Source organism: Cnephaeus nilssonii, assembly GCF_951640355.1.
Source record: "Cnephaeus nilssonii genome assembly, chromosome: 9".
Lineage (NCBI taxonomy): Eukaryota > Metazoa > Chordata > Mammalia > Chiroptera > Vespertilionidae > Cnephaeus > Cnephaeus nilssonii.
In genome coordinates this window covers 46731855-46876033 of record NC_137080.1, presented here as the reverse complement: position 1 = coordinate 46876033, position 144179 = coordinate 46731855, and the positions used below count along the sequence as shown (strand labels likewise).

The following is a 144179-nucleotide window of genomic DNA, read 5'->3' as shown; positions in this document are numbered from 1 at the left end:
TTCTAAATCAACACTAACTTCAAGTAAATACTATGTACTGGTTCTTCAAATATCCAATCAATTAAAGCATTTCTTTAAAATCACAACTTCTGCTTAAATTCTATGACTATCTCAAGACTTAGAAGATGATTTTTAATTACTCCTTGTCCCTTCATGTAAAAATACTTTGCAAATGGTTTTCAAAGGCTTGACATTGCCAAATGTTTCACCTCCCTTCCTCACCCTCTTTCTAAGAGTCATGGAGAGTAGTACAGTGGTTGGTGTAGTGCTTGTTAAACTACTCCTCGTACTCCAGAAACAGGAATGCCCAGAAGTTAACCTCTGACACGCAGGTTAAATGTAAGCCTAACAGGAAAGTTTTTTTTTTCTAAAATTATTGGAAAGAAAGAGTTCAGTCTGATACCATTTTTTTCAAGAAGTGAGTATTTTTCATTAAAATACTCAACCATCTGGAAAAATAATAACTGAACAAGTTCTGAGGGCAATTAAAAATTATTTCACGTTTATAGAAAGATAGTAAACAAACTTCTCTCTTTTTTGTTAATTTATCCAGCAATTAGAGTCTCGGGCACATTCATTCCCATCAAACGCCTAACCTCCCTGACGGGCTGGTGCAGTCCCAGACATTTACCAAGAAATGATTCAGATTTTCAGCTTGCCTCATTTACAGTTTCAGGGAAAGATCCTGACATCGATTTTTGTGTAACTCTGATTGACTCCAGTTGAAGTCTTGCACACAATGCAGTGGTATAACATGATCCCTCACTTAGCAGTCTCTCCCATAGAGGTATTTTATAGTTTCCATTCCTAAGTTTTTATTTTCTGAATCATTTGCTCAGATCTTCAGAGTTTTCTCCCTAACTACTCTAATATCATAAAGCATAAAGTTCAAAACGTGGGCAAACCACTTTTAATCTTAATTTAATATTTACTACACAGTCTCCATGGCCTCAAGTGCCTACAAAGTTCAAACACTGTTACTGGAACTATCTTTCCAAAAGAAAAATGATCAATTATAATAATCTTAAGACTAATTTAATTTATAGCACTACTATTTAGTGAGCAGTTGCATATTTTTATTTTGTTGCCAATAGCAATAAACATTTTTTCTTTTCACAGGAATTTGTCATTTAGAAAAAGTTCTGCTTCAAGTAACAAAACATATGAATTAATATGGCTTGTACTTTAAGGACATTTTAGTATCTCACTTATCAAGACTCCTTGAAGTTTCAAAGTTGGCTACTTTAGCTGCTGAAACATGTCAGGGATCTGGGTTGGCACTTGCCTCATGGTGACAAATGGCTGCAGCACCTCCAACCCTCTTGCTCTCACACCACGTCTCCCAATGCATGAAAGAAGATTGTGGGCTTCACATTATAATTTATTTTCCAGAGCTAATGGGCATGAATAAAATTTAATCTTACCTGCTCGCATTTCAGTCATATACCTAAACAAACTCATAGTTTTGCTTTCAATGAAGTGGGAAGAAGGAACCTAGGGCAGCCAGTCAGTAATGTCTCTAGCTGGAACTTCTTGCTCTAATGCCACATTATCAGTTAATTTGTGTGAATTCTCTTGGGGTACTCATATATGTACAGAAAGTTCCCAATAAACATACAGAGTATATATGTATAGTGGGGTGGTGCTCAGGCACTCAACATACTTTTTTGCCAATCAAGGACCCCATTTTTATTTCAGAGAGGAAGGGAGAGGGAGAGAAACATCAATGATGAGAGAGAATCATTGCTCCGCTGCCTCCCGCACACCCCCTAGTGAGGATCGAGCCAGCAACCTGGGCATGTGCCCTGACTGGGAATCGAACCTGGGACCCTTCAATCCGCAGGCCGACGCTCTACCCAAACCAACTAGGGCAAGGACCCCATTTTTAAATAAAGCACCATAGTCAGAGATGTTCAGATAACTTACCAATTCAAAAATACCTAATTACCTTTATTGTGTCATTAACCATTAGCATATATTTTATTTAACTGTGCATCCATTCACGAGTACTAAAGGTATAGACTTTGAAAAATATTTAATACACTTGCAATGAGCGAATTATATGGTGTGTAAGTTGTAACTTTATAAAACTGTACCTCCCACCCTCTGAAAAGGTAATGCAGCTTTTGTGTTGGTGTCTGTCTTTGGACTATGTGCCTTAGGAGCCAGCCACCATATTGTAAGAAAGCCCCAGACTGATGGAGAGGCTACGTATAGATGGCCCAACCACAGCCCCAGATAGGCCCTCAGCTGACAGCCAACATCAACTGCCAGAGAATGAGTAAGCCGGGCGATAATTGCAGCCCAACTGAGGCTTAAGGCAACCTGGAGCCCTATCTTAATTCCTGTCCCACGGAAACCACGAGAGATAATAAGTTATGACTGCCACATTAAGCCACGGAGCTTTGAAGTAATTTGTTACATCAATAGATAGCTAACACTGACACTAATTAAGCCACAACACAAATGAGTGCAAAGTGATGACTATGGTGAGTTATAAAATGAAAAGGTGAAAATGTAAGGTTGAGGGATGAATTTATTTCTCACAATAAATTTTAAAAATTCAGGGAGTCAGGAAGGGCTTACATCTGTGATATGCTGAATGACTGGGCACCAACTGAATTCTTTAAGTAAAATGACTTGGTTAGAGAGTACGTGAAGGTAGCCATGAACATGCACTTATTAGACAAATCTCCCAGGTTGCTATTCCCACTCCACCACAATTAGCTATGAGACCTTGGACAAGTAATCTCTCTGAATCTGTTTCCATGTGTGAAAAAAATGGGTGTTTTAGAGGACAAACTGAGGTGATGCGTGTTAAAAACTTAGCATAGTACCAGACTTAATAAATGTTGGTTATTTTTGTTAATATCATGAAATACTTGGGGTGCCACCAATAGCATGGCCCCAAATTATCTCTACCTATAAAGTTGCTATGTAACCCATTGTAGGAATCCCTTTCCACGTCCAGCGTGGTCCAGGGTTCCGGTTCAGGGTTCGAGTTTCTGGAGAAGGGCCGCACACAAATGAATGGAGACTTGAAGAAATTCAATTTGGCGAAATGGGGGGCCAGGCGGTAGTCCACCTCTAGTGGGAGAACTGACGACTGCTCTGGCTCTGCCATCCCTTTTATTGAGGTTTTGGGGAAAACATCTTAGGCAAAATAACAGAAACTTACATGTAGCCCTTAGGCAGGAAATAACAGAAACTTACATGGGACAAACAAAGGTGGAGGCTGCTTCAGCTAACAATGTAAACAACTAAAGGGTGAGTGGTTAGAGCAATTAAGGTTGTTGACCAGCCTTCCTGGCTTCCTGTCAACATCTCTCTTTTAGTGAAACTGATTTGTTTCCAGCAACCCATGGATTTCAGAGACATGGAAATAATAACTCTCTGAAGTCTTTCTGGACATATTGTTTGTTAGTTTAAGAATCTTCACATTTTCTAATTCCTAATTAATTGTTCAAAGTCACTTGTAGAAAATAATCATGGGATCAAGAATTGCAGTTGTTGCTAAACAGCTGAAGAATGAGGTTTCCACAAATTTATTGTATGTAATTCATGGAATTAGATGATAGTAAATATAACTTCAGATGATGCCTTCATTGCTAGAGAGGCAGTATTGCCACATCAGTGTTTGCATGACTATTTTATCAGGTGATGCCCTTCTGTACATGCTAGTTATGCTATTTGAGAGAACAAGTGAAGTCAGGAGCCTAAACAAAGATGGTCCAAACTGTGTCATTCCACTTCTTCAAGGACATCAGCAGCGAGGACTTGCTCTCTGAGGACATTTATAAAATAAAGAACATCTGTCTACGATTTAGTGTAGAGTGTTACTGTCTCCTGCCTGTCTTTCTGTCCCTGCACCTTATATGATATCTAGATAATAGGAAGTACTCAATAAATATTGCTGACCTGAATTCAAGTACCAGGCAAAAAGTAGACTCAAAAGCTTCAGAAGAATACCCTACAAAGCCTTAAGCACAAAGAAGTGATGTTTCCCCCTCAGCCCCATAAAGCTGCACTAGACCTTCTGCTGGACTTATCTCACTCTCTCCAGCCTTTTCTCTGGCTAGGACTATACACTATAGACTAGCAGATAAGTGCAAAATCTCGGGAGCACGATGGGTGAGTTCAAATCGCAGTTCTGCCACTTTTCTAGTTCTGTTACCTTGGACCACATCACTTACCCTCTCTGAATCAGTACTACATATGCAAAATGGAGAATAGCGGTGCCTATCTGTTAGGGTTGTTGTGAGGAATAAATCCATAAGCATATGTTATGTAAATAGATTCAAACTGGCACATAAACAGTCAATAAATGTTCGTTGTAACGATAGGCATCCAGTCTGGTATTGTCTGGTGCCCGCCCTAATTCCTCCCCTTTGCTAGACTGGTCAGGGAGCCACACAGATGCTGCAGCAGAGACTGCTCTTTGCACTCCCACATTCTGAGAAGGATGGCTAGGGAGAATTTCCTTCCCACCAGAGCTCTAGTGAGCATGATGGATGGAGAATCACACTGATGACCCTTGGAAAGCCCAGCTATGAGTAAAAACACAGTCTTATTTTATTTTGTGGGCAGATACTTTCCTTCCTGCACTATTTCAATTAATGCCAAATGTGTCTTGAAAATTCAACAAGTCCTTGATTTTTCTCAGCATATTAGGGAGTCTTATCAAGCTTCCCCCAAATCATTACTAGTCACATTCAAGTAGGACACCTTGTTTTGTGTATTTTTATACATACCATAAAGGCTTGAAATGCTGCCACCTACAGACAACTATTTCAAAAAGAAAATCAAGGCAGTGAAAGACTGCTAAAATATAACTTAGACATGCATTGTAACTGTCATTTTAAAATTCTATAATGCAAACTGGTAATTTACCTGTTTTATATAAAATAAATAGGATCCAGTCAGATGGTTACTACACCTATTGTGATAATTATTTTATAAGGTATATAAATGTTGAGTCACCATGTTGTATACCTGAAACTAAGACAATATTGTATGTCAACTATAATTAAAAATAAAATTTTAAAAATAAATAAATAAGATCAAGTGAAAATAATTTAAAGTAGAGCCCTAGCTGGTTTGGCTCAGTGGATAGGGTGTCAGCCTGTGGACTGAAGGGTCCCAGATTCAATTCTGGTCAAGGGCATGTGCCTGGCTGTGGGCTTGATCCCCAGCAAGGGGCATGCGGGAGGCAGCCAATCAATAATCTTCTCTCATCATTGATGTTTCTATCTCTCCCTCTCCCTTTCTCTCTGAAATCAATAAAAATATATTTTAAAAAATAATAAAGTAGAAATAAATAGCATCCTTCATAATTAAGATTTTTAAACCAGTTGTCTTACCAGCACTATACTATTTTTGTATTTATGACTAGAATAATCCTTCACTCAGAGCATAATGGGAATGTATGGGAGTTAAAACATTTTGCCTTCCAGCCTATCACCCATGCCTAGGTGTCGAAGTCCCACCTGCTGTGCCCTGATAGACCCTATACTTTGTCAGGAGAACAGGAACCAGATGATGGGTGCATGGGCTATTGCCTAGAGCCTCATTTACAGTTTTCTACATCTCTCTACAAGTCTTTGGGTGCACACATCTTTGAGTGAACCATTTTTAGACCTGGGATTGAAATTACACAGTGGAATATAGGACCTAAATAACTAGTTAAGCTCTTCGGTTACAATTAGAAATTTCATGAGGATCAGAAATTTCAATCCCAAATAAATGTTTTTGTGAATAGTAGCCATTACGCAAAGGAAAAAAATGCAACCAAAAATATATCAAAGTTTTCCACATTTTTCATTACTATATGTCCAGTGCCTCCTTTCCAGCCTCAAATCTCTCTTGCTGACATGTTGCTTTTGTAAAGTATTACTGTCTTTGATTGTTGTTAAGCAGACTTCATTTTTAAAAATTATTGTTGCCATTCCTGTACAAACTCCAGGAGTAGAATCGTTCCACAACCACACACAATTGTCCACCCAATAATAAGAATTGAATAAAACAGAATCATGGAGATATCAGAGGTATTTTTAGATCATTACATAGAAAATGTCACAGTTAGAAAAATATATGAATAATTTGAACTCCCAAGCAATGTTCTAACTATAGTCCAACAGATACTGAAAGAATAAAAGCCAGCATGCCTTTTATTAGACACTTGGCCAAGTAGCAACCAAATTTCTCAATTATCCATACCCACTGCTTAGTGGCTAAAATCTCATATAATACATAATGCATTCAGATGTGAGATATAAACTTAGATTTCACTGTGTACACAGGATGGAATTTGTTTACACATCTTAATGCAGCCACAATAAAAATTATAGATCAGTTGGGAACAGGCATCACAATAAGATGCTATATCACATTTGTCTGGAATCCTAGATCAAGGATAAAAAAAATGTATGTAATGAGAGGTTCGGCTAATTTTTTTCTACCAATCTTATCATGGTTTTGCTTGTTACAGTCAATCTTGAAACTATTCCACTCTTTTGAAGAGAATGCAAATTAGGTTCTGGTTTCCCTGCAAACTCCACGCTGAATTGAGTATTTGAAGCTACTTTATAATATCTTTTATAAGTAATGCTTTTGAATGCCTTTTGTTAATATTCTACTTCTAATATGTAGACAAAATGCATGAGGAAAGGATTCGTAAGCCATGGAAATTACAAAAAGGGAGAAAACATATGAAAGCACAGCAAAGCATTCCTGAGATAAAAAATAAAAAAAAACACCCAGACACATAAACACTCTCTCTTACTCTTACTCTCACTCTAACTCAACTCCCAAAAATACAAGTGAAAGTAATCAGAAATAGAGAGGTATGAGGGTAAGACATCTCTAAGCCACTGAGAAATGCAGATAAAAGTCAACATGTGATACTTGGCATATTCACTCCGCATATTCCTAAGTGAGAGGCTTCTATTTTGTGGAAATTAATACTTTATTGATTGAAATCTCAGAACAAGAAGAGATTAGAGGATGAAGTAAAACGTTTTCCTCTCCACACTCCTTAAAGGTTAGTAGATATTAATTATCCCAGAGTTTATTAATAGTGAGAATGGCCTGGCCAAGTATTTGTCCATATTCTAACAAGAAGGATACTCTTGTGACAGATTTTTTTCCTGATTTATTTTAACTGTTCTTTTAAAACTAGGTCTTAGGAGCTGGAAAATAATGCAAAAGCTATGCTTGAAAATTAGTGAATGTTCTTCAGGTAAAAGCACTTTGAAGCATACAATGATTTGTTCGTTTAACAGTCAGGGATTCTGACCATCTACAATGAATCTAATGTATTTGGTTTGTAGAATTCTGGATAAATTAAATGATCACCAAATCCTAATGACACATGTGATTCAAAACAATATATAAATGCTAAAAACTAAAATAAGTCAAAATTCACTGTTTTCCTAGTATTTTCTTCCATAATAAACAACAAATCATATCCAGCCTAATTATTACCAAATTTTTCCTGAAATAACCTAATATGTAGTGTCATTATGTTATCAAATCGAGAAGTCCTATTCCATCTTGCTCCCAGGCCCTCCTTTGATAAATATAGCTTCCTTCATATACCGGGGTGACATAATCAAGGCAAAGTATAATTGAAGGAAATTTCATTGACTTTGCTGCCCACCAACATCATGGGTGCAGATGCTAGTATCACACAAAAATAGTTCAAAAGAATAAATTTTTCTCTAAAGTTTTTTTCCACATTAAAATATATTCTCCAATTCCCTCCCAATTCAGTCCCTAACTCAATTTCCAACATTTTATAATAAAGAAAAAAAGCACCTGAGATACTTTTTTACAAAGGTTCCACCTGATGTGCTTATCTGGTGGTGTACCATTTTGCCAACTAGTATATAAAGTTTCCAGACTCATGCAGGTGCTCTAGATATTTTGGTGCCTGAGTTACATACATCTTTCATAGCAAATAAGTAAAGATAAAAATGTGCTTCCACTTTATCAGAAAGAGGATTGAAATAAGCCTGAAGCTAAAATGAAATGCAGAATGAAAGCCTCTATGGATGCATTATTAATTCATTTTTATTAATAAAAGAGTAAGTTTTTATAGAAAGCTTCTATCCCCAAGAGCAAAGGAGAGCTAATAAAGTCATGCCAAGATTCACTTTTAAATTCTGAGCCACTCCTCCTGGGGACCCATAGCTGTTCATCCAATTTGAGTTCTAATCTATTAGGAAAAATAACTATATGATTACTAAAATGTCACAACTGGGGTCACATACATTTTCTTGAGCAGCATTTCACAGATGCTCAGTAATGTGTAATGTTCTCATTGAAACAGTTTCACAATTAATAAGATTAGCATTTATCTGCTTTATAAAGGTGAACTAAAGTAAATATGCTCCTTCTTTCTCACATACAACTCTGCTTTCCTCAAGTCCTTCTCTGGCTGTTCTAAAGGCAAAATGAGAGGAATCACCTCTCTTCCAATTCAGGGAACTCTTCAAAGCCGGTTTAATTTTTTTTTTTTTAAATATATTTTATTGATTTTTTTAGAGAGGAAGGAAGAGGGATAGAGAGATAGAAACATCAATGATGAGAGAGAATCATTGATTGGCTGCCTCCTGCATGCCCCCTACTGGGGATTGAGCCCACAACCCAGGCATGTGCCCTTGGCCAGAATCGAACCTGGGACCCTTCAGTCCGCAGGCTGACGCTCTATCCATTGAGCCAAACCAGCCAGGGCAAAGCCGGTTTAATTTTTTTTTAAATATATTTTATTGATTTTTTACAGAGAGGAAGAGAGAGGGATAGAGAGTTAGAAACATTGATCAGCTGCCTCTTGCACACCCCCTACTGGGGATGTGCCCACAACCAAGGTACATGCCCTTGACTGGAATCGAACCTGGGACCCATGAGTCCGCATGCCGAAGCTCTATCCACTGAGCCAAACCGGTTTTGGCGCCGGTTTAATTTTTATAGCATATCCTCACAATGTTACTTTTCTCCTCAATCCCATCAAGGGCTTCTTGATGATAGCTGAAACAACCCTGAATTCAGGGCCTCCGGTAATCTTGGCCCCGCCTGCTTTTCCTGTCTTAGGCACTGGTGTGTGGCCACTCAAACCCTCTGCGCTGGTTGGGCTCGTCAGCCCTTCGTTTTTCAGCACAATAAATTTACTGTGGCACAGCAGTGTCCCCCAGTTTTCTTCACTTGGAAGGGGGTCTCATCCATTTCTCTACCAATCTGAGCCTTAGCTATGATTACAAGGTCAGGGAAAGTCTCACGTTCTCTGTAGAGTTGTTCCTAATCAGTCCATCTCACAGTTGTCTATACTTCCTAGGGGCTTGTATTGCATTTATGGTCTTTGCTAGCTAATTAATATGTATCATAATCCCTGTGTTTTTTATTAACTACTTGAATTGTTATTTATCTCTTTCCACACATTTAAATTTAACAAGGATAGACACTTCTTTAATGTTGTTTTGCCTTTAATTATCCTCCTCCAGTGTACTGCACATAGCAAGTGTCCAACAAATTTTGAATTGATTTGGATAAACACTAAAAGCAGCACAAGTGAGTCATGCTACATAAATAACATTCCTTTCCAGAGAAACCTGCTAAACATTGCTCTAAGTTGCTGAGAAGAATCTTATCTCCTGGGTGTCATTAAAAATAGATGCACACTATTGTGCTGAATGATATAGAGGAAAGTAATAACTTGGGAAAAAAATAACCAGGGTGTATCGGCCCCAGTTCTCTTGTTTCATTATTTTTTAGATATTTCAATGCCTTCCAGACTGTAAACATCCAAAAGAGATAATTTAGTGCCTGGATAGGTGCTGTAGTCCCCAGTGGATGGGGAAAATGCAGTAACCCTTTGATGGTGAGTCCTATTTTTGATTCTAAAGTTAAGCCTGGTAAATCTATGAAAGTTCTAGAATACGCCATATAGCAATATCACATTATATAAGATAATTTTCACAATATATAGCTTCTACTGAATAACATTAGTCAGAATCTACTATCAATGCATCTCTGTTTCATCCTTTTAAATCCATCTCTGTCGTCATCAACCTTGCCTTTTGATTGATCAGCTAGACCATTTAAATTTAATGTCATTATTGATTAGGATCCTTTTAAATACATCAGTTTGCTGCTTGGATTTATTTGTCCTGTTTTTTTTATTCTCATTCCTCCTTCCCTGCCTTTACTTGGGGGGAGAAGGTTAACCAAATAAGTTTTAGAATTTCATTTTAATTCATATGTTTCCTTTTGAGCTATACTTTTTTGAATTGTTTTGGGTGGCCATTCTATGGATTAATTTACCACAGGGTAGTTAGACTTAATAATGTATTAATTCATGTAAAATCAAGAATCTTGCAATAGTAAAATTCCATTTAACTACCTCTTATTTGTTACTATTGTCATATGTTTTACTTGTGTTATAAATGTTCTATAAACCTTAGTCAGTTGCTTTGTTTAAAAAAAAAGACAAGAAAGAAAAATAACATTTTATGTTTGTGTGCATGTTTTGCCATTTCCTGTGCTTTTTTTTTTTCAGTAGCTCCGGTTTTCAGCAGGTGCTATTTCTCTCCGGCCTGAAGAACACCCTGGAGTATTTCTTGAAAGCACAGGTTCGATGATAACTAATACTCTCAGCTTCCATTTATCTGAAATTATCTTTCTTTTGCCCTCATTTTTAAAGGATATTTTCACTGACTATAGAATCCCAGATTTACGATTGTTTGGGGGCTTTTTCCAATACCTTGATGATGCCATTCTACTGTCTTCAGTCCGCCCATGTTTCTGATGAACATTTCATATCCCTAGTCCCGTGTATGTCATATGTCTTGTTTCTCTGACTACTTCCAAAATTTAAACTTATGTTTTCTTTCCAACATCACAGAGAGGTGCCAAAGGTGTGGTTTTCTTCGTATTTATCCTGTTTGGAATATACTGAGCTTCCTGGATCTGTAAATAGATGTTTTCCACTTAATTTAGGCCATTGCTTCTTTAAATATTTTTATTTCCCATTCGTCTTTTTTTTTTTTTTTTTTGGAATTTAAATTAGACATATGTTATACCACTTGATATCATCCCATGGGCCATTGAAGCCGTGCTAATTTTTTTCCCCAGTCTTAATTTTTCTCTCTCCTTTAGACTGGATAATTTTCATTGCCCTGTCTCCTGCTTCATTTAATCTGCTATTCAGCCCATTCAGTGATTTTTATCATTTGAGACACTGCACTTTTCAATTCTACAATTTATAGTTTTTCTGTAGATTTCCTTTCTTTACTATTGCAGGAGGTTACCAAGAGGACATGACTGCCAGTTGACCTGCCAACTGGACACAAGCAATCAGTGGTTCTTATCCCTTCCCTGTCCTTAGAATACATCTTCCACCCACCATTCTGCACTAGGAGCCCTTTCAAGGATGCAGCCTTCTGAGAGCAATGTATTGCTGAGACCATCTGAACTGTATACACTGAGTGGCCAGATTATTATGATCTCTGAATGCATAATAATCTGGCCACTCAGAGTGTGTATATATATATATTTATACTATATATATATAGTAAATTTATATACTAGAGGCCCGGTGCACAAAATTCGTGCATGGGGCGGGGGGAGGGCTGTCCCTCAGCTCAGCCTGCACCCTCTCCAATCTGGGACCCCTTGAGGGATGTCCAACCACCTGTTTAGGCCCGATTCCACTGAGATCGGGCCTAAACGGGCGGTTGGACATCCCTCTCACAATCCAGGACTGCTGGCTCCCAACTGCCCTCCCCTGCTTGCCTGGTCCCCCCCCCCAACTGCCCTCCCCTGCTGGCCTGGTCCCCCCCCCAACTGCCCTTCCCTGCAGGCCTGTGTCCCCCCCAACTGTCCTCCCCTGCAGGCCTTGTCCCCCCCAACTGCCCTCCCCTGCAAGCCTGGGTCCCCCCCAACTGTCCTTCACTGCAGGCCTGGTCCCCTGAACTGCCCTCCCCTGTACGCCTGGGTCCCCACCAACTTCCCTCCCCTGATGGCCTGGACCCCTGAACTTCCCTCCCCTGCATGCCTGTGTCTCCCACAACTGCCCTCCCCTGCATGCCTGGGTCCCCCACAACTACCCTCCATTGTTGGCCTGGTCACCCCCAACTGCCCTCCTCTGCTGGCCTGGTCACCCCTAACTTCCCACAACTGCCCTCCCCTGCAGGCCATCTTGTGGTGGCCACCTTGTGTCCACATGGGGGCAGCCATCTTTGACACATGGGGGTGGCCATCTTGTGTCTTGGTGTGACAGTCAATTTGCATATTACTCTTTTATTAGATAGGATATATATATATATATACACACACATACATATATATATACACATACATACATATATATATACACATACATATGTATATATATATACATATATATATATATATATATATATATATATATATATATATATATATATATATACAGGCTGGCTGGAACCCGCCAATGCACAAATTCATGCACTGGGCGGGATACAGCCAGCCTGGCCAGGGGGAGGGGACATGGGCGGTTGGCCGGCCTGCCTGCTGGTTGAACTTCTGGTCGAGGGGACAGTTTGCATATTAGCCTTTTATTATATAGGATATACACTGAGGGGCCAGATTATTATGCGTTCAGAGATCATAATAATCTGGCCACTCAGTGTATGTGACTGAATTCCATTAAGGCCTCCATGTAAGATTCTGGCAAGTAGGTATATAAATCTAGGTGTGTTGCGGCCACCCAACACTTATCAACTCATAGGTAATTTTCCTTGCTTATTAAAACTGACACCTACCAATCCAGAGTGGTCTGCCTCTTACTTTGGACTCACCTTGCCTTCCACAGACAAGAGCTCATTTTGAATTTCATCTGAGGAACTTGCTAGGTTGAGAACTAACATTTACTGAGATTTCTCATCTGTTTACTCTTTATAACCATTATTTCATTTAAGTCATTTAACATATTTATAAAATTAAATTTAAAGTTCTTATATGCTATTTTTGATATCTGATTCATCTTTTTTTACTTAATTATGGACCACATTCTTTTGATTTTGCATGTCTAGAAATTTGCATTATATGTCAGATACTGTGTTTTATTGTAGAAATGCTGGAATCTATTATCTTCCCCATAAAAGTGGTGATTTTTGTTCTGGAAGGGAGTTAAATCACCAAAACTTGTGGAGGCTTGATAGGGTGCATGAGTGGAAAACCCATGAGGTTTACCAAGCTCCCCAGTTTAAAAGGACTCAAACTCCAAACAGCCTTCTTTGCCTTGTGAAGCATCTAAAACCCTATTCAATTTTCCATCCTTTCAATTATTACTTTTTAAAGGATGTTTTGGAGTTTCCCCCATACATAATAAGAAGTCAGCCAAGGATTTAAATAGAATTCATCTTCATATTTTGAATCTTGGTTTTCATTTCTCTTTCTATGAATCCTCCTTTATGGGGTGTCCTAAATTTTCAGTCACTCTGGCATCCTTGAACTCCATCCTCTCATTTCTCAAGCCAATAAGATTCTGACTGTTTTAGTCAGCTTTCAGCATCTTACTCTGAAATGTGAGATGATCAGGGACCACCAGACTGTTGACAAACAGGCCAGGAATGAAGGAAAGAGAGCAACACACCCTGTAAAAAGGAATTTGCAGGAAACAAGAATTCTAGATTTATTTTTTTTAAACTTTTTAAAACCTCTATAATTAATATCCTCATAGATCTAAGCTACACTTCTATAACAGTATTTAATAGAAATTTTAACTGAGGCACAAATACAGGGTGAATACTGAATATTAAAAGGAGTTGAAAGACAACATCCAGTAAAATTTAAACATTTTAAAGGGGTATGGTTGAGAATTAGACAACTCTGCAATCCACACAGAGAGTATTAATGGGTTAACAGAGAAAGGATTTGGGAGGAGGGTTATTCTGGGCATAGTTGCTGGGGATACAGAGGATCTTCAGTAGAAGCACTAAGAAAACCTGATCTCTGTCCCAGAATTAGGAGGACCCAGTGGCTATTGACTGACTCTTGCCCCAGGAACTCTGGAGCCAGGGCATGCTGGCAGGTTGCTTTGGAGGTGGCCAGAAGGAGAAATACAACTGCTTTAGGCTTAGCTTCATAAAGATCATGTCTGATTTCTTTGGACAGATGTGGCCACATATTAGAAATAAACAAGCTTAGGAGCTATCCTAGGTACTGTACAAAAATGTTTTCTAAGAGGAAAAACAGGCCTCAGCAGAAGAGAAGTTGGGGATGGATAGTTAAACCCCTAGAGGTTGACTGTTTTATTTGAGGGTGTGACAGCTCGAATGCAATATATTCATTAGTCTAAACCAAGAGAGAGCCACACCAAAAACTTTGTCTTCAAAGAATCCACTAAATTATTGGGTGTGTTGGGGGAAGCAACATTAAATATCTTCCAAGTCCACTTAGGACAGGACCAGCAGTTAAACGATTGCCAATTGCACAGAAAATACAGCCAAGGTGCTGGTAATCTTGGATGTGTTGGTGATGCAGTATTTGAAGCAATTAGAGACTCTGCAGTTTGAAAATAATGATTAAAGTTCTGTGTTGCTTACTAGTGTTAGAAAGGATAGCACTAATTATATCCCAAGCACTTTTTTATGAACTTTACATTAATTCATTTGATCTTCCCAACAACTGTATTAAATAGATAATATTATTACCACCATTTTACAGATGAACAATCTAAAGCCAAGAAAGATTAAGTATTACTAAAGTCATACAGATGCTAAATAGCCTGGCATTAAGCACCTTAGTCTGGCTCCAGAGTTTGTGCTCCTAGTCGATATGTTTGATGGATAGCCCTCTCATTCTAGGTAAATGGGTTATTCCCTGTCACATTCCTGATTATAACACATAAAAAATAATATTCTGACATGTTTTCAAATTCATTTTAAACCACATTTTAAGGGAGTAGGTTTCTATTGTTTTCAGTTGCCTTGATATTTTTTCATTTTTCTTCAGAAATAGAAGCAGAGGAATCTTCTCAAGGACTATTGCTGCATGGGATTAGCCACTGGAGTGCAGAAACACCAGCTTCCCTATGTTGAATTAAGCCAATAAGTACTTTGCTACTTTGATCAAAATTTTCTTGGTTGAGACAATATTTAGATTATATGCATAATAATTTAGAGTTAAGTTTAATAAGGGCTATGTTTTAAACATGTGAACACATTAAAAATAAGCCTGGCTTAAAAAAAAAGCAAGCAAATAAAGGATATCAATTTTCTACTTGGAGTTCATATTTTTCATATGGCTGAGATTGTTTTCAATCCAAGTAGTTGATAACTTTCTCAGTAATAAATTTCACAGTTCAAGTCATTCAAGACAAAGCTAACAGACCTCAGAATAAAAGTGAAATAGTTTCTAACTTCAATTATCTCTAAAAGACAACACAGCATCACAACTGGGATTTTCAGGTCTCTCGGGATATTACACATCTGGTTCCTAGAAAAAAGATCTAGGTTTTCTGATAACCCTAATTAATTTTCATTCACTCATTTACTCAACAAACATTTCCTGTGCTTCTCCCATATGGTAGCATATGCTGGGCACTGGGAATGAAAATTTAAAAAGATCAACATGGTCTCTGCCCTTGTGGAGATTGCAGTCTAGTGGATTTCTCAGGGTTCTCTACATTTGCCTATTCCAAATACCACTTGTAAATTGAAAAAGTAGATAGTCAGGCATGTAGGAATGTTATATAAAATGCAGCAAGTAGCTTCTGAATGAGAGCCCGAGAGGATTTCCTAGAAAATAAAGCACAGGAGCTTTATGACATAAAGTTTAAACCCTGAACTGCTTATTTTCTTTTCTCTTCAGAGTCTCTATTTTTATTTTATACCATTATCATTTTGTAAGAAGCAGTAACATTTGTCACATTCATAAATTAAAAACCTTTTTTAGCCATATTTTCAGGGAGCAGGTTTCTGTTGATTTTGTTACCTGGCACTAGGTGCTTCCTTTGCCCAAGGCAGAAACAGAAGCAGGGGATAGATGAACTGAAGCAGCATGTGCTCAAGGGATTAGCACGTAACAACTGGGTGGGTTGGAATTACTACCTTCCTTGAGCTTCCTTTTTTGAGTCAAAATAATGAGTTTCAGAGATTTTTGGTAAGAAGTGTATTAATCCTGAAAATATTTTAGTCAGGCCTGAAATACATCTCATTCTAATTCTCCCTGTCTTTTAAAACAAACATCACAATGTTAAAATAACAAAAAGAAAATAATGGCAACCTATGAAATCCCTAGTACCAAAACTGATTGCAGCTACTCAGTTATACAGGACTCTGTATTACCTAATGTTTTTCATGAACCTCCAGAGACTTGCTTGCCAAGAGCTGTGAGTTGCCAAAACCACTGGTATTAGATCAATTCCTTCCTTCCTTCCTTCCTTCCTTCCTTCCTTCCTTCCTTCCTTCCTTCCTTCCTTCCTTCCTTCCTTCCTTCCATCCTTCCTTCCTTCCTTTCACTCTGGGTACATCTATGTTTAACTCCTTCGCCAAATCATATTGGAGAGGCTCTTTCTTCTTATTGTCTTTGAATTTTACATTTTTAAAAAACTGTTTTATCTTGTTCACTTTTTTCAACTCATTTTTCCTTTTATTGTTTCAGATCCCCTCATTTTTCCTTATTTTATGTTATTTCAGAATCTCCGGAACCAAAGTTTTGATTCTGTTCTTTGTTGTGTTGTTTTTTGGGGTGTGTTTTTTTGTTGTTGTTGGTGTTTTCATGCGGAACATGCTAGGAGTGAAATCAACAAGGATCTGTCATCCATGCCTCATTTTCTTCACAGCAGGTGCTATGGTGGAGAGCATTCTGCATAGAAATGTGGTAAGGCTTTTGTGGCAGCTGCCATGCTAGTTACCACAAGATCAATAAATGATTAGAACATCTAGCACAGTAAATGACTCCAGTGGCAGCACTGAAATGATGATACAGGAAACCACCTAAAATTCACACAGGCACTGTTCTTTGGTTGTCAAGATTTCAAACTTAGTGTGCAGTTTCTGCATATATTATTTGAAGGCGTTTTAATGTTGATTTTCGTGTTCCATGCCTTGCTATACACATTTAGAGGAAGAGGAAAAGCTATTTAAATATTTTGGCAATCAATTTAATTAGGTAAAAAGGTAAAGAAATTCAGCAGAGTTATTTGTCCAGTATTTGTCTATGTAAGGAAATTTTCTATGTAGCTAATGTTTACTCGTTCTAGCACAAAAATTTTAAAATTTATAATCATTTCAACTTCAATGAAAGCTTTCAAAATGCCTATACACAATTCCTTTCTTTCTTAAGATTTGAACGTTGAATAGAATTTCATCTTTTTCTTGATGAAAGATTCCAATTACTCATTTGCCCATGCTCTAAATGTGCCTTTAGTTTTAATTGTGATTTTTACAGTTTTTCCATCTTTCTATGGCTGAAAGAAAATGCCACAACCCCACAAAATAAATATGGTTCACACTGTCATCCACACTAAGGCTCTCAACACTGATCAGCAATCCTTGTTTTTCTTGATCACCTTCCTCTCTTTTTCCATGCAGAATCTAAAGTTTTATCCACGTCCTCAACTTCCAATTTCACTACCTACTCTTCTTACCTCTTTGGTCTTCCTATTACAATGAAAAAATTGAACCATGAATTTGTCACAATCTTGTCCATTCCTAATTCAACATTTCAACATCAGCTTTCCTTCCTCAGGGGATAAATGGGCCTTTCCCCTCAACCTCTGTTCTTTTTTGTTGTTGTTATTGTTGTTGTTAAAATATATTTTTATTGATTTCAGAGGAAAGGAGAGGGAGACAGAGAGAGATAGAAACATTAATGATGAGAGAAAATCATTGATTAACTGCCTCCTGCATGCCCCACACTGGGTATCGAGCCTGAAACCCAGGCATGTGTCCTGACCAGGAATTGAACCATGACCTCCTGGTTCATAGGTCAACTCTCAACCACTGGGCCATGCCAGGCTCAACCTCTGCTCTTGATCTTCCTTCTGATGTACTACATAATTTCCATCAGTTACATTCCCTTACCCTTCCAACTTAGATCTGCTTTTCCTCTTGACCTAGAAACATACTTAAGTCTATTCCATCTTGAAAATGAATAAAACAAACCAACAAAGCAAAATAAAAACTCCCATTGATGCACATTTTAAATTCTATTGTTTGGTGTTCATACTGACTCACTCATGGTGGCTTATTTCTTGAGTATTCTGTAATTTTTAATTTTGACCCCAGTTAATTTAAATTTATGAAAATAGTAAGAGGATCTGAGTTAAATATGGGTTTTTCTAGAGTAATTTTATTTGCTTCTGCCACACACCCCGGAGCATTATTTTAATCTCTAAAATTGGGATTATATAAATCCAAGTACCAATTCCATATGAAGCCAGGGTTATATTTAGGATTTCTTAAGAAATACATTATTTTTGCCTTGCCTGGGGTCAAAGCCAAGGACAAACAAGTAACCTCGGCATGTATCTTTGCTGGTGGAAAAACTTTTTTTCCCCCTTAGCATGTCTTTTCACTGAGAAAACACCACTGAAGAAACTGGTAGTAGAAATCACTTTGCACAGGAACAAGGTATTGTTGAGCCTTGAAAATGCAAGTCTCCTTGTATCAGAAAATACCTTCACGCACCCACAAATCTGGTGTTGGCTTACCACACAAGATTTCTGATATTTCTTTATTTTTGGAAAATGAGGAATTCCTTCTTGTGAACTTTTAAAAGTTGTTACATTATATCCAGCTCCTTCTGTTAGTGGTGATCTAGCCTTCTACTTTGCTGGAAGCAAAAATCCTCAAGTTTCTTTAGCAGTAAAGATTTGAGTCCTGTTTGTCAAGGTGATGCTAGACTGAATCATTGTGATTACAGGAAGCTCCAAAATACCAAATTAGATATACCTACAAAACAAAACATTTATATTATAACATTTTTTAATAGAAAGCAAAACGTTAGTCCAAGCTTCCTCACCTTTATATTACCAGGACAGGTAAAACTAAAAATCTACATTGCACTACTAACCATGGAAATTGTATTTGACATAATTTCCACCTCAAACAGATAAGAGAAAATGAAACCTTAAAAATTAGCAAAGTGCCTCAGGTCACACAACAATTAAGAAATAAGTCTAGTATGCCAATCCAGAGCGCCTCTTTTAAAAACACATAATGAGCAAAAAGATTACATCATAAGAACTTCTAATAATGCAGTAATTGAGTAAACACTGTAAAACTATCTCTAGAATAAAAATAAAAGCAATATGACATACTAAAAAGTCTTTATAGAAAATTTTTAAATGTAGCCAAATTTTACAACGAATAAAATAGAACTCATAAAAATGAAAAACCCAGTAATTGCTTCTGGTTTTCATATTCAATAACTCCAAGCAAAGTTCTTAACTCATTCTAAAAATAACTTTTAAAGCTGGCAAATATTTTTTTAAATCTGCTTGATTTCATTTGAGGATTAAAGAGACAGGAATGACTTAAATGACAAGACCTAGGATGACATAGACAAGAAGAGCTCTGCATTTGGGGCCACTTTACCTTGATGGGTTTAGAACATATGTCATAGTGTATGTTTAGAATATTTACTTGTTTAAGATGGCAACATATCAAATTTCTGAAACCAAGCCCCATACATAACTAGTAATACCTTATGGACTTCTTAACATGTTTTTTATGTTGTTGTTTTTCTACCAATTATCCAAAAGAAAGCTATCATAGACAGAAGTAAAATGTGCAATGCCTCCATATGGCTATTCTGGCTTTTCAAAGTATAGCTATAGAGTTGGATCTCAATTCTGCCTTTAGTGTTAGAATCGTGGTCTCGAGTAGAACTACTGAATCTTTTTTCCTCCCATATCTCCATCTATTCTAGTGTGTATCATTTGTGTGAAAGATAAAGATCTCATATTGCAAGGAGCACAGATGTGCCTCTCCTTCTAGGATATAATGATGAAAAACTCCAGTATGCAATCAGTTTGGGAATGGATTTTACAGAATACCAACTCATACTGAAAAACTAACGTATTCTTCTGTGAACAACAAACATTCACCCAAATTTTTCCCCATGTGCCAGAATACATATTGTAACAAATATAATATTTTAGAAAAACATGTATTTACCAAGTTCTGGAGCAATGTTCAATCATAGCAATACTATAGATTTTTTATGAGGAAAATCCATTACTTTAATATGTTGCAGTATCTCCTAATCTAGAACATTGTACTGCTACAGTATTTCAAAGAAGCAATCTTGTTATGAAAGTTGTTTTGGCCTCAGGGAAGCAATAGGAAGTCTCTAACTTAACGTATGAGACATTATGCATACCTTGCTGAGTTGGGTATTTCATTTCTGACCCTTGTTTTATTGTTTGCTTTTGTTTACTTATAATTAAGTACTTACAGAAGAAAATTAAGCTTTACTGTTTGTCAGTGTAAAAGATTAAAACATTTGAAAAAAGCCTCCATTATATGTTTTTTATTATATTTGGGGTTTGATCTAATTTCTGGGTTCTCTACCAAATAAAAATATCAGTACAAATGGGAGAGTCTCTAATTGCTTCACATACTGCATCACCAGCACCTCCAAGATAATCAGTGCGTAAACAGCCTTACTTTTGTAACTCATGTCTGAAAACACCCGCTTTGATTCCAAGTTTACCATCTTTATTAGTTTTCTGTGGCTGCTTTAACAAGCCAGCACTAATCTGTGGCTTACAGGAACAGCAATTGGTTTTCCCCAGCCTCTTCCAAGGTCTGGTAGCTCCAGGCATCCCTTGACTTGAGGCTGTATCACATTACCTTCTTTTCTTTGAGTCAGTCCCAAAATGTGCTTCTACCTCTCTTAATAAGGATACATGGGATTGTGGTTAGGGCCCCCCAACGTAAACTTTTCATCTCAAGAGCTTTATTTTTATCACATCTTTTATCATGTAAAGTAATATTCACAGGTTCCAGGAAACTGACATGTCTACCTTTGGTGCTATTTTTCAGCCCAGCACACATCATCTGTGATTTTAATCTCATATTTTTCTGCCACTTCTGAGATTTTTCTCCCTCTGATACCCATCCTTCTCCCTGCCTCCTCCCTCTCCCTCTTTTATTACACCTTATTCAGTGATTCCTTCCTCTCATCCTATAATCATAATGTATTCATTTTCTAGAGTTGCCCTAACACAGTACCAGAGATCTGGGTGGTTTAAGAAACAGATATTTATTTTCTCACAATTCTGGAGGCTAAAAGTCTGAGATCAAAGTGTTGGCAGGCTTGGTTCTTTTGCGGCCTCTCCCCTTGGCTTGTGGATGGCCGGCTTTTCTCTGCACTCATATGGTCTTCTCTCTGTACATGTTTGCCCCCAATTTCCTTTTCTTATAAGGACACCAGTTATACTGGGTGAAGGTCCACCCTACTGACCTCATTTTATCTTAACTACCTCTTTAAAGACCCTACCTCCAAGGACGTCACATTCTGAGATCCTGGGGATCAGGACTTTCACATATATATTTGAGGAACACAGTTTACCCCAGACACAGACCATCCCTTCCCGTTCTGAGAAAACCAAAAGTCTTCCACCTAAAGAACTACTCCCTCTAAGTACCAGCTGTAGCAGGCATTTACTTCCCATCAAATCTGCTATGCTCCTCCACACTCCCTGTTCCTCCTGCTGTCAGGAGGAGCCTTGGGACTAATTTTCAGGAGGAAGTACTACAGTTCTAATGGACCATAGGGGCCTGGGCTATGAAAATGTGGCTGTAAAAAAGAAAAGTAATTTCATTCTAGAGTCACAGTCTTGTAAGACTGGAAGCAAATGGATTCTAATGTTTGCTTCACAAAAACCATTTCTGTGATATTCTCAGTTGCATTTTGTTCTCATGTCTTCAGTTTTTCTCAATGGAGGCTATAAGAAACAGTCTTATGAGATCCATTATGCCATTTACTATGGGAAAACTATTTAGTGCATCTGCAAAATTCTTTGCTGCCCCTGAGGGTCCCTTTTCTACTTTTGGTCAATGGTAGCCTTTGTAAATGGGGCATTTGTTTATTTTTTGTTTGTATGTTTGTTTGTCTTTGTTTTGCTTAAAAGCCACATTTGGGATGCCAGTTATAGAATGTACGTTCAAGGAGGGTAACAACTAGGGCTGTCTTGGCCATTCATGCATCCCCAGTGCCTAGACAGGTGCTCAATAAACATTTATTAAATAAAGGAACGAGCCAACTTTATAAGGCGATGTGGTCTCAATATCTGCAGTTATTTTGTCCCCAAATCTGCACTTTTTTTTTTTTTAGAGTGAGAGAGATTCTTTTTTAAAATACCTTTGTATTGATTTCAGAGAGGAAGGGAGAGGGAGAGAGAGATAGAAACATCAATGATGAGAGAGAATCATTGATCAGCTGCCTCCTGCTCTCCCCACACTGGGGATTGAGGGGATTGAGCCACAACCTGGGCATATGCCCTGACCAGGAATAGAACCCTGACCTCCTGGTTCATAGGTTGACGCTCAACCACTAAGCAACAATGGCCAGGCCAGATGTGCACTTTCTATTCTTACTTGTATTTCTCGGCACATAATTATTTTGTGTATCCTTGATACAATAATGATTTCTGTATCAATAATTCTGGCATGTACTTTCTTTCAATTATGAATGTATTTATTGCAAATGTTATCAAATATATTTAATAAACATTTAATTGACTGAAACATTTAATGGTTTGATATATATTATTTCCACAAACTGGATACTTTTTGAATGATGCAATGCTGAGGATAGTCCCAGGAAGAGACTTTCTGCATTCATTGTACAGCAGACATCCCAGAATGGGTTAAGGAAGAGGTTCTGAAAGTGTCAGTCAGAAACCTCCCCAAAATCTTCCAAGGGGGACTGTGAGATCAAAACTATTTTTAAAATAGTACTAAGACATTATTTGCCTTTTTCACACTTATTTTCTCCTGAGTATATAGTGAAGTTTTCCAGAGACTACATTATGTGTGATATCATAATAAGTTGAATCAAGAAGGTAACTCTATTCTATTAAGCCTGTGGAAAAAAAAAATCAAGATGAAACGCACAATTTGAATGTGCCCCTAAACCAAACACTTAGTGACACATAATTACATTTTAAAATTGTCCTGATTTTTATGAAATGCTCTGTCCTTAAACAAAACTTAAGCTTTCTCCATATTAGCATGACCTTATAGCTTCCTTGCCAATCAAGTACGGGTATTTACAAACAATTCAGTTTATCCAGTGCCACTGCTGTAACAATCACTTCTGCATTCATGCTTTATAAGCTAAGCCTTAACTGCTGAAAGCCCAGCTTCCATCACTTTCAGTTTTGAAGTCTCCCTGTTCGTGAATAGTTTCTTTCTTGCTGAATAAAATATTCATATCAAGGAAAGTTCTCTGTGTTTCCTTTCGACAAACCTATTGTTAAAAAGATTTGCAAAAACCTGAAACAATGCCAGTCTTCTCACTAAAATATTTTTGTTCTAGATTAATTTAACAAAAAATATGTTATTTATGTTAACAGGCTTTTACTATAGTCATTTTCAATAGCTATTTTAATTTATTCGTTTTAATTTTTAACATGGTAAACATTGATAGATATAACCTATATACAAAAGCTCTTTGGGAGATCCTCAAAATGTTTAAGACCACAAAGTTTCCTGAGACCAAGACATGAGGACCACCAAGTTAAAAGAAGGAGCTCCTTCCTCGATGTTGTAGGAAAACAAAACAAAAAACAAGTTTCCTCTTTCACTCCTCCTTTGGACCACTACCTCCATGGAACGCCTATGATGTCACAAAAAGGCAACATCTTGAAACGAGAGGAATCTAAGTGAGGGCTACACAATAGACAATAGATGGGTCTACAGATACACCCCAAAGTGTTTTTTATTTTCACTTCCACCCTACATGTACTCCAAATTTAAACCAGAATTTTCTTCTCTCAATTCCTGAGAAATTAAAATATTTACCTGATTCTCCTAGTACAATTCCCTATTCAAAAAGGTTTCTGACATACTGCTTTGTGAACCTTATATTTCTGATGCCACTACCCAGAGATATTTTTTATTGTTAATATATTTTTATTGATTTTGGAGAAGAAGGGAGAGGGAGAGAGAGAGAAAAACATCAATGATGAGAAAGAGTTATTGATCGGCTGCTTCCTGCACACCCCTCACTGGGGATCGAGCCTGCAACCGAGCCATGTGCCCTGACCAGGAGTGGAACTATGACCTTCTGGTTCATAAGTCGATGCTCAACCACTGAGCCACTGTGGCCAGGCCCAGAGATCTTTTAACATACAGCTTATTTCTTAGCGGCATGGCCTTTCTCTGGAATGACAAATATATTTTCTAGAAATGCCAACTCGGATATACTATTAGTGGTTAGCTGAAACATTGTTTGAAAAGGATTCTGAGGCATTTCCAGGCTTAGCAAGACAAATACCATAATTGATTACTCTGGGTAGACTGTGGGTGCTAGAAAAAAGAGTGTTAACTTATGTGCTGTGTATTTACTTACCGTGTGAAATCAATTGGAATTGCTATGGTCAAACAGATGTAGAGTGAGACAATTTTTAGTCCAAGTAAAAATTACACAGACATATAGTTATTATGACCAGGTAAAACCAATAATGTCACCCGCATAAACAAACTCAATCCACTTAAAATATATGCATAGATTTTAAGATTCAAAGAAACAAATTTAAAAGAACATAAGAATTGCCTTAAAGGTTTGCAATAACATATCCTGTGCATCTATATAACAGAATTTTTTTTAACCTTTCTATTAGGATAGATGCCAACTACCCTTGACTTTGGCACTTTTACAACTTTGACCAGAACTTATATTCAGAAACAATCTCCTCAGAATGAAATTTCAGAAGGTGAATTTCAGAGATGCCAGCTGTGGCTCTTCACAACTTCCAGATGTTGTGACTGCTGCTGCTATAGTGCGGCACGTGCTACAAGCTCTTCCTTTCTTTACACTGTATCATCTTGTTGGTGTAATTAATAATTAATACGTGGAGAACAAAAACCTCATACTTACAGAGAACAGGCTGGTGGTGACCAGAGGTGAGGGGGTGTGGGTGGGCAAAATGGGTGAAGGTAGGCGAAAGATACAAAAAGAAAACAAAAGAAGAGGAAAAAGAAAGACACAAGTTGTTGCTGGATATTTGAGCCAGTCTGGCTTTTTCCTTGCTTGGAAGGAAGCACAGATAACTATATATTTCTTTAGAATATGTTCCTATGAGTATTAACTCTACACACCACTGCCTTAGCGGTGATACAAGCTGGCAATATATTCTTTTAATTCATATTCTGTTGATAAAATAGAAGAATTTTCAGCTTCTTTGAGAACAAGGCCCAAGCACTGACAAGAACACTAACTTACTCCTTTGCGGATTTGCCTTCTTGTCATTTTGCCTGGGGATTATACTGTGAAGAAGTATACACAGGGAAGCAAGTGAAGCCTGGAGCTAATAAATCTGGCTCTAAATATAGCATTGTAAAGAAATTGGGGAGGGGGAGGGCAAAACCTGAAAAGACTAATGTAGAATTTGTTCCCTTGGAAACAAGAATACTTATTGCTTTAGAAAAAAATACATATATTTGTAACACAATTTTCCCAATGATTTGGCTCTATAATGAATTTCTGACAATAAAATCACAAAGTACACCAGTGAGAAATAAATTGGGGTCAAAACATATACATAATTTTATAGTTTACATTTGTATGCATTGACTCCATAGGTCAGACTACAGAGATTATGTACCAAAGATAAAGTGATGTGAACCAGAAGCAATGCCAGTTATTACTTTACTGATGAATGTGGAAGGTCACAATAAGTAGAAATTTGCTCCTTCAACTTCCAACAAAACATACAAATAATATCAAAATGGAGTTTTAAACCTCATTTTGGAATAAAAAGAAATATATATATATATATACATACACAGTATATATGAAAACAGAAACATTACAAAATAGATAATAAATAGATGGACCTGTAGGATTTAAATAAAGAAGATGGTGATTATTAGGAAATAGCATGAGTTCCTTAAGAGTAAGTCTTGAAAAAATTTACTTCTTCTAAGAGCAATAAATTTGAATTCTGAAATTCCATAAATAAGGTAGCATTCCATAATCTTCCTCTTAAACACGTGGAGAAATATGGTATTTAAGCCAATCATATTCAAAGGTACGTTAAGCCTCTTTTATAAAATAAATGAATTAGACATAGATGTCCCTAAAGTCCCCTCTAGCTCTAAAATATTTTAAAACTAGGATCCTAATGGATCATTGTCACCAGCTTATAACCTTTATTCTCTCTTAATCAATTTTGTTAACTTGGATAAAATCTTGTTTGTTTTGTTTTGTTAATCCTCACCTGAGAATATTTTTCCATTGATTTTTAGAGAGAATGGAAGGGAGGAAGGGAGAGAAGTAGGAAGAGAGAGAGAGAGAGAGAGAGAGAGAGAGAGAGAGAGAGAGAGAGAGAAACATTGATGAGAGAGAGACACCTTGATTGGTTGCCTCCTGCACACACTCCTGCCAGGGCCTAGGATGGAGCCTGCAACCAAGGTACATGCTTTTGACTGGAATCAAACCTGGGACCCTTCAGTCCATGGGCGGCCCCTCTACCCACTGAGCCAAACTGGTTAGAGAAATAAAGTCTTAACCATATTTTTCAAACTGATAGATGACAGGTAATGGCAGAAATAACATTGTTGAATGACGCATTTAATAATCTCTTAAATAATCTCAACTGGTTAGGACATTTTGTTCTTCTTGGTATCCTCAGGGCATATCACAAAGGCTGGCATATAGTAGACCTCAAACACTATTTGCTGAAAGAATAATGAATAAATGAATAAATGGGTCAAACTAACAAGGTGAAATTTATCAAATAAAATTAATTTGTTCAGGTACAGAATAGACTAAACCTGGTTTGATAGCAATTTAGATAAATACCAGTCAGATACAGTTCATTACCAGCTCAATTTAAGCCAAGAGTCCAATTAACAGAAGTATAATACCTAGGGAAATTAATCTCACTGTCATCTGCTCTAGTCAGGCTATGTGTAAAATACTAAATTCCTTCTGGGCATCACTTTCTAAGGCTGACCTTGGTAAACTAGAGTTCAATGAGAGAGGATAGCCAGGCTCTTTAGAGGTCCGGGAATCTTGTCAGAAGATATAATTGAAGGATCTGAGATGTTTAATGTGGAAAAGGAAAACAGGAGAGATGTGCTTTGAATATTTGGAGAGTTGTCATGAGAAAGATATATTAGAGTCATTCTGTGGATCACCCAAGGAAAGAATATGAAAGCCACAGGGAACCAGATCTTGCTTTAGTATAAAGAAGAAATTTCTAACAGATCTGTCCAAAAACAAATTAATCTACCTTGCAAGGAAGGGAACACTTCATCATTTTAAGTGTTCAAGCAAAAAGTATAGTCTACCAGGACCTTGCAGAAAAATTATTGCTGTGGATGGATATTAGCATGAATGATCTGAAGAGGCTTTCCTGAGTTGATGTTCTGTGTGATTTGCTGCCTACCTCTTCAACATTATCATAATCTCCCTTTTCACTGACTACCTTCCTTTTATTTAATACCTTATCAGGTCTCTCTTTGTACCATCTATCATTATTCTTACTTATTCAGGAGGTAGTCTTACAATCTGACTTCCTTTGCAAAGATAGAGGAGAAATCACTTCTTAAAATCACAACATCTTTGCTCTAATAGCCAATGGGCTTAATTTATTTTCATTCTCTTTGACTCTGTTGAAGTATTGTTAACTATTCCATCCTCTTTACCTTCTTGCATCCTTTATTTCTATTTTTTTTTAATTTCATCATTTTCTTTAGTGTTCTTTTTTTCTCTTCTTCCACCCACGAATAATAGTGATTTCTTAAGGAATTGATGTTTTCTATGTATAGGATTTACGGCCATTTTTTGACGGTGGAATTAAGGTACTGTTAAATCTCTTACCACAATAAGATAATATGAGCAATATAATTTACATGGTCTCTGATTTGTAATTTCTCTACAATGACAAATAGTAAATACAATTGCAAATAGTAAAGAATTCCCCCACTTATCTGTGGTATATACGTTCCAATACTTCCAGTTGATGCTTGAAACCATGGATAGTACCTGACCTTACATATACTATGTTTTTTCCTATACATGCATACCTATGACAAGTTTAATTTATAAACAATGCACAGTAAGAGATTAATAACAATAACAAATGATAAAATAGACCAGTAATAACACACTGTAATAAAAGTTATGAATGTGATCTCTTTCTAAAATTATCTTATATACTGTACTCACCTTTCTTCTTGTGGTGTGTTGGTGGAACCATTCCGTAAATAAGATGGCTGTCATCCATGGTTTCTGACTATGTTGCCAGAGCACAGGCAAATAATTTTTTTTATTTTTGAGAGCACATGGTCTCCTCATTCTGTGCACTACACTTGGCTTTATTATGTGCCCTACAGCATTGCCACATAGTGCCAGAATTCATCTGTCCTTCCATGTTTTATGCCCTGGTGCCTCCTTTGCACTTATGAATGTAGGTTCTATTGGGCATTTTCTTCCAGAAGAGCCTGGTTTCCTGGTAACTGAAGACTTGCTTTGAATGGTATCTTTTCTCCTTGATCAACTTCAACTCTCCTGGAAATGTGACAGCTTCTTCATTAGCAGATGCAGTTCTTCAGTAATTTTTATATTTTTTAGTCCAAACCTATTCCTAAATCTGTGTAACCATCCCTTACTTGCAGTAAATGGTTTGGTGTCACTCGTTTCAGAAAATCCCTTGCTGAAGTCTTCTGTATATGCTCAATGCTTTCTGGTCCAACACATTGTCATCAATCAGGACACATTTTCTGTTGATGTTTTCCACCCACAAATATAATGCCTTTTCCATTTTAACTAAGTACTTACCATGCACCGTGGCTATAATTTTTGCAGGTTGAGGTGAAACAGCAAAACTGAATTTATTTTTCCTTTTTTACAATTTCACGGATAAAGGATTCTTTCTTACCTTAGATCTTAGCAACCTCAGCATAAATTTTTTTTCCACATCAAGTTGAGAACGTTCCACCTTTTCACTTGAAGAAAGAATTTATGGCTTTTCTTTGACATATCTGAACTGCAGCACAACTACTCTTGTGCTCTGGGGCCATTTTAAGTAAAGTAAGGTTACCTGAACACAAGCACTGTGATAGCCCAACCGTCCATCAGGTGATCTGAAGGCTATTAAGTGATGCAAGCTCCATCTTGAGATGGCGGGAAAATGCAAGATTTCATCACGCTTCTTCCTCATAACAACCCGCAATTTAAAACTTATAAATTGTTTCTTTCTGGAATTTCCCATTTAATGTTTTCGTTCTGCAGATGACCTCTGTAACTGAAACCACAGAAAGCAAAACTGCAGATAAGGAGGACTACTGTACTGACTTGTTGGACAATACCCATTTTACAGTCGTTTAGTTTTATATTCCCAGCTGAGTTGAAAAAAAAGTACTTCAAATTTTATTGTTTAATTTTCCTGGTAAACAAGAGAAAATACTTCAAATTTTATTAAAAGAAAGGTTTATCTTGGAGGAACTTTACAGGATCACACATCTTATATCAGTGAAACCATCAACCCACATTATAGATGTTAGAATATTAACCTTTGAATTTAAAATATACCTAAGGATACCCTTTGGAACCACACCACCTGCCTCCAACCAAATTACCTCTTTGACTTGATTTCTGGTGTTCCCCCTCCTGGTTGGCAATCACATTGCCTGACAGTGTGGCTGTTTGGTGGCAGTCCTTAGTTACAGGTTTTATGACTATGTCCTTTGCATTTTAAATAAAGCTGGGAACTTTACCTGGAAAGTGCATTTGTGGTATTGGATTACAGTCATCCAGAAAAAGATATTTCGATGGAAAAGGACCTGAAATAACCCTCTTCACGAACTCTATAGGGCATAGGGTTAAAAGGATTTTTTTTTTTTTTTTTTTTTTTTTTTTAGTGAAGAGTCAGGTCTAAAAGTAAAAGAGAATGAGAAAGGTACTGTGAAGTAAGTATCTATTTATTGATTTTGGTGTAAAGGAAAGCACATAAAACATGCCCCTTGCTTCCTCCATCTCAACCATAGCCATATACACTTATTTTGTTTAATTCTCAGAAATGTTTAATATATTTTTATTTATATCAGAGAGGAAGGGAGAGGTAGAGAGAGATAGAAACATCAATGATGAGTGAGAATCATTTATCAGCTGCCTCCTGCACGCCCCCTACTGGGGATGAGCCCACAACCTGGACATGTGCCCTTGACCCTAATCGAACCTGGGTCCCTTCAGGGCGCAAGTGGAGGCTCTATCCACTGAGCCAAACCAGCTAGGGCCATGTACACTTATTACCTTATGTTTATATTTCTTCATCATTTAATGGGACTAATCAACTCTATAGGAGAAATAGGAAAGGCTCTAGAATGCATGAAAGTAATCCCCAGCCTTTATGGTATCCGAATTATTCATCCTTGTGCAAACAAATTACCTTCAGTAGTGTCTCCTAAAAATATATATATCTTCTCTGAGCCCATGTGAAAATTAAACACGACTCCCTATAGAGGGGATGCTAATACGGGCGCCGGGCAGAAGAACAAGAAAAGTGGTTAATTTGATTATCACTGCGCGGGACTATTAGGGACAATGCAAACACAGACTAAAGTAACACCTACCTACCTACCTTGGCCCCGCCTTCATCCCGCCTCGGCCCAGAACTCCCGGCCCGGCTGCCCGGGCGGACACACCTCCCGCGCGGGGTGGGCGGGGCTGCGGCTCGGGGCCAGTCCCGCCCTCGCTGGTGCGCGCGTTCGGGAATTGCTTGGGCGGTGGAGTCTGTTGTCCCTCCGCGCGGCCCGTCGTGCCTGGCTCCCGCCGCCCGTGGGCTGACGTGTCCGCTGTTTCTCGGCGGCTCGACCAGTAGGGCCGTGATGGCGGATGCCTGGGAAGAGATCAGGCGGTTGGCGGCCGACTTCCAGCGGGCGCAGTTCGCCGAGGCCACGCAGAGGTGCCCGACCCTCCCTCTCCTTGGGGGCGTCCCAAATAGCCCCTGGGCGGCCACCCCCAAGATCCCAGGCCACTGGTCCCCGGACCGCCCCAGTCTCTGTCGCCATCCCTGTCTCACCCCCACTCCTCCAGCCGGGATTGTGGTTCCGAGGGTAGTTCTTGGCCCGAAAACCCAAAACCTGTGCTCCGGATTCCCCCGTACACACCCCAGCCTAGTGCTAGCGCGCCCCGCCCCCACGGTGGCCGGGCTGCTGACTGGGAGCTTTCTTCGTGTCCCTTTCATCCCTCCCCGCCATCCGGTCACGGTGGCATCGTTGCCTTTTGTGCGGTTCCCCACCTAGAATGAGCGTGAGAGGCGAGGGTAACCCCCTCGTACAGGACTTTGCAAATACTGTGTTGACTCTTAAAAAAAAACCATTTTGCTCTTCTGTCCACCAGACCAGACGTGCTAGGCCAGACCCAGGGTCCCATCTGTCATTTTGAGGGACTCCTGGATACTGACATTTCCTACCAAGCCACTCATTTGGGGGGATATGGCCAGAGCTCCCTAACTCTGCTTGTTGAGCAGAACACATATAATGCTAATAGAATCCTTGTTTACCCATTGTCTGTTTCTTGCCATTGATGTTTTTGTTCCTTCTGGGGAACAAAATCCCTTGATGCTGTATTTTGTAGCACAAAGCGAATGAGTGCACCTACTGTGCTTCATTCAGTGCTTGGGCAGCAAAGGGTTGCAGTTGTGGTTTCCCTAGGCCAGATCTGCCTGCAGACCAATTAATTGTAGGAAGTGCCACGGTTTTTTCTACCTAAATTATGTGTCCTCACCTTCCTATTCAGATTTGCACATTAGAAGCTGGCCTAGGAGAGAGCAAACTTGAAATCCATAATAAGAGTGATTTGTACCGATTAAGTACATGATTTAAGTGCATGTGAACGTGCTTACTCCCAAGTGTTGTTGTTTTTTTAACTCATTGAATTAGTATTATTATACTAATAAAAGGTAGAGATATAACATAGAGCCTAATGATTCTTTACCCAAACGTTAGTTTTGTTTTGTTTTTTACTTTTAAAAAGCCCCCATTCATACATTATTTTATTGAGCACCAACTGTAACAAGTGAATTTTAAAAACTTCTTCTTTCCCTCAGGTTGTCAGAGCGGAACTGCATTGAGATTGTGACTAAATTGATTGCTCAGAAACAGCTAGAAGTAGTTCATACACTTGATGGGAAGGAATATGTTACTCCAGCCCAAATTAGTAAAGAAATGAGAGATGAGCTACATATCCGAGGTGGTAAGTAATTCCTTAGTGTTGTTTTTTGTTTTTTTTTTCTTTCTTTTTGGTTTTTTGGAAGAGAGAAAAAATAAAACAAAACCTTAAAACCATGAATAATAAATTATTCCGAGGTTTTAAGACACCCATCTCAATAGTCAATGTGGTAACATCTTTAATATTTTAACTGATTCAGGTAAACATGATCATATAATTTAAATAAGTCAGATAATGTCATTTTACAAAATAGCAATATTTTGAGTTATATGTCTGTATGTGACTTAATCAGTTGTTTCTTTTCACAGTTCCTGAATTTATTGCATGACTCAGGGGAGGGTACTTAGCTGCCTAGTAGAGTGATAATTATGAAGGGGAAACAGATTTTAAAGGATTATAGATTGTTGAAAACCAAAGCTGTGCTACCATGCCTTTTTATTAAAACTTACCTTTAAGTAGTTGCAAATTAGGAAACAATTCAATATGATGCTACACATATTGTATTGTAGGAAATGCTTTTACAAGCACACACAGAAAGTTTTTGTTTTCCTTTGTCTTAAAAATTTGAACAAACTACAGAGCTAATTTGAATGCTGATTAAAATAGAAAAAAGCTTTTCATTAGATATTATAAAATATACCCTCCTTGTTTGTTTTATTTTCCTGCATAGTACTCATAAAGTATTAGTTATTGTTTAGAACTAGAGGCCCGATGCACGAAAATTCGTGCAAGAGTAATTTTAAGTAATTAAAAAAAGTTCATCTGAATTTAGTTGTCAATATCTCTTTGGTCACAGTAGATAATTGTGAAGGGAGATAAATAGCTTCCATAGGTCTGGTCAACTTATGTATCAGTTGATGTTCGTAATTGGCCTCATGTGACAAATGATACATTGAAAATAAATTATAAGCATGAAGACTTACACAGCTAATGGTTTATTATTATTGCAACCATATGTCTTTTGTAGAAGGAGGACTTCGACTGTCCAAAATGTAAATCTGTTAGAATTTACAGTTTCTGTCTAGTGTATACTTATACATAATTAAGAATAAATGAATGTGTTGTTTTTTTTAAAGGTCGGGTAAACATTGTTGATCTGCAACAGGTAAATTTTTAATTCATAAAATTTTTTCCTATGACTTGTCCATTTCTTGATACTGTGAATTTTTTCAATGTCTACTAAAGTTACAGGTATCAGATTTTGTATAATGTTTGTGAAGAAGTAATTATATTTCTCACTAATACATGGAATCAGTTTAATAAGTCCAGATATATTTAATCAATTTAATAAGTTCTTTCTCAGTTGACTTACTTATTCTTTATTTTTACAAAAAAAAACCTCAAAATTGTCATTTTATATAATTACAGAATTTATGTAATTTGGGGAGAAAAACTTACCAGTTTCATGTTCACTTGTTTTTAGTATGTGGAAGTAGTAGACATATAAAAAAGTAGAAGATATTTTTAGAAAATGTAAGTGCACATGTCACCACCAAGGTATACTATATACAAAAAGCTGATGAATCTTGTATGAAATGGTGCCTATTATATGAAAATGTAATTTCTTAACACAGACTTTCCTAGCAAGTATAAGTGTAATTGTTCAGAAATGAAAATAAAGAAGCCATAAGCCTCTGCTTTTTTATTTGACTAAGACTTTTACAATATTTCAAATTTAAAATCTAGCTAAGACTAAGTTTTTAAAAAGGTAGTTCTAAATATATAATTTTGAACTTAAGAAACAATATGAACTTACCACTAATAGAATTTATATTTTTCAGGTAATTAATGTGGATCTGACTCATATTGAAAATAGAATTAGTGACATTGTTAAATCAGAAAAGCATGTTCAGCTAGTGTTGGGTCAGCTGATAGATGAGTAAGTACAATATTTAAGAGCACTCTGTTGTGTTTGTGTGTTTTTAATAGTGTTAATATTTAAATTTGGAACAGTTGTAGCTAATTCAGTATTTTGTTTAGAACTCTTATAATGCTCATTTTCACTGTAAGGATTATTGTACTTAAAAAGTAAGTGCTTAATAGTGTGGAGTACTTGGAATCAAGATAAACCTTAATTTTTTTTTCTATTAAAGCAACACAAAACATAATTTTTACAATCTTCCTGTATGTAAAGCAAATTTGTTCCAAAAATATTAATGAAAAATGACTGCAGAATTTCCATTGTTTAAAGAAATCCCAGCATTTATCATTTGATTAACCTTATATTTAGCTACATTGATAAGAAAAAAAAAAAGAATTTTCAAATGTGAGTAATGAATAGTGTTTACCTAAACATACTCTATTAATTTGGTGCATACATTATTGCAACAGAAATTAAACATAAAAGATAGAGGAAAACCATTTCATTATTCCTAATTGTTTTTTTATTTTTATTTTTTTGCTTGTTTGTTTTTATTGTTTAGAAACTATTTGGATCGGTTAGCAGAAGAGGTAAATGATAAATTGCAAGAAAGTGGTCAGATAACCATATCAGAACTGTGTAAAACCTATGATCTTCCTGGAAACTTTCTCACACAGGTATTTTTTTCTTAATAGTAAAATGTGTCTTTAGAAAAATAAACAAAGAATCTTAATGTTTTTCAGTTCTAATTTTTCTGAATATCTCAAACAGTATTATGAAAGCTCGTTAAGAAGTTGATTGAGAAGTATTTTTCTATGCCATAAAAGTATCAGATAGGCTGACTTGAGTAGATTTAACTTATCTTGGGATGTGAAATATATCCAGACTTATTTCCAGACTCCAGTCATATGTTAGCTGTGGAAAAATACTCTCTGCAGGGTACTAAGAAATCAGGGTTCCTGCCAGTGGAGATTTCTGGGCGCACATAAGTTGTTAATACTTGCGTCAAAGAAGATAACTGTTCAGGTCTTGTGTTTGCCTAGCTTGTAAATTTTTATTATAATATTTCTCTCTTTCTCTGTTAGTGTTAGATGCTGCAGAGAGGGTCTTTTCTAAGACTCATGTATTTATCTTGGCTGTCTGTATGTTTCACATTGCCTATATCTAGGAAAAGTGGTTAATTATTTTTATGTTACATTAGAAATAGCCCTTATTAGCAGGTAACTAAGCCTTTCAACATATCAGCTATTTGACTCATTCACTTCTTGGCTCTGCCATGAAATTATGATATTTCCTAGAGCCTAAATCTTGACTTTGACTTATTTATCTATTTATGCTTGTTGGAATTTCTCAATTATATGATTAATACAACATCAGCATGCAGCATGACTTTAGTAAGACTATAAAAATGTGTATGTGTGATTTTTTCTCTCAAATTTATAAAAATTTGCATATTTATCCTCAGGCACTAACTCAGCGACTAGGTAGAATTATTAATGGACACATTGATCTTGATAACAGAGGAGTAATATTTACTGAAGCTTTTGTAGCTCGACATAAAGCACGCATCCGTGGACTGTTCAGTGCTATTACCCGGTAAGCATGTATAAAGTCTGAATATTTCTTTAATCATGGTTTGCATCAAACACAATACAGGCAGGGCAGATAGTTAAGTATCACTAAATCTGAGGTAAGACTTTTGGTGGGAACGTAAATTGATCCTGGATTGGGGAGGCAGAACCATTCCCCTGGTATTTCAGTAGTATAATTCTTATTAAGGATGTACAACTTGATGCAGTTTTTGCCCTCATTTATTTATTTTAAATTAATTGATGTTTTTCATAAACTATCGTAGTTATTTTTAATTTATAAATATGTATATCAAGTAAGACTTTTTTTTGTTTGCTTTCTTTCCCTAAAGGCCTACAGCAGTGAATTCTTTGATATCAAAATATGGATTTCAGGAGCAGCTTCTTTACTGTAAGTTTTGTTTAAATTTTGTCACTTAATTAGCTGCTGAATAGACCATTAATATAAAACTTACTAATTATAATTTTACCTCTTTTAATCTTAAAACTTATGTAACTAAAATACTATATCTGGTTGAAAAATTTCTTTGTACCAATTTTCATGTATGTGTCTGTTACATCCACGAAACATTTATTGTTGGCAACCACCAGGAGAGAGGGATGAAAAAAAATGTGTGTGTGTGTGTGTGTGTGTATGTATACTCTGGTATACATATATATAGAGAGAGAGATTTCGAATTGTAGTATTAAGAATAATTTTTACTTTGTTTCTTATAGATTTTTGATACATTTTCTAATATGGAAGTAAATAGTGTTTGTCTAAAAATTTTACAAAGATTTTATAGTGGTAAAAAATACATTCTTAGCATTCAAACAGACTAGAAATATCTCCAAAATCATTGTGGTTCATTATCTATTTTCTGTGTGTTTATGAAGCTTTGGGAGGGTTTTTTTAAAGCTCTGCTGGAATAATTTTAAAAAGCAATGGCTTGATCTTTTGAGATATCTGTGCAAATATAAGAATTAAACTGAAGAAAGGAAAATCAAGTATAGCACCAAAAATTAATTTTTATTCCCTATATTTTTCAGAATATGGAGTTAAATTTAAATTTTTAAATATTTATTTAAAGTTAAAATGACATACTTTGGAATCTACATAAATGGGGATTGGTGGGGTTTAATTATAATATACAGCTCTTGAAGTAATTCTTGGCAGTTAGATAACTTTGGTCTGAATTTAGCATTTAAAATTATGTGCTGCAGTCTATTGAGAAGTCTAGACTTTTCTGATGAATTCTAGTTTATTCAGTTTAAAATTCTGAATTCATATGTAAACTGATGTTTATTTTTGTTAAAGGCTAATTTTCATATACCTTTGTGCAAGGCATCTTTTGAATGTGCTTGCTGATTCACTTAGAAATAATTCCTTCATATCTGCTTTTTTTTTAGGGAATTTTGATATTTAGCCTAGTTAAATGTTATTATTTAAGTAAAAACTATAAAGTTGGTGTTAGTTACAGCACTACCCACTTCTCAGACTGGCATCAGTCTTTTGATGTTGATGATTGTGATGGTGGGGATGGGGGTAATTATATACAGTTAACATTTATTGAGTGCTTATAATATATTAGAGGCCTGGTGCATGAAAATTCATGCACTGGAGGGGGTGGTCCCTCAGTCAGGCCTGCCCCCCTCACAGTCCGGGAGCCCTCAGAGGCAGGAGGCGACCCGGTGATCAGGGGAAGGCGATGCCCCCATCACACCTCTGCTGCTGCCACTGCCAGCAGTGCAAGCCTCAGCCGGCCCTGGTTACCTTAGCCTCGGGCCCACCCTGGGCAGCTGGGCAGCTAACATCCAAGGCTTGCCTGAACCTCGAGCCGGCCCTAGGCGGCTGGGCAGCTGACATCTGAGGCTTGCCTGCGCCTCTGGCCGGTCCTGGGCATCTGGGGGGCTGAGGGGAATGGGGGACTCCAGAGGCAGGCGCATGGAGCTGTCAGACCCGCCTGGGGGCAGGCCTGGCCCTGCTGCACGCCTGCCGCCCCAGCGGGGCTGAGGGGACTGGATGCCTCCATCTTGTGGCTGTGGGCGCCACCATCTTTGAGGGTGTGGCAGTCAAGTAGCATATTCCCTTCTTATTGGCTGTGGGCACCACCATCTTTGTGAGGGCATGATGGTCAATTAGCATATCCTCTCTTTATTAGATAGGACTAGTTAGGGATCCAAGCATTTTATGTGAATACAACCACCCTATGAAATAGGTATTATTTTTATTATTTTTTAAATATATTTTATTGATTTTTTACAGAGAGGAAGAGAGAGGGATAGAGAGTTAGAAACATCGATGAGAGAGAAACATTGATCAGCTGCCTCTTGCACACCCCCTACTAGGGATGTGCCCGCAACCAAGGTACATGCCCTTGACTGGAATCGAACCTGGGACCCTTGAGTCCGCAGGCCGACACTCTATCCACTGAGCCAAACCGGTTTCGGCGAAATAGGTATTATTATTATTATCCCCATTTCACAGATGAGAAAATGAAAACAGTAAAAAGACTTGCCCAGTTTTTGTCAGCTAGTAGGTGTCAGAATTGAGATTTGGACTTAAGCTGTCTGCATCTGGATCCATCCTCTTAACCATGGCATTATACTTCTCTTTATAGCTAGGGTTAAAATGTGTTGCTTCAATTTAAACACTGAAAATGTAATATAATTTTTTTTTAAGAGAGGGAAGGGAGAGAGAGAGGGAGAGAAACATCGATGTGATAGCGAAACACAAATTGGCTGTCTCCTGCACATTCCACACCAGGGAGCCAATACACCCACCTGGGAATCCAACCAGCAACTCCTTGAGGGAGCGGACAACACCTCAACCAACTGAGCCACACTGGCCAGGGCACTTATAAAAATGTTTATGGCTTAATTTTACACTGTTGTTTCTAATATGATCTAGGTATCTTGACTTTTCTAAATATGAGAAAATTGAATTTGGTAACATCTATTCTCAAAGTATTTAGTCATCTCCTTTTAAGCAAATCATGAGATTAAATAATGGCATGTTTTTTCCAAAAAAAATTGCTCAAACTAAAAACTTAGTGTTATTAACTAGTTTTTACAAGTTGTGCATCTTTACCTAGTTGCAAAATTTTCTGAATTTATGACCTGAGTAATCTCATAAATGTCAGGAAAATTTTGTCTGAAACAGAATGTCTTCATTTAGTCAATTTAAACTTTAAATTGCATTTTTAAAGGGTAAGAATAACGAAATTGTAAAAAGTAAAGTTTTGGGGTTTTATTGAGATTTATACCTGCTCTCATTTATTTCTGTTTGTTTTGTTTTGTTTTAAGCTGTCCTTGAAGAACTTGTTAATAGTGGACGCTTACGAGGCACTGTGGTTGGTGGGAGACAAGATAAGGCAGTATTTCTACCTGACATTTATTCCAGAACACAGAGTACTTGGGTGGATTCCTTTTTCAGGCAGAATGGCTATCTAGGTAACATTTTTTTTCTTTGAAACTGTAACTTCTTTCTAATACTATCCACTGTAGAGGGGGATCCCTTTTCCGTGTCCAGCATGGATAGAAGGCGATCTGGTTCCTGAGTAGGGGCGACGGGGGATTGAGAAAATGAAAGAAAGAGACAGACACAGATACACTAGGGAAAGCTGGGACCGTGTGGGACCACTGTCCTCTGATGGAGAGACAGGGACCCAGAGCCAATACAGCGTGTGTGGGTCTTAGAAACTGAGTTTAATTCCATAGTATTGAACTATTGTAGAAAGACCAAAAGCTGGCACTTCTTATTACCAACCTTCCAGTGATATATTATTATAGCTTCAAATATTTTTTAATACATAAAAAGGAAATATATTATTTTGTATGAAGTTGCCCAGTTTTTCAGGTTATTATACCTGATAATATTAGAAATATTTTCATTGGCTATTAACTTTATAATGTTCATTTTTATTAGTTTTTTTAATACTTCAGAAACATAGACGTTATTCTAAATTTGGTTTCTGAGGTTATGTCATTTTGATAAAGTAGATTGATTAAATTTAGTCATTAAAGCAATTAACAAAAAATATATATATATATCATTTACTTTAATTTTATAACCCAAGTCAAACCACATAAGAGATCAGTTTCTTTCTCAGTAATAAACTTGTATGTAAGTCATTAGTTTTCAAACACTTTAACTGCATTCTAGAAATAGGGTTTAGCTTATGTTTTCTTGACTTTCTGTAATATACTTCCCAGTTTCTTCAACCATGGACTTGGATTAGAACTTTGTTATAATTAGTTTTCTTAAACATCATTACTTGGGGATGGAGAAAGGATGGTAGATACTTTCACTAATCTTTAATGGTTTAAGTCTTCATTTTTTACTTTTTTTTTTATATGTTAACTCTCATACTAGTTTAAATTAGACTGGAGAATTACTCTGTCCTAATTTGTCTAATGAAACATTTGAAAAATATATTCCACTCCTTTATTTAACTATAATAAGCAAAAGAAATTCCAGTGTTTGTTTCTTTACTTAAATCATTACATTTTCCTTTATCCACCCTTTCTACTTTAATTTCTCTATAGTTCTCATGTTTCCCTTTGACCCCCTCAGTTGAAGAGGGAGTAAAGCAGCTGGAATTGGGGAAGTACTTGAACTCATTTTTCTACAAATATGTTTAGTAGTAATGATTTGGGAAAGTGACATAAGCAGGGAATAGGCTGTGGTACATATTTGTGCTTTATTCTTTACAAAAAAAGATATAAGAATACAGTGTATTCACAAAGAATAGGGTTTGGTAGAAGTTAACTTTTTCTAAGATTTCTGAAAAGTGTGAAGATTGACAGTTCTGTTCCAACTTTGGGATGTATTTCCAGAATTTGATGCTTTGTCCAGACTGGGAATCCCAGATGCTGTGAGCTACATAAGGAAAAGATACAGGACTACACAACTCTTATTTTTGAAAGCAGCTTGTGTTGGTCAAGGACTTGTGGATCAGGTGGAAGCATCGGTAGAGGAAGCCATCAGCTCTGGAACATGGGTTGATATTGCAGTATGTTTTTATTTTTTTCTTAATTTTTCTTTATACCAATGACACTGATATTTCACTAGTATATGGCCATTTTAAGAATTAGGATACATAAAGGTCTTTGCTTTAGAGCCAAATTATAACAGTAATTGTTTCAGTAAAAATAATCTTAATTATTTTATGCTTAAAGATTTTCTAGCTTTTGAAGTAAGGTAACTTTTTTATATGGATAGTCAACATCCAGAATTCTGTAAATCTCAAACCAACAATATAATCCTCATATAAGTCCTGCCATACAGAAACTAATAAGACTTCTCACACTCTTATCTGAGCATTTACAACTTCACTGGCATCAGGAATCATGTTGCTTTTGTTTATCCCTTATCCGTTAATCTCTGCTAATATGTTAACACAAGCTGCTTTAGCACTGATAGTCTTTTACTTAAATTTTCAATATTGACTTGCCTTTATCATGCCAAGAAGGTGGGTGTGGGTGTAAAGAATGAAACACAAGGCCAATCCATTATACAGCAGAAAATTCCTTGTTTTAGATACATGAGCTCCCAGAGATTCTAGATATAAGTATTTGTTTATTGAACAAATTTTATTAAGTGCCTTCTGTGTGCCAGGCACCATTTTACTTGCCTGGAATGTGGTATTCAGATCATTTTCCTGCTCTCAGGGAGGGGTACTTTCATTCGGGGTAAATAGTTAATGAAAATGATATTTTCAGATACTAAAAAGAGCTAAAAAGAAATATATTTTGGAGGTAAAGTTATCAAGACTTGATAGAGGATTGTTTGTAGGTTTACAAGAGGAACTGAGTGTGACTTGTAGGTTTGAGACCTGATCAACTGAGTGGAGAATGGTGCCATTCATTAATTTGGGGAAGCAGTGGGGAGGGGTAGATGGAGCTGGGAGTCTGGGAACCGGTGCTGCAAGTCAGTATTGTTTGGACATGTGAAATTAGCGATGCCTTTTAGGCATAGGAATGGGAAGGTTAGGGAAGCGGTAGGATATATAATTCCAGAACTCAGAGGGATGATGAAAGCAGAAATGTAATTTGGGAGGTTATCAGCATATAGATGGCTCCAAAGCCATTACACTTAATGAGATCTAGGGAGAGCACATATAAAAGAAATGGTTTATCTGTATTATATTACGTTTATGCATTGTTCATTTTGTTTGTAATTCCAGCCTCTGCTACCCAGTTCTTTATCAGTTGAAGATGCTGCAATGTTGCTTCAACAAGTGATGAGAAGATTCAGCAAACAGCCTTCAGCTGTAGTCTTTAGTGACACTGTTGCAGTCAGTGAAAAATTTATAAATGACTGTACAGAACTCTTCAGTGAACTGATGCACCAGAAAGCTGAAAAGGTATGCCCGGTTTCCTTTCACCTAGTAGCCTTAATAGTATTTCACATTAGAATCATCTGGTTATCTTTTTAAAAAGTGGAGTAAGTTGTATACCCAAAAAGGAACACTGTTTTATACATTACTAGAAGCCCGGTGCATGAAAATTCATGCACTGGAGGGGGGGTCCTTCAGCCTGGCCTGCCCCTTCTCACATTCCGGGAGCCCTCAGGGGCGGAAGGCAACCTGGCAATTGGGAAGGCGACGTCCCCATCACACCTCTGCTGCTGCCACTGCCAGCAGTGCAAGCCTTGGCCGGCCCTGGTTATCTGAGCCTCTGGCGACCCTGGGCAGCTGGGGGGCTGAGGGGACTGAGTGCCGCCATCTTTGAGGGCATGGCAGTGAATTAGCGTAGTCTCTCCTTATGGCTGTGGGCACCACCATCTTTGAGGGCGTGGCAGTCAAGTAGCATATTCCCTCCTTATTGGCTGTGGGTGCCGCCATCTTTGAGGGTGTGACAGTCAATTAGCATATTCCCTCCTTATTGGCCGAGGGCGCCACCATCTTTGTGACAGCATGAGGGTCAATTAGCATATTCCCTCTTTATTAGATAGTATTTCCTTTTATTGGGTCATTTCTTTTTATTTCTCTTCTGGATTTGTTTTTCTCCTTCTTTATTCCCATCAGCACATAGAAATTAGAACTTAGGGAGCTGATTTTATGAATTAAAATCATATAAATGAAATTATACACTTCACAATTAAATTATATGAGGGTATGGGTCCAACATTAGAATCCATAAATATATAGTGGTTTTTATCTATTACTACACAGTATATTTACTAAATCTGTTAGAGCCTCATTAATTTTACCTATTTCGGTACACAAACTGGATAAGTTAACTGAGGAAAGAAAGTGTTTGTTATTATCAAAATTGATTAGTTCCTCAGAGCAATTGCTGTCAAAGTGTTTAGAAATAGAGGTCATGCCAAGGCTGTTTTAAATTCAATTCATGTTTCTAGTCAGCACCATCTACCTATAAAACCTACTCACAAATAGGTAGAACAAGTCCATTTATCTTAGACTGTTAATAAATTTATGAGAGCTTATTAAATATTTAAATAATTTGTGTTTATCTATATTCCTTTTAAACTCTTTAATAATCTAAAAAAATGAGATAATTTTCTACATTTGGCCAGCTAAGCATTAGAAAGGAGTAAAAATAACACAGGATTGATATCAGTAAACCTGAGTTCTGTTCTCAATTTATTTACTCTCTCTTTGACTTTGGAACAATAGACCTCCAGTTTCCTTATCTTCAAAAAAAGGATGGTGATACCTACTCTCAAAAGGATAAATGGCTGGGTGGCTGAATCAGTTGGAGTATCCCATACATCAGAAGGTTCTGGGTTCAATCCCAGTCAGAGTACATACCTAGGTTAGGAGTTCATTCCCCAGTTAGGGCTTTTACAGGAGGCAACTGATCAATGTTTCTCTCACATCGATGTTTCTCTCTCTCTCTCAAGTCAATAAAAACATCCTTGGGTGAGAATTTAAAAAAAAAAAAAGGATAAATGTAAATAAAGGAAGGATGCTATATAAAATGTTTGCTACATGTTAGCTACCAGCTACTAAATGCCTATTTTATTATTTTTATTTGTGAACTTTTGCTAAAATAAGCACTTAATGTGGTCATCACTGTTTTCCTTGTGTTCCTGCCTCTAAACACAAATTCAGAAAAAATGGTGATTCTATCAATTGAACTGTCAGCATCTAGACATTTTTCTTTGGAAAACCAAAAGGGAAATATTTTTAACATGAAAATGGACTTTTGTCACTACAGATTTACCATCCTTTTCCATAGTAAAGAATCAGTTCATTGGAATAGTTCATTTTTCTTAACATAAAAATTTTAAAAGCAGAAATCAAGAATGAGTCCAGGAGGAGTTTATATGCTAAGTGTGCAATTCATTTATATATGCTCATTCATTATGGTGGAGGGGAGTAGGGGGAGATTTTTAAAATCTTTCTAGTAATCCTAGGTCTCCAAGTATGGGATTGGACTTGGGAGTCTCAAAAAGAAAGGGAGTAAGAGTCAATAACAGCTGAAGAAGATTGTATTTGATGCTGTGTGATCAGTTGTTCAGAGACCAGATACGATTTCTCATTAGCTGGTAATAGATACAAAAATCCAAGAATAGCAAAGAAAGAGACTGATTTTTGACAAAGAGAAACAGTCTTAGTGGCAACTGTCAGACAGATCTCTGTAGTCTGTAGAAATGAAACCAAACAAGAATAATTTTGAGTATATAAACAACTTTTATTTTGTGCTTTTTGTAATGCTATACTGTATATTTTTGCCTACCAAAGAAAGCATGTTTTATTTTAGGAAATGAAAAATAATCCAGTTCATTTAATCACTGAAGAAGATCTGAAACAAGTCTCCATTTTAGAAAGTAGTAATACAAGTAAAAAGGATAAAAAAGATGAACGAAGAAGGAAAGCAACAGGTAATAAATTATTAACAGAAGATTCAAAGATGAGTTTTTTATTTGTTGCAGTGAACTCTGCATTTGCTAGGCACATTGAAATGCCTTTTATTTGTTCAGTTCATCTTTGATTGCTAATACTAACCAAGTCTTTTGCTAATGAATTAAATATTGATTATAAAAATGGAAATATTGGTGATGATTTATTCTGTGTTTTATTTGTGAGAGCTAAGTTATTTTATGCTTGGCCCATCTCCTGTTCTCCCCTCATCTTTTATGTTCCAGCCCAGTAGCCTTTCTTTTTATTCTGAGTTGGCAAGTTCATGTTTACCTCAAGGCCTTTGCACTAGTTATTCTTTCTATCTGGAATGTTCTCTCCTGAATTTTAAGTAACAGGTTCCTTTTTGTCATTTAGAGATCAACTTTAAATGTCAGTTCCTAAGAGAGGCCTCCCTAATCACCCAGAATAGTGGACACAGTCACTCTCTATCCTATTATCTTGCCATTTTTCCCCTATCACTTTTATCATTGTGATGTGTTTTATTGTTTGGGAAACTTGTCCATCTCATTTTTTTGTTTTTATCCCTAGTACTTAGAGCCCTCCTTGACATATTTTAGGTGGTCTGTAAATACTTATTGAATGAATGTATTTTCCAAGGAGATACTACTTTTTTAGATTTTTTTTTTTAATTTAGAGTCACTGAAAATTATAATAGGTAGCACTGCTATACTAGTAACTTGCTTTTGGAAACTAACATGTATTTTCTATAATTTTTATAGTAGGAACAACTTTTATTTGCTGTGGAAATTCACTCGTATTTCTTTGAGGTTTTCTTTCCTCTTCAAAAGCCTTTTTCTACAGTCTTTCAATAATGATATTTTGAAATTTTTCTCTATTCTTCTAGGAAATCTATGTATAGTAAATTACTCCAATAAATCATAGTAGTATTCACAGCCATGGATATTTTATCATATTTGAAGATATAGTTATAAATTCACCTTAATGATTGTATTATGTCAATATAAGTAGTCTATTTTTCTCCTAAAAACTCAGTCTTTTGGTGTTTTCTCTCTGGTAGTACTATGTATTATAATAGTTGAATTACAGTGCATGGAATAATGCCAGATATGAATGTCTTCCCATAAAAAAAACTTATTACCAATGCAATAAAAAGTACATTCACTTTAGACTGGTACTTTTTAAAAAATTGTATTTTTCTATCATAAAAGTAAGGAAAAATAAATTACAACTTAGAAGTATCTTATATGATGAAATTTAAGGTAATTTTACTTAGAATTAAAAAAATCTTTATATAAATTATTTAATTTTATTGAAAAATAAATTTTTATGAAGAAATATATTTTCAGTAGTTTTCAATGTTTCAGTCCCACTATTATATAAGTATTACATTTTGTTGAATAAATATTTTGAATGTAAATATCTAATAGAGAAACACCTCAATAACATTTTTTACTTTTATTTACAGTATTTTAGTTTATTTCATAATTTGTGTGTTTTTTTAGTCTTCATTTAACCAGTAGATGATTGGAATCTGTATTTTTATACTAAACCAATTTAATATTAATGGTCCACATTTTTAGGTGCTCAATAAATACAGGAGTGGGCAAAAGTAGGTTTACAGATATATTATAAATAAATAATACAATGATAAATCCTGTATAATAAAACGCTAATATGCAAATCTACCGAACAGCAGAACTACCGGTCACTATGACACTCACTGACCACCAGGTGGCAGATGCTTAATGCAGGAGTGCTGCTCAGCCAGAAGCCCGGCTCATGGGTGGCTAGCACAGCAGCAGTGGTGGGAGCCTCTCCCACCTCTGTGGCAGCGCTAAGGATGTCCGACTGATGGCTCCCAGACTGCGAGAGGATGCAGTCCGGGCTGAGGGACCCCTCCCACCTCCGAGTGCACGAACTTCGTGCACTGAGCCTCTAGTAATAATATAAGAGTACACTCTGCAGTTTGCACACTCACAATTGTAAACCTACGTTTCCCAACTGCTGTTTTATTGAGTAGTTATATTTGAAATATTGCTTTAACCCCAAGATACAAATATTAGTGAGAGATACTTCAAGAAGTTTATCTTGTTGGATTGTGGAAGAATCAGAATGTCTCCTGTAAACATGGATAATGATTTTTTAACTAAGAAGACAAGACCAAGTATAATTAAATTTGTGAAGTACTGGAATAGGGAATATTCATAAGGCTGTGGTAACAGAAGGTCAAAATGAGGGCACATTTCTTTTGGGGATGATAAGAAAGGAGGTAAATGAATGGGTTTGGCAAAGGTAAAGCTACAGAAAAGTGTCATTAGAGAAGGAGGAAGAGACTACATTTAGAGCACGGGGACACTCCAATATCTGAATTGCTCGAATTCAAGAAATTTTACATTTTTATTTATTGAATTTATAAAACTTTTGTTTTAATAAAGATACTTGGACATTAAAAAGTGACTAAAAGTTTAATTATTTGACTTTTATTTTTCTGCTGTAAAGTATGACAACATAGTGTCATTATTTTCTTAAAATGTTAATTAAGTTATTAGGGAATACTAACTAATGTCATTTTCCACCAGAGGGCAGTGGAAGTGTGAGAGGAGGAGGTGGGAGCAATGCCAGAGAGTACAAAATTAAAAAAACCAAGAAGAAAGGAAGAAAAGATGATGATAGTGACGATGAGTCATCTCACACTGGTTTGTAGCATTGTTTCACTCTTTCTTTGTATATGCATGCTTTTTTTTAACATTTTCTTAAGGTGCATACAGTTAGGTGTATATGCTTATACAGGAAGTCCTTGCTATGCACAATGTCAGTGGTCCTAAATTTCAGTTACCACAGTTTAGTAAAATGACATTGGTCCCCCAACAACATGGTTCAAGGTATGAAAAATCAACATGGTTCAGTGGCCAAGTTATATTAACTGAGTAATTGCATAAAGTACTAACTTTACCACTAGCTCCTGAGCCCACAGATCAGCACATAAATAGCAGATGTGTCATGATCTATGACAATCACATCACATTTCAGTTTGTCAGCGATTGATTACTATGCGTCTCTATTCACTTTATGCACAAAGCATGTAGTTGTGTTGCCTCATTGTTTCCCAGTGATAAATCCATGTGACATTTTTCAAAAATGGATAATCAAAAGAGAATTGGCTGTCAAAGATGAAAGTGCAGCAAATAAATAAAAAGTGATAACACTGGAAATAAACTATGAATCAAGAATACATGGAGTTGTAGAAAAAGTAGCTGACTGTGGGAATTGACATTGCCACTGTTCAAGGGACTCCAGCTATGCAGCCAGAGGAACTTGGTAAAGGTGCACTTGACATAAATGAGGAAAGTGGAAAAAACTTTACATTAAAGGAATTCTCAGATGTTTCACAATGTTGAATGGGCAAAGGATAAAATGTTGTAGAGTTAAAAATGGAATAGGGCAACTTGCCAAGGCATAGAAAGATATTTGCTTGGTATTATAAATTACAGATGAGAGGGAGCAAATGTTTAAACTATTCTTGATTTGTTTTTTTGCAGAGAAATAAAACTTTCATTCTCAATGTTTGTGATGAGTTAAATTACAATCTACTAAATTATAAATAATAGTTTTGTTTTTCTCTTCCCTATACACCAGTAAGAAGTTTTAATGTTTTCACAAACATTTTTGAAAGGTCACAGAACAATTGTAAATTTTCCCATTTTTTATTAAGAACACTTTGCATAGTTTCCGCTTGCATAGTCATTTTTATGTCTTGCACTGCTTTGCAAAACAAATTATACTATTTTGTGGAAAATGTATTTCTACAAATTTAAGTAAGAACCTAGTTGGTTAGTTGCTTCTACCTAAGGAGGAGAATTAAGTATATGTATCTTTCTTTCCCTACACTTGTTAGTGTTTGATGTGGTTAAGTTAGCAAGAGACATCTTACTTTATTTTTCTAAATAAAATTAAGATACTTTGTTTCTGTTTAAAAAATAAACTGATACCGCACATCTTCTCTTTCCAAGTAAAAAGAGAAAAATAATTGAATAGTAATTTGAGATTTTTATTTTACCTCTTCCACAGAGTTCATTATGTATGGGCTAGAGCTGGGAGATGTAGACATCAAGTGACATGGCTTCAGCTATTTAATGTGCTACTACTTGTAACAAACAGTTGCTTAAACTCTGTCTTTAAAGTATCCTAAGATAGGTAAAAAATAGCTACTGGCCTTGTTGCATAAAACAGTGTTAATTAAAGGAAAAGTATTTTCATAGAAACTACTAGCTCTACCCTTATTTTAGATGTTATTGAGACTGTCCTATGTGGATTTTTAATTTTCATTGAAAAATAGATTACCTTTTTCCCCAGATACAGTAGGAGTAGGAGTGAAAGTGCATTTAAGAAAAAAATTTAATATCTGTGGCCTTAAGTAATTATTAAATGAGGCATGTCATACGCCTTTTATATGTAGACTAGAGGCCCGGTGCACGAAATTCGTGCACGGCGGGGGGTTGTCCCTCAGCCCAGCCTGTACCCTCTCCAATATGGGTCCAATATGGGACCCCTGGAAGGATGTCCGACTGCCCGTTTAGGCTCGATCCCACCGGGATCGAGCCTAAACGGGCAGTCGGACATCCCTCTCACAATCCAGGACTGCTGGCTCCCAACTACTTGCCTGCCTGCCTTTCTGATTGCCCCAACCACTTGTGCCTGCCAGCCTGATCACCCCCTAACCACTCCCCTGCCAGCCTGTTTGCTCCCAACTTCCCTCCTCTGCCGGCCTGGTCACCCCTAACTGCCCTCTCCTTCAGGGTTGATCACCTCCAACTGCCCTCCCTTGCAGGCTTGGTCCCTCTCAACTGCCCTCCCTTGCAGGCCGGGTGCCTCCCAACTGCCCTCTCCTGCTGGCCATTTTGTGGTGGCCATCTTGTGTCCACATGGGGGCAGGATCTTTGACCACATGGGGGCAGCTATATTGTGTGTTGCAGTGATGATCAATCTGCATATTACTCTTTTATTAGATAGGATAGAGGCCTGGTACAGGGGTGGGGGCCAGCTGGTTTGCCCTGAAGGGCGTCCCAGATCAGGTGGGGGTTCCCTTGGGGTGTGGGGCAGCCTGAGCGAGGGGTCTGTGGTGGTGTGCAGGCCGGCCACGCCCCCTGGCAATGCAAGCAGAGGCCCTGGTATCTGGAATTTATTTTCCTTCTACAATTGAAACTTTGTAGCCTGGAGCGGAGCCAAGCCTGGGGCTCCCTCCGCGGCCGGCAGCCATTTGTGTTGGCGTTATAATTGAAACTTTGTTGCCTTAAGCGGGTGGGCCCGGCCAGGGTGTGCGGAAAGCTTTGCTTCCCCTGTTGCCGGCGGCAACCCTGGCCTGCTCTCTCAAGCTCCATTCTGCCGCCATTTCTCTTTGAATTTGTTTACCTTCTATAATTGAAACTTTGTAGCTTGAGTGGAGGCTTAGGCCTGGCAAGGGCAGGCGGAAAGCTTGGCTTCCTCTGTTACCTAGGAAACCTTGCTCTCTGTGGCTGTAGCCATCTTGGTTTGGGTTAATTTGCATACTCGCTCTGATTGGATGGTGGGCGTGGCTTGTGGGTGTGTCGGTTGTGTGGTCAATTTGCATATTTGTCTATTATTAGATAGGATTATGAAGAGGGGCTATAAAAGTATAGATAAATCATTCTACCTAAAAAAAAAAAAAGTACTTTTATTGCTTTTGGAAAAGGGTTATATTGTAATCTCTGAAATCAGGATATGATTAGGTTCTCATCTAATATATAGTCAACTTAATGTGAAAGATTATTAGAAGGAAATACAATTTAATAACTTTAAATGCCTGCAGGAAGCAAATGAAGAAATTAGACACTATTTGGTGTGAAAAAGCAAATAGCAGATCTTAGAAAGAAAGGATAGTAATCATCTATTTTAAAGTTGTGATCTCAACTACTTATATCTTGATGCATAGTAAAAATTGATTTTTGAGCTATTTTATTTTTTGCTAAGATTTTATTTTTAGAATCAGTACCTAATTTAGCTGAAAGTAGTCACTCTTATACTTTTTTTAATTAATAAGGGAAATATTATTAGCTTTCTTTGTCTACAGCCTATACTTTTCCAAGTAAATGAATAAGCATGATATTTCCACAATTAACAATTATTTCCATTACAGTAGCTACATATAAATTTTCCTTGGCAAATAATTATTTTTGAGATCAAAAATAAATTATGGGTGTAAAGTTATGAGGTTTCTTTTTAATTTATGCCTTTGCAAAAAAAGACAATTTTTAGCTTAATTCGACTTCAGCTGTGGTTCACATGATTATAAAGAGTTTTTTCTGAAGATCTTAGGTAAATTATAAGGATGATTTGACTTTTAGTAAATATTCATTTTTATAAAGAAGGAAATTTTGCTCAATATCCATTGTTCAACAAAGAGAATTTATCCTTTCCTAAAAGATTTCCATCCATTTATTGATTGGATTTCTAACTATTTTTTAGGTCAAGGCGAAATTATCTTTATTATTTTCTGACTGACTTGTAGAAAACAGTCATTAAATGAAGTTAGTAAAATATAATTCAAAAGAAATGCCACTATATAGCCTATTTTTAAAGTTACTTTTGTAAGTTATTGTATTCGACATTGGCAATTGGTGACAAAAAAATTAATATCAGAGTCTGTAGTGGGCAATGAATTAATTACCACCTTATTAAATATGTTAATGAAAATAATTTCCTTTATGTTGCTCATTTGTTTGTTTTGTTGTTATTCTTTTCCTTATTGCTCATAGGAAAGAAGAAGCCAGAGATCACTTTTATGTTCCAAGATGAGATTGAAGATTTTTTAAGAAAGCGCATACAAGATGCGCCTGAGGAGTTTCTTTCTGAACTAGCTGAGTACTTAATAAAGCAAGTATAAAACACATTTTTTCTGTTTGATGATAGAAATTGAGTTATTAAATTAAATTTTTACCAAGATGATAGAAAACATATATCTTGGGTGGGGTTTTTTCCCAAAGCTTAGAATTTAATCTCGTCATCAAATTTCAGACTTTGCCTGCAGAGGCAATTCAATAAACATTTAAATGCTTTGGGCAAGGCAGTGGGAAATAAAAGACATGAACGTGGAGGTGTCCTTGTGCACTGATCTTATAGTCAGTCCTATTTGGGTGGAAACCACCAGCACTAATCATTGGTCTCTTCCATGGTATGAAAGGTAACATCTAAAAGGAAGAAAGGACCATTTTCTATCTAGATTTGACAGGAAGTACATAGTGCACTATAAGGGAGAAAATAAAGTAACAAACTGCCTTCAAAGAGAATAAATTTAGCCCTGGCTGGTGTGGCTCATTGGTTGAACATTGTCCCGTGCTGTGAAGAGTCACTGGTTCGAACAGCCAATGTTTCTCTCTCATATTGATGTTTCTCTCCCTCTCCCTCCTTCCCTCTCTCTAAAATCAATGAAAAAAATATTTTTAAAAAAGAATAAATTTGACCACACTAACTTAAAATGAACCAGGCTAAATTTATATTGTTATAGAAGTCAAAGAAATTGAGGCCTACTTGACCATTAATAACTAATGTGATCTTTCCTCAAATTGGTAGTCCCAATGTGTAAGGTTGTATAAATACACTCCAGGAGCCCAGTGCATCTAACTTTTTGAATTTAGAAATTTAGCTTTTGTAATGAATTTTTTTTGTTCATGAATTTATTACATAATCTTATTTTTATGTAAAAAGCTGAAATAGTTACTAATTATTTCCCATTCTTTAAATAATCTTTTCTGAATTGAACATCAAAAGTTTTTTTTTTAGTACACTAATAAATTGGAGACTTTAAGGTATTATCTCTAAGAATGGGGAACAGATTTAGAATCTACTATTCTCCAAATTAAATTTGAGAAGCTGCTCTGAATTTAATTTGAATTGAATCTTTTGTTGTTTTTGTTGTCCTTAACACAATGACTTTGAACACTTAAAAACTGAGAAAAACAAACCATTTAAGTTATAATTTCTGGGATGGAGGACAGATTCTTATGAACTATTCTCCAAATTAATCTTGTTTAAAAAAAATAGAGATGTTTTCATAAACCTTATTTCCATAGAATCAAAAATTGTGTCCATGTAAACCCAGTACATTTTTAAGAAACTAAATATATTTATCTTAAATTCACAGACCTCTTAATAAAATTTACCTTGAGGTGGTACGTTCAGTATTCATGTCTTCAACAACTGCCTCTGGAACTGGCAGAAAGCGCACAATCAAGGACTTGCAAGAAGAGGTTTCAAACCTATACAATAATATTCGATTATTTGAAAAAGGGATGAAGTTCTTTACAGGTATACTTAATGCTATTTTTTCATTCATTGATTCTCATAATTTTTCTTGTACATTCATTTTAATAAAACACCTTTATTTTTCAGATGATACCCAGACTGCCCTTACCAAGCACTTGCTAAAGACAGTCTGTACTGATGTCACTAATCTCATTTTCAACTTCTTAGCTTCGGATTTAATGATGGCAGTTGACGATCCTGCAGCCATTACAAGTGAAGTATGTTAGTGATTTTCTTGCCACTCTTGATGTGTTTTGTTTTGAAATCTGAGCATATTTTATTTGCTCATATCTGAAATAATTTAAAAAGATAATAAAATACAGGAAAATTGTTTAGAAAAAAAATTGCTGATGTTTTTAGGTCCAGTTCAGTACAGTGTATACAGTTCAGGATTGGCAATATAACCAGTCTATTAAAAGTAATGCTGCTTAATTACTTGGGAACCAGCGTTTTATTTTTTCCTAGTTATTGTTATGTCACATCCCTTTTTCCTGCTGAGTTACAAGTTTCTTAATAATGTTCATATTAGATTCCATAAATTTGCAGTCATTTTCATTTAGGGACATCACATATTTCAATATTTACACTAATTCTGAAGAGAATATTAGAGTCTCTAAAGAAAGTGTATGTACTCACTCAACCCCCTACCCCAAATCTCTCTCTGTCTTTCTCTCCTTTCTCTTATACTGCTGACAGATGGGAGGAGTAAGGCTGTAGCTGTTCTCTTTGGCTGACCACTATTGGATAGCTCTCTGATTTGAGAATGTTTTTAGCATATTATTGTCCCTAGTTTGAGCTATAAAACTCAAGAACAAAGATAAATTCCTTTTAACATTCTGTTATAGTAATAAATGTACTTTTTTTTTTCATTTTGTTTGATCTTATATCTACCACCTGTTAAAACATAATGCTGAAATAATTTTTCCCCCATAGGTAAGAAAAAAAATTTTGAGTAAATTATCAGAAGAAACTAAAGTAGTCCTCACAAAACTCCATAGCTCCTTGAATGAAAAGGTAAGTAAGGTTTGATTCTATTTAGATATATATTGGAGCTAGCATTTGTGATCTTTTGAGTAGATTTTTATAAAAATAATTGTGAATTAAGTCTGAAACTAGTATTTTGCATTCAGATACCTTTTTGGGAGGTGAAGGGGGAGATCAAGCTAGGGGCGATTTACCCTCTTTAAAGTGCTAAATCACAATTTCACATTTAATGACAAAATAACCTTTTTTAAAAATTGTATTTACGGTGTAAAATTATAAAACAGTATTAAATGGCTGTATTTTCTTTAGGTAACTTTATATAAAAGTTAATTGTGGTACTTAACACCTTTTCAGAGCATAGAAGACTTTCTTTCTTGTCTGGATTCTGCAGCAGAAACTTGTGATATTATGGTGAAAAGGGGAGACAAAAAAAGGGAAAGGTAACACTGAATTAATCTCTTATTAATAAACTAGAGGCCTGGTGCACAAATTTTGCATGGGTAGGGTCCTTCCGGGTAGCCTGTGGGGATCAGGCCGAAATCTGCAGTCCAACACCACCTGCAGCTCCTACCTGCTGCTCCCACTCATCCCGGCCCCACTGAGCCTGCTGTGGGCTCGTGCCCAATCAGTCCCAATCGGGAGAGGCTCACGCCGCCACAGCAGTCCTCACCAGCCATGAGGCCTACATTTGACACCCTGTCAAGGGGAGTGGCCTGCGGGATCAGGCCGAAACTGGCTCTCCGACATTCCCCAAAGGGTCCCAGATTGCAAGAAGGTGCAGGCCAGGCTGAGGGACCCCATCAGTGCACGATCGGGGCTGGGGAGGGACTGCGGGAGGGCCCCAGGGCATGTCCTGCCCCGCCTCGCTCAGGGCCGATTGGGGCCAGCCAGCCGGGGAGGGACCAAAGGAGGGCTCCAGAGCGTGTCCGGCCCATCTTGCTCAGTCCCAATCAGCCAGAACCCAGCAGCAAGCTAACCTACTGGTCGGAGCGTCTTCCCCCTGGTGGTCAGTGCATGTCATAGCGACTGGTCGACCAGTTGACTGCCTTCTGGTGGTCAGTGCACATCATAGGGAGTGGTTGAGCAGCCTTAGCATATCATTAGCATATTACGCTTTGATTGGTTTAAACAGTTGACCCGTCACCAGATGACCAGACACTTAGCATATTAGGCTTTTATTATATATGATTCTTAGATGTGTTATATGTGAAATTGGAATTTGACTATCTGAGCCTTATATTGAGAACTGTTGTGTCTAAATCATTGTACACCTTGAAGCATTTTGGTCTTAATAAACTTCAGTGTTCCTCTCTGACTCATCTTAATAAGGTAGCAAAGTTGTCTAATCCCATAGTTGATCAAGCCTGGCAACTTTTTATTAGCTTTGTGACTTTCTTTACAGGAAACCTATTTAAAATCAGTGCTCTTCTGTTTGATCCCCTACAACTCAAAAGGCATACTTTGAATATCCCTGCTATATTGTTTTTTTTTCTATCTTTTTCTAGCACATTAGTTTATTCATGCTATTTAGAGTTATGAGTATCTGAATCCCATATTTAAAAGAACCCTTTAAATATTTATTTAACTAGATAATTAAACTAGAGAAGTTAAAAACGAATACAGAAGGGAAGAACTGAAATTGGTGAGAATTTGTGTGTTTTTATTAGACAGATTCTGTTCCAGCATCGACAAGCACTGGCTGAACAGCTAAAAGTCACAGAAGACCCTGCTCTTATCCTGCACCTCACATCAGTCCTGTTGTTTCAGTCCTCAACCCACAGCATGCTCCATGCACCTGGAAGATGTGTCCCACAGATCATCGCTCTTCTTAAGAGTAAAATTCCAGAGGTATTACATTTTCAGTGCACTTGGAACTTTTAAAGCTTTTAGATTGCAAATATTTTTAATGGATAGATGTGAATCATTGTGAACACCAAGACATATTAACATCATCTTCCTGTTTCCACAAATGCAAACAATGAATTAGGAGATTGATTTTAAGGATACTCTTTTAGGATCCTATCTGATCCATGGTAAAGAATATTCTGAATTTGGAAATTAAGCTATTGGAAAAGTTATAATAATGTTCAGTCTTTCATCTCAGCTTATTCAGGTTTAACCTGTCCTTCAAGGGCCCCTTAAAATTCTTCATAAACTCTGCATCAATTCTTCAGAGAAACTCCTCAACTAAAAGTAATTTTGGCTTCTTTGAACTTCCATATCACTTTGACTATATCTTTGGTGATAGAACCTAGCTAAATCAACTATTAAAATAACCTGCATTCATGTTTTCTGTCTCCTAAAATGTAAACTCCTTGAGAGCAAGGACCTTGATACATTCAGCTTTCTATTTACATGGCCAGTGATTTGTAAAGATGAAGACCTTCAGTGTGTATTGGTTGAACAAATCCTAGTTTGTTCCACAAAAATTAAATCATGTTTGTTAACTTTTCTTCTCCTTTCTCTCTTCACAGGACCAGCATACACTTTTGGTAAAGTATCAAGGATTGGTTGTAAAGCATTTAGTTCATCAGAATAAGAAGACTGGGCAGGAAGAGGATCCCTTGAGTGATGAATTAGACAATGAAGAAGAAGATAGCACCAGTACTACTCGTAAAGAGCTTCAAGAACTTTCTTCATCCATTAAAGACCTTGTTCTCAAATCCAGGAAATCATCTATGACAGAAGAGTAATGAACTTAATTTACTTTTGCCATGTAGTAAACATTTTTCCCCCAAGTTATTGCTGAGTTATAAATAATGTTTATTTCACAATCTCCAACTACCCATTAGCCCACAATTTAGTTAAAACAGTAGTATTGTATTCATTGTAAATTTTATAAATATGTGAATTTTTGTAAATTGAGTTCTCCATGGACGATTTCTTTAAACATTATAATTCTAAAAATTATACATTTATTTTCTTTCCATGTACCGAATGAAGAATAAATTTTCTGATGTCTTTCATTTCTAGGAAAGAGCTCATTTTGTTGTGTTGTTATAGTTCGAGTGACATCATATTTTTACATTATAGGCAGAAATTTAAGATGTGGTCATGTTTTTTAAAAAAGAAAAATATCCTTCTGCTTTCACAAATGAAAATTGTGTATTTTATTTTAAAGTCAATATAAAATGCTTCAAAACTAACATACAGAAATTTGCAAAATATTTTTTTATTGCTGAGCCCTTGCTCTTATTTCTGGCAGATAGAGTTTCTTCCATCTTCCCCACAGGAGTCAACTATTATGCAGTTGGAATCTTTAGGGATGCTTTTACAGCTGCAGAACATCTGAGTGACCCATGCGTTCCTGTGTTCTATTCTAAAACAAGATGCTAACAAGAGTAAGAAAGAATAAAATTTGCTGCTAATAGGTATGTTATAATTTACCAATGGAATAACAAAGTGTTATGCAAATATTTTTCCCTATGGCATTAATCCATTTTGCATTTCTAAATGTCATTTATTTAATCAGTAGTCACTCTAGCAACTAATATTTTGTTATGGAGAGATTTCTAAGTGCATTTACATCATTGCAAGCTTTTTAAAAAATAAAAATAAAAACCCTTATTAAAAAAAGTAGGTATTCTTGTTAAAACTAATTAAATTAATCAAGCTAATTAAAACTAAAATAGTTCCTTGGAGTAATCATTTCAATCTAAGCAACAATTTATTATATATCAAAAGGAATTTATTTTGAATATAATAGTAAATTAAATTCAAATATTAAAAAATACTGTTGTATATAATTCCTTGTGTGGCATTTAAAATTCTAAGTTTTAAAATGTTTGAATGCAAAGATCAGTCTACCTACCTCTACTCTAATTCTAGATAAAGTAATAGTAACTGAGTGAAAGGAATTATATATTTACAAACTAATTATTATTATTAAAGTTGATAGGAATGTAATGTAAATTTTAAAATGTTTTTCCATTGACATTTTTTTATTAATGTATTTTCAGAAAAATGAAAATCCTCTCACCACAAACTCCAGTTAGTTTTATGTGCTTATTAAGCTTTCAAAATATTGAACACACAACATAATTTTTTATTAAGTCTTTGCTTAAGGACTTTATCATTTGTTTCAGCAGATACCAAAGTAATCTTTGTTTTTGTCAAACCAGAGAGTAGTTTGTGAAAATAAAATATCTTAATTTGTGAAAATAAAAATGAAAGAGATAATGAAGCAAATAAAAAAAATCATTCTTATTTTGTTGGCATTAAATATTTTTCATTTATCAAAATCTTATTTTTTCATAGTAAATAAGAACAACTTTGTTTTTGTAAATAAATTATATGGCTGATTTTTTATGTAAAAATCTAATTTGTTAATAAAATTAAATTGTTAAATGTTTACTATGATCTTCATGGGGAAATTGAAGAATCTTATTTAAAATAAAGTTGCCTGTTGTTTCTGTTAAATATTATGGAACTTTGAAGCTTCTATTATTTTCATTATTACTAGCTTAATTAATGCATATATTATATGTATTTATATTTTTAACTGTTATTCTGAACATTTTAAAAGTAGTTTACTCTATTTTTCTTATATAAAAATAGTTTCTTAGTCCTCAGTGTCCTTCATTCCTTGAAACTTTGCCATTCGTGAACCATTTCACCTTAGTAAGCCTTTTCATTGAGCTAGATTTCAGCATCAGACTAACAGGTTACAAGTGGGGAGAAGATGAAGAGGTTTATCTGGGACTGAGTTTGAGATGCCTGGGAATCTCTAAACAAAGATGTCCAATAGACAACAGGATACAAGCCTAGAATCTTTGAGAGTGGTAACAGTTGAGAACAAAGAGTAATAACAGTTTGGGAGTCATAATACATAATTGTTTGTTGTTATAACCCATGGAGGGCGTACAAAGAAGCATTCTGAACTGAGGATGAAGCTCTGGGCAATGATGAGGTGAATAAAGGGGGAGGAGCCTGAGTATCTAAGAGCTAGGAGGAAATAAAAAATATATAACTTAGTAAACCAAGGAAAGAGAATTTCAAAAAGAAACAGCCAGAGATGAGAAATTTCTGGCTAGATGAAAAACAGTGCTCTTTGGGGTTGTTAATATCATTTATGAGCTTAATGAAGTTTGTTTTTTGTTTTTTTGTTTTTTTTTTTGGTGAAGTGGTTCAATTGGAAGATAGATTGCAATAGCTTGAGGAGCAACAGGAAGATCAGAAGTGGAATCAGTGAATGTAGATTACCCTCTCAGAAAGCATAGTGTAAACAAAGAGGGTAATGGCCCCATAACTAGATGGGGACTTAGGCATTTTTTATATCCCAGACTCCGCTTCCTCATTTATGAAAGGAGAAAAATAATGCCTGGTTAGTATTATCATGAGGATTAAAATTTATTACTAATTGAATGCTCTTGTGTCCTTTTCCTAGCTCAAGTTTTTTTGGGTTTTTTTTTTATGTTGTTTTTCTGTTTTGTTTTGTTTTTGTACATACCTGAGTTTGACCTCAGGAAATACTAACCATTCCTTTAGCACTTAGAACAAGGACAGTTTAAGTTTGGTCTGGGAATTAATGTAATGAAGGCAAAATATTTCCTACCCCACCTTACAAACTAAAGAAATGGCCTCCAATGGAGATTCTAGGAGCAAATGCCACTTGCTTTCTGAGTCAGTTTGACCTACTAAGAATTGCTGTTATGGATTACTTCAATATTCAAACATTTCTTTAAATTCAATTCTTGAAATTTCTTGCCACTTTTCGTGTTTTGAATTGAAGATTTCAAAAAGCCAAATGAGCCTGTGCTTAATGGACATGACATAACAATCGCTGCCAGCTCATAGGGACATAGGCAGAAACAGGGAAAGCTCAGTCCACACTGCAGGTGCAGGAAGCAGGTAACAACCTTGAGTTACTCTATCAAATTTCAAGGCTTGGAGTTCCCAGATTTCCCAAGAAGACAGTGATAGAGGCCACAACCAAAGGCTCATCTCAAGTTACCAACTCTGCAGGTGAGAACAGGAAAGCTCTGTGGTTCAGCCATTTCTAATGTAAAACAAGGGTTCTGTTAGTCACCAGGAAACAGAACCAACAAAACAGATTAATCAAAGAAACAGAAAATACATTATCCTTTTAGAAATTCTTAAAATTTGAATGTGCCCTTAATTTAGCCTAGGCAGTGAGAATTTCTTGAGTGTGTATGTGCGGTTTGCATTTTAAACTTTTTGGAGCTTATCCAGATCCTACTTCACATACAAATCCAGGATTGCCCTTTAAGGATGTCCTGCACAGAACTTATTACTCGTAATTTCAAGTAAAAATTGACAAGGAATGCTTTTTCAGCCCAGTAGGAGTCAGCTATGTGCACGTCACCAGACTTGGAGGAAACCCATTTAACCCTCCTATTTTCTTCTACAAAGTTGAAAAAGCTGCATTTGGGAGGGACTCTTCAGATAGCTCTGGTGGCTCATTCTGTTCCTTTTGGAGTTGACCTATGAATGTGTTGGAAGAAAAAAAAAAATCATCATATTGTCTCCTTTCAAACTGTTTAAATCACAGGAAGAAGCAGCTTTAAGAGAAAGTAAGTTTTGTTTTCTTTCCCTTAATGTTTCCTACATGTTTTTTTATGTGGTGTTTTGGCTTCTTGAGTACAAGAAATTCTTGTAAACTTTCTAGTGACTGCATATGAGGAAACTTATACTTGGCAGATAAGTATAGATCTTGAAGTTTCTTAGAAACTTTTTAAAAGCCATTTGAGCCAACAGTTATCAAACTTTATATGCTGAGCTGTCCAGATTTCTCATTTTGATGATATGCATGTGGAAGCAATATAGTGTCCAGCTAACTCTGGAGCTGCCTCCTGAATTCTGAAAATAGTCTTTATTCACGAGGCATAGTTTCATTGTCGTAAAGGGGTGGCGGGTTTCATTTGACTTAATTTACTTGAATGACTAATTTTATCACTGAGGTTTATGGTGGATTTATGTATCCAGAGCACACTTAGAAGTGTTTTACATATTTTAAGTATGATTCCTATTTTCAAGAAAAATCCGCCTACTTTCCAGTAGCAGGCATAGAGACAATTCCTAATTTTAGGTGTTCTAAGATTAAATTAAAATGTCTGTTTGTCTAGCCCACACAAATATAATATGCTTCATGTATCTAAAGCATTGCTTCCTGAAACTGAGGTAGTGTTACTTAAGCAAAAGCATGTATCCCATGTTTATGCTTCCTCCTTCACTATTTTAGACCCTCTTTTGTGTCTATCACCCATTTGAAAACCAAATGCAACGTCTCAGTTATCAATTTGGGTTTCAGGATTGTGGAAACTATAAAAAAAAGTCATTAATAAAATGCGTAATTCTCATAAGTAAAATGTGTAAGAAAACCCTCAAGTCATTTTAGCCTTCATTTCACATCCATAATATGGCATTCTAGCATTTTTATTAGCAAAGTATATGGATTAAAATACAACACAAATATTGCAAACATATGTCATACAAGAGAGTTCTTAACATATTTATTGTGATTTATGCCTAAATCCATAATCCAAATTGCTTGATGGGGAAGGTAAACTCTGATGTCTGTTTTCTACGCTTGTTCTATTTATTCCCACATGTTATCATTAGTTGCCAATTCTGGGGCCGTTCTACCTAAACAAGAGCAGCAGGCTTGTGTTTTAATGTAACATCACCTCACTGACAAGTTTACCTCTTATTTTTATTATACTTGCCAACAACATTTTGAGTAAAGCTGGATTAATTTGGGTTCCTTAGACAAGCCTAATAACTTTCTACTATATAATATTGAAAATAAATGGTTTTCTAGAATATGTTAGAGAAATCTTGATTTGTTTTTTTGTTTTCAATCTAGGAAATGTGATCTCTTTAGAATTGAAAACCAGATACTTGGGTTCACATGGGAAGCTCTGAGTCAGATGTCAGTTAAACAATCTTGCATTTCTATGTTCTTGTAAATTGTCTTTTTCCTGTCCTATTGTCATCATTTTTCTTTACCTTTTGGTACCCTCAGAGGGCTGGAGGAAGGGGAAGAGGAAAGAGGGGGGAAACCTCTTCCTGCCATAATACCTTGAATTCCTCCAAAATGATCATCTTGAGCATTTTATCTATCCTACATCTTTGGGATTATAGATCTTCTTAAAATAATAGGACTAGAGGCCCGGTGCACGAAATTCGTGCACGGGTGTGTGTGGGGGTGTCCCTCAGCCCAGCCTGCACCCTCTCCAATCTGGGACCCTTTGAGGGATGTCCAACTGCCCGTTTAGGCCCGATCCACTGGGATCGGGCCTAAACGGGCAGTCGGACATCCCTCTCACAATCCAGGACTGCTGGCTCCCAACTGCTCGCCTGCCTGCCAGCCTGATCACCCCCTAACCACTCCCATGCCAGCCTGTTTGCCCCTAACTTCCCTCCTCTGCCAGCCTTGTCACCCCTAACTGCCCTCCCCTGCAGGGTTGATCGCCTCTAACTGCCCTCCATTGCAGGCCTGGTCCCTCTCAACTGCCCTCCCTTGCAGGACTGGTGCCTCCCAACTGCCCTCCCCTGCTGGCCATCTTGTGGTGGCCATCTTGTGTCCACATGGGGGCAGGATCTTTGACCACATGGGGGCAGCTATATTGTGTGTTGGAGTGATGGTCAATCTGCATATTATTCTTTTATTAGTCTGGTGCACGGGTGGGGGCCAGCTTGTTTGCCCTGGTGTCCCGGATCAGGGTGGGGGTTCCCTTGAGGCATGGGGCAGCCTGAGCGAAGGGCCTGTGGTGGTTTGCAGGCCAGCCATGCCCCCTGGTGACCCAAGCCGAGGCCCTGGTATCTGGAATTTATTTACCTTCTACAATTGAAACTTTGTATCATGGAGCATAGCCAAGCCTCCTGCTCTCTCCATGGCCAGCAGCCATTTCTGTTTGGATTTGTTTAATGAAACTTTGTAGCCTTAAGTGGAGGCTTAGACCGGCCAGGGCAGGGGAAAGCTTGGCTTCTTCTATTGCCTTGGAAACCCAAGCCTCCCTCCTACTTTCTCCATGGCTGTAGCCATCTTGGTTGGGTTAATTTGCATATTTGCTCCTGATTGGCTGGTGGGCGTGGCTTGTGGTGTAGCGGAGTTAGGGTCAATTTGCATATTACTCTTTTATTAGGTAGGATCAATGGACCCTCTTCTCAGAAAAGTCCATTGCAAATAGGTATTTCATTGACATTTCTGGGATTGAGAGACTCCTGAAATCTGTCCTTGAGTATTCTCTGCAGTCCTTATCATGAACCACTATTCTCCATGAAGCCATACAACTCAGCTTCAAACACATCCTGGGGCAGTGGGTTCACCAACTTGCCAAAAGGCTTGGGGAGGAAGTATGCCTAAACTGTTTCTCTACACTTCCCTCACCTGAGGACAGGTAAGGTTTAGGCCAGAATTATAGCTGAAGATGAAGTTCAAAGGTTAACAACTTCAAAGCTGGTTCTTATTTAATTCACGGTCACCCTTGTTCTGGGCATGTCATGGAAAGGACAGTGGAAGATTCAAATAGCAGAACAGTTTCTTTTGTGGAAACAAGGCTTAGAATGGAAGGTGAGAGTGTTGTGCCTCTAAAGACCTCAGAAAGTGAAAAGGATGGCTGTAGCGGACCTCCCTGTTTCTCTGGCCATCCTCCTGAATCCCTGTGCCCACCGAATAGTGGTTTGGAAGACAAAAGGGAATATCTAAACTAATGCCCATTATCTTATACCCTCCACTTCAGGGATCGCAATCTCTCATTTTTCCTTCTTTATTGTCTCCTTCCATCATCAGCATTTAACCATGTTCAAAATTTCCTATCTTGAAAAGCGTCTTCATTATTGAGCTTCTCCAGTGACCCTCATTCCTCAGCCTCACAGATGAATCTCTTAAAGAACCTCCACTTCCTCAGCCGGCACTTCTCAATCTACTGCATTCTGGCTTTAGTCCTCATCAGTTTCCCTCGATGCTCATTGAGGTCATCAATTACTAGTGCATTGCTAAATCCAGCAGCCATTTCTCATTCTCTATCTACTTGGTGTCTCAAAAGCATTTTACCCTATTCTCTACTTTCCCCATCTTGAAACACCCTTTACCCAGGATATCCATGATAACAAACTCCCAGGTTTCCTCCACCTCTTGGACCACTATTCTCAGTCTGTTTTGCAGAGTCCCCTTTTCCCCAACTTTCTAGACTCCCTTTCTCTTTCTTGGCAATTGCATTGCTTCACTTATCATCCATTCCATATGCTTATGAATCCAACATTTTTATCTCTATCTTTTCTGAGCTACAGATCTAATTCTGCTGAGTACAGGACTGCCCAGAGCAGGCTTGGACCCCAGTGAATACAATGAGGAAGGGGGGTCGGGGACATCAGAGACAAGCCAGGAAAATGTTTTTATTGATTTCAGAGAGGGAGAGAGAGAGATAGAAACATCAATGATGAGAGAGAATCATCGATCAGCTGCCTCCTGCATGTCCTACACTGGGTATTGACCCCACACTGGGGATCGAGCCCACAACCCAGGCATATGCCCTGACTGGGAATCGAACCGTAACCTTCTGGTTTATAGGTCAACACGCAAGCACTGAGCTACCCTGGACGGGCCAGGGAACATTTTTGACATGGGATTTGCCATAGGACCCCTTCCAAAATGCCCAAGTAACTTATATGGTTTCTCTGCCCCATCTCTTTAACTCCCAGCTGGTCAGCTCTGCTTGGCTGTCCCTCAGTCCTCTCAAATGTGATCCTTTTTTAAATCTAAAAGTAATTTTATTATTTCCCTCTCTTATTCCCACTCTACTTCTTTCAAGTATATTCTTGGATAGTAAATGACACCACGATGCAACCAGAAACTTAGGGTGACTAACTCTTCTCCTTCAATCATATATCCAAAGAATCTCTGAGTTCTGTGGGCACCCTTGTACATTCACCTACTTCTCTCCTTTGTCACTGCCACCGCCCTATTTCGGGCTGCCATTTCCCTTTACTTGTCTAGGAGTAGCTTTTCACTGGCCTCCCTGCATCCAGAATTGCCCTCTTCTGCATTCCAAGTATTGAAGCCAGAGTGATTGACCTAAAACAACTGGTCTAAAACCACTTGATTTTGCCAACCTCTTACTTCAAATCTTTCCCTGACTCTCCACAGGCCTTCTGATAATAACCAGATTCCTTCTCCAGGTTAAGGAGAAGTAGCACAGTGGGTTATAGCCGATCTCTTCTACTTTGAAGGGGCTCAGGAACCAGCTCAGGGTCTTTGTAAAAATGCAGATTCTGGTTCTGTAGATCTGGGTTGGGCTGGCACCGATGTTTTTACATTTGTAATAAGCTCCCAGATGATGCTGATAATGGGCCATACTTTTTAAAAATATATATTTTATTGATTTTTTACGGAGAGGGAGAAGGATAGAGAGTTAGAAACATCAATGAGAGAGAAACATCGATCAGCTGCCTCCCACACACCCCTTATTGGGAATGTGCCCGCAACCAAGGCACATACCCTTGACTGGAATTGAACCTGGGACCCTTCAGTCTGCAGGCCAATGCTCTATCCACTGAGCCAAATCTGTTAGGGCTGGACCATACTTTTTATGCCAAATTGGTTGAAGCTCAGATCTCAATTGTGTCACTCACTAGGTCTGGGAACTTAGAAAGGTCACTAGCCTCTGTGTCTAGTTTTCCTTGTTTATAAAGTGATCATAATGGTGTACCTTCTTAGGTTTGTTTTGAAAAATAAACATGTTATATTAAAATTACCTGCAACAGAATAAGTGTTAAGTACTAGTTATTATTACTAGTTAAGATATTTTTTAAGCACAAACTGCTTTACTTTATTTTATTTTTTTATTTAATAAATCTTTATTGTTCAGATTATTACAATTGTTCCTCTTTTTCCCCCATAGCTCCCCTCCACCCGGTTCCCACCCCACCCTCTGCCCTCACCCCCCCCCACTGTCCTCATCCATAGTTGTACGATTTTTGCCCAGTCTTTTCCTGCACCCCCCACACCCCTTTCCCCCAAAGAATTGTCAGTCCACTCCCTTTCTATGCCCCTAATTCTATTATATTCACCAGTTTATTCTGTTCCTCAGATTTTTTATTCACTTGATTTTTAGGTTCACTTGTTGAGAGATATGTATTTGTTGTTCATAATTTTTATCTTTACCTTTTTCTTTTTCCTCTTCTTAAAGAATACCTTTCAGCATTTCATATAATACTGGTTTGGTGTTGATGAACTCCTTTAGCTTTTTCTTATCTGTGAAGCTCTTTATCTGCCCTTCAATTCTGAATGATAACTTTGCTGGGTAGAGTAGTCTTGGTTGTAGGTTCTTGCTATTCATCACTTTGAATATTTCTTGCCACTCCGTCTGGCCTGCATAGTTTCTGTTGAGAAATCAGCTGACTATTGTATGGGTGCTCCCTTGTAGGTAACTAACTGTTTTTCTCTTGCTGCTTTTAATATTCTCTCTTTGTCTTTTGCTCTTGGCATTTTAATTATGATGTGTCTTGGTGTGGTCCTCTTTGGATTCCTTTTGTTTGGGGTTCTGTGCACTTCCTGGACTTGTAAGTCTATTTCTTTCACCAGGTAGGGGAAGTTTTCGGTCATTATTTCTTCAAATAGGTTTTCAGTATCTTGCTCTCTCTCTTCTTCTGGCACCCCCATAATTCAGATGCTGGTACGCTTAAAGTTGTCCCAGAGGCTCCTTACACTATCTTCAAATTTTTGGATTCTTTTCTTTTTGCTTTTCCAGTTGAGCGTTTTTTGCTTCTTTGTATTTCAAATCTTTGACTTGGTTCTTGTGGGCCTCTAGTCAGCTGTTAGGTCTCTGTATAATATTTTTTATTTTAGTCAGTGTATGTTTAATTTCTAGTTGGTCCTTTTTCATATCCTCAAGGGTCTCGCTAAATTTATCGGCCTTTTCTAGGAAATTCTTGAAAAACCTTATAACTGTGGTTTTGAACTCTATATCCAGTCATTTGCTTTCCTCCATTTCTTTCATTTGTGATGTTTCTTTGTCTCCGCATTTTCGCTGCTTCCTTGAGTTGGTAGAGTAGCTTTGTGTGCTAGGTGTCCTATAGGGCCCAGTGGCTCAGCCTCCCCAGTTACCTGAGGTGGACACTCTTGGTGCACCCCTTTGTGGACTGTGTGCACTGCCTTGTTGTAGTTAAGCCTTGATTGTTGTTGGTATCACTGGGAGGAATTGACCCCCAGGCCAATTGGCTGTGAGGATCAGCTATGTCTACGTTGGGAGAACTTCTATGCTGGAGACACCCTTATGAGACAAGACTTGCAAAATTGCAAAAGCCTCTGTGCTCAGCTTGGATGGGGCGGAGTCTCTGGGCAGAGCAGACAGCCTTGGCTTCCAGTCAGCCCTGTCCTATAAGGCCCCTGGGTCTCAGTGTCCCTCGGTAATTGCTGCAAGCACCTCTGAGAGAAAGCCGCCCTTGAGTTTTTCCCGCTATCAGACAGTCCAGTTTCTCCCCAAATGAGTCTGGGTTCCCAGAGTCTCCCCTGGAACTGGAGTTCAGCACAGTCGGGAGCTTCCATCTCTCTTCCACTTGAAAAAGGCAGCCATGCACTCAATTGCCTGCCCTCTCCATGTGCACATCTCCATACCTCAGCCTTTTGCAGCTCCTCTGAGTTTCAATGTGCTTTTCTCTTTTCTTCTAGTTGTAGAATTTCCACTCAGCCAGCTTTCCTGTGGTTCTGGATGATGTCCGTTTTGTCTTTTAGTTGTAGTTTTGAAATTGTTGGGCGAGGCAGCAGTTTAGGTGTTTACCTATGCCGCCATCTTGTTTTCTCCCAAACTGCTTTTCACTAGTTAAGATCTTGAGTAATTTAGCCTCTACATCCTTCTCCAAGCCACACACACACACACACAGTCTACTAATTAATAGAAATAAATGCATGCCATTATCAAAAATCCACCTGGAAAATTGATACATGAAATCCAAAAATCTTATAAACTATAACCTAAAGAAAAAATAGATAACAAGGTAAATTCCCAAAGGCATTTAAAACAAGAATTAATGGTTATTCTGATAAACATAATTAGAATATTTATTGTTTTGTCTTGTTTTATTAACCAAGAGCTTAGGAATGATGCTGTTCATTCCTTCATTTTATTCTTATTAAGTTTTAAACTACAGAGCTAGCACAATCAGAGAATCATTTAACATCATGGTTAATAAAAGCTTATCTATCTATATACGTATACCAGTTTCTCTTTCTTCTCCCTTCCCCCCACTTATACAGTACAACAGATTAAAGAATAAAACCACCTTTATTGGAACAGGTGTGTGGTTTTGAAATTTTCAATTAAATCATGTGCCCCCTCCTTTCAGAGTTCTAAGACAATTGCAAAATAGGCACAGGTGTCATATCTGGATCAATTTGTCATCAATTGTATTATTGTTAAAGCTGGATTGGAAAACAAAGCCTTTTCTAAAGACTGCACCACCCAGCCTGATCCCAACAACTTATTCCCAGGTGTGTGTGTGTGTGTGTGTGTGTGTGTGTGTGTGTGTGTGTGTGTGGAGAGGGGGCAGTTAGAACAACTTGGACCCCTGCAGCACTCCTGGTGGGGGTGGGCAGCTGCAGGGGGCTCCCTCCAGGGAGGGGAGCAGAGTTTTGGGCCCCTGCACTACCATTTCCACTGAAGTGAGGGGGAGTAACACTTTGCCCAGTTACTTATCACTCCTCAGTGGAGTAGAATCAGTGAGCCCAAAGGAGGGATATTGTGTCCCCAATACTTTCAAAAGAGAGAGAGTTTTTTTTAATGACAAGTATAGAAATCTGGGGGAAATGAGAGGTTCTCTCATATAATTAGTTTAAGTATTCATCTTTTAAAATATTTTTAATTATTTTTTTTCAATTACAGTTTATATTCAATATTATTTTGTATTAGTTTCAGTGTACAGCACAGTGGTTAGACAATCACACACTTTACAAAGTGTTTCCCCTGCTATTTCATATAATTTTTAATTTAAAAAAAATTCCTGCTTTCTTATAAATTTAACATCAATATAAATTGTTGAAATGCCAAGTAGGAGAGATTTTAGTTGACAGCGTACATCTCAGACCTACTTTTACAGTGTGCCCTTCAGTTGGCCAAGAAGAAAACACAGTGAACTAAATATAACCATAGCAATGTGTAGCTGAGTTTCTAAGGCTCTGACAGGTAAAAGTATTGTGTTTCATATGTGGCCTTCCTATTATTCATGTACGAAATGCTGCCCTCCCGGTGTGGCCCCTCCGACCCCACCAGCAGTGCTCTCTGCTGTGGCCCACCCCCCTTGTCATGCTGTTTGACCACTTGCACAGGTCTGTGGACTCCCCAATGCTTAGGAACCTCCCCCCTCCTTCCTTAGAGACTTTTTTTCAAGTTATAGCTCCAGAGGAAGCTTTACCTGAAGTTTTCTAGAAATTTTCTAAAATTTCCAGAGCACCCTATGCATATGTTCATACATGTCCGTATGTCCTCTCCCTTTCTTCCCTCACCCCCTTCCACCCACAATATTTACTGAGTGCCTGTGGAAGCTTATTGTTGAGCGGGAACGATTATTTAGGGCTAATGGGCTGTATGTGTGCTCAAGTACCAAGGGCCACAAGAGTTTACAGCCAGGGTCCTAATCTGGTGGAAGAGCGACTGAGTGAAAAAATTACTTGTGAGTCTCTCCCGTGCTGGCATGAGCGCTTCCCATGGGAAGATAACTGGTCTCACCTGCCAAGCCCCATGGATGGCCCAAAGCTGGCATTTGAGAGCTCTTTTGTGAAACCCACAGAACCACGGTCCACTGTGTTCAGAGCGCTAGCTGCTTATGCTGTTAAGATTAAAGGTAAAAAAAGAGCCAGGCCCAGGCCGATGACAGCTTGTGAAAGCTCAAGAGCTTGGAGCATGTGCGTCACAGAAAGTGGCATGATTCAAAGGCAGGGTGGGCCTCTATTTATAAAATGGAAAGGAAGCGACTGTTTGGCTCTAAACCTTTAATATCCTATCACCAGACATCTGACCTTCTTCTTCCTGCATTCACTCAATATTCACTTGTGCCAGGCTCTGTTTTAGGTGCCAGGGACACAGCCCTGAACAAGGCCGGAAAGGTCTCTGCTCCCGTGTGTGTGACATGTTCCTATGCCTTAAAAATCCACACATGGAGTGATGCTTAGGGTGAACATTTAAAAAACACTAAAACGTATTTGTCAGCGCACACTGTGAACATTTGGTTTCCAAGAGAATAACAGATTGTCCCCTTTCCTTTACACGCCAAGCTAGCACAAACAACCCGAGATCGACACATTGTGTTTCCCAATAAAACACAACTATAAAAACACAACTGCTGAGTGAAAGCTGTGAGTACTCACTACAATCACTTTCCTTTGACGGATGCTGAGAACCAACTTTGTCTGAATCTCTGGGACTGGGAACTGATAAAAATTAAAGCTGTTTTTAAATATCACCATGTGACGCTTTAAATGGTCACTCTCCATCACAACAAATGTGATCTAAATATATCCATAGCAATGTGTAGCTGAGTTTTTAAAGCTCTGACAGGTAAAATATTGTGTTTCATATGTGGCTTTTCTTCCCCAATCCACGGTAAACCAAGAATAACTACAGTAAACAAAACCCTATAGAAATTGAGTAGCCTTGAATGTCGCAGGGGCCGTGTTCTTGCTTTTGAGCAGGGGTCCTCAAACTACGGCCCGCGGGCCACATGCGGCCCGCCGAGGACATTTATCCAGCTCGCTGGGTGTTTTTGCCGCCGCTGCCTGTCCAGCTTAACAACCGACTTAGCAGTGTGCATAGGAATTTGTTCATAGTTTTTTTTTTTTTAACTATAGTCCGGCCCTCCAATGGTCTGAGGGACAGTGAACTGGCCCCCTGTTTAAAAAGTTTGAGGACCCCTGCTTTTGAGGATACTTGGTTCATTTTTACAGCTAGTGGCAGCCCGGCTTCAGGCATGGAAGGAATCTCTCTGTTCATGCATGTGAGGCTGTTACCTGGTCAGCAATTAAAACCTGGAGTGCCAGATAGCAATAAGGAGAGGGTTTCTATCTATTTCTTTCTTTCTTTCTTTCTTTCTTTCTTTCTTTCTTTCTTTCTTTCTTTCTTTCTTTCTTTCTTTCTTCTTTCTTTCTTTCTTTCTTTCTTTCTTTCTTTCTTTCTTTCTTCTTTCTTTTTTTTTTTTTTGAAAAATCACAGCAGGAACTTAAGCGGTCATCCCATACAAGTTTTTTGCCCATTTAAATATATGAAAACAACATCAAGAAAAGGCCCCTGTTAGGAGCCTGGAAATCTGAATTTGGGGTGAAGTTTTTTTCACTAACCACTTTATCAGCTTAAAAGAAAAGCAACAACTCAATTTGCCCTTCAATTTTTCTCACTTCTTAGATGAGAGAAACAAGACAATTTCAAAAGTCCCTCCCAGCTCCTACATTTAGTGATTCTGTGAGAGTGGACCTAGATCAGAAGCATGTTTTATTTTTTAAAATATATTTTTATTGATTTCAAAGAGAAAGGGAGAGGGAGAGAGAGGTAGAAACATCAATGATGAGAGAGAATCATTGATCAGCTGCCTCCTGCACGCCCCATATTAGGGATCAAGCCTGCAGCCAGGGCATGTGCCTTGACTGGAAATTGAACCATGACCTCCTGGTTCATAGGTTGCCATTGAACCACTGAACCATTCCAGCCCAGCCGGGCAGAAGCATCCTTTTATAGCAAAGAAAAATGATCAAAATGACAGTGGGACCAGGAGGCTTTATTTCTAAATAGCTTCCTGTATTCATAGGAGATTCCTTTTTCTGATTTTCCCTACAAGTTTCTTCTGTGCTTCCCCTTCTACCTCCTTTCTCTCATCTTCCTTAAGATTTAATTTTTTTAGTAACCTATTACAGAAAAGACTGACTGTGCCACCAATATATTGAAGTGCAAAAAAGTCAGTTCCTTCTTTCTCCTTGAGAAAATGAGGTCACACAGAGCAAACCTGAGAAACAAATTATTCAAAATTATGGTAAATGTAAGATTATTTCAATGATTCACCAAACTGACATCCACTTTGGCCAATCTTAAAGAAAAGATCACTTTTATTTAACATTCTGGTCCTAAATAGATCACCATTTACAAACTAGTAATCTAGTCTAAAAAGAGCTTGTCACAGTTTCTTTTGATTACCAATGTGGGTATTTTCTATTAAGTATTTACAAAATTTTATTTAGAAGATAGATTCCACTTTTCTGAATTTTTTAGGCAAGGAATATTAGCTGATTAATACCCTCTTGGGAATTTAGTTTCAATCTGTGTAAAATGAAGAGTTGACACTGATACATCTCTTCTACTTCTTATGTGCTATGATCAAATACAAGAGATTCAGGAGAAATAAATTTAGTCTTTTGATTTGTGTTGATTTTGTTTAACTTAAAAAATAGGCCACACATTCATTTCATGCAAAATTCAAAAGCTATAAAAGGACACACAGTCCCACTCCCTTCCCTGTCCCTTCATCACATGCTCTGCAAGAGGGACCAGGAGGTTTTAAGCTCAATGTCAGTTCATGAGAAGCCCAGTTTAGTTTTGATCAGTACCAAATATTACAGCACTGTTAAGATAAAAATTATAGCCAAAACCGGTTTGGCTCAATGGATAGAGCGTCGGTCTGCGGACTGAAAGTTCCCAGGTTCGATTCCGGTCGAGGGCATGTACCTTGGTTGCGGGCACATTCCCAGTAGGGGGTGTGCGGGAGGCAGCTGATCGATGTTTCTAACTCTCTGTCCCTCTCCCTTCCTCTCTGTAAAAAATCAATAAAATATATTTTAAAAAAAAGATAAAAACTATATATTTTTTAAAATTTTCATCACTATCCATGTACCATTACTTTAATTCCTGTATACTCTCCTCCTCAGCAATGTTTATATTTAAGTAACTCATAATAGTTTTTAAGGTATTTCGATATGCATCATCTCATTTGCTCTAAAGCACCATCTATAGAGATAATTTAAAATATTCTACCTTGCAAGGCAGAATATAAATGTCATGGTTTTTTTTTGTTTTTTTTTTTTGTTTTGTTTTACAATATATATATTTAGATGCTGCCAAAATGCTTAATGGGATGCTGATAATGGAGTGGTTTTATAAAGTGTTACTGTGACCTGTCCCCAAAAAGCATGAAAATGACCAACAGACATAAGAATTTGGAGTCTGATTATAAATTGATGTGTATGACAGGGGTACATATGCCTTATGACCAGCCATTAGTGATAAGCTGCTGGACCTCACAGAAGTTCCTGGGATTGCCCTCCCCACCCCCAGGTCTGTGATGGGCCAGGGAATGCTCCTTCTATCAAAAGTCCAACTCAGCCAGTGTGGCTCAGTGGTTGAACATCAGCCTGTGAACCAGAGGTCTCAGTTTGATTCCTGGTCCAGGTACATGCCTGGGTTGCGGGCTTGATCCCCAGTGGGGATTGTGTGGGGGATGGTTGATCAATGATCAACATCATTGATGTTTCTATCTCTCTCCCTCTCCCTTCCTCTCTGAAATCAATTATATATATATATATATATATATATATATATATATATATATATATATACACACACACACACACACACACACACACCCTATCTAATAAAAGAGTAATATGCAAATTGACTATCACTCCAACACACAAGATGGCTGCTCCCATGTGGACACAAAATGGCCACCACAAGATGGCCAGCAGGGGAGGGTAGTTGGGGGGGACCCAGGCCTGCAGGGGAGAGCAGTTGGGGGCAAACAGGCTGGCAGGGGAGTGGTTAGGGGGTGATCAGGCTGGCAGGCAGAAGCAGTTAGGGGCAATCAGGAAGGCAGGCAGGTGAGTGGTTGGGAGCCAGCAGTCCTGGATTGTGAGAGTGCAGTCAGACATTCCTCGAGGGGTCCCAGATTGGAGAGGGTGCAGGCTGGGCTGAGGGACACACACCCCCGTGCACGAATTTTGAGCACCGGGCCTTTAAATATATATATTTAAAAGTCCAGCTCTTCCCTCTCTAGCCCTCTACAGGCTCAGCAGGTGTCTAAAAGCTGCAATGAACACTACTATTTTTTAATTGATTTTAGAGAGGGGAGAAACAGAGAGAGAGAGAGAGAAGAGTTGATTTGTTGTTCCACTTATTTATGCATTCATTGGTTGATTCTTGTATGTTCCCTGACCGGGGATCAAACCCACAACCTTGGTATATGGGGACCACATCTAACCAACTGAGCTACCTGGCCAGGGCCAATGACAACTAGTTTTGAAAATAAAATAGAAAGGTCCAAAGAGATAGGTAGCAAATACCTACTTCACACCTGCATCCAAATGCACTCTGCTGGTAAACTTGCAAAGAGAAAGGATACTTGTTATCATTTGACTTGGCCTTCCAGTTCAGAGGAAAAGAAAGAGGATCTGGAGCATCCTCCCTAGAATTCAAGGAAAGAATGGTCACATGGAGCATGCTAAGTGGCTTCCAGTCACGTAAGGAATCATAATGATGTCTCCCAACAGGAAATCCCAAGACTGGAGGTGCTTCCGCTTATTTTCCTGGTCTTGAGCTATCATCACTTTCAATGAAATATAAATCCTTTGAAAATTATCATCAGTTTTATTTGAGCCAGTTTTCAAGGTCACCCAGTAAGTGTTGGGCACTTTCAGGCTTCAATTGAAGTACAGAAGTTAAGTAAGTCACAAAGGTGGCTCTCAGTGAGCTTACATTATGATAATAAGGAATACAAGAAATCCCCAAAACATTTATAATACATCATAACACAACTTATAAACATGCCCTCAGATACCTTAAAATTAAAAAAAAAAAAACTTTTAAAGGTGAAATAGAACTTGTTGACAGACTCGCCTTAGTTCAGAAAGCCTAGAAATGAGCTCTTCTTTCATTATTGTGTTTTATGACTTTGAAGAAGATTATAAACCAACAGAATCTATAATACCCATTAACGTCAGAACACAAGAAAGGCAATATATTACATGGTTAGACTTGGCTTCGTCTCAGGAAAAGAGGATGTGGTTGACTGTGGAATCTTATTTATTGCTCTACGTTGAATGCTTGAAAGGTCTTTCTAATGAATTTGTTTAACTGGAGTTGTCATTAGGCTAGTCATGGATTTAAAAAACTACTGGATAGATTCCATTAGATAAAGAGTACATCTATCAGTTTATATTGGTTACCTGCCAAATAAAGCACACGCTTCATTTTATTGGACAGTTTCTAATACAATCTATGTGTTTTCAGATTGCAATTGATTTGTTCCTTATATTTGAAAATGTGCTTGTTTAAGAGAAAATTATAGAAAATATTTTTTTCTTGATTCCCCTGCATTGTGAAGAGCATGTACTTTTAGTATTTCACGATTATGTAGGGTTAAGATAAATCTACGGTACCATGATGGTTGGAGCACAGCACCTCTAAATTCCCAGATCCATGGTTAACCTGACATGCTCTCAAGCCATTGTTTGAAAATGTTTGTCATCCTCTTAAAGTAAATTAATTAAGGATTGAGTTTTCTATTCACTCCTTATGGAAGAAAATTGGACAATAAAATAAGGTGATTACAGTGATCAAGTTATAATCTCATATTGCAGGATATTGAACTCAAAAATGGAAAAAAAGTTACAAAAGATGTTGTCTTTCCTCTCTGATAAAGTATATCTGCCTAGAATATTCTCCCAGACAGCATATTTTTCTTGTGATCTTGTGCACTCAGATACCTGACCCTTGGGGGTTTTCAGCTGATTAGCATGTGTTATAGATGTGTCCCAGGTTGCAGATTTAGTCCTTCCTCACTAGACTTAGTTTTCACAATGACTAAATAAACTTGAGTTTGCTATTAGACACAAGGGAAAGCAGGTTGAAACAGTGTTACACAGATGGATCCATGGAGCTCCCTCTCCCTGTTAAGAATAACTACTAGGGTTCCAATACTGATAGTAGTTAAGGAGCATGATGAATAAGGTGATCTTCAAATACAAAGGAAAACTGAAAACAAGCAACAAATTACACAATTACTACCCTTAAGATTCCATAGGGCACTTGTTGGATTTTCCAAGAATCCAGAGTCAGGGGAAATACTTTTTGATATTTATATTAGATCTCCAGTGACCTCATAGACTCCATCTCTAGGAAATGGGGTTGATTTGGGGTATTCATATACAAGAAACACTTACCCTGCCCCTACCATGAGCTGGACCTATGCTAAATAGTTTTAGATAATTTTTCTCTTTTAGTTCAGTCCTTATATGTACCAAACCCTAGCACTAAATCAGAGCCTCAAATAAGACCTTGAGGAGACTCTGAGGCAACATAGGAACTACATTTGTTCTTCCAGGATACCTTTTACAGATATAAGAAGTTTTTAAGGATATAAGGGAAGAGTCGACTTATACCTACTGAAATGAGGGTGGTTCCTTTGGAATCAAGTTATAGAGGCAAGCCAAAAAAAATGGATTTTAAAAAATTTTATCTTAAAAGGCAATACTCTTTTTGTCTTGTACGTTTTCATATATCCCAATGATGAAAAAAAACACACCAGGATGGTATTAAACCTACATATATTTTAAGAGTCCTGCTTTTTAAAAATGTCATAAAGTATACCATGTTTGATAAAATATGGTAATACTTACACATTACCATGAACCATACCTATTTCAGTACTAGCTGCCAAAATTACATGGTTCTGAATGTAATCCCTCCAAGAAAATCATACAAAGCACTTTTTTCTTTGCTTAGCATCTACAGAACAAATTAACCACATGGAAAGCTCTAGTCAGCTGTTTCTGTTTCATGGGAGAATAATTCATCAGCTCTCAGGAGGATTCATATTTGACCTCTCCACACAAGACATCCAGCTTCCAACAAACAGGGCTTATGAATGTGTCCCTAGAGATGAATACCAAACATTCCATCACAATTCTACAGTGCTTGTTTTAGGTTATTTTTGATTGATGGCCTGAAGTTATGGCTTTACTTATTTTTAACATTGTTGAGTTTTTAAAATATCATGTGTGGGTTTGTTTGTGGGTGTTGGTTTTTTTTTTGGGGGGGAGGGGAGACGGGGGTAGAGAATAGCCTCCTTCTTTAAAATGGGAACTACAGTTTTAATTGCACATGCCCTCATCAAGTCCAGTACACCAACAGCCGACTTTTCCATTCGTGCATCTCCATTCGTGCATCTCCCTTGACCCTAGAGTAGGGTCATAAGCAGCTGATATTGTTCTCATTTCACAGTTAAGGAAAGTAAGGGCCATAAAGGTTAAACAAGTTATATAGTGGCTTAGTTATATGCTAACTGGTGCTAAAGCGACCAGTGCAACAATCTATAGCTCTGATTTCTAACCCAACACTCTTCTCATCTGTTATGTCTTGGGTTACAAGCAAACAACAGATAAGGAAGTACCCAAAGGTCTGCTCAACTCCACCCTCAGAACCAGGAAAAGAAATGAAAGAAAATGTAATAAAAGTAGAACTTCTTTACTAGTTATTCTAACTCCTTGATATTTTCAAAATATGTGAATTTTTTAATGTTTATGCTATAGAACATATACTTATCCCATCTGGTCTAGTTTATGAAGACTTGAACAACTTATTTTTTCATATATCTTAACTCCTCTACATTTTGTCAAATTCAGTCAATCAAACAAAACTTCAGTCAAACAACACTTCAGGTAAGAGCATAGATCTCAGCAGACAAAGACCTTGCAATCTTGGTAAAGAAATGGTTTGTCTCAAAGTGTCATGTACACAGACCCAGAAGGGCTGGTATAGCTTCCAGCAGAGAACTGAAGTATGTGATCAAACAGTTGCAAAACTGTTAGTGAAAGCTTTTTGGCGCCACTAGTTTCAAGTAGAACCCTTTAATAATGTCAACAGAATAAGCATCTACTTCTGCTGTTTCTTTGATATCCTCCTCAGCTGGCTTTCAAAGGCATTCTAGCTGTCTTCTACTGCTGTTCTCACAAGGAAAGTAAAAGGATTCTCCTTGCCATGGGCAAGACCTTAGGGCTTTACCCTCTGTTCTCTAATCTTTATTCTCAGTCCTTTAACATATCTGCCACAGATACAATAGATACAAATTAATTCACAACTCAAGTAATCATATAGCATACACATTCTTAACTCTCTTATACTTGAGCCTTTATCCTTCATTCTGTTGACTGAATCTTCTTTGCATGTATTTTCATTAGGAAAAGAGATGAGAGAAAAGTGTAGTAAAAGTAGAACTTCTTAACTAGTTATTACATTCATTTGTTTCCTCATTCATAAAGCATGTTCTGAAGACCTGCTATGCTCAGACCTGAGACACACAGATGAAATAAGCAACATCCTTACTCTCGAGGAGCTAACAAGTGAGGAAGACACACACAGGGCCAAGCAACTAACACAAAGCCTGGTGCAAGAGAAAATGGGCATCTGTATGAACTAATGAGAACAGCTACTCCATCCTGGGAGATATGAGAAAGTTACTGAGGGAAGGATTTTTAACTGGACTTTGACTAATGAGGAAAATCATCAGGTGGACAAACTCAGTGGAGGACAAGGAGGAGGGCATTAGAGATCAAAGAAAGTTACATGCGAAGGCTCGAAGGCATAAAAGGACATAATGTTTTTAAAGAATAAGAAGTCATGAGAAGTGGCTAAAGCATAGGCGGGGTGTGTGAATGTGTTGCACAGTGTAGGGTTAGGAAAGGAATAGAGAAATAGCAGGAAAAGGAGAAAAGCTAGTACAGGGTCTCTAAGATAAGTAATAGGGTTTAGACTTTCACAAAGAAGAGCCATTGGGAGGTTTTCCACCAGGGAAGAGAGACCAAATGAGTCTGAGAAAGATTTTTCTTGAGCATTGTGGAGGACATTCTGGAACTCCCTGGGGATATTGAGCTTATCATCAGAGAACAGAAGTCATGTAGTAATGTGCTTGGTTCCACTCAAGAGAGTAAGACATCTTTAATAATATCTTCAGTTTGATATAAACCACTGTAATCCATCAGAGATATGTGAAGAGCCTAAATTAAGATTTAAGTGTGTTGCCCTGCTGGCATGCTCAGTGGTTGAGCATCGACCTATGAACCAGGAGGTCACAGTTCGATCTCCAGTCAGGGCACATGCCTGGGTTTTAAGCTTGATCCCCAGTGTGGGACAGGCAGGAAGCAGCCAATCAATGGTTCTTTCTCATCATTGATGTTTTTACCTCTCTCTCTCCCTTCCTCTCTGACATCAATAACAAATGTTAAGATAAAAAAGAAAAGATTTAAGGAATGCTTCTGAAATGGAATCAATAGGATGTGTAATACCCAATAAACATGTAGGGGTGCAGGCAGTGAAGGAGGAGAAGAGAATGATTGAACAGTTGCCTTAGGAGACTAGGTCAGTGGTCGGCAAACTGCGGTTCGTGAGTCACATGTGGCTTGCGAGCCACGGTTTGCTAATGAGTTTGCCGACCACTGCCTTAGGGAAAAACACTTAAAAAAAAAACATTTTAATAATGTACTAATGTCCTGAACCTGAAGTCAAAACTTCTGGGTAAGCGTAATGCCTGGCTTGGATAACTAAGCACTATCAATGGTTTCTGTAACTCTGTATAAAGCATAGAGCACTATACCTTGTTCAGTGAGGCTTCCAAAATGCTCTTGACTGGCCATCAACCCCCTGCCTACCCTCAGAGCAGTAATTCTAATTATAATCCTAAATGGGAAAATGACCACGGGTAAATTCAGTTAAGTATTCAGTTAAGTATAGTTCAAATTAAGATTCTGCATCCAGTTTCTGTCTCCATCCAAGTTTGGTATATCAATCAGATACGCTTCAAAGACTTCAACATTTTGTAGTAACATTTCCCAAGAGCAATTTAATATTCCTTATGCCATTTATATTTAAATTCTTTCAAGTTCTTTCCTAAAGAAAAACAAAATCAAATTTGCTTTACAAAATCAAGGAAAGACCTGAATGGGCAATTGAAATAGTCCTGTGGCACTTTCAGATGAGCATAGCTGTATTTATGCAGGCAGAGTGCAGCTACTGTGAATAACCAGATGAAAATTAAGCCAGAAGTCAAACTGTACAGAACAGTGCACTTGGGCATATGTGCAAAAGTAGTGGTTATGGCATCACTTGCATCTATTTAGCAAAACTTACAGAGATAGAAGTAATCTTAGTTATCACTCACTGTATATCCTCTATTTTAATACATGTAAACAATGTGATGATTTTACATAGTATTATCTGCCTTAATGGGAAACAAAAGGCTGTAATCAAATCAATGTAGTAATTTATAATGGACCAGAGGCCCGGTGCACGAAATTCGTGCACGGAGGGAGGTTGTCCCTCAGCCCAGCCTGTACCCTCTCCAATCTGGGACCCCTAGAGGGATGTCCGACTGCCCATTTAGGCCCGATCCCGGTGGACATCCCTCTCACAATCCAGGACTGCTTGGCTCCCAACTGCTTGCCTGCCTGCCTTCCTGATTGCCCCTAACCGCTTCTGCCTGCCAGCCTGATCACCCCCTAACCACTCCCCTGCCAGCCTGTTTGCCCCCAACTTCCCTCCTCTGCTGGCCTGGTCACCCCCAACTGCCCTCTCCTGCAGGGTTGATCACCTCCAACTGCCCTCCCTTGCAGGCCTGGTCCCTCTCAACTGCCTTCCCTTGCAGGCCTGGTCCTTCTCAACTGCCCTCCCTTGCAGGCCAGGTGCCACTTAACTGCCCTCCCCTGCTGGCCATCTTGTGGTGGCCATCTTGTGTCCACATGGGGGCAGGATCTTTGACCACATGGGGGCAGCTATATTGTGTGTTGCAGTGATGATCAATCTGCATATTACTCTTTTATTAGCTAGGATAGAGGCCTGGTACAGGGGTGGGGGCCAGCTGGTTTGCCCTGAAGGGTGTCCCTGATCAGGGTGGGATTCCCTTGGGGTGTGGGGCGGCCTGAGCGAGGGGCCTGTGGTGGTTTGCAGGCTGGCCACGCCCCCTGGCGACCCAAGTGGAGGCCCTGGTATCTGGAATTTATTTTCCTTCTACAATTGAAATTTTGTAGCCTGGAGCGGAGCCAAGCCTGGGGCTCCCTCCACAGCCGGCAGCCATTTCTGTTGGGGTTATAATTGAAACTTTATTGCCTTAAGCGGGTGGGCTCAGCCAGGGTGTGCGGAAAGCTTTGCTTCCCCTGTTGCTGGTGGCAACCCTGGCCTGCTCTCTCAAGCTCCATTCTGCCGCCATTTCTGTTTGAATTTGTTTACCTTCTATAATTGAAACTTTGTAGTTTGAGTGGAGGCTTAGGCCTGGCAAGGGCAGGCGAAAAGCTTGGCTTCCTCTGTTACCTAGGAAACCTTGCTCTCTGTGTCTATAGCCATCTTGGTTGGGTTAATTTGCATACTTGCTCTGATCGGATGGTGGGTGTGGTTTGTGGGCGTGGCTAGTGGGTGTGTTGGAGGTATGGACAATTTGCATATTTGTCTATTATTAGGTAGGATATTTACAATGAAGGATATATGGTCATTTAATTCCCTCAAGTAAATAAAATTCCTATAAAGCACACCCACATAGACACATTGGAAACCAGAATGCCCACATTATTATCTCGTACATTTCAACTCCATCATAAGATGGAAGAGCCCTCTCATTTTTGAAACTTGCAATCTACAGCATGAAACTAATAGGACATGTACAGGTTGTTCTTAACTTGTGCGATGCTCATGTATGAAGCTCATGTATATTGGAACCATGTCCTTGCTTTGCACATTTCCATGGTAACTGAGTACTGAGAGACAGAGAGGGAGAACTTTATTGTCTCCTCCCCCTCTTGCATCTCAAATGGTCCCCCTCAGCAGTCAACCCTTTGCATCAGCCTACAACGTCCTGGATCTTCCTTATCTGGACAACTTCCATGCCTACCATCAACTCCCAAAACCCTTCTCTGGTCATGCTACACCCATCCGGATTATTTCTCTGTTGACAAACATAAGGAAAGGACATATTACTTCTACTTATTTATCATCCTCTTATTTTAAAAACCCTTTAGAAATTAAAACATGACATGTAGAAAAGAATATCTCTAATATATGTAAAGTATAAGAAATTACAATTTGACTTAAGAAGTTAAACACTTCCTATATATTTGAAGCTATCTACCAATTTTGTAATCTTTTTTGTTGTTTCTTCACTTTATAATATACTAAAAACCTTGCAAAGTGGAATTACTTAGGGAGTTCCCAGTTCTGAGGGGCTATCTTCAGGGTGCTATTCTATACATCTAAAGTTAAATAAGTATCATGATGAAAATGACATTTTTCATATTAAGTGATAAAAGTTAGAAGTATATGCCCTATTTCACTATTAAGAGATAAACACTTCATCACTGTAAATGAGAATAAAACTTGCATTTTAAAGTCTTTCAAGGGAATCAACTCTATTTCCTCCTGTCTCCACTCCCTCAGTAACATATTGAGTGTACTTGTACTCACAAGGAAGGGGAATTTCTGGAAAATTAATCAAATACAGAATTCAATGTTCCTTGCAGATAGATAATTTTGGGATGTTCCATTGGGAACTTTCTAGTCTGAATTTTCATATTCCTTGGGGAAAGACTCACATGTTCCAAATCCTCGGTGTTTCCTCTATTAGTGAAGAACACTATAGCAAAACTACTATATACAAAATCAATGTATATGCAGCAAGACACTCTGCTGGAAATGTCATTAAAATGAAAGAAGGAAAAATGTGTTGGAATACAATTCAAATGTAGCAAATAAAAACTAGCATGTATAATGCTGTAAAATGCATTATACTAATTAATTTACCTTCTGATTTAGCTAAAATTAAAAAAAAATTCTGAGATGGAAATTTAAAAAATATTCATAGCTCTTAATATATTCTAGTAAATCCAGAAATGACAAATCTCACTTAAGAATAAAATCAGAGCTACTGCTTTTGATGACAATGAGAAACACATGTTCAAGGCCTAATTAAATCCTTTGACATCTTTATGTTTTGTTCTTTAATGTTTTCCTAGATTTATAAAATAACTCGAATTCTTATTCTGGCTTTGGCTTTATATTTCATATCAGAGTTTCATCCTGTAAGATGCTGCTGCTGCTATTTGTTCTATATACATGTTAGTTTAGCCCTAAAGCCTAAAGAAGGCTATGGCTCTTCCTATCACTGATGCTTTTATCTGCACTTCTGCATCTGGGCAATTGCTCAACAGCAGTCACAAAGACCTGGTGCTTTGACTGCATCTTACCAGCTGAGGGGTTTTATTTGGTCATCTTGGTATTGGGGTGGGCCATTTAAATGAGATGTCCAGGAAGCAAGTCATAAACAGGCTAAAGCTATAGAGTTTGGAGTCAATGGAATATTTGAAGCCACAAGTAGGTAGCATGTCCCAAAGGAGAGTATATGGTACAGGAAGATCTTAGGACTAATGTGTCCAAATCATTAGGTACCCAACAAAGATTTAAGAACTAAAAGAATGGCCTAGAAAATGTCCTGTACTTGATTAATGACTTCTATTGCAGTTTGAGTAAAAAAGACTTCTTATTTCCACGGAATTCCGCCTCTAGACCTCTCCAGCAAAAAAGTAAGTGATGACAGCTAGTGAAAGCCCTATCAACAGTTCATATTTATATCCCTGAGGTGGAACCATCCTATTTCAACACATAGCACATTCTCATTGAATTCCACCTTTAGTGAATGATGAATGCAAGAGGTTTTCCACAAACTGGCTGCCCGCTTGATGCACTTCGTCAGCAAAACACACAGGAACTGCCAGGACCGGAGAGGAGCCTTTCCCAAATCCCTCCGTGTCAGCATGGCTGCCGCATATATTCCTAAATTGGTGAATTTGCTCTTAAGAAAACACATTCATTTCAGTGCTTGACTCACATTGTATTGAGGCTTTTTAATCTCTCTCATCAACAAAATTTGCTTTTATATACATGGATCATTTTCTTATTTACAGGATTGAAGCAAAATGACAGCTTCTCAATTTGACTGTCAATACTGCTCAGTATCACTTCTTGGGAAGAAATTTATGCTGAAGGATGGCAATCCATACTGCCTCAAATGTTATGATCGCGTCTTTTGTAACTATTGTGAGGAGTGCAAAGAAGCAATTGAATCAGGTTCCAAGGTAGGTCTTCTCTCAGATCACAGGATTATTGCATATGAGCAGACAAATGCTTTGGAACGCCTCTTTTCCTTTAGTTAACTGTTAATACTCTACTGCTCTGCTACTGGGTATAAGGATCTTCAAAGTTACCATCAATCAAGTTCCAGGCACCATGCTCAGCACTATTAAATATAACATATACTTTAATCCTTGCAATGATTTTAGGAGGTAGTTTAGGATGCTAAATATTGTTGTCCAAAGTTACACCAATAAAATGTTGTGTTATTTCTGAAATCACAAGAGTATAAATGAATAAATATATAGATAATAGGATGTGTAAAGATTCAAGAATCTATTTTCTGGCTTCAAATCAGCCTCATCTCCACACCCATTGTGCGCCGATACCTTTCTCATGTATAGCTCATTCCTCCTACAAAGCAAATTATTGCATTTTTTTCTTTTTCATTTATTTTGGCTTTATTTTAGCTAGGTGGTATTGAGACTTTGTTTAGTTAAATCTCAAATAATAATCTATAACAATAAAAGCATAATATGCTAATTAGACCAAACATTCTTCCGGACGAAGCCAGGGCTGCAAGGGAAGCCCCGGTCCGTGTGCCAGAGGGAAGCCGGCGCCGGCAGCCACAGGAAGGAAGGCCTACTCTTGCACGAATTTTGTGCATTGGGCCTCTAGTAAGATATAACACCCTAAAAGTAAAGACTGTCTCTAGCCAGTGTAGCTCAATGGTTGGGCATCGTCTATGCACCGAGAGGTTGCTGGTTTGATTCCAGGTCAGGGCACAGGCCCAGGTTTTGGGCTTGATCTCTGGTAGGGGGTGTGCAGGAGGCAATGATCAATGTTTCACTCTCACATTGATGTTTCTCTTTTTCTCCATTCTTCTCTCTCTAAAAAACAATAAAAATATTTAAAAATAAAATAAAAGTAAAGATTATTCCATGACAAGCCTCTCTTATTTATAAAAGGAAGGTAGAGGAAATTTGAAGAAATAGGAGAGGGCCCACTTATTTTCCAACCAACAAAGCCCCAGGCTCTAGCTCTTAATTGCCCCAGTCTCCTCTCAATGGGTAATAGTATCAATAACAACTTTCCCTCAAGCTACCAACACAACCTACTGGCACCAGAGTCCCAGGAGTGTTCAGTTTTGTCTTATAAAATGGCTTGTTTTGTTGAAACACATTTAATTAACTTTTATTCACTGTCTCCGAGGATCTTTGTTACAAAGGCCGGCACTGGCATGAAATATGCTTCAACTGTGCCAAATGCAATCACTCTTTGGTGGAAAAGCCTTTTGCTGCCAAGGATGAGCGCCTGCTATGCTCGGAGTGCTATTCTAATGAGTGCTCCTCCAAGTGCTTCCACTGCAAGAAGACCATCATGCCTGGTAAGATCCACGGGGAGTGCTGGTCACTAACCGAAGTAACCGTGCTTTCAATTAAGCCCAAGCACAGAAGAGTACACTAGCTAACAACAAAAACATGCTTCTGAGAAAAATGCCTTTCCTGCTACCCCTTGATCTCACTTAGTATACTTAGAAATAAGCCATTATTATTTCTGTCTTGAATGGGTAAATTAAACCTAGGTCATAGAAACATTTTGAATGAGAATGTGAGCCATAGGTTAAAGATAAAAATCTATAACAATAATGCTAACATTGCATTACACACCCTGTCCTAGATATAACCAGTGGCCGTTTTGTTCTCTCGTAGGGAAGACAAGGATCCATGTAATCATTACACTTTTAGGCAAACACTAATTCTCTATGATTTTGATCCTCTTCTCAATCTGTATAGACAGCAGCATAAGAACATGACTTTCTTATTCTCTTATTATGGATTCAATATTTTCTAGTTGATCATAACTTCACAGCATCAGTCTTATGAGTTTGTACCCTTGGCATTCCTAATAGTCCTGTAATGATGATTATGGCCCAATTTATCTAAACTACGTGCAGCTTTTTGGAGTCTCTACTTATAACACTTGCACATTTCAAAATTGTAACTTCCAATGCACAACACTTTTCAGTGAAAGAGTGATGAACTGTCATCATGTCTGAACTCTTTACTTTTTTCCCCCCAGATAAATATTTTGGAAGCCAACAAAACATTATTTTTATAAGGATAATTAATTTATCACCTTAACTTTAAAATATATATTTTAAGTAATTTGACATATCTTCTCTTAAAAGGCTATAAAGTTATGCTTGATTTGTACTAACAGGTTATTACTTTTGGGGTACAGGTTCCCGCAAAATGGAATTTAAGGGAAACTACTGGCATGAAACCTGTTTTGTGTGTGAGCATTGCCGACAGCCAATAGGAACTAAACCTTTGATTTCCAAAGAGAGTGGCAATTACTGTGTGCGGTGTTTTCAGAAGGAGTTTGCTCACTACTGCAACTTTTGTAAGAAGGTAATTATCTAAAGAGGATAAAGTTTGTGGAATCTTCCAGACCACTGCCTTTTAGCTGTACTATATAGTGGAAGTGAACAGATACTACCAGGTTACATTTGTGTTTAGTGTGAATTCCAACATGTCCAAAGCATTACCTGTCACATTGAGGATGGCCATCTATTTTTCTCACCATAAAATTCCACCCAGAACATTAATTTAATATTCCAACATCTCAAGTGACTTGATATTCTGGTTCCATTCACTGCTTTTCACTAATTTCATGTATTCTAGTAGAGAACACACACCTCCCTTTGAAGAAAATATTGCAAAGAAAATAACTTTTGACCCACTTCATTTCAGAGAAATATGGATTTGTCTCACAGAGTGGTAAAGTGAACCAATTTAAACAAGATGTTTAACTCCTCACATTATGTCTCAGCAATACAAATGTCTTCTGGCTTGAAGCTTTTATGTTTCTAAAGAGTAGATAGGGAGGCTCGAGGGAGATCATTAGGGAAATTCATTAAACACAAAGACAGAAGACTAAGATCTTTGAGTGGCTTCCTTCACTTCCTTTAACTTTGATATTCATTCCAAACATATTTTCCAATAGAAAAAAAAGTCATTTTTTTGAGTAAAATTTGCCCAATTCTTTTTTATTCTCTAAGCTTATTTTGTGAAAAAGTTGCTCATCTTTGTCACCTTTATAAAACCTGTCTATAGTCTATAAAATATATATTGATGTTCTCGAAGAAATCCTTGACCCTGAGGCATCATAAGTTTAAAATAGCACTATAAATTGTGATGAGAAAGCTGAATCATGAAAATACATTGGATTACTACAGTGATTTCTCAACACTTTTGATATATGGGCTACTTTGGCAGATCTCTTAAGACCTTTTGTATTCTTGCATCTGGAAAGCTAGAGGTCTCATTACCACTTTCTACAAATGCATAAATAAACACACGTGCATACAAACACACACAGTAATTTTCTAGGCATATTTAAAATGCTACTACTGCATTTGAAATGGCATCAATAAACCTCTAAGTTATAATTCTTAAATTACACTATAATGATGGCTGAAACCTACAAATGATAGAACATGACATCTTATACCCAAAGACTTCCATTACTCTACCAGAAACACTGACTTGGAAAATGACTTCAAAGAAATAGTCAGACCCAATGACCCTGTAACATGTGAAGCTCCAAAGAATTATCAGAGGCAATGACATACATTTAGAAACAGATGCTGGAAATAAAAATGAAGAGATTTATCTCACTATTTTGAGGGGCAATGAAGTTGGCCATTTTTTTTTTTTTACTGTTTCTTAAAGATTTACTTTAAAATAGTAATGAGACTTAAGGGAATTATCTTAATGTCACTTATTGGGCACACAATATAAAGTTTATTCAAATACTGTAAAGATTCAAGAAGGGAACTTCTCTAGTATATCAGCTGCTGAGCACTGTCTGGGGCCAAACCCTGGCATTTCCCAGGTTGTAGGAACCTATCCTATATTTAGGACATGGCTTGAAGTCACTAAAAATTTATGAAATGTTTATATTGGATAATAGACAGATCATGACACACCACATTATTTTCTATTTAATTTTTAAGCCATAAATTTTTTAAGGAAAGTTGGATATAAATGTTTCTCATCAAAATGATCCAATCTGAAGAAAAACTATTTGTTTCAATCTAACCAAATATCAAATATTTTTTTAAAAATTAGGCAAAACTACTTGGCAATCAGGCACTTAGAAGTTTTTTCATAAATTTTATTTTGTGAAACTAAATTTTATTTTCTACCCAACAGCAAGTAACCTCAAACTACAAGTGCTTTGAATTCAAACATGTCAAGGTTCAAATAGAGTATTCTGCAATTTATCAGCTGTCATCTACTGAATGTAAAATCATTATTGCCTCCACTTTGTCAGAGAAGAAACTTGATCTAAATCCTGGCATCAATCGGTAGTAAAAACTAAGCTTAGATATTAGACTTTATCTTAGCCCACCTGCCTCTTCAAAAGAAACATGATAACAAGCAATCTGTTTTAATGTCCCAGAGTGTCTTCTCCCTAATTAAACAGTCTTTGCTGTACATATCAAGTTTTACTTTGTTGTGAACACATTTTTTTCAAGTTTGAATCTTTCAAGCATTGCCTGCTAATCATTTGACCAAACAAATCAAAGGAATCTTGGATTCTGCTGTGCCTGCTGTAAGGCATTTAAAGTCAGTAGGGAGTATTTTAAATTGCTTGTGTTCACACACACCATCATGTTTCCCATTTACTTATTTAGAATAGTGTACTTTTTTCCCTTTAGGAAAAATAACTTTTTTTCATAATACCTTTAATTTTTAAGATATTTTTTGTTATTTTTAAAAATATCTTTAGAATAATCATTTTAAATCTCACTCATTTGTGGAATATAATGAACAACATAAACTGATGAACAAAATAGATTCAGAGACAGAGAAACATCAATCAGAACGTCAAACCTCAGGGAAGGTAGGGGACAGTGGGGGTAAGGGGGAGAGATCAACCAAAGGACTTATTTGCATTCATATAAGCCTAATCAATGGACACAGACAACAGGGGAGTGGAGGCATGAATGGGAGGTCGGGGGGGTAATGGGGGAATAAGGACACATATGTAATACCTTAATCAATAAAGAAATAAAAAAAACCTATATCACAGTCAAATAACATTTTAATGGCTTATCTACTTCATTGAAATACAAAGGTTACAAGAACCATCTCAGCTACAACATTGCTTCAGTCATTTTAAGACATTTACATGAACACATGCCAAGTTCCACAGCTACTGCAGGTCAATAGCCATGGTTCTGAAAGGTGCTATGACTTAAAAATTGTTACACACGTTTTTACCTCTATTATCCCAAAGAAAGATGTCTCTGCCTTTTAAAAAGTAGAACCCAAGGATTAAACTGGTATAAAAAAAACACATTATGGAGGAGTAATAACCATCTCTGACAAAACTCTAGCACATCACACGTCAATGTACAACCAGTGCTCTTAGAGTCTAAAAGCTGAAAACTTTCACTGTTGCCCACAGTATCCCATTTGTGCTAGATACAATATTGGAATTGCTTTCCAAACACTCTTCCCCTTGGTGTTTATTCACTCATTCAACAAGGACTTATCAACAGTTTACCATTGCAATGTTATCTTGCCTGAGTATTGTATTAATGTTTAAGCACATGGGTTCTGGGATCAGACTGTGCAGGTTTGAATGCTAGCTCTAGCTCTGTGTGACCCTGGCAAGGAACAACCACTCTAACCCCAAGTACTTACTCATCTCATAAGGGGGAAAGATAATAGTCCCTACTGCGTAGGTATGTTGAGAATAGTAAGAAGAGGCCATCCCTTAGCGCAGGGCTGAAGACCAAAAAAAAACCACTTCACAAGTTTAGCTCGTTACTAACAGATGATGGTACTTATCCATTCCATTCAGGGCTGTTATTGCTGGATATTCTAGAGCCTGGAGGAAAGCCTTCAGGGAAAAAAAGCTTTCTATTCAGCATCCTTAAAAGGCAAACATGGAAATAAGAACAGAGCATAGAAAATATTTTAGATCTAATGGCAGATCTTTGAAGACCAACAAGAAAGTCATAGAAAGATAAGAAAAGAAATCAACAGCCGACTTCTTTTTATTTTTTATGGCTCCATTATAGTCCTGTTTCCTTTCTGTTACATTATGGGAGAAAAATTAGGATGTGTATCCCCAGTTCATATCTCTCTAGCCTTTTGCTTCTCACATCCATCCAAAAAAATCTTCGGAAAAGGACAGCCTGACACAAGATGATCAAGTAGCCCAAAGAATCACAAAATTCTTACAGCTCCCACGGTCATTACCTTTTTTTGTGATCCTTTGGCAGGTGATAACTTCAGGTTGGATAACATTTCATGACCAGCCATGGCATAAAGAGTGTTTTCTGTGTAGCGGCTGCAGGAAAGAGCTCTGTGATGAAGAGTTTATGTCCAGAGATGATTATCCATTCTGCTTGGACTGCTACAACCATCTTTATGCCAAAAAGTGTGTAGCCTGCGCCAAACCCATTACTGGTGAGTTCTTTAGTTGAATACAGTCCTTCCATGAGACAGTTATGGCTACGTAAATGCTATATAGTTCACTCTGGGGGGAAAAGGGGCGGGGGTAATCTTTTCCTTATGTTTCTTTTTCTAGATAAACACAAAATATATAAGCATAATTATTACACAGACCCTTCCAGGCAAATATAGATTATAATTAGGGTAGCTATGCTCTAGAGGCCTGTGAAATTGTTTGGTATAAGGCCAATGAAATCATTTGGTTTGGCCCTGTCAAGGCATTAGGGGTGAGTTAAGTATATGTTTGACCAAATATAGCAGGCTTATATTTAAGTTGATAATTTTGTATGGCCTGTGAATGATGTTATAAATATCCAAATGGCTCTTGGCAGAAAAAAAGGTTCCCCACCCCTGCTCTAGAGGATTATTAATGCTAAATGTAATGGTACTAACTCTCAATAAAAGAAAAGTTCAGAGGAAGAGGAGAACAGGATGAGCTGACCTTCATGAGGAGGCCTGGTCTGAGGTGGACCTTTAAGGATTCGAGTGGAAGGAAGGGATATTTGAAAATAAAAATCCTGATTAATTCCAAACAAGGATGAAAGGGCCTTAAAAATGGAAAAAGTTTTAATTAAATGTAAGTATTATACGGAAGTCCAAAGCTGTACTAATTAGGGTAGCATAGGTTACGAATTAATTATACTTCATTTTAAAATGTTTCTAACAAGTGTATTATTCTCTTTTCCCATGCATTAAGTTTTAATCATGAATAGATGAAATAAAACCAGATAGTGTTCTGCTGCAGAAACAAAAGTATACATGGCATGATTTGAAAATAACATAAGTGGTAAATCAATCTGTGTTAAGTAGATTTTCAAGGCAACAAACAAACAAAGCATTGCCTTTTCCTCATAGACCCTTCTAAAATGCTTACCCTGTAGTAAAAGAACTAAAGCTAGCATGGCCCCTGAGAAGCCCCACCATCACTCTGCTAGGTAATTTATAGTCACTGCATGCCTAGTATTCTTAGATAATATTTCATATTTTAGCTCAGTTTATGTAACATGGAATTAAAGATTATTGTATCCCTCTCCTTCTCCTCCATCTTCAGATGTTTCACAAAATAAAAATTGAATCTTCATGAATCTTTTACACATCTGACAACTCCTGAAGTCAAGAGAAAAAGCCATTATCTTCCCTGATTTTATCTAGAAAATGGGTCTTACAGAAATGCAATAGTATCTGGAGCTCCAAAATCTCCTTAGTGGAGTCTGCCATCGAAACCCAACAGATTCAGTTGACTTATTCTAGGACACTTTTCTTGAACTAGTCAGAAAAAAAAGGGGGGGGGTGCTTCCATGAGAAAATTAGAAAATTACACGACTCAAAATAGATTTGAAAACTTTTGGGGAGCCCAACTGGCCAATACTAGTTTGTAAAGAGCCTACACAAGCCCTGAACTTGAGTTTCAGTTCTGACCCATAACAGATTCATGTGTCTAGGAAATTTTTTTCTGATGAATTGTAGCAAGTTGGTCACTGAGCTCAGCTTTTTAAGGTTCAGACAGACAAACCACAGTGTTCTGGATATCACATAAGGATGATCAGGAACCAGAGATTTGACCTAAAAGTAATCCAAGATTATCTATTTAATTTAGAATAACTCATCTTTTGATAATTATCTTAATCTCCTTTTGGCTCTGTGACTGAGAGATACTAGGTACTAAACTTCCAACTTGCTTTAATATTTTTTATCTAATTCTTATACTTATTATATATGTCCTAGAGTAGTGCTTCTTTTAAATTGAGCTATTTGAACTAACATTCCATAGAGAATTCTTATACTATCATATCTTCTGAAAGTTTCACATTCAAGCAAACACTATGTCACTGTAAGGAACTATGTTAGAATGTTTTAAAAATACTATTTTATATTAACTAAATCTCTAAGGCATCTGGTAAAAATTTTTAATTCCATCACAATGAATTTGAGCCATCTGAACAAACCCAAGGTAAAAATATATTTTTTCTTCCTTTAAGATAAGACTAGCCTTTCAAACTTTTGGGGATAAATGAAGCAGCTTGATGTAGTGCAAAGTACTTTGGACTAGACAGTAAATTACATACCTTAGTCTTGCCTCTGCTCCTGACTATTGTGTGAAAGTGGGTAAACAATTCACCTCTGAGGTCCTCATTGGCCTTATTTTCAAAATAAGGAGGTGAGCAGGATTACATCTTAGCTTTCTTTCATTTCTATTTTAACAAAAAGGGGTTTCAAATATTATGATTTTTTCAGAAAGGGATGCTAATGTTTCAGGTTATGTTTTTTTACAAAAGATAAAATCAGGCTTAATTTAGTGGACTTAAGAGCATACATAGGCTCTGAAACCAGAGGGCCTTGGGTTAAATCCAGATCTGCCACTTACCAGCTGGGCGATTTGGCCAAAGAGTTGAACCTCTCTGTCAATTTCTGTATGCAAAGTAGGGTTGGTGATAACATCTTCCCCATGAAGGTGAGGTGAGAGTTATATGAAGTAATACATGTAAAGGGCTTAGAATATTGATGGGTTCATCTTTAAGTGTTCAATCAATGTTAGTTCTTATTTTACTGAATTTTTGGGAGTAAATGAAGCCAGATAAAAACAAGTGCTGGAGACCTGTTTCCTGTATGACTCTCTGACTGCAGACAACCCTCATGACCTGAGGGCGTAAGCATATCTAAAATTGAAACAATTTATAAACATCACAGGATCAGTCAGGCCTTTCTTAAGTTCCTGCTACCAGATGCTCCTGTTTTTTCCCTCTTTGTAAAATTCTAGAATTGTTTTTACATTTGCCACTGTACAGGCTTACTAATAAACTCATGAGCATCGCAATTCTAGATGTGTAATACTTAGTTTTATGAACAGAGATGATTTACATTTATAGAGAACATCATTCTTGCAATCAGCTTATCAATGTTTTGAATAACATTAAAGGAATTAATTGGTTCATTATTGATTTACTCTTATTAGAAAGTGATGATAGCACCAAAAATAGCAAGCTATAAATTTATTTAATCAAGGAAAGTAGAATAATTTTATATAAATGTATCTATGAATTAGTAAATTATATGTAAAGACATCAAATAATGTTTCTAGGGTGGAAAAGAAGTTCATTATAATATTAAGGAGAGTTTATCTGAAATAGAATGCTTATTCACTCTTTCTGCTTCACCATTCCAAATGGACTATTTGGAAATTATATGTGAATGAGCACATGGAACTGTTTTAACCTCATTCTATAGTACAAATGACAGGAAGTTCACAGTACTAAGATCACTTGAAAAAAACTTGGCAAATAAATAAAGACCCAAGCTTAGGGATATTCCAATTCCTAGACCTTTCTCCTTTTCTACAACTTCTCAAAACCAATTCCTTGAACTGTGCCTTGGATTCATATTAGGGATATAGAGATAGTGTCCACTGAAGACTCAAATTCTACCTTTCTTCAAATACTATGGGTCAAGTGAGGCCCAAGTGGTGAAGGCTGACAAGGCACTTCTTAGAAGTTAATCATGGGATAGCATGGTTTCAGAGTGATCAGATCCACAGATCTTTGTCACAAGCTGAAGTTGTCTCTGGGCAAGGTAATGAGGTCATCATGTTAGGCTAGCTACATGATAATCTGGATAAAGTTCTAGATTTGGGGCGTTTGGAAATTGTATCCCAAACCACAATATAAGCATAGAACTTTATCCTAAGTAAAATTTAAACGTGGAAAAAGAAGGAGGAGAACTAAAAGTCATCAAAACACCAGACATCAGGCTATGAAGTACAATTTTATTTTATTTTATATAAATGTTGCCTCTAAGAAAACAAGGGCACAACAAGAGAAAAGAGCAAGATGTCTGTATTTGAATATTTATTCCCAGTGCACTACACTGTATTTCCTTATCTGTCTTAGCAGTCCTTATCTGCTTCCAAAATTATGTGCTTTTTATATCCAAATTCTACCTACTTGTGTAGATAATGGAAAATTTTCACTGGGAATCAGACTGGATCTCATCAGAGGGATGTGTTGTTTGGGTGACATTCCCAGATGGATACAGAGCAATGGGGCAGCATTCCTTTTGAGGTTACTTGCCTCAGTGTAATCTTTCTGCACCTCCAGTTCCTAAGAGAGATCCTGATTGAATGTTCAACCTATTCATTGAAAGAATAGATTATTCTTTTTCTCCTATTTTTCACAGGTCTCAGAGGTGCCAAGTTTATCTGCTTTCAAGACCGTCAGTGGCACAGCGAATGCTTTAACTGTGGGAAGTGCTCAGTCTCCTTGGTGGGAGAAGGCTTCCTGACCCAGGACAAGGAAATCTTCTGCCGTAAATGTGGCTCCGGGGTGGAGACTGACATCTAGATGGGCACGGTCCTTCCCTACCTAACATCCACCTTGCTTTTGTTCTCACTAAATCCGGAACTTGGTTGAAGTCATATTTCTGACTTGAGTTTTAGAAAATATTAATGTAAACTTCATAGCAGAAGGGTTTTGCACACATTCTGATTGAACTGTATTATAAGAGCTCAAAAAAAGCACAGTCTAACAGAAATGAATATATACTAAATCACAAAGGAACCTCTGCTTGCAAAATACTGCACTCTGCTGTTAGAAGTAATAGGAAAATATCTCTTTATTGTAACCAAGTAGAGCACCTATACATAGAAGTCATGGATGTTAGTACTGAAGACAGATGTCGTTCAAAACTGCAGAATAAAAAGGAAATTAAGAGATCAAATTAAAAGGCCTACATAAGACTAATGTTTGTGCTCCTAGCAAGCTAGTGATACATACGGTGATGTGAATAATAAAACAGTGATCTGGGAAAACTGATCAGCAATCAGCACATTTAAGAATTCTGTCATTTTTATCATTCTTTTTTCACTCACACATACTGGCTTTGAAAAACAAAACTGCAATTTGCCCTCATCCACACTGCTTCCACAGCTCATTGGTTCCCATGGTTAATCAATGGCTCTGATACACTATATAAATATAATGGGTTCTCTCTACCTGGGGAGAGTCAAAACATGTTTTATTAAATGTATTTTCAAAGCCCACATAATTTTTCTAAAGACTTACATATTTCATGAGAGAAAATGTCTGTTCTTTCAAGCTAGCTAACCAGAATAATCATTGTCCCCAAGGCAAACCTTTAAAGTAAATAGATCATTAAATCATCACTTGTGGAAATTAGTTTTAGGGAAGGGATTGAGTGTTGGAACATGACTTTCATCCAGATATCTAAAGGCATAATAGAATGCATAATTAGCTCCGAGCCTCATGCATTTTGACTTCTAAAATTACATAGATGATTAATGGAAAGACATAAAAGCAGGCTTTAAAGAAATCTAATATTAATAACTGAAAAGGAATAATTCACTGCTGGTAATTCAGGACCTGTAACGCAGTAGAGTCGAGCAATGTGGGCTATAGATGAGTCCTCCCACTGTTCCTCCTCACCTGTGCCATCCACCTTACCCATACCAACCACACCCCAGAGCTTCAGTCTCTGGCATGACCCAGGTGTGCACTCTCACCCCTAAGCAGTCATTCTACAAATAAGTCTGTTTTTATTGGTCACAAGGGAAGTAACGGCCTTAGTGAAAAGTCTAGCTGCCCTGGAAAACACTTTCCACATTATGTGGGACAAGTGAAAGCAACCTCTGCTCTCTATGATTAATTACCAACCTTTTTAAGTGCACTTGCATGGGAAAGGGGGAGGTCAGGAGAAGAAACCCACCTAGATGTAACTTTTATGCATCTACTCTCAGATTATTACATAGCATTAACGTTTCTGATTGAAATCTAATTATATGCTGTGGCTGATTACCATGATTAAAATAGCATCCCAGGAGATTCAATTAAAATTGTTATGGAAACACAAGTTTTGAAAGAGTTTAAAATGCAAGGACATTTGAGATGCTAACAACTTAGAGATACTAATAAAAGGTCAAGCTGCATAGGCTGTATGAAAGTAATAATTGTCTCTTTTTATATTAACAATGCCAAGATATTTGCTTACTTTTACTTTATAAAATGTAGAAAAACCCATCCATATTTTTCCTGATTTGTTTAAAATTTCACATAACAGGTAAGGAACCAAATATGCCAATTTGTTCTAGGGTCTAGAAAATAATAGTACATTACATATTTAGAAAACCAAGTCATTCTAAGTCTGGAGAAATACAGCATTGTAACATTGTCTCAGTTAACCAATTACATATAAATATACAAAATGTAATGTTTTCTTGGTTAAACAATTGGTAATATGAAGGCATTTTGCTGTGTGTGTGTGGGATTGGTGAGTGCACGTGATCAGGCTTGTATTCTATCTGTACAATTAAAATTCACAGAACCATTGCTGAGGCAGAGATGTTATCATTCTCTGGTGTATATACTTCTGCATATAAGTAATTCCATATTTAGAATGTAGTTTAGTCATCAAATATGTATTAGGCTTGTCTGTGCACAAAGGTAGAGTTTGAGCTGTTGTGGTTCTGGGATGAGGGGTAGGGAGGTCGGGTCATGGAAATGTGGGAATGTCAGATATAAAGATCCTTCCCTACAGCTTATAAAAGGTGCCATGTAGGCACAACACACATATGCAAAACAACCAAGAAAGAAGGCCTCATTAGACTGATATGCATACAATGGTAATAGTAAAACCTTTATACTATCATTGAGTTCGGATATAACATGCAATAGAAAGTTACTAACTATTCTTAAATAGAGGAGAAAGCATCACAACAGTATTTGAGAAAGATCATGCTGATGATTCTGTGTGGCCTGGAACTGAAGAGGACAAGGTCCAAAGGCTAGGCCTCTTAATGCAATAATATGTGTGGTTAGTGGCAAAATAAGTGAAAAAATAAAAACAATAAGTAATGCAGGCCAAAGGGCTCTCTCTGTCAGTATAAATGTGTATGCAAGACAACAAATCGAAATATTTTATGTTGTCAAGTTGAAATTAAAGATGACAAAAAGTGCAGAAAAGAATTTCTGCTTCCATGATAACAGGTAGGGTGCCCACGGGTTCAATTTTCACTCAACCAATGGACATTGGAACAATCCAGGCCCATTGGTTAAATGAAGTATGATAATGCTACCGTCATCAGTTCAAAACTTACATAGTCACTGTAACTGTAAAAAAACCTTCAAAGTCTGTTGTGCATTGGAGATACTGATCACAATGGTCTTGGCTAAAAATCATCACAAAATTTAGTACCACAAATGAAAAATCAACCCAAAGATATGTCTGATGTTAGTGACACCATTTTTTAATTTAAGGAAAAAATACTTATTATTCTAACTGGCATAGTAATAGTACTTCATATTTTAAATAAGAAAATGATGGTTACAGTATGTTTTAGATATATTTAAATTGAGCACATAAATTATTCTCAAATACATTTATCAGGAGATGTTTGTTATTGCAATAATACAGTTTTTACTTACTTTACATATTGTGGTTTTCAGACTATTTATGCTAAATAAATTTGCATAATACATATTTCTCAAGTTGTTTTTTGATCTATGTTTTTTACATTATCTGTGCAGTAAACAGGAAAATTATGAAATAACTTAGTGTTTGTACTTCTCTTACATAAGGGAGCATGATGACTTTTACCTTCTTGTCCAAGCCATTTTTTTAAATATAATTTTTTATTGATTTCAGAGAGGAAGGGAGAGGGAGAGAAAGATAGAAACATCAATGATGAGAGAGAATCATTGATCGGCTGCCTCCTGAACACCCCCCACCGGGGATCGAGCCCACAACCCTGGCATGTGTCCTGACCAGAAATCAAACCATAACCTCCTGGTTCATAGGTTGCTGCTCAATCACTGAGACATTTTTACAACACACAAATTAACTTCCTGTTTAGATATTATTTCAGGGCATTAATTTAAAAAAAAGACATAATTGAATTCTGTCTGACCCAAACAGTAATGCTTGTCCTGTGAACCTCATCTATGCTCTTTCTTATAGCAATCAACTATCTAGATATTCTAAACTAAGAAGAATTATTTTATTCCTAATTATCATTCCTATGATTCTAAATATATCACAAGTAGCTCACTTCAATTGAATTTTCCTGTTTTGACTGAGATAGTCTTAGTTAATTTCTTATTATTTCTATATTGGGGGGATTGTTAAAAGTCTTATTTAATCTAAAGTAAAATTTGTGTCTGCAACACAAGTCTTTGTGAAACTTTAGCTAATCCACATTTGGTAGGTTCTCTGAAGAGTTGCATAGATTATGAATTCATTGAATGTCAGAACATGTTTCATGAAGAAATATTTGGAAGAACATATATCACCAAACATTTATAGTTTATTTTTAAAATCACATGGCTTTGACATATAATGAAATTCTAATGGGTACTTTATGTCTTGGAATTATGTTTCTTCAATGAAGGAGTCAGAAAATCAATAGAAATTATACTTGCTAAGATAGTACTTTTATCCTAAACCTTTTCCACTGGAAGCATCAGACCTTTGGATCATGATTCTACCAGAAACATTTCAAGAGTCACTGGGGATAAGTGTAAAGAAATGTTGGAGGAACTTGAGATCCTTCTTCCAGGGAGAGATAAAGGAGATCTATCAATATTTGGGGGAAATGTCATAAGGTAAATTTACCTTACAACTTCTACAAAGTCAATGTATATGGACTTTATTATCCCAACATCATAACATACAAGGATACCAGGAGTCTTCCTTTGAACCATCCAATTCAAGAGAACTTAAGAAATCAGCCCATCCACTCAGTCATCCATGTGGCTTCCTAGATGTTCCTAAAAATGCATCATCCCAAGAGAATTAGAGAAGTTCTTTTTCAGAATTATGAACAATCTAAACTTTCCCAGATGACTAAGCTTTAGGACCAGATATCCTGTTAAAAATGGGGTCGGGGAAAATATTTCTCAAATGGGGAAATAAAAAAGAGGAAAAAGAAACAAAAAAGATTCATGCGCAAGTTTGGGTCTATAAAAGAAATAACAGGATTTATGTGTCTTTGGAATGACTGGATTATATATCTCTGTGGTTGAGAAAAGGAACAGCTCATTGTGATAGAATTATGATCCATGTCACAGGGAGCAGAGAGTATTTGGGTCAAATATTTTCCCACGAATGGTAATAAACTTATGAAGTAGATGTCCATAAAGGGTTCTCTGAATGAGAGACATTAATGAGCTCAACAGACATCCATTCAATGACTCAAACAGTGACATTAAATGCTATTCCCACCGCACGCAAAAACAAAAAATCAACTTTGATATTTATGGAAGTCCACACACTGAATCCAAAGGCTTATTCTTTCTTTATAAAAATGACAGCCTATCCCTGATTTGTCTCTGTAGCATCATTTATGCAGCTGTCTATCTAAAAATTCCAACCCAAGCTTTCAAACAGGAAATAATTGAGGGAGAATGGATAAAGGAAAAAATGAAAGAAAAAAAGAGTGATGATAAGCCCTGGATAGATAGCTCAGTTCGTTAGAGCACGGGTTTAGTCCCTGGTCAGGGCACATACAAGAATCAACCAAAGAATGCAGAAATAAGTGGGACAACAAATCCATCTCTCTCTCTCTCTCTCTCTCCCTCTCTCTCTCTCTCTCTGTCTCTCTCTTTCAAATAAATTTTCTAAAAATTAAAAAAGAGTGGTGATAACAAAAATTGACATTGCTGAAAAAGTAGAAACAAATTGATTTTTAAATTTTTTCCCTATATATTTTTTTCAAAACTACAGGGTTTTTCAAAGGAGGCAAAATAAATGGACAAAAGAAAAAATTTGATAAAATTCTGTATTTAAGAACTATAACTTGGTATCTGTTACCTCCCCTTAAGGAAAATTACTTTTCAGCCACCAATGGATATGTAGTCACCAGAGTCAATAATCTCCAACTTCCTATGCTGTTGTGAGGTATTTTGCTATTGTTGACTTTCCCTCATTCCTTCAAAATTTGACTATATTAATCATTTTACTATGGATACATATATCAAATCATCATGTTATACACCGTAAGTATACACAATTTTCATTTTTAAAAATAAAATAATTTTAAAATTAAAAATAGAAAAATGCTCACAGGCAATTACCATCAGGTGGTAGTCAGAGCAATCTTAAAAAACAGATCCTCTCTGAGAGTTATGATGTTCAATATTTTCCTTACATTTATTAAAAAAATTATGTTCAATATATATGTCTCATTATTTTCATACACTGCTGGGTAGAGAAAAGTATTTCTAAAAGGCAATTTGAGAGCCTTAAATTTTTTTCCTACACTTTGACCAAGAAAATTCAATTTCTAGGAATTTATACTGGGAAAATCATTGATAAGCGATACAACTTATTTCAGTACTGGAATGTTTATTGAAGTATTGTGTGTGTGTTTAAAGCCCCAAACAAGAAACCAACTTAAAGATCCAAAATAAAAGAAAATAAATTCATTCTGGTACCTATTTACAATGGAATACTTTAAAAGCAGCCATTAAATTTTTTTGGCCTTACTCGGTTTACTCAGTAGATGGAGCGTTGGCCTGCGGACTGAAGGGTGCCGGGTTCGATTCCAGTCAAGGGCACATGCCTGGTTGCAGGTTCCATCCCCAGTGTGGGGTGTGCAGGAGGCAGCCAATCAATGATTCTCTCTCATCATTGATGTTTCTATCTCTATCTTCCTCTATCCTCTTCTCTGAAATTAATAAAAATATATTTTTAAAAATTTTTGAGACTACTTAGTGGCATGAAAAAAAATATAAATGATATAAGGTTGAGTGGAAATATAATGTTAGAAAACAACATGTATGATATCCAATGTGGCTAAATTTATTACAATAATTTGTGAAGAAAAACTGCAAAAAAGTACAATAAAATATTAGCATTAGCTAAACAAAAAAAATTGCCCCCAATGGCATCCATAATACCAGTCTCTCTTTGTCTCCTGAAGTACACCATCATTTACCTATTTCTTTGATACAGATATTCCTAAATATTCTCTCCTCAAGCTTCTTGCTCTACATTTTCCCTGCCAGTGAACTCATCTAGTTTCATGATTTCAACTGCCTTTTTATGTAGCTGGGTCTAAATCTTTGTGTTCTGCCTTAAATTCTTTTCTGAGTTTCAGACGCAAGTTTCTCTGTTTCCTGGACAACTGCAACTCAGAATAATGTGGACAGCTCACAACAACTGTATTATTTTTCCTACGAATTCCACTTATCTCCTTATGTACTCCATCGTAGTTAAAGCATGATCCAAACGGAACCTTTAGAATTTATGTCCTGGGCACATAAAAAGATCCTCAACACCGTCCATTAGTTATTAGGGAAATGCAAATTACCACCACCACAAGATAGCATTTCACACCAATTATAATGGCTATAATATATAAGGCAAGCAATAACAAGTGCTGTTAAGATGTAGAGAAATAGTAACCCTCATAAATTACTGGCATGAGGCCTCCACTTTAGAAAACAGTTTGGCAGTTTCTCAAAAAGTTAAATATAAAACTACCATGCAATCCAGCATTTCCACTCCTATGTATCTACCCAACGGCGTGAAATGAAAACACATGTCCACATAAATATTCATGTCAGCATTATTCATAATCACCAAAAGATGGACAACCCAAGTGATCAGTTGATGAATAGGTATACAAAACACACAATGGAATATGATTCACTCATAAAAGAGAATGAAGTACTGCTGTGTGCCACCACATGGATGAACTTTAAAAATATGCTAAGCAAAAAAAGCCAGAAGAAAAAAGGCCACATCTTGTATAATTCCACTTACCTGAAATGTTCAAAAGAGGCAAATTTATAGACAGAAAGATTTGTGGTTTCCTGGGGCTGAGTGGAAAGGGGGATGCATTGTAAATGGGCATGAGGGCCCTTTACAGAGGGGATGACAATTGTCTGCAACTGGTTGATGGTGATAGTTGCACGACTAGGTAAAATTACTAAAAATCGTTGCATTGTATAAATTGAAATTAGTGAATTATATGATACGTATAGTGAATCTTAATAAAGTTGAGTGTGTTTTTAATCTGTCCTGGTTCCCCTCTCTCCCCAATCCCTTATATCTAAATCCTATTCTAAAAGCCGTAATTTTAAAATTTTGCCTTGCAAGCTTTTTTTGTTTCCCAAAAATACCATTCCTTTTCATTTTTCTGTAACTAGGATTCTCCTCTTACCTGCCTGTCAAATTTTTAATCAACCTCTAAAGTCCAGATCAGTTACCTTCTGTGTGAAATCTTTACTAATATCCCTTAGAAAAAAGTTGATCATTTTCTTCCACTTTTTTTTACAATTCTGTGAGCAGTTTAAACAACTTGATGTCTATTACAGCTGTGAATGGGGAGACAATCTAATTAGAGGATGATGGTATTTAGAGCCAGAAAAACTGGGTTCAGTTCCAAGGTGTGCCACTTTTTTTGGTGTGTGACATTTGGTGGTTACTAAACTATCTGAGCCTCAGTGTTCCAACCTTTAATTGGGGTCTATATTATACATTTCAAAAAGCTCCTGTGAATAGTAAATGAAATAAAAGCAATTTACCTCACATCTACCTAGAACATATTAACTTATTAAAACGTTATTAAATGCCGATTACCTTACCTTTCTTCGCACCCTTACTCAACCTCTAGATAATGCATTTATTCATCTTTTATAAATCCAACTCCTACCAAAATGTCTGGCACTTGGTAGACAACCAGTAAAATACTTGCTGAATTAAATTCTCGTTGTGAAAGTATTCTTGCTATAATAATACCCTCCCTATATTGGTTGCCAATAACCATGATAAATATATAAGTCCCTTTTGCTACTCACCTTGACCGTGTTATATGGAATTGCCCATGCAAGAAACAACTAGATGGCAAATCAACACCTGCAATTTCAAGCATCTGCTTTGAAGTTTGGAATTTGAAATCACTGTTTTCTCTGTCCATAGACTACTAATGTGTAGAGTGTGCTTCTCTCAACCAGCATTCAGATGGATGTCTTGAGACACTTGATTTTCAGGTTCTCTGGGGAATAATTGCCTATACTGAAGTTTCTCCTCTTGGGCCCCCAAAGTGGATTTTTGCATGCATTCATACCAGTACCTCTTGAGTTAAGCCAGGCCATCTCAAAATGTGCCTGCCAAATTTGGAGTCAATCTGTCCTACCAATGTTTTATCTTGTACTTACATTAGAAATGTAATTGTACTTACTTTTCTTAAACTGAAAAATACATCCTCTCTGTCTCTCAAAAATGCAGACAATTTCCCTTTAACCTATTGCTGAATATGTGTAGCTTTGGGCATCTTAAATTCTCTTATCATACTGGAACAGCATCCATGGCTGCCTCAGTCCTTCCAGGGTGCAGCATTTCTCTGTTCCTCCTTATTAAGCTTCCCTTTTTCTTGACAATTTTACTTCTCCTACTTAGGTGTCCTCTTTCTCTTAATTTGCATTAATTCCCTCTGGACATAAATTCAGACTATTCACATAATTACTTTAGAAGGAATTCCAAAAAGTAAACATCTAGGCACATGCTTTAAATCTACATAGCCTGGTCCTAACCAGCACCCACAATTCTGCTGCCTGGTGACTCTATACTAAACTCTCTGTGTGGCTTCTCAGGATGGGATAAACATCTACAGCTAGCATATATTCAGAGACAGGTCCTGAGATCAGGGAAATAAAACACCTGGGTATTGAAACGTCAGCCTAATTCGCATTTTTAGGTTCTTCATAAAATCTCTCTTTATCCCTCCTAAGAGGTACATTTCTATCTCCTGAAGTGAAGCCTTTGCCAGTTTATGAGGAGAATAATAGCAAAACGCAGCACTATTTTGACTCCCAAATGCAACATATGGTTCTTTAATTTGTGGTCTCTTTTCTTTCTTTTTAATTGTAAATATTTTTGAATTTATTTTTCAATTACAGTTGGCATACAATATTTTATTAGTCTCTGGTGTACAACATAGTCATTAGACATTTATATACCTTACAAAGTGATCATTTCAATAAGTCTAGTACCCATCTGCCACCATACATAGTTATTACAATATTATTGACTATATTCACTATGCTGTACTTTATATCCCCATGACGATTTTTATAACTGGCAATTTGAGGTTCATTTTCTTTTTTAAAATATATTTTTATTGATTTCAGAGAGGAAGGAAGAGGGAGAGAGAGAGAGAAACATCAGTGATGAGAGAATCATTGATCAGCTGCCCCTCCTGCACGCTTCCCACTGGGGATTGAGCCCACAACCCGGGCTTGTGCCCTTGACTGAAATCGAACCTGGGACCCTTCACTCCACATGCCAACACTCTAGCCACTGAGCCAAACCAGCTAAGGCTTGTGGTTAATTTTCTAATGTGAAGTAATTGTTGAAAAATTCTCAGCTAATTATCTTATTGTGAATAATTGCCAACCTTAAGGTGGGAGCCACCTCTCCTCCAAATACATCTAACTCTAAATGCAGGTAGTGTATGTGACTCTGTCTTACCTTCTTTACATTCCCCAATACAGCCTCAAAGCTCAGCCTCAAGGGTTGAGAGCTCACCACGTCCCTAGTAATATAAGAACGAGCATTTGTCCTTATTTTCCACACCAGCCTAATAAAGTGGTACTTTTAATTATTCCCATTGTACTAATGAGGAAATTGAGGTTTAAAGAGATAAAATGGTTGCTTTGAGTCATTACCATAAAGGTGGGTCTGACTCAGGAGCCTATGCTGCCAGCTTTGCTAACAATTCACTGGATCCACTTGCTTCCTGTCTGTGCAGCAAGCGTAGCATCATCATTTCCCACATGCCCACTTCCTGCTGGCACCAAGCACTGCTCTACGCCTGTTGGATGTGTTTTAAGTCAGTTTCTCCCTTTTCACTTTCACAGTTTAAGGCTTCATTAGCTCTCACCTGGATTCATTACCTCCTATTGAAATATTTTCTATCCCTCCAAGGCCAGGATCCTTTTATCTATACTTCACACTTCCTCCACCAGATAAATATTTCTTAGGTAGTGCCTGATCATAGCTCCATCTTAGTCAGCAGCCTCTGGTGGGTTCTCCATTAGGTCCCCTCCAAAATCTAGCCCTGCCCTCTCTTCCCAGTCATCTCTCTCCATATTCCTCCCGTACTGGAATAGACATCCTTGGGAATAGAGTCTTTGTCTATTCTACTCACCATCATATATGTACTACATAGAATGGAGCTTGGCACAGAGCAGATGTTTAGATAATGTTAGGTGAAAGAATGAAGAAATTGTATGCTTTAGCAAGATCTTATTACTCATTGCATCCAAAATAAATAAATCCTAGATTGTTTCCAACCTAATTCCTTTGCTTAAAATACCTCCTGGTGGAGTCCTCCCTACCATCTTCACTTACACAATTTAATTTCCATGAAAATTTATCCATTATTTCAGTTACAACTCATAAGTCAATTACTCCAGGTAAAAACAGTCTTGCCCTTATCTGCACTTTGTTTATGATAACTCTGTTCTCACACATTATCTTTGCTTTGAATTATAGTGAATTCTCCCCCATTAGTTTACAAGAACAGTTACTCAAAAACAGGGCAATGTCTTATTCAGCTTTGAATTTCCCATGATGTTGAGTATAAAATTAGCTTAAATAAATGCTTGTTGATTTTTAAATTGAATTGAATCTCAGAAGCCACTTCTGAACTCCTTCCTCATAATTAGTATATACTGATACACATGTAAACAACAACAATGATAAAAATAATAATACATTAAATGCTAAGTGCTTTGCCAGGATTTAATTCCTCCCACAGCCCTATGAGGCAGGTTTTATCATTATCAAATGGGGGGAAAGGCTAAGTTCTCCAAGTTCCCACACGTAGTACAAGGAAAAATCCAAGGTTTGGCTTTGCTGTTCACACTCTTAACCTTGGATACTAGTGTCTCCAGCATTTCAAATAAAACATTTTTAAAAGAGCCAAATATAAACAGATTTATGTATATCACAGACCTATATGTATGCAAACTTTTAGGAATTGATCACATTTGCATTTATACTTTGAGGGTTCACAAATTTCTTGACAACTTTAAGAAAAATAACAGAATACAATGACATTTTTACAAAAAAAAAATAAGTTAAATCAAAAAAGGAAGAGTACAGGAGAACCCAAGATGGCAGCGTAGGTAAACACCTAAACTGCGGCCGTGCACAACAACTTCAAAACTACAACTAAAAGACAAAACCTCTATCACACAGAGCCACGGGAGGACTGGCTGAATGGAAGCTCCACAACTAGACGGAAAGAGAGAGGAGTGTTCAGGGTACAAACGCTGAAAAGCTGAGGTACCGGGGCACGCACATGATACGGGCTGGCGGCGGATCCCAGCTGGCAGCAGGCATTTGTTTCTTCAACCTGAAGGGGAGATGCGCGGGACCCAAACTCCTACAGGGAGAAGCATCCTCAATGCTTCTCTGTTTCTGGACTGTTTGCCATCGGGTCGGAAAGTGAGGGTGGCTTGCTTTCAGAGCTGTGTGGAGGAATAATTGTTTGCTGCGCTGGGGCGCGAGACGCAAGGTCACGGTCAGCCATTGCTGTTTGCCACGCCCTAGCCTAGTGACACCCTGAGACCCCGCCCCGCACAACCTACAAACTCACCCAAGCTCCAAGCAGCGGCTTTTGCATATGAATGGATCGCCGCTTAACCTAGCAACCAGTTCAGACAGCTCCAAAATCTCCAAATCCCAAGAAGGGAGGAGAAGACTGGAATTCTCCTATAGCTCCTGCAGGGTGGCCTCAGACAGTAGCTGACCTGCACCCCATTGGAGATCTAGAAGCCAGTGTACCTAGTGGTCAGTGTGAGACACAGACTTCAAATCCTCACATCCATAAGTGACACATTCAGGAGGCGGACTCAGAGAACACCAAAGCCCCACTGAAACAAGTCCTACACCATAAGTGTGTCTCCAGCGCAGCAGTTATAAACACAGAGGGTCCCCACAGCCAATTGGCCTGGAGGACAATTCCTCCCAGTGTACCAACAGCAATCAAAGCTTAACTACACCAAGACTTTTCACTAAGCTCATAAAGGGGTGCACCAAGACCGTCCACCTCAGGTGATTGGGGAGGCTGAGCTACTGGCCCTATAGGTCACCTACAAAACAAAGCCACTCCATTAACACAGGGAAGCAGCCAAAATGTGGAGACACAGAAACATGTCACAAATGAAAGGAATGGAGGAAAGTAAACTACGGGATGATATAGAGTTCAAAACCACATTTATAAGGTTACTCAAGAGTCTTCTAAAAACTGTGGAGAAACTTGATGAGGACTTCAAGGACCTCAATGAGAATGTCAAAATAATGAAAAGGACCAGTCAGAAATTAAGCATACACTGTCTGAAATAAAGAATATACAGAAATTCAACTGTAGATCAACGTACCCCGAGAATCAAACCAAAGATCTGAAATATGAGGAAACAAAAAACACCCAACCAGAGAAAACAAAAAATACCCAAGCAAAAAGAAAAAAGGACCCAAAAATATGAAGATAATGTAAGGAGCCTCTGGGACAACTTTAAGCGTACCAGCATCTGAATTATGGGGGTGCCAGAAGAAGAGAGAGAGCAGAATATTGAAAACCTAATAGAAGAAATAATGACAGAAAGCTTTCCCCACCTGGTGAAAGAAATAGACTTACAGGTTCAGGAAGTGCACAGAACCCCAAACAAGAGGAATCCAAAGAGGACCACACCAAGACACATCATAATCAAAATGCCAAGGGCAAAAGACAAAGAGAGAACCTTGAAAGCAGCAAGAGAAAAACAGTTAGTTACATACAAGGGAATACCCATACGACTGTCAGCTGATTTCTCAACAGAAACTATGCAGGCCAGAAGGGAGTGGCAAGAAATATTCAAAATGATGAACAACAAGAACCTACAACCAAGATTACTCTACCCAGCAAAGCTATCATTCAGAATTGAAGGTCAGATAAAGAGCTTCACAGACAAGAAAAAAAACTAAAGGAGTTCATCACCACCAAACCAGGATTACATGAAATGCTGAAGGGTATTCTTTAAGAAGAGGAAGAAGAAGAAAAAGGTAAAGATAAAAATTATGAACAACAAAAAGACATCAAATACATACCTACCAACAAGTGAATCTAAAAATTAAGTGAATAAAAAGTCTGAAGAACAGAATGGACTGGTGAATATAATGGAATCAGGGACATAGAAAGAGAGTGGACTGACAATTCTCAGGGGGAAGGTGGTCTGAAGGGTGTGGGAAGAGATTGGACAAAGGTATAAAGGTCTAACACCTATGGATAAAGACAGTGGCGGGGAGTGAGGGCATGGGTGGGGTGGGGAATCAGGTGGAGGGGAAGTATGGGGGGGAGAGGAACACCTGTAATAATCTGAACAGTAAAGATTTATAATAAAGAAAAAAAAAGGAAGAGTACATTTGAAAAGAAGGACCTTTCACCCTTTGAGGCAGCATGGAAGGACCTGGAGATTATTATGCTAAGCAAAAAAGGCTGGTCAGAGAAAGACAAGTATCACATGATCTCACTCATATGTGGAATCTAATGAACAAAGTAAACATAAAAAAATAGATTCAAAGACATAAAAACATGGAACAGACTGATAAATCTCAGAGGGAAGGGGGGAAGGACAGTGGGAAGAGATGAACCAAAGAATTTATATGCATATATACATAGCCTATGGACACAGACAACAGTGCAGTGAAGGCCTGGGGGAGAGGGGGGGCATGGAGGGAGTCAATGGAGGAAAAAGGGGACATCTGTAATACTTTCAACAATAATGAATTCAAAAGAAATAAAAGAAAGAGTATATTTGAGACATTGCTTGTGGAATACTAGTTGTCTTACTGTGGGAACCATGCCAGGTCCCTGGATAGTCAAGGTCGGTGGGAGCACAGAGGCCTTGTTATCAGTACACCAGAATGGCCAAAGGCCGCTCTGGGCATGTACCTAAATGGGATGTTCAAGGACTATGAGCCTGGGAATCCTAATCAGGCCAAGATACCATGAGTGGGTGGGTGTAAGGACACACGGTACACTGTGCCCTTCTGTAGCCAATATGATTGATGTAACTATTGGCATGAAGCCTTCTTTGTCTAGATGGTATAAAAGTAGGTACCGACCAGTCTAGTTGGCTGAGGCGGGAGTGAGAAGAAGTCTGCTGGAGTATGGAGAAAGAGAAGCTAGGATGGAGTGTGTAAGGAAGTCTGCTAGAGAAAGCAGCTGGGCCGGAGAGCTTAGGTACTGCTACAATGTGAGGCAGTGAGTCAAGGAGGCAGCATGTGGCTGTTCAGATAATAGCTGTGGGTACAGAGACTGATGCTGCTTTATGGGAAAGATATACAGTATGTTCACCAGCCGGTGTCCAGCTGCCTGCCTGTATGGACTTTGCTGTGAGGACTGTCCCTGCCTGGTGGCTATATGGCCACTGGCTTCTGCAATAAAGACTCATTCTTATACACCTACAGCCTCTCATGGCTTCTCGGTCTAAGACCCGGCATCCTAGGAGGTCCAGCCCCAGGCAGGGGGGCTCGAACCCAACACCTGTTACTAGTGAGCAGAGGATAAAGGAGGAACTTGGACTAAGTTCCCCACAGTTAGTACAGGGGGCAGGATTCGGCAGGAACCAGCCCTGGCGTCGTGGAATGGGAGAATTTAGAAGAATACATGGACTCGCAGCCACTCAGAGCACCAGAGCTCGGGCAGGGCTCCTGCTGCGTGCTCTGACACTTACTAACACAAAAACATTTCCTTTCAGTAGCAGGAGACTTAAAAGTCATAGTGTTGTGATAATGTTAGTTTCTTAAAAGACATGGATTATTCTTTGAATCCTCCACTAGATGGCAGGAAATTGTTACTGTCCAAAGTAACATTACTGGATTAGTCCAGGTTCTCTAAGGTTCAGATTGATGCAAATTACTTTCACCTCAACCTCTAGCAATGCTGGCCTTTTCCCACAAGCCATTTTAAAACAAATGACTATTTTTTAAGCTGGGAAAGAAAAATCAGGTTTTCACAGGAATAAATAGTAGGTATCAGTAAGCTAATTATATGTTTGTGTTGCTCTACTTTAACATAGTAGGAACAATTTTCTTGACAACTGTACAGACATGCTGGGAGAAGGGTTGAGAGGGGAAAATGTTCCATTCAGATGTCAGATATTAGAGAACAGATTTCAGTCACTTTCAAGTCACAGTTCTCATCCCTGGCCGCACATTAGACTCACCTGGGGGCCCTCCCCCAAACCTCAGTCCTCTGATGATAGAACCTAGACATTGGCATTTCTTCAAACCTACTCAGCGATAAAATAAAATGATTAGACTGGACATCCTAGTCTTTTTTCCAGAGCTAACATTCTAGTATTGAAGTCTAACAGCTAACCTGTTACTATAAGCTTTATGAGAGAAAGAGATAATTCTGCTCTAGATCCTTGATGACTATTCACTTAGTTAATCCACAACACTAGGACAGAGCTGGGGGAAGGTGAGGCACAACTTGCCCAAGGCCACCCAGTAAGAAGGAAAGTTGAGACTCAACCCAGAGTCTGTCTCTAGAGTCTGAGTATATCACATGAGGCCATAATTCCCTCATTAATAGTTGATTAATGAAAGAACTACATCCATCTCCCTGTCTAATTTTCTACCTATATCTAATTTTTCCTGCACTAACATAATGGTTTCTACATTGTTATTTAAGCCATTGCTGCCAGCTGGGTTAGAAAATAAGCATAGCATATTCTGGGAACAGCTATAGCAAAGGCCAATTCTTTTTTTTTTTTTAAGTCAGTACCTTTGGGAGAGCTGTTGTTTTTCTGGATGAAAATGTAATTGAATTCAGTAACTCTGCAAAAGAAGAGCATTTGAAATGCACTTATTAGAATTTTCAGGAAAACTAATTGAGCAAATCTTATAAGCATTGATTGACATGGGTTCGACTCCAGGGCTCATGGAGACTAATAAAAACTGGATTCTGTCCACACTCTGTCCTCCTATTTTAGAACTTCATTTTTTGGTTTCTTGTGTTTTTTCTGGAATCTGAGCAGGTAGGTCTCCTGACCCAGCAGGGACAGCTTTAGAAAAATAGGCGGATGTGGTATAGATTCTTCCACACACGAAAGATCAAGCTGAATTTCCTGGGGCTTCTCTCTGAAAAGTCAGTAATACATTTTATCAGCATTGCTGGCTAAATAAAGACCTAGGGGACAGAGCACAGTGTGAGCCTGAAGGACAGTGGCGATGAACTTCTGGATGATTTGTCTCTGAGGAGAGTAATCATGTTCACAAGAACTTAATGCCTTTAAGGGTGATCATTATAAACATATGCAAAAGTATAGTAAGCACTCACATACCCATCACCCAAATTCAACAATTATTAACTCCCGGCCAACCTTTTATCTGTACCTCTACCTAGTCCCTTCTCCTCACACATGGATTATTTTGAAACAAATCCCAGACACCATAATACTTCATCTGTAAATATTTAGTATGAATCTCTTAAAGAAAAGGGTGTTTTAAAGAAAACATGACCATTATATAATCTTTAAAGTAATAATTAAATTTTAGAGCCTATTTTATCTAGATTTCATTCTTTATTAAATGCCCTGGCCCTGAGGAGAGTAGGTGAATATTGAGGAATTAAATTTTTATTCCCAGGAAGTAGTTCATCGGGCCAATTTTAACCCAGAAAAATATTAAGGGCCTCAGTACTGCACCAAAGATTACCTTATTTTTCCCTAGCACTTTGTCCAGACTTTACACTATGTTTGGTTCTTCTCAAACAGTTGTAATTTCCTTAGTAACCATTTACTTTAGAAAAAAATTGTTTCATTTTTTTCTTTTGTTTCCATCACCATTTTTTTAAATTTATTTTTAAATATATTTTTATTGATTGCAGAAAAGAAGGGAGAAGGAGAGATAGAAACATCAATGGATGAGAGAGAATCATTGATTGGCTGCCTCCCGCATGCGCCCACTGGGATGGAGGCTGAAATGCAGACATGTACCCTGACCGGGAATCGAACTATGACATCCTGGTAAATAGGTTTCTGCTCAACCACTGAGCCACACCAGCTGGGCTCCATCACCACTTATTCCCCCTATACCCGCTTCCACCTCCACCAACCCCCTAACCCCACAATCACCACACTGTTGTCTGTGTCCATCGGTTCTTTCTCTTCCTTTTTTCTTTTTTGCTCAATCCCTCCACCCACCCCCAACACCCACACCCCCTACCAGAGCTGTCTGCCTGCTCTCTTTGTGTGTGTGTGTGTGTGTGTGTGTGTGTGTGTGTGTGTGTGTGTTTTCATTGTCTAAAGTTTTACATATGTTTCCTTTTTCCCCAATTGACCCCTTCTCCCAGCCATTCCCACCCTGGGCAAGCCCCCACCATCCCAGTGTCTGTGTCCATTAGTTATGCTAATATGCATGCATACAAGTCCTTTGGTTGCTCTCTAACTGCCCCTCCCCTGCCATTTGTCTCTGGATCTATTCTTGTTCATCAAATTATGTTGATCATTATATCCCACATATGAGTGAGATCATGTGATATTTATCTTTATCCCATTGGCTTATTTCACTTAGCATAGTGCTCTCCAGTTCCATCCATGCTGTTGCAAATGGTAAAAGTTCCTTCTTTTTATAGCGGCATAGTATTCCATTGTGTAGATGTACCACTGTTTTTTAATCCACTCATCTGCTGATGGGCACTTAGGTTGTTTCCAAATCTTAGCTATTGTAAATTGTGCTGCTATGAACATAGGGGTGCATATAACTTTTCTGATTGGTGTTTCTGGTTTCTTGTGATATAGTCCTAGAAGTGGGATTACTGGATCAAATGGGAGTTCCATTTTTAACTTTTTGAGGAAACTCCATACTGTTTTCTATAGTGCTTGCACCAGTCTGCATTCCCACCAGCAATGCACAAGGGTTCCCTTTTCTCCACATCCTCACAAGCACTTGTAGTTTTTTGATTTGTTGATGATGTCTGCTCTTTTATCTATGAGTCTGTCTCTTCTTATTAGTTCAGTTTGTTTATTAGATTCTATATATGAGTGAAAACATAGGGTACTTGTCTTTCTCTGACTGGTTCATTTCACTTAATATAATACTCTCCAGATCCATCCATGCTGTTGCAAAAGGTAACATTTTCTTCCTTTTTATGGCTAAGTAGTTTTTCATTGTGTAAACATATTACAGCTTTTTTATCTACTCATCTACTGATGGACACTTGGCCTGCTTTCAAATCTTGGCTATTATAAATAATGCTGTGATGAACATAGGGATGTATATATTATTTCAAATTAGTGTTTTGAGTTTCTTCAAATAAATTCCCAGAAATGGAACAGCTGGGTCATAAGGCAGTTCCATTTTTAATTTTTCTGAGGTAACTCCACACTGCCATTGTAGAAAGCAGTATGGGATTACCTCAAAAAAATCATTTCTATGGGTTAAATATCAGTAGCATAAATTGTGTGAAATACTGGGACATGGTGATTTAACAAACCACAGAAGTCTACTGAATGTCCCCCAAACTGAGGATTGGGTGATAATTTTTAAGCCATGGAGAGACTTCTATTATGACTGGACAGTGCAATGAAGTGGGGCTGACTTCACAAGAAGCTCTCTCAACAAGGACATGGATCTTGACAACAGCCCTTTGGGCACAGACTTTCTCCCTCGAAGACAACATGGGCGTCTTCCCAGACAGAACTTCTTATGTGCAATCACGTGGTCCTCAAAGTCCTGAGCATAGGTCACAGCAGGGAGTATATCTCCCATGGTATGTTCAAACTCCTTGAAATCAATGGGAGAGAGTCTTTTTCTAAACCATCGTCTTGGCTCAGACTGGCAGCCACCCAACCCTTATCTGGGAGAGCCAGGTATAAATTCAGGCCTCATTAAGTGAAGAGGTGCAGGGAGGAAATGAGACAATTTACAATTGAAGACTCTATCTTTGAGGTTCCCAAAGGGCCATAACAGTTATTCCAGAGTTAGAATGGGACTTAGCACTAATTATGCCCCGGTTCCCGGAGTGCACTCTCAGCAGAAATCCAAATATGAGGAGAAGCGAAACAGAGCAGGCTACGTGAAAGCGATATTTCTTTCCGCCTAAAATTAACTGAAAATTAGGCACTGATATAATTCAGCAAGCACAGGGGAACGTTCTTCACAAACAGATATACAAAACACATCTGATATTTTCTTTCAAAGACCTATTTCAATCTATCAGTCTATCACCAAACTGAGTTACGGTCATTTCTCTCTCCTCAGCTTTTTGTCTATGTTGGGAGTCTGGTTTTCTTAATCTTTATTCTGCACTGTACTTTTCTTTCCAAGTATGCCAGCTTTTTCAGCCACAAGGCTGGAATAGAGGAGGCGCAAAGAAAACACAGGACACCCACCACCTTTGTTTCCGGGTCATAGATTCTTCAATGGTCTGCTGCGCCTTCTGTCCACCCTCCAGACTCTTCTTGTGTATTTGTTTGCCTACATATATAATGTCCAGGATTTTTGTTTGTATTTAAGAGATGAATAGGAAAAAATTACATCTATACTATCTTTCTGGAAAGTGTACCTTAACTTCTCATTTAAATATCAAGAGATATCTATGCCAGTACATAAAGATTTCCTCAGTTTTACAGCTATACGCTATTCTTTTGCAAGTACCAGAATTCATTCAGCCCTAATTTTTGAACCTTTTAGCAATCATCTACAATCATTAACAATTCTACAAGTAATACATTATATATGTGTTATTTTGCATGCACACAACATATATCTGTTGGACAAGTTCCCTAAAAGTAGAATTATTAGGTTCAAAGGGTATATGCATTTGTAATTTTGTTAGTTATTGCCCAACTACCCTCCATAGGAATGGTACCAATTTACACTTCAACCTGTTATGTATGAGAGTACCGGTTTTCCCATACAATGTGTTTGTTATCAATTATTTGGCCCAGATTTATAGGTGACAAAACTATGTCAAGTTGTTTTAATTTGCCTTTCCTTTATTTTAAAAGAAGTCTAGCATTGCTATAGTTTTTTCAGCATCACTTGTATTTCCTTTTTTGTGAATTGATTGCTCATATTCTTTAAAGACCAGTCTATCAGTTAGCTGGGTTTTACATTAATGTCTTTATAAATTAAGGGCAAGGTATGATTTAAATATATAAAAAACACATCTGTGATTTGTTTTGACAAATGTATTCACTCATGTAGCCACCAGCACAATCAACATATAGGACATTACAACACCCAGAAAGTCCCTTGGGCCCATTTATAATCAATTGTTCCTCCTCAAAACATTTTCAAATATCATCTATTTTTTTAAAAATCTTACTTAAGAATGACTAGCGAATGTATTGTTTAGTTCACAGCCTAACTGTCACTCTCCATTGGCTCCAGTGGGTCAGTAGGCACAACTATCTTATTGTCTTAGAGTAGGAGCTGTTAGATGACAGGAAACACGGCTCCCATGTGTTTTATATCGCACTTAGCATTTGCAAGTATTTAATGTCTATTATCAATCAACACTTGCTTCTATCTTGAAAGTAGTCATCAATTGGTCATAAAAATGAGGAAATAACTGACTCACAGCCTGTAATATAAAAACAATCGCCTACTTACCTGATGCTTTGTCCCTGACCAAACCATTGTGAGTAAATTGTGAGTAAATTCTTGCAAAGAAAAAGGATGACAGCAATGGTATACAGGCAAAAGCCCTCTCATTAAAATGAGTGTGAGCAACGTGCCGGGATCTGTCATCCTCATACGGAAGCCTGCTGGTGCAGAGCTGATGTGAAATCACTGATCCACAGCCAGCTTTGCTGGGCTGAACAGGAAAGCCATTATGCACCCTCAGCCCAGAGTGGCAGCTTTCACTTACTGAAACTTGATTTATTTTTTTAGATTGTTTGTCTCCGTGAGGGAAGAATGGAAGCGTAGCATCTGGAGACAGATGGAGGTCATCTGAACTCATTTTCTATGCACCACCGCGGGAACCTACTGTAGGGTGCTGTGTTTCCAACCATCATCATTTCCAATAGATCCCTCTGAAATTAAAGGCAAACCCACAAGAACTATTCTCCATGAGAAAGATCTAAATATGATTAAAACTAGGTGCCCCACACCACCATATGTAAGGTGAAGTTCTATATCAGTGCGGCATTCATCATCTAAAGTAGATTCAAGTAAACCTCCTTCAAATAGAGTCAAGGCTGTTTTCTAAAATTATCACAGAACCAAATAAGGACTTAGAGTTTCTGTAGAAAATACTTCTCCACGCAGCAGAATCCCTTATTTGGGCTGCCTTCCAAGACATTGATTAGTCACTATTGATTTTGTATATATTTAATAATCAAATTCCATGTTTTGAGGAAGTATTTTTTTATTTTATTGAACTAAATTGTAAGATTCTTAAATTGTATATCATGATGTTTTGATAAGATGAAAATTTCTTAGACATAAACAGCCTCCCCTAAATGATGATATTTTCCTCCTATCTTAGTTGCTCCAAAATATCACACAATTTTTAAACTGCTAGAAAGACTGGTTCTCCACTCGGAGCTTTAAATCCTATACAACAAGTCTCAAGATGTAGGATAGTCATTTAGTTGAGATTTAAATTCCTTCTCTTCTAAAGAAACTAGAGTCTATGGCAAGGGATTGTAATTATTAAGCCTTTTTAAATGCTTTTGAAGTAAGAAGCACAATGCCTGAGCAATAATCAGAATTTACATGAGGAACCCAAATCATAGTATTTTTGCCTAGAAGGACATGTGCTTAGTAATCATGAAGTCCATTTTTTTATTGACCTTTTAATTCGTTCTCTCTGAGTGATATATGTAAATAACCCTTTCCTTACATGTCAAGCTACATATGCATTGAAAACTTATTCAAAATAATTAAAAGATAATCATCGAATTCTTGTCCTCGGCTTTAAGGGACGTTCATTTCCTGGGATCAGTCGGATGCTGGAGCAGAAAAGCATATTGGTTGTCCTAAGGGCGCTGTTCCTATGCTCAGTGCAGGCTGTGACACAGGACTGCGGGAGCAGCGCTCAGTGCGGGAGCCACCTGCCAGGGGCTCCTGCATTTACTGCTGGTTCTGAGAAAGGCCTGGGTCACATCCTCAGATCAAATGCTGCATCTTAGTGAATTTGTGATTATTTTCACTGGAAGTTTGAAAAGTATATCTTTAATTATTTGAGTTTTATTTCAACCCCCAAGACTCTTTAAACAGAGAGAGAGAGAGAGAGAGAGAGAGAGAGAGAGAGAGAGAGAGACTGCTCCCTTTACAGACAGATGAAATCACTCAATTACCTTCTTTTCGGAGACTTTAACATAGAAAACAGTTTTCTCACTGTGAGGCACAGCACTTTCCTGTTCTTCCTAGAGGTGGTATGTTAATAGGGAAAGCTATCAAAAAGAGCTATTTCTGTTTGGCATAGAGAATGATCCCTAGACATGTGATGTTTCTATCTCAGTGTTCCCTTGCATATGTCATTATTTATTTAAAGAAAAAATACAGAAAAGGTGTGCACAGCAGGACAAAACACATTCCCTCATGGAGGCATGAAAGTAGATTTTATGTAAGAAAGTGCCAAGAATAATAATTCATTATTATTTGGATTTACAATTTTTGGATTTACAATTCCTACTTATCTGAGACATCAAAATAGAGAAATCAAAGGGGAACAGATCCTCAGAGACCTGCTTTTTCATATGTATTCTTTCTCCTCTATCTTATCTCTCTTCCTTTCTGAAATCTAATTTATGTGAATGTATAAACATTCCCAAATCTCTCCCCGTTCCCCCAGTCCCAAGCAAGCTTCTAGAAACAGTGGCCCACACCCAGGGGCCCCGTTTGCTTCCGCATGGTGCAGCCCCTCTGCTTCTGGCCCTTTGGCTCCTGTGCTTCGTGAACTAAGGTTGGCATCAGTCCCTTAGGTGCTAAAGCCCATGGGCATGTCTAACAGCTGTGTTCTGCGTGAGCATGCTGGATCCGCTCCTCGAAATAGATACTTCCCTATGTTCCCAACTAGTTTTCCTCCCAAATTTCTGATTTCTCATTCTTCATTTTTTTGAAGCTGCCCCTTTTCATAAATATTGGTGTTCCTCCTTTTTTCCCCTTTCTCCCGTCTCAATACATTAATCTTACATGTAGTTCTAATTAATTCCCATAGCTTCAAATTCCACCTGGATACCAATGACTCCTGTTTGCAGCCCAGTTTCTCTCTTATGAACCCTCTTTATTGGACAAATTACTTAGAGCTGGTAGCTCAAACTCCACATTCCAGAGCAGAATGTAAGATCTTCCCACTCCCTGCTCTGAGACTTCCCCTGATCTTCCTCTTCTCTGTGAATGTATCAGCCTAGAGTGATCATCATAGCTTCCATTCCAGTCTGCACTGGGAAGATTGCTAAGTTCTCCATTCTGTGCTCTTGCATATAATGTTCACTACAACTCTAAGAAGTAGGTGCTATTATTACGCCCATTTAATACCTGGGGAATGAGAAGCACAGCATCATCACAGAACCTCGTCAAAGTCAAACATGGAGTGACAGACTCGGACCGCAGCCCCAGAGACAGGGTCTTCACCACGTGTGGCACTGCCTCTCTTCCATGCCTCTCTCTCTCCTTGTGTGTATAAGCCCTGCCCTCCCCAGCTTACCCGTTGGAGGCAGAGAGTTAAACAAGCAATAGCCATAAAATGAGATAAGTACTGCAGGCAGTGAGGAGGCAGAAATAAGATTCATTTGAGGCTTTAGTCAGACTAACTCATTTTGCCAGGAACAGACGTCCTTATCTAGGATGCAGGTATCATTGCCACTGCCGTATCTCTGGAGGCTACCATAACATTTTCTTTTCTGTGAGATTCTTTTGGCTCAATGGAGAAAATGATTCGCAGAATAAATGGGGGTGTGGTCTTTTTATTTTACATTGGTGAGAATAAGGGGTGCTTTGAATGACAGATATTGAGATGAGAAGTCTCTACACCAAGTTTCCACTCATTTATTTTCGCAAGAGCTCTACAGTTTCACTCTCAAAATGGAACCCGAAGTGCTCAGAAGTAGCTCAGCCAAACAGGCACTGAACTCTTCAAGCTGAACAGAGATAGTTTCCACATGCACTCATTCTGTCAGACATGATATAAAGTGGAAGAATGACCCAAACTCCTCCTTCCCTCCAGGTAATAAGCAATGTGATGATGTAATCCCTAACTGGCTTTTTACTGACATATTAGATACATTTTAGTGTATTTTTTAAAAAGTATATTACTAATATTATTGAATTGTAAAAAGGAACTAATTATTTTACAGATTATGATCATATTTAAAAATGGATTTTCTTTTTCTCCTCTTCCTTAAACCAACACACACATCTATCCCAGAATCCAGCATTTTGAAAGAGAAAAAAAAGAAAGATGACTAGACATCGGAAATGGAAATTAAATTAATAAATGTAGGAACTTTGCTGCAAGCCTCTTATTATTACTGTGAATTTCTGAAGAGATTACCTTAAAAGTCACCAAAACATGGTTTCTGTGTTATTATTTTTTTATTAAAATGTTTTTCTTTTTACAAGAATGGTAGAAAATAACCTAAACAAAACTGAAGTCCTTGGTCCAAAGGGTAGAAATTGTCAAAACCGGTTTGGCTCAGTGGATAGAGTGTTGGTCTGCGGACTGGAAGGTCCCAGGTTCGATTCCGGTCAAGGGCATATACATTGGTTGCAGGCATATCCCCAGTAGGAGGTGTGCAGGAGGCAGCTGATCAATGTTTCTCTCTCATCGATGTTTCTAGCTCTCTATCCCTCTCCCTTCCTCTCTGTGAAAAATCAATAAAATATATTTTTTTAAAAAAACAAAGGGTAGAAACTGATGCTTCAGTAGCTAAGATTCATTTCTTTTGAAATAGTCAAATATAACCTTTAAGTTACAAAACAATAAGAAATATAACTGAAAATATTTCTTCACTCTGAAATAACTAAGTAACTTAACATACTGAAATAAATGTTTTGTACTCCAATTGCTATAGCATTTTATACATTTTTCTCCCCAAATTTCAGACTCATTTCTGACCACTGAAATCTTTTCATGCTGATATTTGAACATTAATAGATCTTTTATCCCAGTTCTTCCTTTTATCACCCTCCCTGCCGTGTCAAATCGTTTGTTCCACATTCCTGAGTCCTAAAGATGAGAGGTTCGCTGCTTGTCAGGGTGCTAAAAAGATCATCTAAAATAAACCTAGTGGGTCGCACTTACAGATAAAATACAGCATCATGAATATGGATGGACAGGCACATTTGAAACCTTAGAATTTCACCAGTGCTACAGTCAAACCTTAAACAGAAAGAAAGAAAGAAAGAAAGAAAGAAAGAAAGAAAGAAAGAAAGAAAGAAAGAAAGAAAGAAAGAAAGAAATTTAGTATTTTGCTACTTCTGTCTTTTAATGAGCTAAATACTCTTCAATTCTGCTATAGTAACATTTCTCATACATTTAAAAATGGCAGCTGAAAATTCCCAACTAATGATCATCTGACTCATTACCATAAAATCCACCAACACTGGTGCATCTGTACATTCTCATTCTCAGAATGGAAAGCGTCTCCGCCTCTTTACCACATAACTGGTGAACCAGGTAACTGGGAATGTGGTTCTGACTCATCATTGTTAGAGGTGCCTCCTCTAATCCCAGTGGAAAGTAAGGACATCCTCTGAGATACTGTCATGGGTACGGAGTCGTAAAGGTACCAGACTGCAAAAATTTCATTTCACAGATAAAGAAACCAAGAGCCAGAGACGTCATTACACTTGCCCAACAAAAAACAGATGGCTAACCATTAACAAAAAACTGCCTTGATTTAATTAACCTTTCATTAGTTCCTTATTCCACCTTACTCCATGTGGGTATATTATCTCAAAACAGCAATTAGTTTTGGCTTTAAAGCGGTGGACTAATATCAGTACTCTGTAATCCAGACATGCCAAAGACAAGAAAATAGACCAGAAAACTAAAAAACATTTTCTGTTTCTGAAATTCCATAGAGTGGGGATCTGCATACCTTGCTACTTTAAAGGTACAATTTTTATACTAAGAAAAATGATTATAAAATGAATGGTTAAATCATAAATTCCTTTTTTTATCTCTTTCCACAGAAATGTTCAAGTTCTTCTTATGAATCACAGAGCAATCTATGCTTTTTTTTCCCAGTTAGAAATGGATTTACTCATTTCAATTCCAAGCTGCTTATCTGTGCCTGCTATTGGTTCGCCTTATAAGCCTTTATCTTGTTGCCTCTCAGAGCCAAATCCACCTGTCTCTTCCGTACTTTATAATGCTGGATCAGAACTCTGCAAACTACTTTTCTTCTTTGCCAGCTAACTTCATGTCAGGCTCTGCCAATAGTGGGTGTTGGAGGAGACGAGACTAGAGAAGAAGACTTGTTTTCCAGCAATATCTGCCACATAACTTCAAGAAATTAAAGATTTTTTTAGAAATGCTATGGAACTCTTTGGTCCTCAGTCTGTGACTTGAGTTGAGCTTGTCATTTTCTTTATGCAAAACCTCAAGTGGACTCAACAGAATCTGTCACACACCTGAGTCCGCGTTGTTTATCATCATTACCACCATCATGTCCTTACATTGCTCCTTTAACTTCGACATCAACTTTGAGTCAGTGTTTTAATAAATGGTTTTGTAATTAAGGTTCTGTAATAGTCAGAATCTGGTTAGGAGACAGAGATCACACCAGTAATCATCTGAACTGGAAAAATTTAATTTAAATAATTAACTAAAATTAAATACAAAATGTAATATCTGGTTACAAAAGTGGAATTTGAAGCTTTGCCAACTTTCTTGTGTAAAATTTATGGCACTATTTGGTGAGGAATAGGGCCTTGAACCGGCTAATGGGATATCTGGCTCCATTCAGACAAAACTGAGAATCTCCAAATCCTGAGTCAATCATCCTATCTTATCAGGAGAATGAATAAAAAACACTAAAAATAATTTGATCTGGTACATAAGTTAGTTGGATCTATATTTTGTTGAATCTATTCCATAGATTTGTAAATATTTGGTAATTAAAAAATCACAATATTGGAATTTTTTCTCATTAATGTTAGCTACACTTAAAAACAGCTATTCAGAATTTTTTATGGTTCAATATTATATTTTTACATTCATCATAAAATCCATAAATTCTATCAATATTTATAATTTCCTTTAAGGAAAAAAAAGACTATCTGGATAGTTGATTTTGTAGGCCAATAGTACACTTACAGTCCCCAGTGAATGAAATGTGTACTTCCCCATCTTAAAGTCTCAAGAAACAGTAGTTCTTTTTGAAAGGCAAGGTACAACATTCCAAAAAAGCAAAAAAATGTATAGACCATGAACATCATCTCATATTTTAAGTGCATTCAATTCCTAGCACGATAGCTGACTGAGAGATTTCCCGCGACTTCAAAGACAGACCTCTGACTTATTTCTACTACGGTCGGGTGTTCTCGTCTGGAGCTGCCTCTTCATTCCAGCAGCCCATCGATGCTGCTGCCAACATTGCAGTTTGTCCTTCTCTGCCAATACCTACCTATCTACCACCCCACCCCGACGTGATCCCACTCACCTCCAAAGCCTACACCTCCGCCCCACTCTCCTGCGGCTCAGAGAACCAGTGAGGTGGCAGTGACAGAGTGTGGTGGGACCTCCACTCCCTGCTGCTTCCTTCTCTCCCCTTCCCCTGCTGGAAGGGAAGGCTATTTATTTCTAGGATCAGCTTATACTTATTTTATAGTTTATAGTTTCATTCAGATTATTCAGTACTTTAAAGTCTCTCTGTGTATGGGGTTCATTTCTCCTGTTATCTGCTGTTCTATGTTGAGAGCTCATCTTCCACAGAGCTAAAATATTTCCTGGGTCTTTTTCACACATGTACTAGTAAGGCACATGGGAGATGCAATATAAACATGACTCGGAAGACCTTTCCTTCATGACTGAGGGAAAGACAAAAAACTGGGTATAGTGAGAGAGAAAGAAGCATGTATATATTTAAAGACAAAGCAAAAATGGGTTGAATAACACAACAAACTCCGGAGAAATGAGATTTCAAAATATTGTGAAGAGCAACTGGTGTACAACTTCAAAGTACCTGTTTGCAAGTTAATAAATAGAAGTAAATTGAAAGCAATTTGAGAACAGAACGTTTACGGCCTAACCACAGCTTGGTGAGGATTATTTTGGCAGCTGTGTCCAGTACCAATTCTAAGGGGTGATGGGTGGATGTAGGAACTTCAGCCAAAGATGACTGAAGTGGTCTAAATGAAGCATGATGAGTGCTCAGACAGTGGGGTAGGATGCAGAGAAAAGAGGAGCAGTCAGAGCAGAGTAGTTTTCCACAAACAGTTGAGTGTCTATAACATGCCAGGCTCTCAATAGAATATTGGGCAAAAATAACCATGACCTCTGCACATATAAAGCTTAAAACATAAGTAGCATGAAAAAGGCTTCCTTGAAAAACTCCCTTTCCTGAAGGATAAGTCAGAGTTAACCGAACAGGTTGGAGGTGAGGAGAACATACACAGAGCTTAGAAAATACTAATTTTCATCAGACTAAGTCTGTAAATTTTTGGTTACCTCACTATCATTGGTGTTCCACAGATGACCTCATGACTTACTTAAGACCTCATCATTCACTCATTCAGCAAATATTTATTGAATAGTACACTCTGTATGGGTCATAGTTGCAGGTGCTTGGGATACATTTCATTTCAAATACAGAATAAAATCACTTAAGAAACAAATCTTAAAATATGGTGGAGGAGATAAAGTAAAATGACCATTTCAACCCACTGTAATAAGTGCTGTGTAATTCTAAGAAAAAGATAGACTTAATAGTAGTAACAGCATCACCAATTACAGAGTAATAACTATTATTACCAAGTTCTTGAGAATCATCCTCACCGTAGATTTTTAAGTTGCATTAAACACCTTACACGAGAGCACGCAGTCGCAGGGATGCAAATGATGATTAGAACATTACATGTCCTTCCCTGCCTCGGTTGGTGCGTGGGCACTGTCATCTCAGACAGGAAGGGGCCCGGGTAAGGTTAGAAGCGCCTTCCCTTTGTCTCAGCTTTGTGACTCCTGCTGTCTTCATTTCAAATACAGAATAAAATCCCATAAGAAACCTTTTCATAAACAGCAGGGGGAAAGTGAAGGGGGAGCTAAAGCTAATGTAAAGCCGATGCTACCCAAGGCAATAAACTTAAGCTGCTTATCCTCTGAGAGAAACAGTTGTTTTGCCAGCAATCACCCTTATCACGGTGAGTGGACATGCTGAGCAGCCACAGGCCTTCTGGACGATGGAGGCAGCAGGTAGGAGCATATTTCCTGAATCAGCCTCCTGAGCCCCCGCAAATACGAAGAGCTCAGAGTGGGAATTTTTGCATATTACAATGATGATTTGGGCATCTTCCATCACCAGAATTGTGATGTCTCACATTTCACTTATTTAGCAATAACACATTTAAGGTGCCAACTTCAGACTTCTCAGGAAACTGTAGTGCTCGTGGAATTCTGCCAACAGCCCACGAAGGTTTTAAAGGGCTTGGCTGAGAAAAAGGAATCATGTCAGAATAATCCAGCATGAGAGGTCACACGAGTCAGTCTGTTGCCAAAATGCTGCTACTGAGGATGAATTAATATCAACGGAACAACCAAGAGTGTCTGGCATTTTACCAAGACTGTGTTTCTCAGCCCTCCCCCACTGAAAATGATTATGGAGATTAAAGCTGGCAGGGCCAACAGACCATCACCTCTCTGGCCATAATAGAATGAAAAAGAGCAGAATACAAAAGATCAATGTTGTCATTTATCCAGGAGCGTTTCTTTTTTATTATTATTATTCACAGATAAATAAACAAAATAACTTAAAAAAATTGCATTCTAAATATGTCAGACTCTGAGTTGGGCCCATATTTATGTTTAATCACTTAGCCTTCACAATAACCCTGAAAAGTATTATTATCCTCATTTTGCAGATGAGGGAACTGATGATTTAAGTATGGGCCAAAAATACATACCACAGAGGAATTCTCTACCTGCAAAGCTGATGCCTCCCACCCCACCATGCTGCATGTGTCTTTTTGGGCCTAAAAAAATTTATGCTTTGCTGCAAAAAAAAACTTTGCATGATGACCAAAATATTGTCTATCCTGTTTACTAGCTTAGAGTGGGCCACATCTCTTTGGAACATTTAATGATTAGTGTGGTATCATTAGTGTGGAGTCTTGGTTTCACAGTTTACCTAGAACCAGATGAATCCTTGCCAGTAGCAATAAGTCTAGAGCATAAATAGAGCATAAATACCACACCTTGGAATTATACCATGGTTCACTGGAAGCAGAAACATGCAGAACTTGGTTTTTTGGTGGGCAACGAAACTTTAAGTGCCTCACTTTGTCTGCCTCTCTTGGTCTAAGATTGGCCCCTTTAATGTGACACATCTGTAGGACATGAAGGATTTGTGGGGGGAGTGGGGGAGGGGAGTGTCTTTCCACTTCTGCAAAGGCACAATGTCAACGCCCAGAATTCTGATTACATGGGCATTTTGGAGGGTGCAATAGATATTCTGTGAATTGTGCTCAATTTCTTGCATGTACATTTTTTAATGATGAAGTAATACACATAACATTTCAATGAAACATGAAATACTCAAAAATGAAGGAATGGCTAAGATGTTGATTAGGATGGGACCACGGATATGCCATAAAACTAGTGTAAGTCTAACTTCTGGTTAGTTATCACTGTGTCAATCTATCTCAAGGACTCTGTTGTATTTGTATTTATTTTTTGTCATCTAAATTTTTTTTTTTCCCCTCAAGCACATAGACCAATGCTTTGGCTTGTAGAGAGAATGGGCATTCAACAAATCAGAACATGTTTATTGAACTCCTGTCTTTCCTCCTTTTTTGCAGCCAACCTCTACATAGCTAGTAAATGGGCTGGGAGAATGGGGTTTGCTGGTATTTGAACCTGAGTGACACAGCTCCAGAGTCTGGGTTCTTCACCACTAAGCTCCACTGCTTCCCCCGCTTTAAAGGTAAGGACACAGCAACCCGTGAAGGTTAGGTGGTCTGCTCAAGACCACAGATACAAAGAGGCAGAGTCAGGGTCTTTACAAGTCATTATATTTCTGCTATGTTCCATTAGCTCCCTTTATCTGCCCCCATTATAACTCCTGTCTCTCTGGATTTCCTAATTCTGTTGGTAACTTTATTGTCCTCTGTTACCCTGGCTGAAACCCCTGACATCCTTTTCCTACTCTTTCCTTATCCAACCAGTTGCCCAGTCCCGTGGTCGGCAAACTGCAGCTCGTGAGCCACATGCGGCTCTTTGGCCCCTTGAGTGTGGCTCTTCCACAAAATACCACGGCCTGGGCGAGTCTATTTTGAAGAAGTGGCGTTAGAAGAAGTTTAAGTTTAAAAAATTTGGCTCTCAAAAGAAATTTCAATCGTTGTACTGTTGATATTTGGCTCTGTTGACTAATGAGTTTGCCGACCACTGGCCCAGTCCTATACATTTAATTTTACAGCTCTCCTCTAGTCTAAATCTCCTTTCTTCGCTGCTCTTACCTCAACTCACATTCAGCTAATTTTAGACTTCCTCCCACTTCCTTTTCCTGATCCCCAGAGCCAACTATTTTCAGTTCTTCTAAATTTTCTCCAAAAATGTATTGTTCTTTGTTGAAAATGCTATATGGGCTGGACTTCTAAGCTGCCACTATGAATGACTTTGGGTTTAGGTTTCTCCTGTGCGATGCACACAGCCCATGTTAATAAACTGTTGTTTTTCTCTTTTTAATCTGTCTTTTTGTTAGAGTCCCTGCTGAAAACCTAAGATGGGTAGAGGTAAAAAAAAATTTGCCTCTCATATAGGACAGTCTTCTACCTAAAAAAACTTTCAATTAATTTTTCTATTTATAGCCCCCAATTCACTTACATTCACAGAGTCACCTGATGCCACCAATCTCTCTTGAGAATTGTGTAATGTAACTTGGTTATTTTTCACCTCATATTTCTCAGGTCTGCTAATTCATTTTTTGTTCATCTATCTCCTTTACCAGCTTCAAAATTGTCACTATTGGCTCCTCTCCATTGCCCTTTGTCATTTTAGGTTTAAAAACTAAAATCTCTTTACTGTCACTGTAACGCAGTTTGGAAGAGAGAGCAGAGGTTCAATTAATGTGTTGAACTGCAATGTATAACTAGATACTTGCTTTCATTTCCTCTTGTGTGGTAAGTTACTAGAGTCTCCGTACTCCCTGATCATGTCAATTCTCTGCTTAGAAACAGTCAGCTTTTCTGTTGACTAAAGCAACTATTTCCAGTGACTAGAGCAGTTGTTCCCAACCTGTCTATTGTCTCCACCTCTATTCAGATGAACAATTTTTCCATCAGGATTACCTCTCAATACAATGATTCATTTGCTTACAACTCCTGAAGTTATGATGCCTCATGTATGTCCTTAGCCTACCGTTATCACTTACTACGTATGATTCCTGGTACCCCGCTTGCTCTAGCCAAAATTGGCTATTTTTTTTGTTCCCCTAATCTACCACGTATTTTCTTCTCTCTGCGACTTTGCCGATGCCTTTGCTGATGAGTGGGATGCCCATTTCTAGAATGCAGATTCTTCTGAGCCTCCAAAGCACAGGTCAGATGTGCCTGTGTACTTTAACATAGCACTTTGTACATCTCTTTTTCTTTTTAATAAAAATATTAATTATATCACTTTCATTCCTTTATACAAACTCCTTGAGAGTTGGAATTAGGTTTTATCCTTATATCTTAGCCAATGCAGCAAACACGTTGGCTCATTTCATCACATTAAGCCTTTCCAAACTATAATATGCAAGAATGTATAAGAATTTCTAAAGCCTTAAAAAATTTTTCCTAACTCTTATACTGTATTCATTGAAAAAGCAGCAGCATTTTAAGAAAAGAAAAAGAAAGCAAGGAAAGAACAAAGAAAGAAAAACAACAACAACACTCATTTCTTCATCTCTGTTAGTTTAATTGATAATTGTATCGTTCTAAGCATGATCTGAAACTTGATTGCAAGTTGTGTACCTATGAGCGGAAAAATCATTATCTAAAAATGTAATTTTCCCCATAAAATATATTGATCAAAATTTCTGTGCAGCTTGCTGCTGAGAATTTGCACATGACTCACTAACGCAATTTCCTCAGATAAAAGAACATTGCTGGCTGGAGGGGTTCATGGGTATTATTGTAGTAACTTCAGAAAGATACTAGTAGCTAAGCATCCACCCTTGAAACATTTTTAAAATCTACTTCAGCATTTAAAATATTGTGTGTCAGCAGAAGGAAAATTGATTGACATTAGCACATACTGCAGTAGAAATATCTACAGTGTTGTCAAAATAAATTCAGTTTTAGACTCAACATCCTCCCAATTTTTATTTTCAGGGCCACGTTTTAATAACATTTCTGATTAACCGTTAGTCATTCCATATTATTCTATTTAACATAAACAGTTCCTCTTCATTGAGCATTAGTTTTGTGTTAAGCACTTTATATACATTTTCTTATTTAATGGTTACATAATCCCGTTGGGTGTTATTATTCCCATTTTTACACATATGTAAACTAAGGCTTAAGAGGAAGCTGAGTAAATTGCCTAGGGTCAGATAGCAGGTGAATAGTTCTTTCTCTTACTAAATGGTTTTTACTTTGCAGTTATTTTTAGATGCTATTATCAGTTTGTCTATATAACTTTGCTACTAGATATTTACACTTTGGCTTTTATCCAAGAATCAGTGGAAAAGGAATTATGCATAAAGGTCATCTGGAGTGAACAATTAAAATGAAAACTATCACCCTAGCTGGTTTGGCTCAGAGCATAGAGCTTCAGCCTGCAGACTGAAGGGTTCCGGGTTAGATTCTGGTCAAGGGCACATGCCTGGGTTGTGAGCTCAATACCCAGGCAGCTGATCTATGGTACTCTCTCATCATTGATGTTTCTATCTCTCTCTCCCTCTCCCTTCCTCTCTGAAATAAATTTAAAAAAATATTTTTTTTTTGAAAAAAAAGAAAACTATCTACATAGTCTCTAAAGTGCAAATCCTTTGCTCGGTATTTGTGTGGTCAGTTCTATTTTTCATCTCTGTGCATCCAAGAGAGGTGGAAACTGTTGTTCAGGGCTGGCTGGCTTTCTTTTGCACTTGTTGGTAGAGGCCTTTGTGCCTCATGCTGCCTCTAGATCCAGTAGTAGTCTCATTATCCACAGAAGTTTTATCAACTCATCGCAATCTGTCTAAACTCTCTGCTTCCTATCCGATGCTTTTCAGAAACATATGTGATCATGGGTATCATATTTTTTCTTGAATAGGCTAAAGAAACCCAAACTTTATTTTTCACTGATTATGCTCCCAGCACTGTGCTACATAGAGAAGGCTCTCTTGTTTCTTGTTAACCACAATCCTCTACCTACAGAGTTTGAGTCCCCCCCACCCATTATACTGTAAGCAATAATATAAACAGAGCAAATTTAAAAGAGGGACTGCCTTGCACATTTTATGTTTTAAATCTTTGAATGTTAAAACAGGGCAACATAACCTTTGGACTGGGCCTAGGACAACATTGTGCCCCAAAATAACTGTTTGCAAAGGTAACAAGAAAGCAGTTATGACTATAGGACTGATGACTATTGATCTAAAAATTAAAAGCATTGTTTAGAATTGACGTCACTATGTTATGTTACCTGCACCAATAGAAATGCCTTCCTTCTATTGATATAATTGTTTACCTTCCCTTTCTCAAATATATCCATTGCCTTTGTCTCCTAGTCGAAACATTATTTGGGCTTCTGCCTGAATTAAGGATCCCAAATAGCTATTCTTACTGATCTCAATAAATGCCTGTTGCCTCTCACTTTGAAAGACCTTTTACTTTTAGGTTAACAATACCACACCATCTTTTCAGCAACATAATTGAGGTTATATTCATGATCAACTACTCAGCATCAAATAAATGATAACCATAAGAGCATGCATTCACTAAATTATTGAACACCTGTTATTCACAATTGGATAAGTACTTAACTGATACATAAATGAATAAAATGGCTATTAATGTACTGTATATATGCAGAGAATCCTGATATTCCCTAAATTATACATAACACATGCAATCAATCAGCTATATCCTAAATTTTATTTTAAAGAAATATAATAGTTTTTAATGAACTACAGCTTTCATCCCACTTTCTTCATCCCCAGCTCATAATAAATTTATTTCCAGGATCAGAGGAATCAAAATTGTGATAACTATAATTCTGTGTTAAGAATATTCATTTCAAAAATATCCATGGCAGCATCAAAATGCTTGAAGTTGCAGGTGTCAGAATATAATGAGAAAGGGGTCTTGAATTTTTTCTATTTCCATCAAACTCTTGTTCTTTCCCTGCCACATACCTCTCCCACACACACCTTCCTCCACAGTCACAGCTGGTTGTAAATTGTGTGCTTCCCCAAATTTATACATTGAAACCCAATCCCCAGTGTGATGGTGGAGTCTATGGGAGGTGATTAGGTCATGGGGACAGAGCCTTCATGAATGGGATTAGTGCCCTTTTAAAAAGCACCCTTGTCCCTTTTTCATTCATGTGAGGACACAGCAAAAAGCCAACTGTCTATGAATCAGGAAGTAAAAACCCACAAGACACTACATCTGCCTTATTCTTGAACTTCCCAGACTCCAGAACCGTGAGAAATAAATGTCTGCTGTATATAAACATTCTGTTACAGCCACCCAAAGGGAGTAAGACACATACAAAGGAAACACTGGTGAAAAAAAAAAAAAAGAATGTTCATTGGAAGGCAATTGGAGAGAGAAAAGAGGGTAGTTTTATTTCTTTGCCTTAGCAATGGTTCTCAAACGCTAGCGTCTAACTAAATTGCCTAGCGAGTTTCTCATAGTGTAGTTCCATATCTCCTCCCCTGCACATGCAGTGTGTCTGGTACAGATTCAGCATTTAGCACGCATCCCAAGAGAGTCTAATGCATGCTGCTCTGGGAAAGACTTCTTTTGAGAAACCTGTTTCATAAATAGGAAAAGGGTTTTCTTTTACCTAATTTATTAATAAGTTCCCAAGAATTGGATCGCCCTACTCACATCTACCTCCTACCGAGTCTACCACATCAATGGACAGATTCATCAAGGAGTAATATGTACGTGTGTGGCTGTCTTCGGATAGAGGTGTTGGTTATGATGAGGATGTGAGATCCAGGGAAAGACTGGGAGAAGAATTCATAGGCTTGATTGGAGAATGGGTGTCTATGGATATTGGGTTGTTGCAGACTCTGAAGATTTGTACCCCAAGTGCTATTGAGAGAAGTTAGTTTGAAACGTTGGCAGACAGGGCAGGGGTCCAGTAGAAAACAAAGGCAGGTGGACCATAGGCAGGGGCAGACGCGGCAGTCTGAGCAGCCTAATCACAGAAACCAACCGACCAGAAATAATAAAATGTTTCTGGACTCAAAATGAGAAACCAAGGGAAGGCCTGCAACAATAAGGTGTCCTGACACATAGAAACAGGAAGTTCAGCATAGGAACGGAGAAAGAACACACAGAAGCAGGGAAAGTTCAGGTCTGTTGCTGGGCAAGAACAATGGAGGGTATCAATCAGGTGACAACACAGGTAGACATAGAGTAGGCTTGTAGCAAATACATACCCTGGACTACAAGGCTTTAACAGGCAGCCCATTATTACCACCCCCTCTTCCCTTGCGGGGAGTCTGAATCTGCTTGTAATACCTTTTCTGCACTTCTGCTTAAATCTTGTGGTCGACAGAGCTCATTCTTCGGCTTCACGAGACACGACACCGGAGAAAAACCCTCAGCTCACCATTCCAGTTATCACTATTAATCAGCTACATTCTTCTTCCCAAATATTTCCAGTGACTGGCATCTACATTTATAGCTTCTGTAGAGTGGTCAGAGCACATAACAATTTTGCTCTGTAGAACCGCTCAGGATATCTCAGCTATTAGGCCCAATATAGCTGTTTCAACCCAAGTCTAAAATTTCACACTTTGTCTTTAGTCTGGAGGCTCATTTATTGGATCCGTATCCCTAGTTTGCATGTAAGTGTGGCTTTGCAAGTTTCACTAGGGAATGGCACAAGAATAAAAATAGAAGTGCCTGAGCTGCCTAAATGTGAGCCTGGATCTCACCGGACACTGTATTAGGTGCCAAAAGACTCCTCTGGGGATTTCTTGCCACATCCACATCCTCTCACTCTGCAGGGCTTGCAACTGCCCCCTCACCTCCATTTGGTGGCACTGCTGGGAAGCAATCAGGAAAGCAGCATCTGACTTACATGAGGAAAATATGTGTCAGAAGAAAGGAGATCTTTAATTTTTATTAGTTTTTCAAATATACCGTTGGGAGTATGAAGTTCGGGGAGGTTTGGGGTCGGGGATAACAGAAGAAAAATGGATTAAAGCTTACTGGCCAGGCTGCTTTAAAGAAATAGTCAAGTCGGTGTGTTCCTGTTCTGTGCCCATATGCAGTGAGTCATTTACAGGAGAGCTTAGAACGAATCCTCTGAGGTCATTAGCGCCCAAATGTGCTTCCGTGAGTGCCCGATTCAGATTGCAGACACACGCTTTAGTGGAGAGAGTTGTAGCTTATTCCCTTCGTTAGGTTTTGAGACTTCAAAGTTGTGCATCTTGTGGGGGCCACTGTAGGTGGGTGGTGCATTTTGAAAGAGCAACGAGTTCCGTGTCTACTTGTTCTGCTTGACCTTGACTAACTCACATCCTCTTTCGCTATGATACACACACACACACACACACACACACACACACACACACACACACACCTTGACATCTTCCAGGTCCTCCAAGCACAAGCTCTTTCCTGCCTCAGGGCTCTTCTGTGCTGCGGCCTCTGCCTTGAATGCTCTTTTTGACACCGTTTTTTATTTGCTTTTTCTCAGCTTTATTGAGATACTAGAGGCCTGATTCATGAAATTCTGCATGGGGGGTGGAGGAGTCCCTCAGCCTGGCCTGCACCCTCTCCAATGTGGGACCCTTCAGGAGATGTCCTGTGGAATCGGGCCTAAACCGGCAGTCAGACATCCCTCTCACAATCCGGTACCACTGGCTCCTAACTGCTCGCCTGCCTGCCAGCCTGATTGCCCCTAACCGCTCCCCTACCGGCCTGATTGACACCTAACTGCTCCCCTGCCAGCCTGATCATGCCCAACTGCCCTCCCCCGCTGGCCTGATTGCCCCCAACTGCCCTCCCCTGCCGCGCAACCTGCCTCCTCTGCCGAGACCCGCCTTCTCCATGTGAGGTGGCAGAGATGTTGGGACGAACCTCCTCCACAACGCGTGGAGCTGCGGGACCCCCAGGCCTCACCACGTGGAGTGGCCACCAGGCCCTGCCTTTGCTGTGCACGTGGCCATCTTGTGGTGGCCATCTTGTGACAATGTCACATGCGAGGTTCACCTAGGCTTTTATTCATATAGATAAGTGACATAATATGTAAGTTGAAGGTGTACAATATGATAGTTTAATACATGTATATATTTCTAGATGGTTACCACAATAGGGTTAGTTAACACCTTCCATCCCCTCACATAATTATCACTTGTGTGTGTGTGTGTGTGTGTGTGTGTGTGTGTTAAGAACAATTAAGATCTACTCTAATAGCAACTTTCAAGGATGTAATACAGTATTGTTAACTATAGCCACCATGCTGCACATCACATCCCGGAACACATTCATCCTAAAACGGGGATTTTGTAGCCTTTGACCAACATCTCCCCATGAGTCCCCATCATTCCCCCAGGCCCAGGTGACTACCATTCTACTTTCCATTCCTATGACTACCATTCTACTTTCCATTCCTATGACTACCATTCTACTTTCCATTCCTATGACTTTGGCTTTTTATAATTCCACATATTTTTATGATCTATTTCAATGCATCCTTCAAGTTTTGGCTTAAATATCACCTTCTCTGACAGGCCTATCTTGCTTATGTAATTTGAAGATGTCTCTAGAAATTCTGAGGCATTATACCCGTATGTGTGTGTATGTATGTGTGTGTGTGTTTGTGTGTGAAAAACTGTTACTGTCTTGCTTTCCCTTACTTGTCTGCAAACTTACATACAAAAGAAATGTAACTTTTATTTTTTCTGAAACTGCTTTTTTTAGCCTCCAGTCTTCAAAGTAGCAGAAACTTAATCTCAATTTCCCCACAGTTGCATCTGTGTTCTGATGGAGTGTGGGGTGAGAGGGAGGCACCAGCTGGTCCTCAATACCATCATCTCTCCATATCGGGGTCTGGTAGAATGGATTTGTTCCAGGCTGATATTTAATCAAATCCATCCATCCCACTGCTGCATCCTCCCTAATTTCCATTTGCAAGTTGTCTCAGACAATATCTTCAAAATTAAAGTTTCCCAATAACCTGTTTATTCAATAACAGGCTACTAGATTGGGAAGGGGACCATACAATGCATCATGAAAATTATTTTCTTTCTTTGAATGACTGAGAGTTCACACCGTGAATAGGGATGTGGTAGTGGTGGGTGGATGGGGGTTAGATGCAGTACAAGAGTTTGTCCCCAGATTGCATTTATAACACTGAAACCCTATAATTTTTACTAAAGCAAAATATTTTAAAAAACATAAATTAGTATGAAAGCACCGTATGCAACTGTCAGTCGTGACAATGACTTTAAGTATGTAGTGCTCCTGAATGAAATCTCATATGACCTAAATTTCTTTTAATCAATAAGCTATTTAAATAGTTTATATTCACCTGTCTTGTATGGTATTATTTCTGACAGCAAGTTGCTGTAATTAATTTATTTTAATTAGGAAGAATAATGGGCTGTCATTTTGCTTTTCATTTAAGCTTTAATCATGAGCATTTCTCCAAGTTTTAAATTTTTATTTAAAATTAATGTTAATGGCTACATAATATTCCATCATGCCTCATTAATTCACCAATCTCCCACAGTTGAGTATTGAGGTTATTATCCCATTTTTTGATTGTATAAATTATATGGTAAGAAACATCTTTGTGCTTAAATATTTATCTATTTACTTAGGCTATATTTTGAGAACTGACATTTTTACATCAAAACACATTCAGCTCTTGGTTGAAAAACTTTTTGGAAATTCTGTCATTTCTTTTTACTTCTCTGGTGGAAAAACAGTATCTTATTCTTATTTTAAATTTGGATTATTTGACTACAAGTGGAATTGGACAGTTTTTAAGCTACTTATTTTTACTTTGGATTTCTTCTGTAAAATGTCTATGTCTTTTGGCTAATTTTCTATACCAAATTATCTATTTTTTGTTGTTGTTTGCCTAATTAGCACTATTGTTAAGGTTTTCCTTATTGAATTATAAGTAGAGGAATGAACCTTTTTATTCCTGCTGTCTCTGTCTTAGTCCATTTGGACTGCTAGAACCAATACTACACACTGGGTGGCTTATAAACAACATACATTTGTTGCCCATACTCTGGAGGCTGGAATTCCAAGACTAGGATACCAGCATGGTTGAAGGAGGGTGTTGGGGTTCTTTTCCCAGCCTTACAAAGGGTTCAGCATTCTGGAGAAAGGGGCTGCATGTAGATTCAAGAAGGAGTCCAAGGACGAAAGATAATTTTGAAAGGCATTGGGGGTCAGAGGATCTCCAGCTGAAGGAGCTAAAGACTCTTTCTTGTCTAGGACCCCCCCACCCCCCCCCCCGTGCTATATATTTAACAAAATTTGTCCTAAGGCAAGGTGGATATATACACTTCAAAGGGTAGGGTATCAAAGGGTAGAATACAGAGGCATTATCAGTTTGGGGAATAGCCTACAGCTGTCCAGGTGTTTGGCCAACAGGAGGCAATAAAATGCCCTGAGCTGTCTGGCAGTTAACAATTATCCTATTCAGGTTTGGGGGAAGTGCCATTTGGCCATTTCCAACAGGTAAACTACATATGTGACTCACCCTTGTTGAGCCGCCCAAGCTTCACCAACCTTTTGGTGAAACTCTTGTAATTATTACGTGCTGGAATTGGTTGCTGGCAGGAGGGTCCTCTTTCGAGTCAAACTTTTCCTTGTATCCATTCTCACATGGCAGAAGGGGCTCAGGCCTCCATGGGGTCTCTTTCATACAGGGACTAATTTCAATCATGAGGTATCCACCCTCACGACCTTATCATCTCCCAAAGCCCCTACTCCACAATGCCAGCATCTTGGACATTAAGATTTTGACATATTTCACAAGTTGAATTCAGACCACAATAGCACCTTCTGTGAACAGAGGTCCACTGCCTAGCACTCCTGATCCTTCAATACCTCCATACCACACACACTCCTTCTACCCCTAGGAATGAGGGATGACCCCTTGATGAGTTTAAGATGAGGAACAAGGCAAGTGCAGCTTCACTCTTCCTCCAACGTCCCATCGTTCCATTATAGAAACAGTGAGGAGCATAAGTTTTTTGTGTGTTTTTTTGGTTTTGTTTTTGTTTTGTTTTAAAAGGGCAGCCCAACGTGAGAGGCCTGGGGCTTCCCAACAATAATTACTATGGCAAAAGGAAAGGGGGTAGGGAGAACCATGGACAAGGAGTGGATTAAGGGTTCCAATTTTGAGTAGTGTGGTTGGGGAAAAAACCACTGTTCTGTGCAATTCTCATCATTACATGCCACTTAATCACTTATACCCTATGGATTAACAATTTTACCTATAGAAATGAAGCTGTATCATGTGAAAACTTGCTGTTCAATTTTAGATTACAAAAATTTTTTGATACATCATCATTTGAGGAGATATATAATTCACCATCTATCAGTTTGTGTATATCAAAGCTTAAAAGGATTAACACAGTCTCCTAAGAAGGTAATTAGAAGATGTTTGTTAGACACAATTTCTTCGATGCCTTGAAAGTTAGACACAATCTCTTCCCTCTCACCCAAGTTCCATTTCAAGTGTCAGTCCAACAACAAAAGAAAAGAAACCTAATATGTACCAACGTTGTCTACCTGAATATTAAGTCTTAAAAACAATACATAATAACTATCATTTATTAAGGATATGGTGAATGTCAGATCTGGTAGCAAAGTTAATGCAGAACACTTCTACATTTTCACAATTAGTTTACAACCTTTCAAACTTACCTCTTTCTCCCTTAATTTTACAAAAATTTCACTCAGTACAGCATTTAATAAAGTAATTAATGCATTCAATTTATTTTTGCCAAAAAAACACAACTCTCTTTTTGCATTCACATCTCATTCACTTTCCATAGCATCCTATCTAAAAAAAGAGTAATATGCAAATTAACCATCACTCCACTACACCCACCAGCCTCACCCACCAGCCAATCAGAGCGAGTATGCAAATTAACCCCAACCAAGATGGCTCTGGTCACAGAGAGCAGGAGGGAGGCTTGGGTTTCCCTGGCAATGGAGGAAGCCAAGCTTTCCACACACCCTGGCGGGCCCAGGCCTCCACTTAAGGCTACAAAGTTTCAATTATAGAAGGTAAATAAATTCCAACAGAAATGGCTGCCACCTCGGAGCGAGCAGGAGGCTTGGCTCCACTCCAGGCTACAAAGTTTCAATTGTAGAAGATAAATAAATTCCAGATACCAGGGCCTCCGCTTGGGTTGCTGGGGGGCGAGGCTGGCCTGCAAACCACCACAGGTCCCTCACCCAGGACGCCCCATGCCCCAATGGAGCCCCCAACCTGATCCGGGACACCCTTCAGGGCAAACCAGCTGGCCCCCGCCCATGCACCAGGCCTCTATCCTATCTAATAAAAGAGTAATATGCAGATTGACCATCACTCCAACACACAAGATGGCTGCCTCCATGTGGTCAAAGATAGGTGCCCCCATGTGGACACAAGATGGCCAGCAGGGGAGGGCAGTTGGGAGGGACCAGGTCTGCAAGGGAGGGCAGTTGTGGGCGATCAGGCCAGCAGGGGAGGGCAGTTGGGAGGCACCAGGCCTGCAAGGGAGGGCAGTTGGGGGCGGTCAAGCCTGCAGGGGATGGAAGTTAGGGGTGACCAGGCCGGCAGAGGAGGGAAGTTGGGGGCAAACAGGCTGGCAGGGGAGGAGTTAGACATCAATCAGGCTGGCAGGGGAGTGGTTAGGGGGTGATCAGGCTGGCAGGCAGAAGCGGTTAAGGGCAATCAGGAAGGCAGGCAGGCGAGCAGTTGGGAACCAGTAGTCCTGTATTGTGAGAGGGATCCCAGATTGAAGAGGGTTAGGCTGGGCTGAGGGACACCCCCCCGTGCACAAATTTCGTGCACCGGGCCTCTAGTTTAATTATATAATTACAATAACAAGTACAACTGATTTAAACCAATTTGATAGCAACAATCAAACAAATCTTACATTTCCCATGTAAATAAAAATAAAGTAGGACTGAGCCTTTTTTTCTTTTCTTAGAAAGATGGTGCTTCTCTCACAGGACCATGTGGCCCTCTCATACAATAAAACAAAATTTATAAGCACTCACTAAAACTGATGGTTTTGATTTGTCAAAAAATCCTCCTACTCTATCTTTTTCCTTCCATCTGGTCAGGTTTCAGGTGGAAAGATTCTCCCCATAGGTCAGCATTCTGTTCTTTTCTGTCACGTTGAACTGTAGGAAGGGTTAGCCTCCGTAGGTGTCAGACAGGGAGAAGTCATGGTTTGTGACAGGACAAGAGAGAGACGCCAGGATCCAGGAGGTGGCCGACTCATCTCCTACACAAGGAGGGTTGTAAGTGCGAACACAGTCAGGGAAAGCGAGCACATCTGACGCCTCTGAAGGATGTAACCGATGATCAGGCCTAGAGACTATTTCTAGAAGACTAGACAGAAACCAGGAGGTATGAAATCAAAGAAGACAAAGACGGGGATGAATGGAAAAGCACATCAACTCAATTTCTTGGAGGTGGAGGCCACCATCCAATGCATTACTGTCTAAATAAGGGAAGCAATCCCTACAGAAGCAAGCATGAGGAGCAAGCAGTCAGCTCTGCAGCTAAGCTGGTAAAGGGAAGGAGTCACACTTCATTTCTCACTGAGGTTTCCCGAGTTAGATCACTGTAGTAGTTCCCTTTCTCCCAGGAGATTTATAATGCTGTATCAATGCTATGTCCCACTCCATGGGCAAGACTGCCTCTAATCTTGGTAAGGATACTTGGCACCAGTTAAACACAGAGGAAACCATGTTTAATGTTACTTTGTAGATATTTGCTAAAGCTAAGAAAATTACAGGAAAAAAGTTACACTCTCGGGAACCCAAAATATAGGGGTATGTGCGGTTGGGGTGGCAAAAGGACTAACCAACCCAAACTCTTGGTTTCCTGAAAAATGGGAAATCTATATCAGGGACTTGTTGGATTTCAGACTCCATCTGCATCTAATCCTCCTGTGGCTATTTAAAAATATGGCCACAGACTCTGTCATCCTTCTCCCATCAAGAGGCAATGGTCTCTGTCCCTCCCCTTGAATCTGGTAGGTTGTGGTTTCTTTGACAAAAGGGAAAAGAAAGGGACACAATGTGGCTTTGAGGAAAAGGCATAAAAGGCCAGGCCACTTGGCCTGGTTTGCCTCACTATAGAGCCATGTCCTGCCAGGTGAGAAGTCCAGCTGCCACCGCAGAGAGGTCAACAGACCCAGAAGCTGAGCCATCCCAGGAGAGAAACTGCATTGGAGTCATCCCAGCTGAGGTCCCAACCATCCAGGGCAGAGACAGAGACAATGCCCTGTTTGAATTCCTGACCCATAGAAAGTGTGAGCAAAATAAAATGGTGGTTGCTTTAATCCACTAAGTTGGGGATTGGAGTGATTTGCTATATAAAAAGAAATAACTAGAACAATTCCCAATACTCTTGTGTAGTAAAATGCTATTTATTCACCCTGCCTCCCCAAGCTGCACATACACGCAGGCACACACACGTTCATTATCTGCCTGTTCTTCTGAAGAGAAAATAAAAGAAAAGGTTGTTTTTGCTGAGTATCCTCTATACCTCCTCTGTGGCTGTTGTTGTTATGAGAAACTACTTAGGAGTTTTAAGGACAATCATCCCTTCAGAAAACTTGTATGCATATATGCATAACCCATGGACACAGACAATAAGGTGGTGGAGGCCTGGGCAGGGGAGGAGCTGGTTATAAGAGGTCAATAGGAGAAAAACGGGGATATATGTAATACTTTTAACAATAAAGACTTTTTAAAATAAATAAATGAAAATTTTAAAAGAAAATATATAATATTCTAATATCCTAATATATAAAAACCCAGGGGCCGTCACAACCGAAACAACCGAACAGATGGCTGCGTGGGGCGACAAGGTCAGCAGGGGGGGTTAGTGAGGGATAACCAAACGACTGAATAGCAGGCTGCATGGGGCGACCAGGCCGAGGGGGGCAGGGGAGGGGGGCAGTTGGAGGCGACCAGGCCAGCAGTGAGGGCAGTAAGGGGCAACCAGGCTGGCGGGGGGGGGGGGGGGGGCAGTAAGGGGCAACCAGGCCAGTGAGGGGGGAGGGCAGTTGGAGTCAACCAGGCCAGCAGGGAGGGCAGTTGGGGGCAATCAGGCCGGCAGGCAGAAGCAGTTAGGGGTGATCAGGCTGGCGGGGTAGCGGGGGAGGCAGTTAGGGGCAATCTGGCAGGCAGGCAGGTTAGCAGTTAGGAGCCAGCAGTCCTGAATTGTGAGAGGGATGTCCGACTGCCAGTTTAGGCCCGATCCCTAAACCAGCAGTCAAACATCCCCCAAGGGGTCCCGGATTGGAGAGGGTGCAGGCTGGGCTGAGGGGACCCCCCATGCACGAATTTAGTGCACCAGGCATCTAGTATAATATAATATTCTAATATATAATATTCATTCAAAGTAGACATGTTTTGGGCTTGCTATCATCATACCCAAAGGTTAAATTAAAAGAGTATATCATTTAAACCACTAAAAGATGGGAGAAAGCACCCACACACTGTCGCCCTTGCCCTGCTCTTTTCTGCCCCACAGTAGCCTGGTCAAAGAGCATCTGTCACTCCTAGTGCTGCAACAGGCAGGATGCACCCAGGTCTGATGCCTGGATTCGGAGGGCAGATCCTTCTTACTGTGGACCAAGCAGACGTTATACATAAATCCAAAAACTAGATGGGAAATGGCTATTATGTAGAAAGGCTACTTTTAAATGCTCCTTATGTCATCTTCCTGCGGGTCACTTTCTTATTTTCTCAGCAACATCTCCATAGGTGAATTTTTAAGAGAAAGCTGAATGAATTTTTCCTTTTTTAATCTAAGCCCAAAATAGGTGATCCAAAACCCAGATGATTATATTGAAACGCAAAAATTGAACTGGAACGCGTGGTGTTCCTCCGGGCAGGATGATTCTCGGGTCCTTGTCTATGTGGGTTCGGGGAATAAAACCACAGACAAAAGGTGGTATAGGAAAAGATGGAAATTTATTGAGAAACAAGCACTGACTCCCACGTGGGGAGGTGGGGAGAGTCCCACTAGGTCCCTTTTTTCTAAGGTTTATAAAGGCTGCAGTTCTTTGTGTCTTGATATCCCCTCTGATTGGTCCCTGTAGCAGCGTCAGAGCTCAAACCCCACGTGAGGTTCTCCTCTTCTTCTCCCTTATTGTTTTCCTATTCCCTTTGGTCTTCCTCTTCCTTCTCTGAATGAGTGGCTTCCTTCCCCTTATTCTGTAAATGTATACCTTCTGCAGCTCCCAGCTCCCTTATCCTATGGAAATGTATACCTTCTGGCAGCTCCCCTACTCTGTGCATATATACCTTCTGCAGCTCCCAGCTCCCTTATCCTATGGAAATGTATACCTTCTGCAGCTCCCAGCTCCCTTATCCTATGGAAATGTATACCTTCTGCAGCTCCCAGCTCCCTTATCCTATGGAAATGTATACCTTCTGCAGCTCCCAGCTTTGCAGCCCTGTAGTTTTCTCATGGACCCCCTAATTCCTAAAATTTCCTAAACCTGCTTATTTCGCTCCTAAAAACTCCTTTCAATATGACTTCCCTTTTCCATGTTCTATTTCTTAAATAAATAATTTAACAGTAAAACAAAGATCTTTTGGTTAATAAAACATTCACACATAGGATAAATATTTCTAAGGTTTACTTAGAACTACCAGATATCAAAAAATGTGCACTCTAATTTAAAAGTTGTTGATTGCTTTCCTTCATGAATATGAGGTATACCAGAAAAGAAGTTATATAAAAATAATCCATGTTTCACAAAGAAGTTTATCAATACCTCTACACCATATAAAAAGGAAATACAGGGGTTCAAACAGTCTCAAATAAGAAATAAAGCTACTTTACTGGTATTTTATTTACTAGCAAAAATACAGAGCTCTTTTTTTTTTTTTTTTTAAGTAGCAGCTTAACTAAACTTAATTACTTTGTCAACATGTAATGGTTTTGAAAATGCACTTCAACCAAGGTCAGCTCGATGTCATGCATTCAAGGCAGGGCATGTGGTGTGGCCTTGGTTTGTTGAAGGCAGCCACCTCAGAAGCAGAGATGAAGTTACAGGGAGGGGCATGACATCCACAGCCCCGGCCACGGCTCCCTGGACAAAGAAAAAAGTGATGAGTTCCTATGAACACATGCTGATGCATGTGCCAACATTACTTCCTGAGTCAACAAAAGGTGAGATTTCCTTGACTTTCAAAGTTCTCCATCCATATTAAGCAGGATGATCCCTGAAACAAACAGCTAAATTGCAGCACTTAACCCAGTATTTCTTGTTCATGTAATAGTGCAAGGAGGGTGGGTGATGGGCTCCACTTTGTGCAATGACGCCAGGACTGCAGATCCTGGTAACTCCCCATCTTTCTTTTGTTAGAGCCTCTCTACCCACACAGCTGACAAGTGATAAGAGAAAGAAGGGGATACCTGGTTGCACCCTCTTAGCACTTGCAATTTCTCATATTCCACTGGTCTAGAACTAGTCCCACAGTCCCACCTCCATCGACGCAGGCTCTGCCAAATACATCAAAAAGTAAGTTTCCATTTTTCCCCAATTCTCATCTTTTTTCATTTCTTTTCCATTTTCTGAGTGGCTACTTCCCTAAACACTGGTAGAAAAATTATTCATGAAAAACTTTACACATCTCTTTAAAATGTAACCTGCTATAGAAATATACTAACTTTTGATACAGATATCACTGACATCTCAATAACTTGCTCCCGTGATCTGTGAGAAAATGCAGAATTTTGGATGAACAATTATAATATGGCATTTAGTCCTTCTCAGCTACCCACCTCCAGTCTTAGAAATCATATTTAAAGCAAACTTGCAACATGATATGCTATTCTTAGCTCAGATAAAAAATGATGCTGGTTACAGCAGCGTAACTATGGTGTTGCCATGGTTATCTACCTGTTAATGATTAAACTTGCTTCCTTATGCTCATTACAATGTATATTTTGAAAACAGAAAGAAGTTTCAGTTTATTAGCAGATTGTAAGGCCAAGTTCTCAAACAAAAGTTTGGATATTA

General features: G+C 38.2%; 2 protein-coding genes across 2 annotated transcripts; both read left to right on the top strand.

Annotated features, from left to right (window-relative positions):
• The first annotated feature begins 30999 nt into the window (after positions 1-30999).
• Positions 31000-58374, top strand: UFL1 (UFM1 specific ligase 1). Its single transcript, XM_079780847.1, has 19 exons — positions 31000-31129; positions 32276-32421; positions 33474-33502; positions 34179-34276; positions 34821-34935; positions 35724-35854; positions 36180-36238; positions 39133-39279; positions 40666-40841; positions 42015-42194; positions 44560-44680; positions 47261-47377; positions 51455-51572; positions 52840-53003; positions 53088-53218; positions 53934-54014; positions 54339-54424; positions 55652-55832; positions 56459-58374. Exons 1-19 carry the CDS (start codon positions 31053-31055, stop codon positions 56675-56677), a joined length of 2376 nt encoding a protein of 791 aa, XP_079636973.1. The 5' UTR covers positions 31000-31052; the 3' UTR covers positions 56678-58374.
• A 1945-nt stretch (positions 58375-60319) lies between these two features.
• FHL5 (four and a half LIM domains 5) lies at positions 60320-98004 on the top strand. The gene is made up of 6 exons (XM_079781047.1): positions 60320-60517; positions 83914-84084; positions 85292-85466; positions 86324-86493; positions 90384-90570; positions 94786-98004. Exons 2-6 carry the CDS (start codon positions 83926-83928, stop codon positions 94947-94949), a joined length of 855 nt encoding a protein of 284 aa, XP_079637173.1. The 5' UTR covers positions 60320-60517; positions 83914-83925; the 3' UTR covers positions 94950-98004.
• Positions 98005-144179: the final 46175 nt, after the last annotated feature.

Excerpts from the sequence above, each read along its gene's own strand:
- UFL1 (XM_079780847.1), top strand. The coding sequence starts at position 31,053 with ATGGCGGATGCCTGGGAAGAGATCAGGCGGTTGGCGGCCGACTTCCAG. Across the intron at positions 34,936-35,723 it reads CTGGAAACTTTCTCACACAG|GCACTAACTCAGCGACTAGG; the intron begins GTATTTTTTTCT and ends ATTTATCCTCAG. Across the intron at positions 35,855-36,179 it reads CTGTTCAGTGCTATTACCCG|GCCTACAGCAGTGAATTCTT; the intron begins GTAAGCATGTAT and ends CTTTCCCTAAAG.
- FHL5 (XM_079781047.1), top strand. The coding sequence starts at position 83,926 with ATGACAGCTTCTCAATTTGACTGTCAATACTGCTCAGTATCACTTCTT. Across the intron at positions 84,085-85,291 it reads CAATTGAATCAGGTTCCAAG|GATCTTTGTTACAAAGGCCG; the intron begins GTAGGTCTTCTC and ends ACTGTCTCCGAG. Across the intron at positions 85,467-86,323 it reads CAAGAAGACCATCATGCCTG|GTTCCCGCAAAATGGAATTT; the intron begins GTAAGATCCACG and ends TTTGGGGTACAG.